Source organism: Cuculus canorus, chromosome Z (assembly GCF_017976375.1).
Source record: "Cuculus canorus isolate bCucCan1 chromosome Z, bCucCan1.pri, whole genome shotgun sequence".
Taxonomy (NCBI): domain Eukaryota; kingdom Metazoa; phylum Chordata; class Aves; order Cuculiformes; family Cuculidae; genus Cuculus; species Cuculus canorus.
This window is the reverse complement of record NC_071441.1, coordinates 47,980,068-48,121,413: the sequence shown is the minus strand read 5'-3', so window position 1 is coordinate 48,121,413 and position 141,346 is coordinate 47,980,068. Positions and strand designations below refer to the sequence as shown.

At 41.1% G+C, this 141,346-nt stretch overlaps 1 protein-coding gene across 4 annotated transcripts; it reads left to right on the top strand.

Moving 5' to 3' along the window:
* Window positions 1–71,007: 71,007 nt before the first annotated feature.
* Window positions 71,008–141,001, top strand: LPAR1 (lysophosphatidic acid receptor 1). 4 transcript variants are annotated; one of them, XM_054054858.1, is made up of 5 exons: window positions 71,070–71,116; window positions 84,757–84,810; window positions 92,485–92,653; window positions 103,370–104,117; window positions 137,287–141,001. In XM_054054858.1, exons 3-5 carry the CDS (start codon window positions 92,594–92,596, stop codon window positions 137,586–137,588), a joined length of 1,110 nt encoding a protein of 369 aa, XP_053910833.1. In that variant the 5' UTR covers window positions 71,070–71,116; window positions 84,757–84,810; window positions 92,485–92,593; the 3' UTR covers window positions 137,589–141,001. The 4 variants fall into 4 exon arrangements, with proteins under 4 accessions (XP_053910831.1, XP_053910833.1, XP_053910834.1 ...); XM_054054856.1 differs by lacking the exon at window positions 84,757–84,810 and having other exon boundaries at window positions 71,008–71,116; XM_054054859.1 differs by lacking the exons at window positions 71,070–71,116; window positions 84,757–84,810 and adding an exon at window positions 71,352–71,370.
* The last annotated feature ends 345 nt before the right edge of the window (window positions 141,002–141,346 follow it).

The following is a 141,346-nucleotide window of genomic DNA, read 5'->3' as shown; positions in this document are numbered from 1 at the left end:
CAAGCTTCAGCAATGCTGAGGTATTTTTCTCATTTCTGCCACAGCCAGGCTGTCTCTCAGAACCACTGCCTACAAAAAGTTCAGCACAGCTACATGTGCTTCTGATTATCCCTTCCTCCCTCCTCCCGCCTCCACTGCAAATTGTGGCTTGCGCGCAGCTCAGAGAGAAGTAAAGGGCTGTTTTAAGGAGTTGCTGATCTCCTCCACTTGGCATTAACTGTAACCAATAAACAATTCTTCTAAAAATATTACTTGTATGTAACTCTACTGGGCATTTCTTCCTCAACATGAGACCAGGGGCATCAGGAGAAAAAAAGTATGGTCATAGAAACACTGGCATCTTTTTAATCACCTCTTCACATCCCTTAGTCCAAGAACCAGGAGAGTTTAGGCCCCTGCCTGCAGGCTGCTGTGTTGACTAGGTATTATTTGGTAGTTCAGGCTTGAGCCCAAGCACATTTTCTTCTCACTCAAAGAACAGGGATTTTTTTTCACCGCAGAATCATACCTTCAAAAATTCTTTTATATCTAGAGTTTTGCTGTATTTTCTCATGTATACCTGTGAAGTCTCTACTTGACAATTAGCCAGAGACAGTCTGCTTTTCACTGCGTGTTTGTAGGAGTCACTGCTACCAGGGAAGACCCACAAGATACCTAAGTCCTAAATAACAAAAATCTGTATTTAAACACAGAAACAGCATAGTACTCATGCTTAAGTTTTGTGCTACCTTTTTAGGGAGGAGTTTCATCTTCCAGGAAGGAAAAATCAACTTTGAGAAAAGGCAAGATTTGCTGAGAAAGCAAGATTGATGAGTCTGTGCAAAAAACAAGCATTTTGAGAGGCGGAACAACAGTCAGAAGACTGGTGGTGGCACATTTGTATGCCTTCTATAAGTTGAAAAAATTACTAAAAGCAGGTGAAAAGTCACACATGCAAAATACCATTTCCAGTCCTCCCCTTCTGCAGCATTGAGACCATGAGCTTACATTCAAGGAAATCAGAAGCTGGTCCTTGTTGCAAGACCAGTCTCAAGGAAGCATCCCTCACAAACAGTCCCACCTCAAAAGATGACATACCCTCCAACCAGAGCAGCACATCTCCTCCCAGCTGGATGGAAGACTTCCTCATGTTGAAAAGCATTTATTTGTATTGTAACAGCATTTTATAACGTATTACAGAGTCTTGGCCAACATCAGTTCCTCACCAGACTGTTTGAGTGGGTGGGAAGAGACTACCCTGTGGTGTTTAAAACCTGCATACAAACAAGACAAAATGAATTGGTCAGAGATCAGCAAGCCCTTAACATAGTATGCTGACAGTGATTGTTTCACTTGATATTTTGGACAGAATTATGAGGAATGATATCAATAAGTATTCCTAATCCACATCATTAGCTTTCTGAATAGTATCATCCACCAGCGCTGCAAGCTGACTGGAAACTTCTGATAATTTTCCTTGAGAGAAAACAGCTGTTGAACAAAATGGAATTCTTTGTGGTTTTGTTTCTAAAAAAAACACCCAAAAACCAGCTGAAGCTTTGTTGTAAATCTGAAATACCCAAATAAAAAATTCTACTGGTTTACACTACAAACAAAGTTTGTTATTTTTCTCTTGTCTTTGAAAGTGGAGGAAATTGTTGTGCATAATTTTAGAAAAAGCAAGAACTTTTAAGAAACTTTGGCTCCATTCAGAATTAACTTATCTCTGTTAAATTTCAGAAAATGCCTGTCTGCAACTAATGTATTCCCCAGTGCACTTACGGCCTGTCTGTAGGGAAGAGACAATGCAAATGAGTGACACAAGAGCAGACGTACCCTCCTCCACTGCTCATCCCTGTGTTTACAGTCCTAGAACAAAGTGCTCAGTTCTGCCCTGATCAAACCTTGCTGTGCGCTGGAGCAGAGCTTCCAGACAACCTTCCACAGGCTCCGCCAGTGTGTCCCCATCTGCTGTCAATTACTGCACAAGATGTGCCAGCCTGATGTTGTCAGGGGCCAGCACCCTGGTGCTTCTTCTGCTCAACAATAATACCGGCCGATCTCCAAAGCTGGCGAGTATCCAGCCTCCAAGTGGGCTTGGAAGAGTATTTCCTCTTTGATGATACTGTAGGTCTGATAATGGATCCTTGAGAATGGCACTGGAAAATTTGCTGGTTTCTGATGCGGAGCCGTAATCCGGAAGATCCCAGAGTTTATGGCATTATCAATTCATATCACAACACTAGAGGAATGAAGATAAAAAGCAAGTTGGTCCACATTCCTGAAGCCTACCTGAATCTTGGCAATGTATTTTAAAGAGCCTACATACACCACATGCAAGCCATTTAACATCAGCTGGAGTTATTTGTCAGCAAGGAATGAAAGGAAGAGGAAAAGGAATACTTTCAACTTCAGAAAAATTATCTCTAATTACCCGTCTTGAGCCAAGTAATTGGGGACTGGAAACATTAAACATAGAGAGGAGGGTGAAGTCCTAGAGAGTTGCTTAAACAGTTATGTTTACTTGATAGTGACTGGCAGTCTTTCAGAGTTTGGGAAAACGTGCATTGGTGGCTGATTATGTTATCAGTTGAGTTAGAACCTGGAGCATAATAGGCTCAAGATGTGTAATTTAAAACATACTCCATCCTGTTTGAGACATTGACCTGCCTCTGCCTCTCACTCCTGTTTTTGTAGCTGATGAATTGCGACTAATGACCGGTTTTGCATAAAGTAACTGGAAATTGCACAGAGCCATATACAAGCGGATTACATTGACTTTGCTCCTTGAATTCCTGGCTCCCTGCAGTGACCACAGTAGCGCTTGTCAGCAGCACAGTTCTGAGGTTCTCCTTAGCTCTGTGCAGTTGAGAGAAAATTAATACTGGAGAGGTCAAGTTAGGATAACAAATGAACATTCAAATTCTGTTAAATAGAAGAAGCCAGATCATTAAGAAAGGCAGGTGTCTGTATTTAGTCTAAAGATGACATAAGTAGTCAGCGCAGAATCTCATCTGTTAAATGCTGTCTTCATGTACATTTCTGCTACAATTTCCTTTTTTCAGCAGTAGGTACTACAGTTTTAATAGTGTTAACATTGGCAGAGACCTGTAAAATTTAAATACAAAAGCCTCTGGTCACCATATTCAGCTTTTTATAGACCATAAATCCAGAAAGTGACATCTCAAATGTAAATTTTCAGTAGCCTTTGAGTCCTTGGAGAGTGGAAGAATTTGACATTTTCAACTATAACAGCAGAGAACTTCCAAACAAAAGAGTTTCAAAACCATGAGCACCTTAAGTGTCTCATAATGCACCATAAGTGCCTCATAATGTCTTTATCAATGACCTGGATGGGGGGATCGAATGCACCCTAAGTAAGTTTGCAGACAACACTGGGTGGACAGTGTCCATCTGCTGGAGGGTAGGGAGGCTCTGCAAAGGGCTCTAAACAGGCTGGACTACTGGGCTGAGACCAATGGCATGAAGTTTAACAAGGCCAAATACCGGGCCCTGTGCTTGGGGCATAACAACCCTATGCAGTGCTACAGACTGGGGGAAGAATGGCTAGAAAGCTGCCTAGAGGAGAAGGACCTGCGGGTGCTGGTTGACAGACGACTGAACATGAGCCAGCAGTGTGCCCAGGTGGCCAAGAAGGCCAATGGCATCTTGGCTTGTATCAGAAACGACGTGACCAGCAGGTCCAGGGAAGATATTCTGCCCCTGTACTCAGCACTGGTGAGACCACATCTCAAATCCTGTGTTCAGTTCTGGGCCCCTCACTACAAGAAGGATGTTGAGGCTCTGGAGCGTGTCCGCTCCAGAGCTGGTGAGGGGGCTGGAGAACAAGTCTTACAAGGAGCGGCAGAGGGAACTGGTGTTGTTTAGTCTGGAGAAGAGGAGGCTGAGGGGAGGCCTCATTGCTCACTACAACTACCTGAAAGGAGGTTGTAGAGAGGAGGTATCTGGTCTCTTCTCCCAAGTGACAGGGGACAGGACAAGGGGGAATGGCCTCAAGCTGCGCCAGGGGAGGTTCAGAAAAAAATTTTTCACAGACAGGGTGATTGGGCACTGGCAGAGGCTGGCCAGAGAGGTGGTGGAGTCTCCATCCTTGGAGGTATTTAAAAGCTGGGTGGATGAGATACTCAGGGGCATGTTTAGTGGTTGATAGGAATGGTTTGACTTGATGATCCGGGAGGTCTTTTCCAACCTAGTGACTCTGTGATTCTGTGATAAGCACTGGAGATAATATCCAGTGGAATTCTAGAGTAACTATAGAATGGTTTGGATTGGAAGGGACCTTAATGATAATCCAGTAGCAGCCTCCCTGCCATAGGAAGGGACATCTTCCACTAGATCAGGTTTCTCAAAGCCTCATCCAGACAGGCCTTGAATATTTCCAGCCATGGGGCATCCACAACTTCTCTGGGTAATCTTTCCCACTGCCTCACCACCATAGCAGTAAAAACCTTCTTTCTAATATGTAATCTGAATCTCCTCTTTCAGCTTAAAACCATTACCCTTCATCCTACCACTGCACTCCCTGACAAAAAGCCCCTTCCCAGCTTTCCTGTAGGCCCACTTTAAGTACTGGAAGATTGCTATAAGGTCTCCCTGGAGCCTTCTCTTCTCTAGGCTGACCAGCCCCAGCTCTCTCAGCCTGTCCTCGTACAGCAGGTGCTCCAGCCCTCTGATCATCCTCCTCTGGACTTGTTCCTACAGGTTCATGTTCTTCTTACTTTGGGGCCCCCAGAACTGAACACAGAATTTCAGGTGAGGTCACACAAGAGCACAGCAGAGGGGCAGAATCACCTCCCTCAACCTGCTGGTCACACTTCTTTTAGTGCAGCCCAGAATAGTGTTGGCTTTGCTGCAGCTCATGTTGAGCTTCTTGTCCACCAGTAACCTCAAGTACTCCTCCATAGGCCTGCATCCAATCTCTTCATCCCCCAGTCTGAACTGACACCAGAGATTGCCCCAACCCAGGACCATGCAGGACCATGCAATAGACCTTGTTGAACCCATGAGGTCCACATGGGCTCATCTCTCAAGCCTGTCAAAGTCCCTCTGGATGGCATCCCCCCCCTACAGCTTATTGAGTGTACCACTTATCTTGGTGTCATTGATTTCTGTTTGCACATATTGACTTTTTGCCTAAATCATACAGGAAATACCATGCAGCTCATACTGCATGCAATATTAACATCTACACAGAAGACAGGCATTTCACACTATTTGTCTGCAGGAAAGCCTAAATATATCATAAACTTTGTCAGACACACAAGACTCCAGGTGATGAAGAACCCTTAACAAATAAAATGTGACCTCTGGTTGTTTACTCTGGGCACGTGTGAATTACTGTTCACTGATGACTCCACACTGCCCGAGGAATGGAGGAAAGGAAGCAAACTGGGTTGCTCCTCTTCCCTTGAAGAGGGAATGAGCAGGGCTTTTTTACTTCTCCCTTCTGCCTCTTTTTGTCAAACATACACAAATGTCAAGTCACCCTCTACTTAATTCAGCTGAGGATGGATGACAGGCTTTAAAGCTGCTGAGGGAAAGAAACAGTTATCTAACTGCTCCCATCAAGCACAGGGGGAAAGTATGTGATTGCTCAAATAAACAAACAGTATACTAATCGTTAACATTTTCTCCTTGTGCCAGGTCTGAAATGCTGGAAGATGGAAATGGCATCACCTCTGCCAGTGAGACAGTTAGACTATAGAATAGTACTGTTCCTGCCCACTTTTTAATGGAAATCAACTGCACAATGGGATAAAATCTTATGATACTTGATAGTACAAAACCTTGCTCTTGGCCTCCATCTTTTATGCATAGCATCATGGTTTTAGGCAGCAGTAAGAGCTGAGGAGACAGTATAACAAAGTTCTTCAAGCTTTCAGATTTTAAAACAAACTCACTTTGACTGTCTCCAGCTCCCCATTGTATCAGTAAATATTTTAAGCCCAGATTTGGCAAAGGAATTAAGGACAAGCCTGAAGCAAACCGTATGTTTACTTCCTCTTATCCTCAGCGTTTTCTAAACCAAACATATTTACCATGAAGTATAAGCATGAGCCCTCCATGAACGAGAGTCCTGAATTTGCTGCATAGCCTTGCAGAGTCAACAGAAGGAATTATGTTGACATTCTTTATTTCAAACCAGACCCTTAAAGAGTGAGTCTTGCTACTTCAGTGTGGAAATTTGCCAGAAGGAGACTTCAACTGCATAACAAACAAATTGCAAGTGTCAAAGAAATATTTTTGTATGAGTAATTTGCCTGTGTCTAATCAGGAGGTTACATTTCATCGAACATGGTGGACAAGATCCTCATCTGGTTTTTGTCAGACAGACTCCATGAACTTGAGAGGAGCTATTCATAACCAGAACAGCTGAAGAGCTAGTCTAATACATGAAATTTTTCAGCTACAATGAATTATACTTCTCAGCCTCCTCTAGTAATCAATGGGAACCGTCTTTGTGTGTGTAAATATGGACATCTATCTACACCTAATCTGTCCCCAACGGACAGCTCAGGACATTAGGACAACCCAAATCTCTGATGTTCTTCGGAGAACTTGAGGTTGCAGCGGAGATAAGACTTTGTAAAGCATTTGTCTGCTTGACTTTGCTGTCCTTACAGTACTCAAGATGTGGAGCTAGACCAGAGCCCAGCATTTCTGGAAATCCAGCCTTGATATAAAATCAATAAATAGACTACACTTTCATATAGAGACAATCCACTAGAGTGCAGGCTTTATCCGCGACTAGAAGAAAAGAAATAGTCAGGACCTATTCCTGCGTCTCTGTTGCAGGTAGAGCAGTCAACAATTACAGAATGATCCTACTCACACAGCAACAGGGAGAGGAAAGAGGTGCAGTGCAATTCTAGTTCCAGGGAGATATGACTTGCTGCTGGCAAGTTGTGTGCTTATGTACATGGATGCATGCCAGATTAACAGCCTTGGTACCCAGCCCACCAATGAATACTCCTCTCCCACAGTGTCCCTTTGATTCAGGCATGTTGTTGCTTATAGTGCAAGGGGGAGCAGATTTTGCAAGAGGTCATCTCTGGGTCCAATCCATTAATAATTCCCCTGCTTTTGTCCCTCTGGCCACAGGTCACATGGAGACATTGCTTGGCTACAGGTGTTGAAAGTCTGGATTACTATTAAAGCTTGTGAATAATTTTTTTCCTGAAAGCATCTTCGAGAAACGTAGCTTTACCAGATCTCTTTGTTTTATGAAAGAACTTCAAATTTAGGAAAACATACCTTTTTCTGATTTTAAAAAAAGCAATGTGACCTTTTATTTCTCTTAGCTTTTCAAAAAACAAAGAAAAATCTTCTTTTCATCTGTGTTCTTGTTTTTCTTTCCCCCTTTTTTAATATACCCTTCTCAGAAACTGAGGAAAGAGCATTGAAAACCAAGAAATGGGTCAAGAGAGAAAACCTTTCTCTCTCTTCCTTTACTTTCCTCTCTCCCTCATTTTCTTCTGACCTCCATACTGTCAGGGGAAAAGTGGCACAGCCTCCTATATATTTTTAGTTTGAGCTAGCTTCAAAGAAGTGAGCAGAGGGCCCTTCACATCTCCCTGCCTAGGTATGCAGAAGCAGGCAGCGCAGACATGTAGCCTCTCTTATTTCCTCCTCCACCTCCACTAAAGCAGCTACTTGGGAGTGCCAAAAACACCAGCTCTCCATGTCCCTCCCAGGCACACAAGGATGTCACTTCCCAAAACCCATCCTCAGCCACAGCTCATTTGCTGCCCCATTCTCACTTTTCCATATTCAGGCTGAGGAAGGCTCCTGAATTAATCTCCTCAGGTCTTATATAATCCCATCAGGCATATATATATATATACAGGGTAGCCTGCTTCTTCTCCCACTGTACTTGAGAAAAGGATGAGTGTTTTCGGATTGCATGCTTATAAGCAGGACTTGCAGATCTGGCAGACTCACATGTCTGGCAATTAGTAGCCCCAAAGAGAGTGTAATATTCTGTGGAGCAAAATACCATGTTTGAAACTACAGTTGTTTCCTGACATTGTGAAGTTCAAGATGATCCCAGAGTCAGATTTAATAGAAGTCCCCAAGTTCATGACAATGAAATCTCAGTTTTTGTATGACAAAGAAGTACACTTTTTGTAAGGACAAACAACCGTAGGTGAAGTACTTGAACATGGCACAGTGATATGGCAAAGTTAATTCTATGCTTATGAAAGCAATGAATAACAGGCTATCATTACAGGCAGTTTATGAGTCTACTATGTAATTACAAAGTAATTTCATTTGACAGCTTTTACTGGCACCAATAAAGAAACTGAAAAAAAAGTAATATGATCATCAGATCCAACTGGGAAAGACATTGGTGACAAGAAATTCTAGCCCTGCTAAGAGATGATCTGTGAGGCGCCTATATACATTGGTTTGTGAGGGTTTTCACCTTCATTTTCATGTACAGAGGGTACACGTATTAACCATCAGCCAACTTCTAGGATTTTCTATATTTTCCTTTGTTTCTTTACATCCTAAGTGCTTGCAGACCTTCAAGTATCTGCAAGTGTCCTGGAAGCTCTGTATCCAAGAGGCCACACTGTTGAGGAAAGGATTAGTCTTCAAGAGCAAAAGACGTGGATGCAGGTAGAGGGTTAACAAATTACTTGCATCTAGCTTTTTTGTGTCATTAATTTCTCAGCTGCTTTGCTCTTGCAGCCCTATAGTGGATGCAGGTGGCACCACTTACACATCAGCCTGCTGACCCATGTAAGTTTGAATCTCAGTGGATGACAGCACTTAGACATGTAGAGGACCAATTTGTGGGTATGGAGCTGGCAGCTGGATGTGAAGTGCTACCATTTGGCAGTCATCTCATGGAGACGCTGTTATGAACAAGCAAGAGTGCACATCTGTTGTGTTAGGAACTTTGCTAATTTCACACCTTGATTCTTTGAAATGGTCAAGATGGCATTCACATCTTGGAAAATGTAGTCTCCATTTGGTGGTGTCACTACTATTCCCAGTCCCGGTAGATGGATTTAAATAATTTCCTGGAAAAGTGCAAACTTTCAATTTTACAAAATCTATTCCTCCCATTAAGATTTATTGACCACACCTCCTTGTTTTGTTCCTCAAGTTCACGCTAGATTTCTGTCACTTGGTTTTCAAAACCATAGCTTTATGTTTGACAGTTAATGACTATTTTTTGTTTTCTTCCACATAGATGCTGGACTCACACAGGCCTTCTTTGCAGTACTGATCTACAATTAAAACAAGAGTGTTTATGTTTGGACTGATGACAGCCAGTCCAAGATCCAGTTTGGGCTTGACTTCTCTGCTCAAATCATTTTGCTTTGAAACTTCATGATACAAGGTGGGGAGAGAAGCTTCTGCTGATGGAAAAGAACATAATAGGAGTGTCCTTTTCCAAAATTTGATGGTCTTCTGGCTGTCTCTAATACTTAAACTGGGTATAAACAAATGTGACTTACAGTTTTCTGGCTGCTGTTTTAAATAACACGGCGCGTCGTTCAGACCTCAGGTACCTATAGTGTTAGGAAGACACTATACTGAAAATTGCCTTTGAACACCTCTAAACATATTCAGTGTTTTAGCGTAGATAAAGACTCCTCGATAAACCCCAAAACCAACCTTAAAATTTACCTCAGATTCAATGAATATTGAAAAATGACAATAAGAATACTTTTGCCTGCTGTTTCTAGATAAATTTCCATGCTTAGAATATGTATAAAGATATTTATTTATATGTCTTCATTTAACATTTTGTCGTGGGAAAAATATTTTAAATTAATGATCTATAGAGAATACACATTATCTTTTTTTTTAAAGAAATGGCATATAAAGTCTAGCTAACAAACATTTAAAGCAGATATGTTCACTGTATCCTGTAACAAGAATTGCATATAATGTCCAGTAGCTGCTTTTCAAGTTTGAGCTTCCAGTGATTTTTTTCTGTATTTCTACTGTGCCACTTTTTACTGGCCTTTCAGAAAAGCCAGCAGTTTTTGCTGTGAGCACAAAATGGATGGATGGCTCTTCAGAGCATCCTAACCACATGCAGGTGATGGAGCAGAGGAAGAACCAGTGCCTACAGAGGTACTTGTGCTGGTCTGTGCTTGGATATTTGGTTGCAACTTGAGTATGGACAGGAGCAAAGAGGCTGCATGTCTCTCCTTGTCCCTCCGTGCTGCCAGTCCCACCATAAGTACTGAAGGATCTGGTGGTAACCTGCTAGCCCAGCCCAGCAGCCATGACCAGAGCCTTCCCGCCTGCAAACCTGCTGTGAACTCAATTGCACTGAACTACCAATCTGCAAAAGCTGCAGCACCAGCACAGGCAGACCTTGAGAGAAAAGGGCAAAACTGCAGGTTGTGGGGAGGGTGGTGTGGAGGGTTGGGGAACAGAGGAAAAAGGCAGAACAGGAAAGTAGCTGGATGCCTTTTTACTTCTTCGAGTAGAAGACATTTGTTCTGTGCTCCCTTCCGCAATATAAGAGGGTCTGCTGAGGTACTGAAAGGGAAGAGAGAGGCATAAATAGAAAGGCAAAAGTGTCATTTTAAAAAGAAAATGCAGACCAAGGATGGAAACCTGGAACTGTTTCAAAGCAAACCTCCCTGTAACTATGAGGAGCAACCCTGTGAGTCTAAACATGCTCTGTAATTTGCTATAGCTCGTATCCTCTAATTTAGCCACTAGGTGTGTTTGTACAGAAATATGGAACTAAAAGCAATTCAGAGCATGTCAGGAAGTGAAGATGAGTATGTGTTTCTTGGGACTCTTTTTCTGGTTGAAGTGCATTTAACTACCTTCTTTGGAATTCAAGTATGGCAAACAGCATAATCAGAAAAAAAAAGAAAAAAAAATTCAGAGCTCTTCTGTAATTTGTGAGCTGTGCTAAAAGTGTTAATGTATTGCTTTGTTCAGGAGCTGCCACTACAATGAGGTAGTATTGAAATAAACCTGTAGGTACAAAATGTGTGTGTGTTGCACCATTTTCATTCATTTACCTCCATTTTTTTCCCCACTCTTAAGTGGTAATTGATAGTCTTCCTCATCAATCCTGGTGTTTATGGTGGGACAATATCTGGAGACCAGTGAGGTAAGGGCGTGATTATCCTGTCTCCTTCTGCAGCGATGAAAGAAACCATCTCAGGGTGTACACTGAGGTGAGAGTCAAGTGATCCTCTGAACTGATGCTGATTTTTCAGGCCTTGGCAACGTTTTCGTCAGCAGAGGTGTTATTAGTCTTACTGTTGCTTTCAGGGATTATTTGTATAAAGCTGGTGTCCTGGAGTCTCTTCCATGGACACCGCGCATGGTGCTGGATGAAGCACATAGTAAAAATGATGGTCAAGGATAAAAATTGAATTAAGAGATAAGAATCTACTAAATGGACACAAACAGGGAAAGGCTGTGAAACAGCAGGACTGCATGAGTAACAACAATAAACTATGCTTTTGGCATTGATGACCTAACTACCTCTTAGACCCACAGTTTCACCCCTCTCTGTGCCATTTCTTCATCAGGTCCAACTTATTCACCAAGATACCTCCTTCTCCACTGCATTTCACCCACAGGTATTGCTGATGCTTTCCATGTGGAAGAGAACATGCAGAGCCTTTAAAATAATGTTACTCACACTAGTCATTAGGGATGAATTATTAGGCATGTTCAGTGTGTTACATGTGGTTAATTAGAGCCCACACCTGATTTAAAGAAATTGCACCTTAATCAATCACAAGCTTTGAACTGATGTATTATTTTGGGGGACAGTTTTTGCAGGAGTGTCATAGAGACTTTTCATGTTTCTATGCAGAAAGGTGCAGGATTTTTCATTTATAATAAATGTCAGTTTTTGTTTTGTTTTGGTTAGAGCTATTCTGTCACTCTAATTTTGCTGGTGGTTTCTAGGGAACGATGTAAACTGCTTCAGCTTATGAGGAGTTTTGGAGAATTTAAAGTCAAAGCTTGTTGAGATAGATAGATAGATAGATAGATAGATAGATAGATAGATAGATAGATATAATTAATATATTAGTCTACAGTTAATAGATTACTGACATAATTACGGTACCTGTTCATGTCATAATAACATCTGCAAATGATAAAGCAATTAATATAATGCTTATAAAACCTTTAATTTCCTTAACGTCTGGACCAAACCGTCACCAGTCACCTCATGGTCTGGAAATGGGATATCTGTTGTACACTCAAACACACAAGCTTGTGAAGAGGACAGGTGAATAGAAAACTGATGTAGTCCCCCAAGGAACCCATTTCTGGACGTTGTATCTAATTGCTGAAATGTCTCAACATGCTGAAAGGCAATTAGTTGCCACTGAGTATGTCTTGAAAATCTGTGGTTACCTCCTGACCACCAAAGTCACTAATTTATATTTAAGAGTGTGGGGTCACTGCCGTGTTCACATCCCTGGGCTTTTGATCGGATTTATGGGTGGAGTGGAGATTGCTGCAATGTGAAGGATGATCTTGGCCTCACACAGTAGAGACAAACCTGGCAAGCATTATGATCAGAGGCTTAGCATCTGTGTGTGGTAATTACAATGTAAAATCGTAAGTGCTTACACATCATCAGCAGAGACTAACAGCAAAAATGTGACGCTGCTGGTTTTATTTCTGCCTCTATGGGTATGGAGACACAAAAAGGAGAAAAAGGGATTTACACCCTGCTAAAGTCATAATCAGCGCTAGTGCATCCAAACGAACAGAAGTAAGAGTCAGGATTACTGTTTTGTCTTTCATCTTTGTGCTTGTAAACAAGCCATCAAAGGGTCTATTTGCTGAAGATCTCCTAATGACAAGATGATATTGTCATGATAACAAGCACATATTCCAGCCTAAAACCGAATATCTGATGGGAAATGGAGCAGCAGGTCTCCCATGTGATACATGAAATACATCCCAGGAGAAGTAAATTGTCTCCCCTTCCCATTAACTGCACCTCAGATAATTTGAGTAAGTATGTCCTCCCCACCAATGTTTTCTGGCTGTGATGTTGGCCTAAGACAAGATTTTCTAGAGGGCTCCAGATCCCACATTTTGTTTTACTTCACTGAGATTAGGTCACTTCATGTTCTGCTATGAAATCAAGCTTCCTAAAGTGTCATGAGTTTTCTGAATTTAGGTCCCATCCTCATTAGATGTAATGTCCTGATTTCCCTCTACTCCAGCTGGATTTTCGCTCTAACCTGTATGCTTATGAAAGCAGTATAGCATGAAATATTTATGAGTGAATTAGTCCTAGCCAAACTGGAGCTAAAGTGTCTAGCCCATCTTTTGGTGTGTTTGCTTTTTGCCTCCACCTCCTGATATTTGAAGGTGTGTGCTTACACACTTCCTTCCCTGAAAGTCATCTCATGTAGCCAGCTCCTTTTCGATCTCATGTTTCACATCCCATGGGAAATGGCATTCTGAATGGGTTTCAGTACACCAGTGTGCCAACTAGCTGCCTGTTAAGATTGTTCAAGGTAAAGAGGCCCCAGCTCCATGTACAATTATTCAGCAAAACACCTGCAGCCCAGGCAAGAACATTGCAGTACTCATTTCAGTTGCCACAGAACTCTGGTTCTTAAAGGTCGTTTGGAATAAGAGTGACTACAGCTAAGGCTTGGAGGAGGGCAAATATTTGTTCTGATGGATGATAGGAAGGAGCTATTAACCTTGGCATTGCTGTCATGCCAGGGAAGACCACCTCACTAGAGGTCAGTGTAGGGATAATTTTTGGCAGGTGTTAATAGAGTTGATCTGGGTATATAAGTGTGAAGAGGGTTTATAGAGATAGCTAAACTGGAGCTGGAGTTAGGGTCTGCATTTTTTGTTAAGAAAAGCAGAGTCCAGTTCCCAAGATATATCATTCTTCTCAAAGCCAAGTTTTGATGATTCAGCTTTACTTCAGGCCTCGTGTCTCAAATACTGAAAGCTGAATCACATTGAGACCTTCTTATCGATCCACACACATCTACCCACACAGAACTGCAAAGGCCAGTTCTCTATGTGTCCAGATCTAGCAGACGCTCTTCCCAATGAGCCCACAAGGAACTTCCCACTGTTGGCATCTTCCCCATGCTTCCTGGGGCTGAAAGGGGACTTGATTTACATCGACATTCAAACTAAGCACACTGACATCAAAGCAACGGAAATCAGGCCCCAGTAAGTGGTTTATAAATGCAGCCTAAGTGTTTTGAATCAAAATATTTCTTTCAGTAAAGTTGGAGGGGTACGTTTGTCATCCTTATCATTGTTAGTTTCTGTCTTGAAAACACTGAAAAGTCACTGACACTGAATCCACTCTGAGGATCATTAGAAAAAAGCTTCCATTCCTCAGTGAAATGATTCTCAGTCATTTTTTTTCCATTCCTTTTTGCATGATATTAGTTGGAAAGGATAATCTAAAAGAGAAAGATATGTATGGATTATTTCAGAGAAACATTGCATGGGTTGTGTTGTACAGCAGTAGGGAAAAAATCCTCAGCTTGTGCACGTTTTTCTCATCTTAGATGGAGCAGATGGGGCGTACTCTGCATAGCCTTTACAATCAGGCTGGGGATTGTTTCAGCCCACTGAATAAAGTGTTTATGCAGAGGCATACAGTGAGGACCAGATGTCTGACTCATAAAGTACTTAACTGAAATGACAGAGATATATGGGTTTGGTGGATATTTCTTTAACAAATGTGCTCATATCTTCAAGCCGGCCATGACTACGTGTCCTTCAAGGCTGGAAGAACAGCATCTTTTTGTAGCACTGGTGCATCTATTGGCTGCATTGGATGACATAAAACAAAGCAATGTTACAAGAAAGATGGGAGGAAAATCCAGTGGCTTTTTAAATAACCCTTTTGTGTTACTGGCCATCTGAAACTTCTTGGAGTGCATGTATATAAATACAGCACAGAAAAAGAGAAATAATGCTTAAACAAATATTTTTTTATTACAATTCACTCAAAGAACAGAATTATTTAAAACACTATCTCTGCCCAGGTTTGACTTTTACAAATGGTTCTTGGATATTCAGTCGGCTGAACTAAAACCAGCACTACTGTAACATAGGAGCTGAAGCACTGAAGTGTACAAGGGAAGCACTGTGCCCCAGAGCAGCCTGTCTTCTATCTTCAACTGCCTGAAATGGCTTCCTAGGCACAGGAATGTCATCCTGTCAATGTGACCAGGAATGGAAGTAAAAAAAGTCCCATAGGATAGCTTTAACTTGTATAAACTGAGCTAAAGAATGAAGTTCAAAAACTCAGAAGTGCTTCTGCCTTTGTGTCCCACTTAAACCCTTAATAGCTGGACTTTAAAGTTAACTTGATGGATATGAGCCTAAATGCAGAAGGTCATGCTTGCAGCAGACCTACTACCAACCTAGACAGAAGATGTCTGCTGAACTTATGTAACAGGATGTTTTTTCCAGTGCTGCACAGAGACAAGATTCTCCATGTTGTAGAAAGAGGTAGGACAGCAATGGTCTTTATTTTACAGTCTTCTCCAGAATGGAGGCAGATTTTCCCACATGCTATACTGACAGAAGTCTCTTCCACTAAGGGGTGTTATTTTCATCTCAAGTTGAAAGACAAGATCTGTGCTTTCCCTCATTAATGAATGAGCCAAGGAAAGTTTTGTTTCACTATACAAAATAAGCCTATACAGAGATTAACAACAGGAAATCCTAGTTTTGATTCAGAATTATATTTCTTATCTACCTTTTCTCAAAACACTCTACACTTGGCAAATCCTCCATGTCAGTTTCAAAATGTAAAATACAAACTTTTTCCATAAACCTAATTTACAAGAGAGCTTCCAAACAGAAAAGAATAAAAAAACTCAGTCATCATTGAAAATCTTGCTTCAAAAAATGTTGCTGTAAAAAGTCAGATTTTTTTAACAGCTATAAATAATAACACAACCTTTTAACTGTAGTTAACAGCAGTAAACTGTACCTCACTGATGAAGTAAGTGAAACTGTATAAATATTCTGCAAATTACTCTTCAAAATGAGGCATCTGTCAAAGCAAAAGCTTATGTTATTGTCCAGACAATACAGAGAAATTTCTGACACTGACCTTTGAGAGGACACACTGCACAGCCCAAATCCAAACACGAGCATGCCAAGTGTAGTAAATGCAAGTAAACCAGGGGTGCTTTCCTTTCATTAAACTTTCTCCCAGACCTCTGGATGACAAGGGCATAGGAAAAGGAAACAATTTTTCTTCTGTCCTAAGGGGAAGGAACATTTGAAAGAGATTTCCTGTGACTGGACTACATCATCTTTCTGGTACCTGATCTGAAAATCTGGAAGACCACATCTTCTTATCTTCCATTGCAAATGATTATTTGCTTTTTCTCTCTGAAGTAACTTGTGTCAGATTCGCAAAAGCCTTAGGTGAGTTTTACATTTAACTGGATGGAGTCAGCGAAAATATTTCAACATTTCAAAGAAACATAATTGTTCACTGGAGCAGTTTTTCCAAATTCAATCCTTCTGATAGCCTTAATTTTTAAAATATTTCCCAACTTTCTCTTGCCAGGAGCCACACAGGTTACCTAATACAGTTCAATACTCTATTCTTCAAATTTTTTTGAAGATCAGATTTTTTTGAAAATCTGAGAAAATCACGATCCTTTTCTATCTTATAGTAAGTTTATAATTTCAAACATCAGTTTGTGTCACTTTAAGTTGTCATATGCATCACAGAAATAACACTTCCTGTGTACTTCAATCCCTGTGAGTTTTGGCCTATTTGATTATTGCAAGGCCATACATCAGACCCTTTGTTCTCAGAGTCACAGGTTCCCAGGGGGCAACTGGCTATGGCCACCCAGCCAGACACCAGTGCTGGGTCTCTCTCTGTGTTGGTATCCACCTAAAAGCAATTTATACTTCCACAGTTCTTACTACAATGCCATCCTGTTGTGCAGTGGAGTTTTCCTTTTGTTCTAGCAGGATGAACAGGATGTTTCAGCCTTCTTTCTTTACCTTTTTCACTTTGTGCAAGCTCCTGTACTGTAAAGAAACAAAAGCATCATGCTTTACATAAACGGTTTACATGGTGAACATAAACATAATAATCTTACAGAGAGCCCCAGCTGCACAAAATGTGAGACATTGAATGAGAACTAAAGGTACAAGTGTGAGGTAACAATTGAGTCCTACACTAAGTAATTGACCACAAATACATTGTTGCGCTCTTTTAGATTTGGGGCTCTCAGATATTAGGAGATTTATGCTGAGGCTAGGGTTGAGAACCTGGTTAGTCACCTTTCTCAGAGAAACAGACATATGTTACATTAATAGGTAATACTGGACTACAGCTAGTATCAGAGTCGAATTTGGGATAAGTGTTAAGGTTTTAGGGAGGCAAAATGGTAAAGCAACAAAGATAGTATGTTCACAGGGGTATTATTTCTTTTTTCCTTCGTGCGAATTTGGAATGTTAAGCCAAAAGTTTTGTGGAGTTCAGAGATCTAGCACTAAGTTTAAAATCAGGACAGGGATTGTAGCTCTGGTGAGCAGTCAGTCTGGGAAATAAGATGGAATATAGGGGAAAAAATGACCACAGACCAGATTGCATTGGGGGCTGCTGCTTGAGTGTGTTCTAAGACTATATCAACATTTCAAATGTCACATTTTCACCAGTTCCTGGAGATACTTTTAGGACTTAGAGAGATCGGGAAAAACTACAGGTATGGAGAAATGTTGAATTTAGGAATTCAACTGTTCTGAGAGCTGTCATCACCCCGGGTCCACATTTTCTTGTTCAGAAAATCACTGGTGTTACAGGAAAATGACCAAGCATCTGGATGGAATTTAGGAAGCTGAAAATGAATGGTCACCTCTGCTGAGGATGTTCAAGACTAGTTTCTAAATGGAGCTGAGAGAAAATAGGCATCATTTAAAGGGATGATTTTAGGTGTTCCATTTTTAGTGGTCTGTAAGAGAACTCTAGGGGTTATAATTAGGATTGAAGTTTCAAGAAATTGAAGAACTGAGGTGACAGCAGTATTTAGAGCAATTTCTCAGATACCATTTTTTGTGTTTTGTGTATATACTGGGATTAAGGTCAAGAAAGGGAGACTAAAAGTTAGAGAAAAAGAAGGAATTAAAATTGCACTATAATCTTGCTTTAGGATTGGTAACTAACACTTGGATGCAAATATCTTTTTAAATATGGGTTTCAGGGTTGTTACATGAATTAGATTGAAAACAGCATTAGGTGTTTATTCAGGTAAATAATTGGACAGGAAGAAATTCGAAGTAGGTCACAAGATATGTTGAAAGTGAGTACCATTATTCTCAAGCTATTTTTACCTGAGGTTCATAAGTTCCAATGATCTAGGGTTTAGATACAGTGTATAGCTAGTGCTGGAATTAGCAGGATCATGGTATTTGAAGGAAGAAACCAAGGAGGAAGTGTAAAGTTCTGCTTTAATGTCACTGAACTAGAGTTTCAGTTTCCAAAAATTCTCAGTACAGGATAATGTTGAGGTTTGGGTTTGCAGAGGTCACCAGACCAGATCTAAAACTGTAGCTAAAACAAGGGCTGATTCAAGCTGAAGTTCAAGCTGGGAGAAAAAAAAAAAAAAAGGAGGGTGCGGGGGAAAGGCTGAGAAAAGCATATGAGCCCAAGTTAGGACTGCGTATAGATTGTTGCATATTTTTAGATCTCAGGTTTGTGGAGTGGAAGACGCTGTATCATAGATTGTTGGTGATACTTTGTTAGGAAAAGGAAAGCTAGAAAGGTAAGGGAGACAAAAGCCAAATCAGAAAACACAGACAGACAAGGTTGAGCAGCTTGCGGACAGTGCTTGAACCTGGTCTGAAAGATTTTCCCGTTGCATTCTGCTGCTCTGAAGCCTAACCCTGAGTACTCACCACTGTCCCAATAGCCCCATAGCTCTCCCCAGTTCCTTCCTGGTGCTAGTGACCCAGGCAGGGACAGCCCTGGGCTCTGCTGAGGAGCAGGAGTAAGGGAGCCAGGAAAGGGCTATTGCACTGGAGTCGCATGCCTTCCCAAGAGTGAGGAGGAATCTGGGGTCACAACAAACTGTGGCTCAGAGTATATCTTGAGATGGGTCTCGGCTGTTCTAACATTGTTCTGGCAGCACTGGCTCCACATATGGCTCCTCCAGAGCTTCAGTTTACCCTAGTCCAAATCCTAGACATATTTCTAACTCCAGTTTCAATATCACCCACTGTCTCTAATAACTAAAAGAAAGCTCATGGTGAATGCTGGGACCATCTGTCCTGAATATACTCTTTACTAGCACAACTCTCAAGTCTGGACCCTACTGCTAGCCTTGGGTCTTAAACATAAACAATTTATGCCTGCAAACATCTGGACAAAAAGCGGTAAGCAAACCTACACTAGAAGTTAACTGCAAGGTAGGAAGGAATCCATTCTGAACGAGCTTATAAGCACAGCCTATGAATCTCTCTTGGCCTTGACTGTATGCCCCTCCTACTCCTCAGTTAACTCTGTCCTGCTGTGTCTAGAGACCCTTAGTAAGGCACAAAGCTGGTGTTGCACCACAGCCTCTCATACATAGCAGTCTGAAGTGCATGTCTCCACTCTTTCCTATAAGCATATGGCCTTAACCATAACCCAAATGCTAAGCAAACTTCTTGATCACCAGGTATTTGTGGGCTGAAAGTAGTAAGAGCACTAGCTCTTTCACTGTCCCTTAACTCACTCTAATAATGCATTCTCTACTTCTGACTCCACCTTAACATTTTCTTTGAGTTCTAACGCTAGCTGTAAATTAGCTAGCCCAGCATTAAAAATATGTAAAAACACTCAAAGACAAGTGGTGAAGCAGCTTGTAATTTAATTAAATGGCCTTCAGTTGTGATACTGATGATACTTAAGATTTTTGTTTATTACAGTTTTAAACCAACACATAACTCTCATACTACCTCTAGATATAACTTTAGTCTCAAGACAGCTGAGAATCTCATGCCTAAAAATAAAACAAAGAGTCATTTGGACATCAGTCCTCAAATTCTCGTCATAGACCACTTACCAATTTTCCATTGCCAAAGTCTTTTTCAATACGCAGAACAACATTCTGACCTTCAGAGTAACATAATGTAAACAAAAAGTTCAATATGTAAAAGGATTAAAACTAATGCTGGGAAAAGCACCACATTTTATCTGGTGTCCTAATCAGAAACTTATTCAAAACTGAACAATATTTAGGGACTCAATGAATGACAAATTTTAAACTAACACTGAGACGTGTGTTGTGATCAGTCACAAATTCCCCTCTTTAACATCTTGATGCTTTGTGGAAACAATAGCCTCTATCTGGGTCTCATAACAAAAGAAAATAAAAAGGTTAAAGTATTGCAAGCACATTGTTGGGAATAGCCCCCTGGATAGTATTAGCATTGCTTTGTAGCATAATGATTTTTGAAAACCAGAACCCTAATCCAAGGCTTTTGTTATTTTTCCACATTCTAATGATATCTAGAAACGGTAAGTTTAAAAATTAATATATTCACCTGTTTTTCAAACAGCCATCAATTTTTTTTATATGACAGGTGCTGTAGTATACAGGTGATGTAATTTGGGGAATTCTAGTCAGGAGGACTTATTTCCCAGCCTACATTTAGACATGAGACCTGGGAGCTTCAAAAACACAAAGCATTTACCAAAGGCTATGCATGTACAAGACGCCAACTTCATCTTGGAGTGTGGCTGTTGATGGCTACAGGCTGTTCAGGAGGGACAGACCAGGAAGGAGTGGTTGAGGCATTGCCCTCTATATCAGGAAATTGATAGAGTGTGAAGAGCTGCCCTGAAGAACTGCCACAAACAGGTCAAAGGTTTATGGGTGAGAATAAAAGACCAAGGCAGCAAAAGGAACTTTGTGGTTGGTGTATGTAACAGGAGACTTGATCAAGGAGAGCCTACCAATGAAGTCTTCTTCCTCCAGCCAAAGGAGGCTTCACACTTGCAAGCTCTCATCCTTCTGGGGGAATTCAGCCACCCTGGCATATGCTGGAAAAGTAGCACAGCAAGCTGTAGGCAATCCAGGAGACTCCTAGAGTGCATTGAAGATAATTTCTTAACCCAGGTAATAGACACCCCTACTTGAGAAGATGCAATACTGGACCTGATGATCACCAATGCAAGTGAGCTCATCAACGGTGTGAAGATCGGAGGCAGCCTGGGCTGTAGTGATCACGCACTGGTGGAGTCCAAGGACCTGAAGGATATAGGACAGGTGAGGATTGTAGCCAGGACCCTAAATCTGAGGAAAGCAAAATTGAAGCTCTTCAAGGAGTTAGTCAGTAGGACTCCCTGGGAAATGATCCTCAGGGATGAGGGAACATAATAAAGCAGGCAAATATTTAGGGATACTTTCCATAAAGCGCAGGAGCACTGAGTCCCTAGATGTAGGAAATCAAACATGGAAGGGAAGACACCAGCATGGTTGAGTCAAGACCTGTTGGTCAAACTGATACTAAATATAAGAAGGATATGGAACTGTTGGAAAGGGTCCAGAGGAGGGCCACAAACATGGTCAGAAGAACAGAGCACCTCTGCTATGAGGACAGGCTGAGAGAATTGGGGTTGTTCAGCCCAGAGAAGGCTCCAGGGAGACCTTACTTTCCAGTACCTCAAGGGCTACAAGAAAGCTGGAGAGGGACTTTTTATAGGGGCATGCAGTGATAGGACTAGGGGCAATGGCTTTAATTTGAAAAGCTGAAAACTTAGATTATAAATTAGGAAGAAATTCTTCATGATGAGGGTGGTGAGGCACTGGAACCTGAGGAAGCTGTGGATGCCCCCTCTTTTTAAGTGTTCAAGCCCAGGTTGGATGTGGCCTTAACCAGCCTGGCCTGGTGGGATGTGTTTCTGCCCATGGCAGGGGACTAGAACTAGGTGATCTTTGAGGTCCCTTCCAACGTAAACCATTCTATGATAGTTTTACCCAATGCTTATCAGAACTCCAGTTTCTCATACACTGAAAGCTAACTGTAACTAAGTTTAGTACCCATAACACCAAACTTCTGAAATCTTTTTTTAAAAGAGAGACAAAAGAGTGAGGCCCATACTGAGATTACTCCTACGCTTCAGCCTACTGCACTGGGAACACAGGTCAACATGGTAGACCACCTTACACAACAGCAACATAACCACCTTACCAAAAATCAGTGGTTAATGTGCCTTGCTGTAGTCTAACATTCACTGCTCCTACCAGTACAGGATGGTGTTAAATATCATCCTTACTTTGGCCACAGCTTCTTGAAACATCCAACATGGATACAGACTGAAAGGTAAGTAAGAGGGATTTAGGGTTCCTGTAGCCACATAAAATTACAGACCATTTCAGTGACAATAGTCACAAAATTGTTGAGTAACCTGGGAGTAACTAGTCTGTATCAGAAAATAATAGGACAGAAAAATAGTCATTTTCAAGATAGATCGGATAAAGTTTCAGGAAATATTAGCCTTTGGTCCTCTTTCTGGGAGAGTACCTGTGACAACACAAAGGAGCAGTGTAAGGCCCACAGCCAGCTGCTGATGACTGGAGAAATGCTCTTCCTTATCCTCCCAGGCATGGCTAGGTTTGGCAGCAAAAGAGGTCAGTGCACAGTTCCATTGGAGAGTTATTTGATTCTGCATCCTCACAGAAGAAAATTAGCATCTTCGGTGGCAGAGACTAATAATACTACCTATCATTAGCTTCTAGGAGGTTAACTCTTAAAATATATTTAAATATATCTCTTTACTTGTGTCCTTTGTATGGCACTAAAAAAGGCTTGTACTAATGGGGCCACTGCCACTAAGACACTGCAGAGTAATTTCAGGGTATTGCTGCATTTCGTATCACCACATCTCTTCTTTAGTTCAACATCGTCTGGGCCCGTCTTCTGGGCCTAACACGAACTGAATCCTGGAATCAGAGAGTAGGTAAACTTTGACTCAAAACAGATTCCATACTGGCCAGCTGCTGATGTCCACCCAGGACTTCAAACTCATGACATCCAGCACGTCTGCCCTTCCATGAACAATGCATCCTTCTTGAGCTCAGGATCCTGGATGTCTTTTAGGACAAACATTTCAGGTTCAATGGGATCAGAAAAAGTGTGGGGTGAGGCATTTCCACAAGGCAGGTTAATCTTAAAGGGAAGTCAGAGAATGCAAGCTTGCAAAAAAGATGCTGTTGGACTCTTTCTGTTACAAAGTAAAAGTTTACACAATGACAATGGGACAAAGTCAGGCAAACCTTGAGGATTGCTGAAAGAGTAAGGAATTGCCCTGCAGTGAGAAAGGAAGAAGTGGAGCATGTTAGAGGTTGTCCTGAGCTACACCTGGGAGTTTTTACTTTGAGGCGGAGAAACAACTTCAAGGCAGGAGAAGGTCACACCACGTCTGTGTATAGATCTAGATTTCACTAGATTTTGCAGGGGAAATGTATGTTAACTAAATAGAAAAACAAATAAAAAAGCTTTTAAGTGCTACTCTTCTGACACCCTGCACCAGGAGACTGTGAGATCAGAGGTGTGATGGGAACACTTGGGTCTGTGCAGCAGAATAACAGAATAACATTACACAATTACTTTTAAGAGTGGTGGTTCAGGGCCTTTGCAAAGTCAGATGTATGCCTGTTGCGTAAGCCTGAAGTCTCTCCCGTTTCCTGCCTGGCTGTCTTCCCTTCTGCAGTACAACTGAAACAGGAATACCAGCTAGAAACAGGTGAGGTCGTGAGTGATTTATTCTTCCTCACTTCTTTCCTCCTGCGACCAGCAAGGTCTCTGTCGTGAGCATGTTCTGAAGAGCCAGAGCCAGAGCCAGAGCTGGCTGTTTCTCATGAACGTGGGCCAGGTCCAACTACAGACAGAAGTATTCTGAATTTAGAAATATATTTGCATAATTTCAATAAGAGTTCCAGCTGCAGGCCTAGCTTGGATCTAAAGCGTGCATGTGAAAAACTTCACTGCCATTATCTGATAACCTGACAAAACACCACCAGTTTAGTTTCACTGCTGCTGGTAGAGCATGGGGTGGTGTTTCCTGCAGCAAGGTGAAGCCAATGTTGAGCAGGCATTTCAGCTCAAGCAGTGAAATAATACTTCGCTTTGAGTGCCATTTTAATTAGCCTATCGATCAGGTTTATTTCTTCTTCTGTAAGGTAAAGATATTAGTTCTTACTGCAAGAACCATGTAGTATGACACCTTTAACTCTCTTTAACTCTTTTAATCTTATTAACTCTGTTTTTAGGACATAATAAATTAGTTTCACCTACTGCTGCTCTGCCTCCATTGGTTGTGATGAAGTTACACCATGAATGAACTCAAGTCTGTGTTTGTGGTAATATCTCTAATTTTCCAGTATTATTTGGATATCTGGGGCTAGAGTGATAGTACTAGACATTCCGATTCCTCATTGATAATTATTTCATAGCTTTCCTTTGCTAGGCAGAAGTCTGATGGGAAAAGCATATGACAGGGCTGGCTTACCTTCCCTTCTGTCTCTCCCTGACAGGTTTTGAAGGGAGATGCGGGCAGCTACACAAAGCTATCGCGTGCCTGCAATATCCCTGCTATAATCTTGGTTCATCAGTTATATTGTTCCTCTGGCTCTGCCACAGAATTTCTTGACTACTTGTCATTGCTTCTTAATTCCTGTTTTGCAAAACTGGGCTTTGCATAGCCTCAGTGTTCATCACTAGAAATGTGTAAAAGATTCCTCTTGTGCTGGCTGTCCCACATCTACTCTTCCTCTGAAAAGAAGCTTACCCTTATCTCCAGTACCTATGAGAGGGGTTATCTTCCCTTGGCTCCAGATAATAGACAACAATAACTTGTTTTCTAAGCATGGAGAAACCTGGAGGAAGTACTCGTGTATTTCTTAGAAATGAGATAACAGGATTAGCTTCGAAGCATGGAAATAGATACAACCTTACATTTTGGTGTGGAATATCTCACAGAGATTAAGCACAACTGCTGATCCAAGTGTGTAAGTATTCAAAGGATTATATATGGAGCATGACCTTTCTCAGGAGTGATTGTGCAGGTTCCTTTATAGTTCCTGTGTTTCTTACTGAAAACCTGGATATGCGGCTAAAACATAGCAATAGATTCTTGGAGAAAAGATGGAGTAACATTGCTTGAGACCAAAACAGTCTCATGAATATAGCTAAAATACGTTAGCAAGCAGAAGACCTGTGTCTGAAAGTCTTTCCATAATACACTACTCTTTTTTTCGGTTCGGAGGATAATCATGACTACATGCATACACACAAATATATGTATACACAAACATTTAATACTATTTCTTCTTGAAATATTAACAAACATGCTATTGATGCCAATAGGAAGATGATCAAACCTGCTGTTAGGAAGACAAAAATGCTTCATCGGCAGAAAACATAAAATGTACATGTTTATTGCACTTCTCATTTCGGTTGTTTAAGTATGTAATACCTGATGTAATGAGATTTGTGCAACTGTAGGACTGCCTATCACTTCATCTTAAGGAAAAATCTTGTATATATGCAAATTTCCAGGCAGATTGTGCTGCCACAGAGAACAGTAGTGAAATTCTGTTAATAGGAACAGGGTCAGGCAGCGATGCCTTTGTATTTTGCAATTTACGGTGTACAGGGTCTGAAAGAAAAGAATTCACTACTGCTGTTAACCTGGACATCATACAGGCAACAGAGACTCAAAATTGCAGCCATCCTCTTATATTCAAACACTAGTCATGGACAGCCATTGCAGAAAAAATGCAGCCTTTTTAGGAGAAGATTGAAGAAAAATAGTTTTGTCTGAAGTTTGTCCTTTGGTTCCCAGAGGGTGATTCTGAAAATGGTGATGAGCTTTAGGGTCTTCTTCCAAAACAGGTTCGGAAAAAGGCTGATCATCAGTTGTTTGGATCTGACAGCATTTGTCTAACATTGTGTAAATTCTTAGGCAGCTGACAAAATGCCATGGCTCAAAATAGAAATCAAATGGTCTGATAAGATGGTCTGTTCCCCATAACTTCTTTTACAGGGCAGTCGGTGTAACCTCTAGGAAGCCCAATTTAAATCAATTAATTTAATTGCATACCTCTGCTAGAGCTAGTTTACACTTAGCACTCCAACCCATGTCAAGATTACCCTTCTCTTAGTATGGCAGTTTACTTACTATAACAGAAAAACTGTCTTAGAGGAGATTCAGTGTGGTGTTCCACACCAGATTTCCTGAAGATGCAGAATTACAGTGATGTATAAAATATGCTTGTCTATTCTTAAGCTCTTATGTGTTCTCTGATGCTCAAGACTCTTACATGGAAGAGATGGATGTGGGTGTGCTCACCAGCCTCAGACACTTGAGCCTGACTATCTATGCCCTGGGGTGGCTGCCAGGAGCGTCCCAAGGCATCTGGAGTTTCCAGGGGGAAGAATATCAAAGATTTGTAAAAACTGAATAAAGGGTTGTTATTTCTCAGCGGTTCTTTAGTATATTTGCTATCTTTAGCTTAAGGGCAGAAAATTTCCCTTTTTTCCTTATTTTTCTTATTCTGCAAATTTTCTGGCTTTTCTTTTTCTCCTATTTTACCTTTGTATTCCTAGACTTAGCAGTTTTTATGCCTGTGGACTATTAAAACCAGTATGTATACTTCTATATTTAGAAAAGCCCATTTCAGACATGAGAAATAATAGAGGAAAAATTAACATGTAGATATGTAATAGCCAGTACACTTTCCCTTTTGAAAATAATGTTGAAAGGAATTTTTAAATTCATTCAGTTTTGAAAAAAGATTCTCCTGTCCTCTACTGACTGTCCCTTTCCAATGACAACTTCAAGCTAGCCATCCAAAGAGCCTGTATTTTATGTCAGAAAGATCTTCATTTCCATGTAAGACAAAAGAAAATTAGCACTCTTCCTCTTGCCTGTTCAGTACATTCCCATATATATTAAACATACTTGTGGCATGTCCCCCAGGGCAGCTCACTCACAAAATCATGTTTGTGTGGATCCACTGCTGTTATGTGTTACCTCAGCCTGGTTTTGCTGATGATTAACAATGCAAGGTTTGCTATAGGAGTGATGTTACCCTTTATTAGACAAACTGATCCAGTATTGACCAAAACAGGAGCCGCAACAGGCATACAAGCCTTTCTGTTTGTATGAAACAGGAACAACAGACAGGAACCTAAATGCATGCAGGGATGGATTTAATAATCCTGTTTCCATAATTTAAGACATTTTTGCATCTGTGGCACAGGGCAATGTCAACAAGGTTATAGGAGTAGTCATACCTGGGAGGGTACATAGAAAGAGAGGGAATTAGCTTTTGCTTCTAGACAGTCATCTTTGAAGTAGCAAAAAATGATTTTTTTATATATATAATTTTAACACAGCTTGTAGAAGGAGAATAGCATAACCCACATTCTCCCTTGGTCAGTTCAGTGGCTTCTGTGCACTAAAACACATTTTTTTGAACAGAAATTGTAAAAACAGAAGTCATCAGACAATGTCTCCAGGTAAATGACATAGGTAGGAAATGGATCAGTAGCCATCATTATTCAATAATATTTGCAGGATATCTCTTTCCCTTCATATAGGCTGCAGATTTCATATGGCACGTTCACTTTTGCACCAGACAAGAGACAGTGTTTCTGCAGGTTAATTGGAACCAGCTGCTTGCCTACAAAAAAAACAACAAAAGGAAGAGGTCATGAAAATTAGATTTTTCCACCCAAAGAGACATATCTTTAGAGACAAGGGTGGCTTGTCCAGTAAGATTTGTCTCCCGTTTGTCATTATTGTGCCTTTTTTTTTTTTCCTGGACAACTACAAAGTCTAGTGGTCCTATTTTTGTGAAAAGTCACTGCATTAAGCCTGCTTTTGTCAAACATCAATGGTTTTTTATTCCCACTAGAAAAGCAGACCAGTTGAACTGCACCATCAGAGGCCTGATGTTACATCAGCATTTTTAGGAGAGCTTGAAGGAGTGATTAATAGTGAAAGAAGCCACTTCAAACTGAATAGATTCAGTTGGGGGAGAAATCCCTCAGATTTCCTACTTGGGGCTTAGGAGGCCTTGGCAGGAATTTAATTGGTCTCTTAATGGTGTGAAAGATGGAGCCAAACAAGAGCCACAAGTTAATTAGAAAATATTACCCAAGCTCTCCTGCAGACTAGGCTCTCCTGCAGTAGGAGTGCCTACTTGAGAAGAGAAGAGAAAAGAGAAGAGAAGAGAAGAGAAGAGAAGAGAAGAGAAGAGAAGAGAAGAGAAGAGAAGAGAAGAGAAGAGAAGAGAAGAGAAGAGAAGAGAAGAGGAGAAGAGAAGAGGAGAAGAGAAGAGAAGAGAAGAGAAGAGAAGAGAAGAGAAGAGAAGAGAAGAGAAGAGAAGAGAAGAGAAGAGAAGAGAAGAGAAGAGAAGAGAAGAGAAGAGAAGAGAAGAGAAGAGAAGAGAAGAGAAGAGAAGAGAAGAGAAGAGAAGAGAAGAGAAGAGAAGAGAAGAGAAGAGAAGGTGCAATGGCACATAAACCTTCAAGCAGGTTAAAAACAGTACAATGATTGGTAGTTTTGTGCATGTGGTAAGGAGTGAAGTGGGAGGAAACCTCATTTTCATTCAAAAACTCAAGAGATTAGGCCTGCCCAGGGAAGCAGAACAAGGAACTAACAAAGCTGGCAGAGGGACTCTCAGAGGCAGGAGGAAGGAAACCGTGGTTCCACCACTTCACAGGAAAGGAACTGTGATGTCTCTGTGGTATTTTCCTGCTTTGGCTTCTTAGGGCTTGCAGAGGGCAGTATAAAGAGCCAGGGGGGGTTAGAGCAAGTGAAGGTGCATTTAGCTGTCCTGAAAATACACATTTTGGAAAGGTAGAGAGAGACACGGTGTCTGAAGAGACAGGGGAGAAATGTCCATGGATGGTGGTAACCTGAGCTGCGGCTTGGAAGTAGAAGAGAGAAATGGACAGCATTGCTTTGCCTGTACAGAGGAAAGCGTGATGAGCCCCAAGTAGTTCTTAATCACTTGGCTTGGGTGCCTCTTGGTCAGGACTGGACTAGGAACCTTTGGACTGTCTCAGAGCTGAAGAGTGAGTGTCTCTGCCTCTGAAGCCACAGCGCCGTAGTTAGCATCTTGAAGTGCTTGCAGTTGCCCACAGTATAAACTGGGAGATTTTCCAGAGCTGAACTCTAGCTGGGTTTCATCCTGCCAGGCACTCTGTGAAGGTGACTGGTCACTTCAATCAGTGGGTAACTATGGTGGCCTTTTTTTTTTAGCTGCTTATCTTGTGTCCTTACAAGCTATTCCATATTTTAATGAAGAAGCATAACTAGTGTGCAGATTTCTGTAAAGCTATAATACTGTATTGTCAGAGTCTTTAGTATCTACTCAGAAATCTCAGGCAACTCCCAGACAAAACCTTAAGTGATGTGGAATTATGACTGAATTGAATATTGCTAATAGATTCAAAAAACTGTCCTTCACATCTTCAGTAAGTGGCAATCAGTAACTATTCGGCTTTATGACTCCTACCTGGCCAGGGTTCCTATGTTTCACCCCAATTTCAGCTTTAGAGAAATGCAAAGGAAAGTGCCATAGGAAAGCTTTGTAAACACCAGACTGCATCTACTTGGTTTTTTTTCCCATCTCAGCAATGAAAGCAGGAACTTATGTTTTGAAAAGAGGCCCTCATAAGACCCAAGTCAGATGCTGCTACTGAACTTCAGGAAAAGCATTTATCAGTATTAGATTCTATGACAGACTGATGTCAGGACATCATTTTCCACCTCTGTTTCTCCCTTAAATATTTCCTACTTACCTAAATTGCATAGCTTTACATAATTCTGTAAATTAACTGTGTAATGTTTCAGAACTTTCTGTTGCCTTTGCATATTTCACACGTAGGGTGGGGGCTGGTCAACACAGACAAAAACTGTGCTTGTCTTTGATATAGTCATAGAATCAGAGAATGGTTTGAGTTGGAAGAGACCTTAAAGATCATCCAGTTCCAACTCCCGTGCCGTGGGCAGGGACACCTCCCACTGCATCAGGCTGCTCAAGGCCCCATCCAACCTGCCCTTAAACACTTCAAGGGAGGAGGCATCCACGGCTTCCTTGGGCAACCTCTTCCAGTTCCTCACCACCGTCATTGTGAAGAATTTCCTCCTTACGTCTAGTCTAAACCTTCCCCTCTCCAGTTTATAGCCATTTACCCTCATCCTATCACTACACACCTTTGTAAAAAGTCCTTCCCCAGCTTTCTAGTAGACCCTTCAGGCACTGGAAGGTCACTATAAGGTCTCTCCAGAGCATTCTCTTCTCCAGGTTGAACAAGCCCAACTCTCTCAACCTGTCCCTATATGGGAGGTTCTCCAGCCCTCTGATCATATTTGTAGCGCTTCTCTGGACCTGTTCCAACAGTTCCATATGCTTCTTAGTTTGGGGATTCCAGAACTGGACACAATACTCCAGATGAGGTCTCACAAGAGAGGAATAAAAGGGTAGAATCCCCTCCCTTGAGCTGCTGGCCACACTTCTTTTGATGCAGCCCAGGATACAGTTTGCCTTCTGGGCTGCGAGCACACATTGCCAGCTCATGTTGAGCTGCTCAACGACCAGCACCCCTAAGTCCTTCTCTATAGGGCAGCTCTCAATCACATCATCCCCATTCTGTATTGAAGCTGAAGATAATTTCATGCATATTAAAAAGGCAAAAGACGATTTAGTTATGGAAGGGCAGAGGCCTGCAACTAATATCTGCCACCTAAGCAATGAAGGAATCAAATCAATTATTATTCTTGCCAGATGGCCCAAACATGTTATCATAGGCCTGACTATATTTTCCCTGCAGCAGATTATGAAAGCATAGACAAAATTACCAAGCAGGAGTTAAGGTGTTTGTGAAGTCCTTACAGGCAGAAGTGGGCTATTGGAAAGAGTGGTCAGAGCCAAGAGAGGCTGGCTTGAGACTCAAATGTTACTACTGACTTAATGATATCATAAAAAATTAGAGACTGGTTGTGAGTCATACCTAAAAAATCATACCTTTGGGTGCATCATTTCATAAATAGATAATGGGATGGTGGTCCTCCTCAAGGATGGCTCATGATCTTTTTGAAGCCAATAAATGTTGTACCACCTACATCGGTATGAGGGATGTGATTTTCGGCTGTATCCATGTAGTTTAAAACATTTGCCAGTGTTTTATACCAGGGCTTTGGTAAATCCAGTGGAACAGATAGACACTTTATCTTCCATTGCACACAGAGCATTTGGTATGTCTGAGGTTACTGGTTATCTTTGTAGTGATGAATAGTTCCAATCATGGGATCAGACAACCCCAGGTGGACATGGAACAAGTGTTTGGCAAATTACGTTGCCCATCATTACTCAAACATCTGGAAATAGGCTTTAAAAAATACTGTGATTTAGAGTTGCCACAGTTCCCGAGAAGCTGGTGCCTTGTAACTGGAGCCCAGTGCTTGATACCTTCTCCTACAAAAGCCACCGGCTGTCAGCAGGGCATGTTACCTTTCCTGGTGGCTGCATGGTCTCATACTCACACACTTTCCCCCATCCTACTTTTGTTTCATTAGTGCTCTAGTGGCATGGGGTAAATTGCGCAACATGCTGCTCCCTTGGCCAGGAGTCCACACCTCACATCATTTAACCAAGTTTCATTTCTGCACTGAAACAGAGAGGAGCCAAATCTCACCTCACACCAGGACTCCGGAAAACATCTCTTCCCTCTTCTCTGTTAACTACGTTGAAGCAAGTAGCTTGAGTTAATTCACCCACTTCACAGATGGCCCCGCATTGTGATGGGGGGACTGGAAGATCCATGTTTGAAACCCAAAGCTGTGAAGGAATCTCCAATATTATTATTTGCATAGAAGACAGCATTGATACTTTACCGTACAGAGTCACCCCAGATCATCTCTTCAGATAATCCTCAAAATTGCAGGAAAACATCCAGGCTTCAGGCTGGATAACCTAAATTAAAACATCTTTCCAGACTGTTCCCATAAAATGCTTACTGTGCAGAGCGAGCTGTGTAGGAATGTGCTGTAGACAATTACAAAGGATCTTATACTGTTAGTGACTACAGGCAAGGACACTAGAAAGCAGGTAAAATAACATACAGGGTAATAATGTCCAGCAGATATCAGCTCATGTCTTCCTTTAGTCTCCCCAGGTTTTTCAAGTGTCAGTTCCACCCTCTCTGACCTGCTGAAATAGTTACCCTTCCAAAGCACTCCAGAATTCTAAGTGAGAGCCTTAGGATGTCTAGATTCGGCTTAAGACAAAACACTCTGAACAGCATTTGGTACTGTGTAGTGTCTTGCCTTTTCTTTATTATACAGTAGCTAACCCTGTAGCAATCACCCTACTTGCATATCTAAGCTTTTTTCCACCATTGTGAACAGCAGAAACTCTGGACAAATGAATCACATGGAGCTTCATTCATGTTCATTCATTCATTGTAGCCTCAAGCAAACAGCTGAATGACATCTGGGATAAGAAAGATAAACACAACCATTTGGTAGAAAAAAAATACAGGAAAACCCCCCAACATTAACATCAAATTAATATTTCTCTTTCCATTTTCAATCTGACTTTTGAAGCAAATTTATTTAATCACTTTTGCCTGCTGTTGCATGTCTTTACGAAGGCTGCAATGGCAGCAGCAATACCAGATGGTGTGCTACAGTTGTCTATGGAGTTCAAGAATCAACTTCTTAGGCACAGAAGGGCTCACGGTTGAGTGTTGTGCTCCAGAAGATGTGGAAAACTTGTGCTTTGTGATGATGGGCAATCAAGTCACAGTCATAGTAACGCATTGTACTTCCGGTGAAATTACAACAACTTAACCAAATCCTTTTCTTATTGAGTTAAAACAGGTGTAAAACCTTTGTGAGATATTTAACTTCTCTTAAGAGTGACTCAAATGGATTTGGATTTAAAATAAGCCCTAAAAAGTCTGGTCTAGGAGGTTTCTGGAGTGTGTGACAGATAACTTCCTGACACAGCTCGTAAGTGAGCCAGGATAGGTGTCTCACTTGACCTGCTGTTTACAGAGGACTTGTGTGGGAGATGTGTTAGTTGGAGACCGTCTTGGGCTTAGTGTCCATAAAATGATAGAGTTCTCAACTCCTGGTAAAGAGGAAGGTCAGCAAAACCACTGCCATGGTCTTCCAGAGGGCAAACTTTACCCTGCTCAGGACTTTGGTTGAGAGACTCTCTTGGGAAAGAGTTCTAAAGGAACTGAACTTCTGTTCAGGAAGGCTGGACGTTCTTCAAGAACAAAATCTTAAGTAGGAGCTGGCTATTCCCAAGTGCCAATAGACCAACTGGTGGGGTATATGTCCAGCCTGACTAAACAGGGAAATTTTGCTGGGACTCAAGGAAAAAAAAAAAAAAAAGGAGAGTTTACTTTTAGAAGAAGGAACAGACAACTCCAGAAGACTACATGGATTTCATTAGGTCATGCAGAGAGAAAACTAGAAAGGCAAAAGCACAGCTAGAACTCAATCTGGCCACTGTTATAAGAGATAACAAAAAAATGTTTTTACAAACACAATAATAACAAAGAGCGAGCCAAGGAGAATCTCCGTCCTTTATTGGGTGGGGGAAGGGGTAGGAAACATTGACACCAAGGGCAAGGAAAAAGCTGAGGTACTTAACACCTTCTTTGCCTTAGTCCTTAATTGTCAGACCAGTTATTCCCAGGGAATTCAGGCCCCTGAGATGGAAGATAGGGATGCAGAGCAGAATAAATTCCCTATAATCCAGGAGGAAGCAGTTAGTGACCTGCCAAACCACCTGGACACTCACCATTCTATGGGGCCAGATGGGATCCATTTGAGAGTACTGAGGAAGCTGGCAGAGGAGCTTGGCAAGCCACTCTCAATTAGATATCAGCTGTTCTGGTTAACCAGGAAGGCTCTAGATGACTGGAGGCTTGCCATTGTGATGTCCATCTACAAGATGCCCATTCGCCTGGAGGAGGATCCAGGGAACTGCAGACCTGTCAGCCTCACCTTGATACTAGGGAAGATTACGGAGCAGCTCACCTTGAGTACGCTCACCAAATACGTGCAGAATGACCAGGGGATCAGGCCCAGCCAACATGGGTTCATGGAAGATAGGTCCTGCTTGACCAAACCAATCTCTTTCTATGATCAGGTTACCCACCTAGTGGATGAGGAAAGGCTGTTGTTGCTATTCTCCTCAGCTTTAGTAAAGACTTGACACTGTCTTCCACAGCATACTGCTAGAGAAAGTGGTAGATTGTGGCTTAGACAGGTGTACTTTTTGCTGGGTAAAATACTGGCTGGATGGCCAAGCCTAGAGAGTTGTGGTGAAAGGAGTTCAACCCAGTTGGCAGCCAGTCACAAGCAGTATTTCCCCAGGGCTCGGTGTCAGGACCAGTTCTGTTTATTGTCTTTATCAATTACCTATACAAGGGGCTTGAGTGCACTCTCAGTGAGTTTGCAGATGACACAAAGCTAGGTGGCAGGGTCAAACTGCTTGAGGGTAGAAAGGGTCTGCAAGGGGATCTGGACAGGCTGGATTGATGGGGTGAGGTTAATTATATGAAGTTTAACAACGTACTTTGGTCACAACAACCCCATGCAATGACACAGGCCTGGGGAAAAGTGGCTGGAAAGCTGCCTGGTGGAAAAGGACTTCAGGGTGCTGGCTGACAGCTGGCTGAACATGGGCTAGCAGTGTGCCCAGAGGGCCAAAAAGGCCAGCATCATCCTGGCTTGTCTTAGAAATAGAGTGTCCAGCAGATGTAAAGTGGTCATGCCCTTGTACTTCGCACAGGTGAGGCCACACCTCAAATCCTGTGTTCAGTTTTGGGCACCTCAGTACATGAAGGACACTGAGTTGCTGGACCGTGTGCAGAGAAGGGCAATGAAGCTGGGGTTGGAGTACAAGGCTTAAAAGGAGAAGCTAAGGGAACCGAGGTTGTTTAGCCTGGGGAAGAAGAGGCTGAGGGGAAGGCCTTATCATTCTCTATAACTACCTGAAAGGAGGTTGTAGCAAGGTGGCTGTTGGTTTCTTCTCCCACGTAATAAGTGATAAGATGAGAGGAAATCAACTCAAGTTGCATCAGGGGAGGTTTAGATTGGCTATTAGGAAAAATTTTTTTTACTGTAAGAGTGGTGAAGCATTGGAACAGGCTGCCCAGGGAAGTGGTGGAGTCACTATCCCTGGAGATGTTAAAAAAATTTGTAACATAGCATTTCTGGACATGGTTTAGTAGGTATGGTGATGTTGGTCTAACAGTTGGACATGATGATCTTAGAGGTCTTTTCCAAACTTAACAACCTATGATTCCATGGTTCTATGGTATTCTTTTTTTTTAAGATGCTATCTAGGAACTTCTGAATTTTCTGAAAAGACTTCTTATTAACTGTTTTGAGTTTTGATCAAATAGTTGCAGGACAAGCATGACATTGATCTCTTCTGCTTTTTGGTGCCCAGATTAGTATGTATTGTGTGTGAAATAGTGAGACTGTGAAATTGATGAAGTGCTCCAGATGCACATGCAAAATTAAAAGACTTTCTGGAATGTTGAATTTGGTGATAAATTCCTCCAAAAGTCTTGGCTTATGCAAGGACTATCATGATTATTTTATTACTTAACGCCAGGTTTGCTATTCCCTTAGACCATTTGATCTTAATGAGATCCACATTGCAAAAACCTCACGCAGTCTGTAGGGAATATATAGAACCTTGCATGTTTTTTTAATGCTGCTTACTTCCACACCACTTAAAATGAGGAGAAAGAAGGCTTGGTTCATGCATGTGCAAAAGTGAAGGCGGATACAAGCTGTGTCAGGAAATTAGGGTAACACTTGGAATTAATTAGTTTCTGTATTGCTTTGAGAATACTGTATGTTGGGCTTGAAGAGTGCTGTTGATGTCATCAGCCATGAGAGCACAGCTGGAGCACAGCATGGAGGCAGCAAATCCCTGAGACAGAATCAAACTCTTGATATTTCAGCCACAGCCATGTGTTTTTTTCTGGGAACTGATGCTGCCTTGCAGACAAGGAAGTTGGTCTGGAAGCAGAGCTGTAAATCCATCCCTACAGGGAGAAGGAATTCCTCCTCAAAGACAGAGTGGCCTTCAGAGCTTGTCTGCCATGGCCATCCACTGGCTCCCATCATCATCAGGGTCTGCCTGCACTTGCACATTGACCTCTGCATAGAAAATGTTGAGTACTTCTAGCAACAGGGTTACAGAGATACCTCACACAGTTGATCAAGGTGGTCCCTTCAAAGCACCTGGAGCAATAGGATAAGGCTAGCAAAAGACAATAAAGTGAGGAAGATTGCCTCAGTTTAGGGACATGAAGGGAAGGCTTTGACAGAAACTGTATAACCTCAAATCCTGCAGATTGCCTTGAGGCCAGACTGGGAACTGAGCTCCAAGTGCTGATCAAATGCCCAACTGGCATATAAATCCTGAGGCAATAAACCTCTTTGTTGGGGTAGATTCTAACCCAGGAATGAAGAGAAAGTCTTGGTTGAAATGAAGGATGGTTGTAGTCTCATTTTCCTGATGAAGTCATAGTTTAAAACTCGGAAAAAGAGAAAAAGGGAGCAGTTTTAAGCCAAGCACAGCTCACTATAAATCAGAATTAAATAGGGTCCAGATTTGTTTAGGATAAAATTACAACTGTAAGAGCAGATCAGTTTTCCCCAATGTTGCCTCACATCTTATTGATGAACAGCATACACCTTTCCACTAGCTCCCTTCTGTTGTGACACTGGTGTTTCCCTGTTTGTTGTCATGTGAATCTCATCTGTGTAAGATTGGATTTCTTCTAATTCCAATGCAAAAAAACAAGCTTTTGCCCAGGAGTGGGGGAAGTTTCCTCCTGCTTTAGCCCTTTTGTCTTTTGGTTCTTGGTCTAAGCACTCTCTATGCAATGGTGCAAAATGTTATTAAATTAATGATATTGCAGCTGCCTTTTCTCATAGTGACAGAGTTAAGCTTTCCCTTTTTCCATTTCTCAGTAAAAATGCAGCATTTCTTCTGCATTTACAGCTCAGTAAATGCAACATCATCTCTTAGTTGAAATTTGGCTGCACTGTGAATTGTTTTGTTCTCTTTCCTTTCCTGCACAGCTGGAAATGAATCCCTTTCCAGTCCTTTTGGGATGGGATGAAGACTGGAGGGAGAGAGAGGGGGGAAAAATATCTGGCAAGAATAATGCATGTTCTAGATAAAGTGAAATAAGTTGAAGTTCAACAGGGCAGTGTTACCTCTTCAGGGATAAGCCAGCACTTGCATCAATGCTATACTGGTGGAGCAGTAGCTAAAGCCGGGGGGAACATAGAAATGCTCAGCAGTCTGAATACAAGGGGAGTGACCAATGATTTGGGCACAGGTTTGCGAAATATGCGCATGCTCTCAGTGCCCTGAAGTCAAGGGACAGAGGGAAAGTCTGCTGGTCTTTCCTGCAGATTGTGTTTGATTCCTCATTTGCATTCACTAGAAGTGGTGAAACTGCTTCTGTGTGTAGTAGTGCAGTCATTTTCCCTCCTACCCGTTAACAAGGAAAAAAGTACAACACTTACAAGGCATTTGACACAACTGCAAATTACGAGAGCACACCACTTGAAGTGAAGCCACAAAGCATAAGGCTCCCCCTGAACCACAGCTAGACACTGCAAACAACCCAGAGCGTGACTCAAACCCGTGTCTCCTCCCCATCACCACCATTAGGGCTGCAGGACAGATCTGCAGGCAGCAGTACACAGTCACCTTCTCCTCTGCTTTTCATGACACTTGCAGAGAATAAAGGTCAGACCATGAAGCCAGTGAGGTTTTGTTGGGGTTTTGCTTTTGGAAAGTATGCTGTGGGTTTCTGTTGGGCTTAAGGTTTTTCCACAAGTCATCTCAAAGGTTTGCCTGCTGCCTGCTTCCACTAAACTGCTCCTTGCAGACATCAGCTTGATCATGTGTTCTGCTACCAACTCAGGAAACCTAAAGCTTCCTGAAAAGACTTTAAACCTAGAAGCAGCAGAAGCCAAACTAGAAAGCCAGGCGCACTGGCCTAATTATGCTGAAGCTGTTCAGCATAATGCTAAGTGATACCAGTTTTGAAGTTTTATGAAGATTAACCCCTCACCTAGTATTTTCTTTGAAATTCTTCATTCTTCCTGCAAGAATTCACCTCTGCAAAGACCTATTGGAAGAAGTGTGAGAAGCCACAAAGAAGGAGAGCCAGGCTGAATGGAGTTTCTTTTAAACAACAAAATGGGGAAAACCTGTAGTTTGTGCAAGGCAGGATACAGTAATTAACAGGAAATCCCCAAGGATGGGACTTTGAGATACAAATTCATGCTATTTTCTTCTGTTTGGCAGCAGATTACATTCTCATCAGGAAAAACTGTATCATATATGTAAATAGTTATAATGTTATTCTAAAATTAAATAGGAAAGTGTATTACAGCAGTTCACTCATACAGCAGGTTTTCAGACTGGACAGTTTTCCTTGCAGTGAGTACTTGCTCTTGGATCAAACATTCTTACTCAAGTGTATAATGCTTCCTAAGCCTGTTGCAAGGAATGACACAACAAGAAAAGAAAAGCAAAATAACAGGTTATGAGCAAAAGTCAAATTCAAAAGCTCAGTCTAGAAGTGCACTTCTGAATTTTGCACTGTCACTCCTGTTGGGACCATTCCAAGTGGTGAAGGGAGAATTAAAAAGTTTGTGATTCGGAGGCTCTCCATCCTTCTTATTTATACACTCACAAAGTATCTAAATTGATTTAACATTGTTTACCTAAAAATACTTGCCAAGCAATACTGGCACAGTTGTCCACATGGACAAAACCTACAAAAAGGAGGGAGTAAGAACATGAGGTACACATAGAAGTCTTTAATTAGATTTCCCACAATACAAAATCCTTTCATAGTCAAAGAGCAGGGGGAATCAGGGACATCTTGAAAGGGAGTAAGATTCTTACTTCAGTTGACTAAGCTACCAGTATGTTTTGTACCACAAAGTCATTTCTTATCTTTCATTAGCGAATATGCCTCACTCCATCCCACTGTGCTATTTAAAAGCCTCAAATGAGCCATCTACCACTGTCATAGCATTTTAGTAGCTTGCCTCACCTGGTTCAATATTCCTATGCTCAAATCTGCTTGTGAGGCTTAATGTGAGTGCAGTGGGAAAACTCTCAGAAATAGGACAAGACAAGGGAGAAAGTTGCAGACAGCTCCCAGCCCCTGCAACTTTGCATCTGTAGATGACCTCTTCATCCTGGGTGGGTGGCGCCCATTAAGTTCTTTGCTAGAAGTTCCTTCTCTTTGTAACAGTTTTGATCACTGGTTTTGTCTAACTTTATAGCATTGTTCATAATTTCTTCTACATTGTCACAGTTATTTTTTCCTGAACGTATATACTTCCCTTTTTCCCAGAGGTCTCAAAAAACCCATCTGCCATTCACAAGCAGACTGCTATACCCACAAGCCAGTATAGTCATATAATGATAATCATAACTAAGAATAAATCTTGCAATCACGTGCAAGCCCGTGATAGCGTTCTCCTTAATGTAATCCCAGTAGGAAAAGATGGGTACTTGTTTCAGTGACCCAGGTGTGACTGCCTCACCTCTTATTTATGTCCATAAGAAGCAAATTTACACTACACCATAGAATTTAAAAGTGGCACCATATGATTTATATTTTTTTCCCCATGATCTTAGAATGCTCACTGTATTTACAAAAGCACTTCACTTACAATTTCACAGACTATTTCAGTTTCTGTATTATCACCCAAAATAGTGGTTTAACAGGTGAAATTGTTTGGCAGTCACAATGCAGAAAATAAGTAGTGTAACCTGTGAAATATTTTTCAGGTAGCTACTGCCATTAGTTTGCTGTTGCTGTATGAGTGTCACCGGGTTTGTTTCCAGCAGAGGGCAGAAATCAACACGAAGTTCACCAATCACAAATTTGATGCGCTTAGTTTTTGCCAGATCTGCTCAACTGAGGTGTACTCAGACCAAGATTTTGCATGCAAAGGAGATTTGAGAGAGTTCAGTGCTGTATATGAAGCTAAATTCAGAGTTCACTGTATTAGCAATGCTCCAATGGAAAATTTTGTATCCAAATACTACCAGCCTTTAGGAATAACGGATCTCAGTTTGAACTTGACCCCTGTCATATAAGCCTCCCTTAGCTGTGTAGTTTCTTGTTTCCTGAGATGTGAAAAAAACATTCTTTCTTACAGCGTACTTCTCACTATGCTTAACCAACTTTTAATTTCTTAGACTTAATGCCAATCTACGGTCTTCATAGCATACTGCTCAATGCCACCTTTGAGACCTATGGTACAGATAACATCTATATCATGGCAAGACTCAGGAAGTGAAGAAGGGATTATCTGTTGGAAAATAGTGTCTGTGCAAAGAAGGTGATACAGGGGCACAAATATTTTTCATGTGAATATCTCCGAAAAAATGAAGTTACAACATACATATGAGAAGCTATAGTTTGGGATGAGCTGTATTTTGAAACCTCTGTTTTCCTCTCCTTTCACCGTGGGATCTTTTCCTATATGTCTTTGCACCATCTCTGCCTACTGGTACTGACTCTGTCAGCCTTGCATCAAAAAAAAAAAAAAATCCCCAGAGAAGATTATATTCCTCTGAATATAATATCTCTCAGGACTAGCTGATGGCCTCAAAGAGGCCAAAGAGCCTCATAAGGTAGATAATTCTCTCACTCTGCTCAAGAAGAACATTTCTGTTGTAATCTGGCTGAAAAATATGTACAAAGGGGAACATGTAAGTATTACCTAAAGAGGTGTGATCCTATAAGTAGCTTATATTGCTAAAGATTGTCATAATTTTCTGAAAGTTTGTTTGTTCTTAGTATTGTATGTAATCTGAAGTCTCCGTGGCCTTTGTTTTTACCTTCCCTGTGACCTCAGCCTTATAGGCTTCATTTCACAAGAGCATTCTCTTGTTTAGGAATGGCAAAATATCAGATGAAAGGCTAACCAATACATCTGCTTTGCAACTTTAATTTGGTGAGAGTCTTAACCGCATCCATTTAGCTCTGTGGCTAACGAGAAAACCATTAGCTGCTTACTCTTAGCAGCTAAGGCAAGAAAATGCCTTCAGCAAAGAAGAGGAAAAAACCCCTAAAATGTAGCTTAGTATTTGAAAACACAAAGTAAATGAATATTTTTCTGTACCGGATTATACACTGGATTCCTTGGGGAAAATAAAGAGGAAGCATCACACCCTTCAATAAAAATTCTTATTTTTTTATATTTCCAATAGTTTTTTGCTACTTGCACACAAACAACTGCTTGCTAGAGTATCAATAGCAGTCATCACATTTATGTATAAAGAGGTGAACTGTAGTTCAACAAGACAGCTGGGAAGGAAGACTGGGACAAAGATTGTCCTTCACTTGTGTTTCTACAGTCTGACAAGCTTGATTGGCAGTGGGGTACAGGCTGAGAACTGCCTCTGCTGGAACATTTTGCAGATCTATGGCCCTGGGGACAGCTGCCTTTTGGAAAGGGCCATCTGAAGCAAGACAAGGAAGACACTGCCTCCTCACACCGCACAGTGTGCATCATTAGCCACAGGTCCTAGCTCTCAGTGATGGCAGCCTCCAGTTTCACCAGGAAAACAGCTTCCACTCCCACCAAGCCAAGCAGTCAGAGGTGAGAGGGAGGAAACATATCACTCACATTGACTAACTTTTATATTCTGTACAGCTGAGAGCAAAGGTTCAAGGTTCCATCTGCAAGTGTGCCTGCCCTAAGAGGAGAGACAACGAAAGCAACACTGATGCAGAAACCAACAACTGATGTGACCCAAGCCCTTTGAGGCTCAGACGCACAAAGCTGCCTTGTGTGGTGCAAAGTCTCGCACTGCAGTGTAGTTCTGTATGTGGGAAATCCTCTGTGTCCCTGCAATAACCACAAGCAATTGCTTGGTCATACCACATTTTGCAAAATAAAGCCATTTTTGTTCTCTGGTGTTGGTAAGAAAATTAGATGGCAGGTGATTTGCCAGATGATGCTAGCACACATTATACAGCTCACAGTGACTGAGAAAATGCACCAAATTCATCAGATGTGGCTAAAGTAGAAAACTGTGTGATGTTATAAATCTCTATCTACTGGAGTAAAAGCCTCCCTTCCTCTTCTTGTAACTGTTAATACATTCGGTTATAAGTGTCTAATAGCTGATGTATAACTACTTATTTCTCTGGTTCATATCATGTGCCAAACTGGTCTGTCTAAAGTTCTGTCTTGATTTCCACTGCCTCCTTCTCTTGCTTCTCTGTCCCTGCTGATGTGTTCCACCCACCTTCTGGGCTTTCTCTTCTACACGGGTCCGAGTCCAAGGCAGCCTCCAGCTGAGCAGGGAGTCCACTGGGGTGCCCTCCCATGCTGGTGGCCTCTCTACCTGGTCCGAGGAGTCTGCCAGCACAGGTTATTTAAAGGAGAGCAGCCCCTTATTTCAGGGTTGCAGGAGCAAGAGAGAACACTCACTTCTGTTACGACTACCCACCCTCTAGGACAATTAGTACTGTAGTAATGACAACTGTAAGGGTGAGCTTCTTGCAGTGCTGGAGTGATCTTTAGTAGGGACAGTCTTGATGACAGGAACCTCAAGATGTCTGAAATAACACAGGGATCCTCTAATGGAATTCAGGAATGCCTTTATCCTCATTTACTGGCTACAACTGGAAAGACATATGATTTTAATTTTAGCTAGCTCTCCACCATTTCAGAGAGAGATTTACAAGAGTATAAACAGACAGAAGACCTCTGCAGAAGAACAGCTCATTGAAGTACCTCACAGCATTAGAAAAACAAAATGCCATACTGTTCGACCTACCAGAAAATACCTGATGGAATAGACAAAACCAAACACAATATGGTTTCGTGCTTAATGTATTTTTGTGTATTTTCTCTCCAGTTGTTTAAGTGGGTTTGTACCTCTCCACGAAAGAAACAGTGGAAGGTAACAGCTGGACTAGAAATTTGTAAGTCTTTATTTAAAAAAAAACACATAAGCTGCTTCTCCTCCAATCCTTTTGTTGGATCTTTAACAGTTATTTTCTCTTTCTTCCTTCCTTCCTTTCTTTCTTTCTTTCTTTCTTTCTTTCTTTCTTTCTTTCTTTCTTTCTTTCTCTTTCTTTCTTTCTTTCTTTCTTTCTTTCTTTCTTTCTTTCTTTCTTTTTCTTTCTTTCTTTCTTTCTTTCTTTCTTTCTTTCTTTCTCTTTCTTTCTCTTTCTTTCTTTCTTTCTTTCTTTCTTTCTTTCTTTCTTTCTTTCTTTCTTTCTTTCTTTCTTTCTTTCTTTCTTTCTTTCTTTCTTTCTTTCTCTCTTTCTTTCTTTCTTTCTTTCTTTCTTTCTTTCTTTCTTTCTTTCTTTCTTTCTTTCTTTCTTTCTTTCTTTCTTTCCTTTTTCTGTTTTAACAGGTGTACTTGTAGGATCGCCATGAGATTTGAACAGCATTTGTTACACTGAAGGAGACAGATGAAATCATATTCACATTTCACATGACCAAAGTATCGATAGGTTCTGTTAAGAAAAGTAGCATTTCTGTTGCAAACCTGAAGGTTTCCGAATGTAGTAAGGACAAGAAGAGGAGCAGAAAGTAAATTAGTATGATTAAGAGGAGTATTGCATCTTGGAACAAATTAGGCTTATTGCATTAGCACAACGCCTGTGGTGATGTGTCAGTGGGCCTAGAGAAACCCCCAGGGACAGTTCAGCATTGGAATAACTCTTTGTGTCCAGAGTAGCAAGGATATCAGATGCTTTGTGAGTTAGTCCTATTAGCCAGGAGTAAGGCGTAGAAGGGAAAGAGCCTAAGGCTCACCAGACATTTTTCAGATTTTATTTAATTTTACTTTTTTAACTGGCTGTGTTTTGTCTATGTAGGCAAAAGCTACAAAATCAACAGAGATTGTTTTTAAATAATGTGTTGAAAGCACCAGTCAGGTCCCTCACTGTAGGGGTTTCCAGCCTCAGTCACGGCTGTTGCATCTGACTGTGTAAATATGGCATGGCTAGCTTGTTAAAGGCTAAACTCTCTTGTTTTCTAAATAAATTCTGGGTGCTCTAAACCTGACACTGGAGGAACTCAGAGCTTTAGAGAGGAGAGTAGGCTCAGTCTGAAAGCTCACACAGGAGTCAGATGATATGGGACTTCACCTCTGGCTGCTATCTTGTTGTTTAGAAAGAAAGACATTTAATTGTCTTTAAGCATTTTATTGTGAAGGATGTCTTGAAAAAAAAAAAAAAAGAACATAGCGGGAGGAAGCTTGGTTCATGCACCCTTCCAGTAGCGCAGTGTTTTGTTAATAAAGAAAGCAAAGGGCGATGATGGGGGTTTACTGGTCTTTAATTGCAGAGCACTTCCACCCTTCAAGCCAGCTTTGCCAGCAAACAGCTCTTTCTTACCTCATGCACGTAAAGGGCTTTTACTCCCCAGCACTCCTGCTTTTGCCTGTTCAAGGGGGACATTTGTGCTGCTCCAGTGCATGTCAGTTTGTGAGATGAGTTGTATTACAAGCGTAAAAGCACTCCGTCTCTGTGGTTATAGAGGTCACAGCACTTCAGATGGGTCAACTGAGTTCAAAATCTTTAGGAAAATGTTGCCTCAAAGGAACTGAAAGGAGTAAATACATGAACAGCTGCCATTTACTTAGATACGTGTGGTAACTATAGTCATATTCCTAGAAAAAAAAGCAGGAGATAAAGCAACAAAATACTCATTGACATGTGACATCACTTCTTAGCTCAGAATTGTAAGTCCACAGGAGGGTCACTGTATGAATATTGGTTATGCCTTTGTTTTTGTTGGAATGTGGAACCAGTGAATGTCCTGCCTTGTGCACATTGGTACACGTGTGCATTCATGAATATAAGAGTGTTCCTGGGAAAGCTGTGACTTGTCCAGCACAGCTAGGGTTTCCCAGCCCACTCCCAGTAACTCTGTTCAGCAGGCAGCATCCAAGTATAGCAGTGATGCTCAAGAATTTGCTTCCTGGCAGTACTGAGTTACTTTCTCTTCACATTTAGGCATATTTACCCTCCTGAAGTGCTACTGGAAAAGTCAACAGAGGTGTCAGGGGTTGTGTTAGCTTATGGTCTTTCAAAACATTATTTGGCACAGCACCAAGCAGATAGTTACCTCCCCAAGCCCCAAAGCATTGAAAGTGGAGCAGGAAAAGATAACTGAAGTTGACTGCATACAGTTTTCTATTTGCCATACTGGTAATGCTTCAGCCAAGATAATGTTCTATCTCAATGCTTAAATTTCTGTGTTAACAGAACACCGACCACTGCTAAAAGACCCAATGACAAATTCACTTTAGGCTTTTAGCACTTAAAAATGTTGATTTTAGACATAGCAATCTGGTACCAAGTGAGACCACCAAAATCAGCAGCAGCTCTAGAGCTGTCTTTGCAGTGCTCATGATAACAGTTCACTGGGTGTAGGGACCTGACTGCAGGATAGGGTCCTGCAGCATTTAATGGGTGGATTTCAAAAGGAGAGCACTGAGTTAAGAGCAAGAAAATTACATGAGAATTAATCCTTTAGGGTCTTTCCTCAATGCCTGGTCATAAAGCTGCAGGGCAGAATAGTACCAGGAACCCTTCTGCTGGCTGTTCCCAAACGTTATTTAGAGGGCTACGTTTGTCTGAAACAGGAGGCATCTAGATCTAGAAGATAGGGAACAATTACTTGTACTGGCACAGATTTCCTTTGTAACCATGAGAAAGCAACTCAAGCCTCAATGCAACAGTGCAGAATCTCGTAACAGTCTAGGAGAATAAGTCCACTAGATGTTAAGGTGCTGTAGCAGTAGAAATGCAAAGTGACCATTGCAACAGGAATGGCCACCACCCATGAAAGCAATACCGCTGAAGTATGGCAAGTTTGGATCAAAGTAAGAGGACAGCTGGAAAGCAAATCTCAATGTATTTTTAGGCATAGTATTCCCTGAAGATGTTAATAACAAAATTTAGAAAAGTTATTCCACATATTATCTCCACAAAAGCAATGTTTATGGATAAAGCGATGTGTTTACAGCTTAGTAAAGTAGAACCTATACAGTAAGAATTAGACTTCAGTTGGATAAGGGGTCTCAGGTTTACTATGGATTGTATCCATGAGATTTTTGGGGGGAGAAAATTAGGATTATAGTTCCACAAGGAATGTAGATAGCACCCAGATGTCTGAGGCTTGGAGGCAGGTGAATGAGAAGAGCTGCCCACCTACAAATGGACACAGAACAAAATTACAAAATTTGTGGAGATAAGCACAAAACACAAAAATTAGGGTAAACATAGTTCTGTCTTAGGAGAAAAAAGTGCTATCTAGGGAGAAAAAAAAAAAGTAGCAAATTAAGTACAGCCACTTGTGATAATACAAATCATTAACAGTGACTAGATAATGAAAAACCTGCTCTCATCTGGAAAAGTATTCTTCTGTTCTCAGGCTCACTGCAAGCTGAGAACACCAAGTACACTAAGAACCCTGATTCCTTTCAGCAAAAGAGAAAGATATAGCTGTAAAAAGATGAGCACTCTTTCTTAATACCTAAAAACTTCTTGGAATTTAATTACTTGTGTTCTTTTCCTTCTGTATATAAAACTATATTTCCTGACTATTTTTTCATTAAATATCAGTATTTGGTAATTGTATTAATTCTGATTTTTTGGCCAATTATGTTTTTCAGTAAAGATCTCTCAGAATCAGTTCCTTAGAAGTGAACCACAGGATATTTGTGAGACAATTGACATTAGGTTTCTCAATGAAGTAAAGACAGTGTCATTACTTAAGATATGGCTGCAATTAAGATTAGTGTGCAGCTTGTGAAGATCAGGGCTGTAGTGCAACAATAAGTGTGCCATTGCAAAGCAGATCCACATTAAGTTTATGAGAGCAGCTGCTAGATTTTACAATGAAAAAATTACAGTTCCTGGCTCTAGAACAAACATAAACTTAGGAACAATGTTCTGGAAGCAGCAATCAGCATGCCAGTCAGGAGAGAGCACAGAATGAGCTCAGGAGAGTAACTCTTAGGTCTTACAGTAATAAAATTAGGAACCATAATAGGAACTCAATTTGAAAGGTTCAGCATTAAGTTTAATATTACAGGAGAAGAGAGTGTGCCAAATGAATGTAACACGAATCTGCTCAACTGCAAGAAAGGAACTGCAGAAAATGAAGCAAACTCTAAAGCAAATGAAACCATCTAAAGCATAAAAAAAATAGGAAGCCTATCAGAAGCCAGGGACCTTTAAAAAAATACTGTTAGAAGCCAAAGCAAATTGTGTGCCACAACTCTAAAAGAAAGGAAAGTAAACTAAATCCTTCATAGTCCAGAGTCCATAGAAGTTAAGGAAGTTTCAAAAGGAAAATATAAACATTAAAACATTTGAAAGATTCCTCAAATGAGAATAACGGGAAAGTTTCAAAAAGGGTTTGGGGCAAATTCATAGATGACAGTCCATTAGTGTGCTCTATAAGGCAAAGAGAAATGCTCTCAAACATTCCTGGCACCAGTGGATGTGCTGGGGAGTAGCTCAAGAGGAATGGACTGCAAAGTGGGGCTAGGCTTGCATGCTTTCTCTAGTTATGCTACCTTTGAAAACCAAAAACCGGATAAGGTGAACTACTGGCCTGAGACAGAAGCATATTTCTTAAATCCTTACCTTAAACTAGTTCTGGTTTAAGTTTTTACTGTATTAAAACCTACTGAATGTATCAAAAAAACACCATCAAGAAATAAGTAGATATATTTTTCCACAAAGGAAGTGCATCTTCAGGAATAATGCTAAGTATTACTCTGCTAGCTAATAAGGCTGGAGTGAGAAAATTTGTTCCTTAAAGCAAAAGTGAAAGACGTAATAAAAATGGCATTTTGAGATGTCTCCAATTTAGGACAGTAGTTTTCTTTCTTAGAGTTTCTGAGAAACTTCTCATAGTTTTCTGTCTGTGAATATACACAAGGGTTAAGATAAGGGTAACAGTCAGTGAAGCTGAAGCAAGAGAGTATGTTCCCTGCAGCATTTTGAGCTGCCCTGGGTAAATTTAGGTCAACAGCTGTTGGCGTCATTAGTGATAAAATTGGGAATGTCGTTTTATGGGTATCGCTGAGGCAAGTCTGAGCCTAAACAAGTGTTGGGGTTTTAGTTCATGCTTGAGAAATGTTTGCCAGGGGAAAGTGGATTCCAGATTAATTTAGGAAAGGGACGGTAGCCAAAGGCTTGTTCAGTGACAAATGAAGTTTCCTAATGAAAGCCTTCCCCACAAGGTTCCTAAATCTACTCTTGACCCAAGGATCAGGTTGGAGTGCGGGTACAATAAAACAGAGGAGTAAACTCTGCAGGTAAATTTTAAGTGTCATTTGCAAGTGTAGGCCATCATAAACTTTGATCTATGGGTCAAAGTAGGGCAGCTAGAAACTTTATTCCACAGGGTACCACGTTAGCCCATGTAATGCTGACTTTCAGATTAATTTTTTTGATCTAGTACAGTGGGATCTAAAGAGCTATGGCAGCAATAAAGAGCAAACAGTGAATTCAGGACAGTGAGTTTTACCTTCCAAGGGATAGAAATACAAATTCCATCGAGTGTCACTGAGCTAAGCCCAAGTCTAGGGTTAGCCCAGGTTCTTCAAAGCAGAAGCGGAATAAGGACAGTTAGGATGTCATGGGAAGGCAGACTCTTAGTTAAGGGTTTGGAATGAGAGATAAAAGTGATACATAGAGAAGAAATACCTCTGCCAACCTGATTTTTGCTGACTTATTCTCAAGCTACTTTCACAGTAAGTTGTGTCTTTGTATTGTAGATTAGAATTCAAGTTTCCATTTGACTTACAAAAAATTAAAGAAGGTATTCTAAGAAAGTTGCAAGGTTAAGTTGCGGCAGCTTCCAGCACAGTGTATTTATGCCTGAGAATAAGCTACTTGCATGAGGGATTCAGGAAAGTGAAAACTCACAAAGTGGCACAATTCTCTTTTTGAAAACACGTCTTCGGACACATGGGACGCTGCAGAGAAGCCCATTGACACACTACATACCCCCATAAAAAACTCCCTACATACCTTCTCTAGGACGTGAAGCAGTACTTTTAAACTACAGTCAGAGAGGGAGGGAGGTATGTAACTCCACAAGGATGAAACTTCCGCTTAGTGAAGTACATCCTCAATAGCGGGAAAATGATACTTCATGATGGAAAAAAAAAATGGCAAAATTCCTAGAAGACCTGGCCCTCATATTTGTTTCACAATTCCTAAGCCTATCTTCCCACTCCAAAGAAAACATTATTAAGATGGTTATGATGTGAATGCATGCAATTTGCAGAGCAATATGCTTTTATTTGCCTCTCTGACAACATGTGGCTGCAAAAGGTTACCTTACCTTTACATTTAGCTAAGACATGGAAGTTCTGTCGCTCTTCTCTGAAAGCCTACTATTTTATTTTTATAACTGAAAAGAAAGGATAACAGAGATATCTCTAATATTCAGTATTGTTGTAGGTATACTAGAGCATGGGAATCCTTAGAGATTCACAGCTTATCTTTGTGATTTGTATGAGTGGAGGTTACTGGTATCCTCATCTTTAAATAGACGGAAGCCTGGACAGGCCACAGATCCCCGATGTCTTTTCTAGAGCTTTCTATTTTGATCTGAAAGTTTTGGTGTAGGCTTTTCATTTCTTCTGCAAATTTCCCAGCCTCTTTGCTGTAGTGCAACTGCAACAACTTATTGAGATCCTTCTTGAAAGCATTTGTCTCATGCAGGCCAAGATCTTAACTTTCTACTTTCAACAGCTCTGCAAGCAAATATGGCCTAAAAACTATATGGCCAGTTTTTAAACTCCTGAAGTCTTTGTTTTCTCTTATTGCTTCACTGCAGCAAAAAGTGGAAGTTTTTACCCCTCAACAACATCAGTGTCACAAAACTGACCCAATTTTTTTTAACTAATGCCTTTATATGGCACAATTTTTTTTTTTTTAAATTATTCTCATCTTGACAGCATGGGGAATGTGAGTTGGATCTTCAGAGTGATTTTTTTCTTGGTATTGAGGGAAAACTTCCATCTAGATATTAGGATGGAGGGAGCCTATCTCCAATTAAAGGAAGATTTCCCCTAACAGTTTGCCCCTAGTTTCCATGCAAGTTCAGACTAGTCCAAATGGAGGCTGGTTTTGTAGAAGCTATTTATGTTGCAAACATTTGTACCACACACATAGGGCAGAAGAATTTGAACAGAACAGATTTTCATTTACTAAAAACACCTCTTGTTTTTGTAAGGTTTTTTTTTTGCAAAAGCCTCTGATGCCACTGGAAGTCTGGCTATAAAGTTTTTGGGCTAAATAAGAGCAAAGAAGAATTCTAGAATGTATCAATTATTAAGCTGCTCAGCTAGGATTGTGAGTGGGTGTTTTAGTAAGGTTGTTATACTAACAGTTTTCTCAGCACTCTCTCTCCGAAGTCTTTCTTAGAGGCTGCAATTACATGCTCCCAATGCACTTCAGACTCTGCAAGAGTTTGAATTAATGTTGGAGGAAGAGGATCTATGGAAGTAAAGAGATAGTTGGACTTCTAATAGAAGAAGAAATTAAATGTACTCAAAGAAGAGACCTTCCATGATGGAAAGCTGGAATTCTCCCAGAGTTTTCTGAATCTTTTGAATAACTACAAGTTGCAGATATGAAGACAGAGAAGGGAGTTGTTCCCATTAGATAAGAGCAATTTGTGCTTCCAGGCAAATTAGCCCTCTAGAAAAGCCCAACAAAGAAGGATTTGTACGCATCATCCCTAACCCAATTCTGCATACTTAAATGATCCATTAAGCATCTGGATGCTTTAGTCCTTTTGCAAGCACAACTGAAATGTGTTGAGGCTGCATATTACTCCAGGTTGTACATAAATTTGCTGAAGTCAGAGGGAAACCTGCTGCATTCACCTATTGTGAAATTGCTCCATGTCCTCACTGAACTAAGCAGCAGGATTATGTTAAACGGCGTGAAAAGCACTTGTGGAACTGTGATTTGTTACACTCATTACCTCTGACCTGCTCATAATTCAGTGCTGAAGGAATAAGGCTCACTCTACTTATTACCTTCCTGTGTGGCACAAACTTTCTCCACACTGTTTTTACTTGCCTCCATCTCTGATTTTCCTAGTACCTCAAAAATATTGTTTACCAGATGCAAAATAGCAGAATATCACACTTCCTGCAAGATATCCCATCACCTGCTGAGGAATTAGAGTCTGAAGATCACCACGTACTTGCTTTGCTTGGAATACAGCTTTAATCTAGAACATGAAAAATGTGTCACCTTCATTCCTCCCTGTTTTGTTCCTGATTGGAACTTACAATCATGTCTAGAATCCTCAGCAACAATTTTTGTGGCTTCCTGGGAAGGAGCCATCTTCGATTCTTTTCTCTGCTTTGCTGCACAATAGAAGTAGTGTACATTAGCCAACATTTTGTTACTTTGCTCATGAAATCAATCAGATTCATACCACAGTGAGTGCATCATTGAGACAAACAATATCCAGAGAAACAGACTTCTAACTTTTTTGCACATGAAAGAATTTTGGGCTTGTTTTCCTCTTCTCACTTCTCAGAATACTGAGACAGCTTTGGCTAACACACGTGATCTTGAAAATGCTATCGTCCTTAGCTAATGAAAAGAAGAAAAGAAGATGACTTCTTTGCTAGAGGAAAATGACACACCATAAATGATGTGCAGCAGTCTCCTGGGTACAACAGTTCTTCATGCTAACTGGCAGCCTTTTTCTAACCTTCTGGTTGACTGCAGAACATATTCCTAAGGCACTTCAGGAGTTTTCACATTGTCCTGGTGTCTTAGAACCCTGTTCCAATTCAATCATGGCACTGACTGCGCGCTTGTGAAACTTTGTTGTGCAGAAGCAGCTGATGTCATGTTAGTACATAAGAAATAGTTCTGCATGCATGCAACAGGCAGAGCTTTAGTCTTTCAGCTGAAGATGAAGGAACAAAGAAAGGAACAGCTTGCTACTTCGAACACAGGATAAGTCAGAGAACATAAAATAATTCTGTGTACACCTTATGTTTAGTGCAGAGTCATGAGTGGCAAATACTACAGACTCCTGTGGTGCTGTTTTTTGGAGGACAAGCAGAAGGGATCTTTGTATGACTACTGCCTGCAAACTGGAAGGAGTTTTTCCTTTAAGAAACTGGGTATTGGAAGACACAAAGAGAGGCTGAGCCATTCAGAGCATATTCTGTTCTAAACAAGAGTTTCTTTACACTACTGACTGATTAAATACAATGGTTAAATATGGCAACCCAACTGCTTGCAATAATCAGTTATACAACCAGAATGCATAAGTGATAATTAGCCCTCAGCAAAAAGCAATGAAGCAAAGCAGGAGGAGTTCTCTTTCTTTCTTTCTTTCTTTCTTTCTCTCTCTGCAGCATAAGCTTCCACAAAGTGACAAAACTCAAGGCCAAGGAAATGTGCATTAGAAAACTAGCTCACCTTTCCTTGTTATGCCATATTTGTTCCGCTAAAGCCTGACTAGCCTGGCTAGTTGCAATGGCAGTTTTGCGTGTTGCTTCTGCACAAGCAGAGCTTGCACTCCTAGGCATGGCCTTACTATTCCCTCCAGTTTCGCAGTCTGTATCACAAGCAGCTGCCAGAGGAAAAATATCCACCACAGCAGAACCGTGTCCCCCCTACCTCAAGTCTACATGTTTACCACGTGTTTTCCTGCCTTGGTCTTTGAAGACTCTGCTGGAAGAATTTGAAAATGGTTCCTACTCATACTAGAGAAGGCAGTGAAGTCTTCCATCCTTGATTCAAACTCCACAAACTTTGCACAAATCTCAGCCTTCCACTGACTTAGACCTCCAGTGGCAAGCAGCACCAGTAGAAGGGTTGATACACCCTTTCCCCAAGACCATGGACTTTGTCACAAATTCCAGTGTATTACTTCAGAGTTAGCTATAATGGTGCACTGAAGTGATTGCAAAATGAATATGCAAGCTGAGCATCACCTCCCAGAACTGCTCAGGGGAAGTACCAAAAAATTACTCAGAAATGCCACCTTGCCAAATGGATTGGAAAAGGAATGAGATGGATGCCAAAGGAGTGCATCGATGCAAATAGTTCTCTGTAGCCTAGCTGGCTGAAAGGCAGTGAAGGAGAGGCTGAAAAGCCACCATGAAGATACGGTAGGTCACCAGTCAGTTGCTTGTGGTGAAGAAATCAGAAATGTGTATTTATGAAAGTGTCCTCCAGGAGAAGCAGCAGACTCCTGTTGTTTCTGATTGAGCAACACAGACAACAGTCAACTAACAATAGCTGCAATTTAAGTGTCATTTGGATCTGGTACTATTTCATAACGAGAAAATTGGTCTGCCACATGAATAAGGAGGAGTTGCAGGACTCCTTGCAAAGGTAGCAACATGGCTTGTGTCGCTGCCATGAGGAAAAAGCATCCAGCCTGTGGCCACGTACATGGAGAAAAACAGGATTGACTTTTCCAGAAGCCTTTCAAAGCACTCAGGAACTTAGTTCTGCATGTGTATGGTGCAGTCAACTTGAGGTTGCACAGTGGTTTACACCCTTCAGGGAACTACTTAGCTGTATTGAACACATAAAATAGGTGTAACCATAGGTTACGGCCATGGCATAATAACTGTCTCTATCTCCTGGCCAGAAAGGCTTGAAATTTTAGTATGGTCATTTTGTTGTATTCCAAAGGACAATCTATGTAGGATGCATGTTCTCTAAGCAGCCATGCAAACATCCACCCTTCCTTTCTTATTCTTAAACTCGTGAATATTTGGACATTATGACACTTTGTGGCAATAAGCTGTACCTTGGGATTTTGTGCTGTCAAAAGTGGAGAGGCAGTGCCTCCTTGTAAACTACACTCAATGCAAGAACTTGTCTCTTAAGCTTTGCTTTCTTCTTAACTGCTGATTCTCTCTCCTCTGAAGATGAGGTCAGGTGTATGTCCTCCTTAGCAAAAATTCTTCTTAAATGTTTCCCCTATACAACATCCTTTCCATCTGCCTCTGGGAGACTGCTATATTAAGATAAGTGAATACATAGATATCTTCTTTGCTCTTAATTTCACATTTTTCTGTGGTTTCTGTTAGCTGTTACTGTACTACTCAGTTAAAATATTTTTCTTCTTGATCTTATTTGATAAGAAACCAGTTTTTTAGTACAACTACTTTGGTGTAATTGAATCTGAGCTTTGTATGATTTGTTTTTTTCTTTTATTTTTTCAGGCATTCTGCTTTAATTCCTGAGTCTTTGGAGGTATTGTTCAGTAGCATGTCAGCAATAAAGTTTTGATCATCTCAGCAAGTATTACCAATTCACACTCACTAGGATTTGTATTGCCAGTGTACACATTCCTGGTCCACCTGTGGCAAGACCTACTAGGAAGGGCAGGGGTATGCAGGTGCATTTTGCAGGAACGTTCATGCCAAATCACTGTTTACTCTTTATCTGATACTGTACTTCACTTTTCTCTTCCTTATTGTCATTAATAACAGCAGATGAGCTTCTTTAAGACCAAAGGACACTCTATAGCAAGGATTTCTTCAAAATATTTCAGGAGCTCTGAGAGCCTGTGATGTGTTTTGCATATATCCACAGTGGGCTAACTGGTTATATCTGGCCTGCACAGGGCTAAGCCTATTCATAGACAATTCTGAAAAATTTCTGATTTTACAGTTCAGATTTTTTTCAGTTTCTGATTTTACAGAAAAATTTTCTGAATTACAGTTCATAATTTGCTTCCAGACATCATTGTTCCTGTAATCCTGTTTGGGGGCATCTTGACAACAATTTTATGTTTCCAGTGTACTGGAGGCATTTCTTTTCTTTCTGGGGTGTTGCTGCCAAGCTCTGCCATGGTTTCTTTTAAATGGTGGATGTCACATATGCTTAGCCTTACTGCTAGGACTTTTTTTGACTGCTGTTCTATTTTTTTCATCTTCTCAATTGCAGCTTGTATTTCTGACTTTTCTATTGGAGTGATATTAATGATATCTTGGCTAAGTTCCCATATTTCATTGGATGTTGTATTAAGGTGGAACTAACTGTTTGGACTTCCTCACTTTACTGTAGTTTCTGCTTCAATCATTAGGTCTTCAGTTACCTTTTTTGCATTGGTTTTCCCTGCTCTGACTACTTCCTTGGGCACCTCCTTCCCACCTACAGTTTTTCAGTGAGCTTTGCTGGAACTTGCATTGCAGTGCTTTTCTTTCCTGAGAAGTTTTTCACATTTCTCAGCTTCTCCAGATCTTGCTCACTGAGTAAATATCCAGTTGTTCCTCATGCAGTTTGAATTGTGTTGTCTCTGGATAATGTCAGTTATTGTTCCAGTGTGCCTTTTTTCCTTCCTCTCAAATCCATTTGTCAGTAAAGTAGGAGCTCCTTGCACCACTGTCTTTCTTTTCCAGTACAAGCTCTGCCTTACATTACTACCATCTACGTTGGTGTTTTCCAACGTGTGTTCCTGCAGTCTTTAAAGGTTTAGATTCTGTTTCAAAAGAAAAGTTGGGGTCATAAAGGTGTGTCCATAGATTCAGTCTAAGGAGGTGGATAGCATGGCACAGATCTGCTAGCACCTGCCTTGTCACTGCGCCAAGTAGGTTGTCAGTGCCCTTTATATTGTAGGAACAAGGTGTTACTTCGATTAAATCTGAATGTTGATACTAGAAGCATCTGATCAGCATTTTCCACAGCTGTGTCCTGTAGAGATGTTTTTGGAGGTTAGTTTCAGACCAATCTGTGTGGGTGCAATCCTCATGCAGTCACATCTGGCTAATGTGCTATTCCCAGCTCCCTCCAGCTGTATTTTTAAAGACCAAAAGGAGCAAGAGAATATGACCCCCAAGTTTTTTCTGATTTTTCTTTGCAGATGCCTAGCTACAGTGTTGGCTCAGCAGTGTTTGGTCTACCATGCAAAACTGCTTAAAATAAAATCACGTATTTCTGAGAACTGACTGTTCCTCTTATTGTAACTGTAGGAACAACAGTGCAATATGATCTTCTTTGTCACAGAAATTATAATGCCTTCTGGCTGAAGGACAGGAGTTCTGTTTCTGCTTAATGGCTCCTCCTGCCAACTTTATTTGTGCTGAGTAGTGTCTTGCTCAGCAGATTCTGCTTTTGAAATCAAAAGAGGAACATCAGAAAGAGGAAGGGCAAAAGGATCAGTCCCATTGTTAAATATTTATTCCTAAGCTTTTGCTCAAAGTGCTGGACAATCTGTGCAAACCTTAAAAAAAAAATAAAAACAAAAACAAAAAAAACAGCCACACCAGAAACCAGAGCATTAGGAATCTGTTCCAATCAGAACTCAGCAGGAAGGTGAAAAGTTTAAACAACTGAGAAAGGGAGTAATAGAGAACAGTTGGAGATTGTGGTGAGGATGCATACGTACAAAAATAACGATGAAGTACCTTGTCAAAGACATAATACATCTAGTTCAGCTGTTCATAAACAGGCACATCTTCAGGAGTATAAACCAAACCTCACCTACTTAACTCTTAATTCATCTTCATGTGTGTCTGTATAAGGAATCTGGATTTGAGAAAGGTAGAATTGTGCTTCTGCGTATTCTGATACGTATCACACATAAAGCCTTTGGTTTCTTTTTTTTAAGATATATTTTTATTTCCTTTAGTCAGAGCTGAGCAAGTTTTGCACAAGCCTAGTTTCTTCATTCTGGCACTTGGGAGATCCAAAGTCTTATTTTCCATTCTTAGCTCTGATAACAATTACATGCACAACTTTGAGCAAATCACTGAATCTTCATTTCTTCGTGGGAAATATAACTTCTCCTTCCCTCCTGCTCACTGAAAGTCCTGCTTATTTAGATTGCAAGCCATAGACACTAGGAATTTCTATACTAGCATGCACAAGGTCTGACATAAAAAAAACCCATATTAATCCTATAGTTCAGGAACCAAGAGCAGGAGAGGAGAGACAAAGAAGTGGTTACAGAACAAGTTCTAACCTGTCACACTGAGAAAAGGCTCAACTTGATTGCTTTACTCAGTACAAGTGGACACGTATTCAAATACAGATGTTTTCTTACCCTCAGTTGGAAAATGATGGTGCGCACCAGCCCACAGCATTCTGTCTGTGAAGCAGCTTTTGGTTATAAGATCATCTCTGTGCTTACTCATCCACCCTGTTCACCAGACCTGGCTCCCTGAGATTTCTACCCCTTCCCAAAGATCAAGTCCATCCTCAAAGAACCCATATTTTGTTGGTAGATACCAAAGTGTATCTTCAACAGCCTTTCAGAAAATGATCTGTGGAATTGCTTTGAACACTGGAGCATTGTATGCAGCTGTGTGTCAAATCGGAAGGGGAATATTTTGAAGGTGATCACAATTGGTTTTCTTAATTTGTTAAATAAAAAGAGTTACAGGCAGAGTCACAGGTTTTTTATGTCAGGCCTTGTACATATCTGGCACAATACAGTCCTGATCCCCATGACTGCAGCCTAGGAGGCAGGAAAGAGAATAGGACATGCTGCTGCAGTAGAAAAAATTTCCAGATCCACCAGTAAATGTCTAGGATGCAGCGAAGGGTAAGTACACAGGTAAGCAAGAGACAAAACACTTGAGTAGCCACGAGTTACAAGAGCTTTCATATAACCTATTGCTCACTTCAGCACAAGGCAATTGCTACATAGTTTAAGATTAAACAAAAGAGCAGATCTATGTAATTACTTCTTGGAGCTGATTTCAATCTAGACACAAACCCTTTAACTGCTATACCTCATTTTTATTTATCTATTTTTTTGTTATAAGGGAAAATGGCTTTTGTACCTATGCAGATGATGCTCAGTTTTGACAAGATCACTACCACTTGCTTCCGTCATGTGCACAGCTCTCTAAGCCAAAAAAAAGTTAGTCTTGTCTGTGAAACACCCTGAAGAACTAATTACAGGGAATATTCAGTATGACAGAGATGTTTACCAGACTTCACATAAAAGTGTTTTACATGGCCTAAACTGACTGGCATTTTTAAGTAGACACAGATGAAGAGACAAAGGAGGTCAGTGACTACATGTACTTTGAAAGGGAGAGACGTGAATGAGGAGGAGGAATATGTGTTCCTGTGTATGTACATTTCTGCTTCAAGCAGTCACCTCAGCCTTTGAATGCCAGCCTGTCTTTCTTCAGAGAAATGCTCAGATACGTTAATCATGTGCCTATCAAATCTTAACATGAAATCTAAAATTAGTTATGGCTATAGGACAAAATATATCCTTTACTGGATAACGTCCCATCTCCTGAGAGATCTGGGTTATTTTCCAAATTTAAGACTGATTAGTCTTTAAAAAAAAATAGGAAAAGAAATTGCTTCGTTTTAAAACATTTGTCTTAGGGAAGGTTTTCAGGTACAGGGAAGACATTTAACAAAAAAAAAAAAGAACAACTAAATTGTGCTGTCCCCTTTCATCTGTAGCATACAGATGACTATAAGATGGACATAGCCACAGTACTTGGACTGAAGGGGAATGTTTTCTGTTCACTATATAATGTTTACAGGAGGAAACAATGAAACTCTGAGATAATATTGCAGATGAAAGGCTTTTTGTTATTATCTTATTACGCTAGATATTTTGGTTAGCAACATTTAGTTTTCTTCCTGTCTTTGTATCAGTTTCTGGTTTATAATCTCAGAACATTATACAGCCTTCCAAGATTTCTGCTCTATGTCTAGTCTTTTCATTCTGTGTACTAAAATGAAATGCATCTCCTTAGCATAGTTTTTCTGAATTATGTCAGCCAAACTAATGATAGTGGAATTAGAAGAAGGTTTGATAACCAGGTTTGCATCTTTGGTGTTCCCAGTTCATGATTATAATCTGTATCTCATGTGCTTTCTGGACAAAAGGAAGAGGGACTTTTAAAGTTAGGCTGTTTTCAGATTTGCTGCAGGGTAAAAAGGGGACTCAATGGGTTACAGCTGTGATTATTTGACGGTTTCCTGGCTTTTTACAGTTCTGCAGGCCGTGAGCCATCAAGTCTGCCATTGCACAGTAGCGGGTGGAGCTTTTACAGAGCAGCTCCAAGCTGTGATATGATCGTTTTAAAATCCCGGCATGAGCTTTGTTTTGTTGTTGGAGATTGACCCTCTTTTGTCACAGTGGCCCTTATTTCAACTCCGTGTTCTACGGCCCTGCACTGCACATACTGTCCTCTGTATTGCTGAAAGTCAAGCATGACATTTCCACTGCCAGTTAGCTAAGTGAGGCAAGTCTTCTGGCTATGATGCCATTAAGAAGCTTTAATTCATGTCTGTGACATTATGGCAGTGAAATAAAGTTTACACAGAGCTTAAGTGAAACCAGGACAATGTGTGCATCAATCAGAATGGGTAGCAAAGCATGTGGTTAGTAATAATGATAGGCAATGCCAATGCATTTTTTCAGTCATTTGAAACTCAAACCCAGGAGTCACATGCTTATAACAGCCATTGATTCAGCTGCATTTTTATTTTCTTTTTAAGTATAACACTTGCAGGTTCCACTCAAAAGTGATGTTTCTCCCTGCTAGAGACTGTCAAAACTCTCTCTGCCCCCAAAGAGTTTATAATCCTTGCTGTTGCTTTCACCAAGTTTTGTCTTGATGCTTTTAAATGGAACATTTGAAAGGAGTAGAAGCATTATATCTTTTTTTCTTGACTTCAGATTTATTTCAGAGTTTTTCAAAGCTCACTTCTGCACACCACACCCCAAGACACTCTGCTCTCAGCTTCACCCTCCTGATAAACTCCTAACCCTGTGCTCCTCCAGAAATCCTAGGAGGCGGTCTGGATTACAGCAGATGCCCATCTTACAAATGAAGCACAGAGCTACATGTGCCACCCTCTTCTTTCACTTCTCCTCCCTCCACCCTCATATCCATCACTCCTAGCTGAGAGAATTTTCTAAGGATGCTGATTCTTTAGAAAACAGATCCTTTTTTTACAGGCAACTCCTCATTATCTGCCTGAAGATAATCCTCATCCAGACAAAATCCATGTATGGGGAGATGGGGCAATTTATTTTTCTGGGTGATAGAGTCGAAACTAGAGTGAGATGGGAGACAGAGTGATATACTCTCATCATGCCAAAGATGCTAAAAAGGAGCTCTTCTTGCCCTATACAGGGAGCATCCTTACTCCAAGAGAAAATCTGATGTTCCTTGTACCCAAAGTCTTCTTGTACTTCCAGCAATGTAAAGCAAATAAATCTTCGGAGTAACAAAGTCCAAGCTCCTGACTAAGTAGGAAGCAGAATGTGGAAGTCCTGCTGCCTTTTATTCTTAAACTTCATCCCAGGGAGCCTGGGTATTTGTTCTGCTGAATGAGCAGCGTGAGGAGGGTTGTGATTTGAGGAGCAGCACTGCCCACAATCCCTGCTTGAGTGACTGACCAAAAGGGCATCTGGAAACCACCTGCTTTGAGTCACAAGGAGTGCATTGCTCCAGGATTCTCGGAATGTGCTAAAACACAAGAGTATACTCCCGTTTTGAAGATGAGGGGTTTCGTTGTGCAGCACTCTTTTTAAGCGCTAATGGAGTCACAGTCCCAGCTACCTAGGCATGCAGACAGTGGTGTGGACCACTTGATATAGAGCACTTAATTAATTAGCCCTTTCCTTACACCAACAGCTTGATTTTCACTTCGACCATTAACTCATGATTGCCTATACAACTTGTGTATTTTAGGGCTGTAACTGTTTTCTGGAGTTCACAGAAGATATGTGCATTACTGTGTGAATGACTTTATGGAGGTCTTCTTATTAGGTATTAAGTGTCCACAAAATGTAATCTTTCACTTATTGCAGTATATAAAAATCTTAGCTGCATTGCACTAGGAATGAAGAATGGATCACAGTTCAAAAGGCAGAGGAGATCAATAGGCTCCAGAACTGTTCGTCCTTTTAATGCAAAAAAATGTAGAAGCTATCCTAGCAAAGTTCATGAAGGTGTAATAAATCATGGTATTTGAAAGGCTTACTTATCATGTAACACGGGTTGTTCTTTAAAATGTAGACATTATACATGATACCATCCCTCCCATAAATAGTTTTTTAAGCATTTTGCCTGAGGATTTTTCAAGTTTCTGACACAATAGGTAACTTCATTTACTCAGTGCTTACAGGTCTGTGTAACATCACCTTATTTGAGTTGCTAGAAGATTTGCCGCCATGCACCCATGTTTACCCTTGGCAGGAATATCCCAGTGTGAGGAGTGGATTTCACATAGGTCATCCACTCGCTAATTGCCCTAAAGTGTGCTTTGAAGAAGAAAGATTGATTCTTGGCGTTCACATAAAGGTAATTCTTCTTGCTTGTCCTTGTAATCCAGTATTTTCAAATACATATTTTTTACCATGTGTGAGAAAGTAAGACACACTGCTGGGATGATGGATCTGTGACCATAAAGCAAGTGCCCCAAAATAGTACCAGAAAGATTTTATCCAAAAAGGAGATGGATTTATGGTGCTTTTCAGGCTAGGATTCTTGTGTCCTGTAGATGCCAGCTGAATGGAAAGAGGCACGATGACACTTCTGTTTCCAGTGATATAAGCACTACACCACCTGAGTCAGCATTCATTTCCATGACAAGGAGGTTGTGCTGAATCCCTGACTTAAATAGCAATAACTCCAAGGCTTTTGACAGAGAACAGTCCAAACAGACCAGAATTTTAAAGCCTCTACTTTTAGTAGATGAAATATGCAGAAGTGAGCATGTGCAATTCAGCAGTAAGGTTCCCAGTACGTAAAGCTGAACAGCCTTGCATACTTATCTACTTCTTCTTGCTCAAACTCAACATTTTACAAATTCCATGAGAGTTTTTCCTGAGAAGGACAAAACCAAACAGTTCCAGTGTATCCATATAGTTTGTACCTGCTATAGCCCAAACCTTTGGTCAGGCATTTTAATAGTGTGGGGTTTTTTATCTCCACCTTCCTGTAGGGCAAATTCTTCTGCAGTTCCCACTAACCTTTACAGAGTGTATGGACATATCTCAAAGAAAAACCAAGTCTTTGTTTCAGCCTTCATACACAGCTACTGAGATGGAGACTGCATTTTTGTTCAAGGTCTTCTATGAACGGGTTCTAGGACAATTTGAATACATTACTCTCAGTTGGTATGCTTATAGTTTTCCTATTGCCTCTTATTATTGCATACATCTAATGATATACTTGAACGGTGCATGTTCCTCTTCATTACCTATACTATCATATAAAAACAAAAAGCCACATATTTTTAAAATTATCATTATTCAACTGACTTTAAGCTGAAACACTCAATTGTAGTTTGGTCTCCTAACTCCTACGGGGAAAAAAATGATGCTTATTTTAATCACCTAGTGCTAAATTTCCAGTTGTTAATTCAGCCCCTAGACTACTGAGACCGTCCCCTTTTCTACTGTGTTGAATAGCAGCACTAAGCAAAGCCATACAACACAGCCTGTTTCTAATTACACTCTCATGTTTCCTCCTAATGAACAAAAAAAATCTCCATTCTGTGTATTGCCTGTTAACCTCCGGAAAGGTCAGTGCCTCACTCCTGTAATGCAGCCCACTTTTTTTCCTTTCCATTTAGTACAGTTATTGCTTTTTGGAAGGCGAGGTGTTTCTTGCCCAGGCTGATGCAGAATCAGGCTAGCCTTTTTCATTCAACTTATATATTTGAAGGCTCGGGGAAAAGTAATTAAGTTTCTTATTAAGTGCAATACTTGTCACAAACATAGCCTTGGCCACTCATCCTCTGTGTGCAAAATTGATGACTGATAAAGCACATTTTCTGTAAAAATATCTACATACTCTTGGCTTGAAGACGTTTAACCATGGACTTGTGTTGAGGTACTGCTAGTCCTGAACTGATGTCCATTACTTCCATCAGCAAAGCTACAATAATCAGGAACTCACATTGTGAACCTACCAGATAGCTTATTTCTGTCATGATCCATAAACCTCAGTTTTCTGAGCTTTTAAATTCAGTTTATTGCCAATTAACAGGATTCTAGTTACTGATCTAGTATTGAGAAACAAAAACAAGTAAGCAACCACTTTGAGAAAAAACTTACTGCTCCTGATGCCTCTCCTCCTCCCTTTTTGGTCACTTTGTCTCGCTCATTCACCCCCTTCAGTGACATCGTGGGTTGCACTGGGGACTGGGTTGATGCATTGTTATTCCTTTACTTTTTCTCTTTTTGTTTCTGATTGCACTGCCCTGGCACAGAGTGCTCCATGGGCTACTGTCTTTTCAGAGCTGTACACTCGCCTGAGCTTCCCCCCAGCTCCTGCTCAGGTGATTCTTTGCTCTGCCTTGCCTGGGAGGCTTTTTGATGCTGAAAACAAAAATTAAAACCCTAAAACTGATGTGGCCCCACATTGGTTTTATGGCATAGTTCAAAAGGCATTACTAGAGCTATTTCTGTTTTCTCTTAGGGCTGAGGAGGTCACCATCAGGGTGAGTATGTCTCCAAAGAGTTACCATGGAAATTACCAGACCTTCCTCTGCACTTCGGACACCCTCTTCCTACTAAAAGAAATGGGAACTGGGTATTCAGAAATCTTTGGAAACCACGGTCTGAACCAGCCAGCTTCTCGACGCTGCTCAAAAAAAAAGCAGATGTGGCATCAGGGAAGGTGTGCTCATCTGCCAAAAATATGAGGTTAGACATCAAAGTGGCTTTATTTGATGAAGCCAAGGGGTCTTGTCCCCCACTCCGCTGGCATTAAACAAACAGCTTTCTACTTGTTTTTCATTGTAACCCTTACTCTGGTTACCCTGTGATGGCAGCACAAAGGAACTACAGGAACATTTGCAAACAAATGCTGCAAATATTATGTGTGGGTTTGTAAACACAAGCAGTGATTCAAGCCTAAATGGCAACAGATAGTAGCAGTCAACCAGGCCTTCAATTATTAACTAACAAGGCTGAGCTGACTCGAAGTCTTTCCTCTATGCTGGTGTAAGGTAGAGAGAGGGCATTTCACTGAGTGTGCAGCGTCAGCCTGACCGGAAAGCAGCATTGCGGCAGTCACCACAGTACTTGCGAGGGTAATGAGTTTCTGGATTTTGTGGGCTTTGCTCCCATGGAGATGTCTTGAGATGCCTTGAGATGTCTCCATCACTTTGGCTATCCCCACTTCCCCTTGGCAGGATCCGAGTCTATATACAAGCAGAATCATAAATTCATAGAACAATTTGGGTTGGAAGGGAGCTTTAAAGGTCATCTAGTCCAATACCCCTGTAATGAGCAGGGATATCTTCAACCAGATCAAGGGGCTCGGTGCCCTGTCTGTTTTGATCTGAGATGCTCCACAGTGTCCTGTGCCACTATTCCAGATGGACACAGGGTTTCCCACAGCTCCTCTGTGCACCCAGTAACTGCAGGCTGAGTCTTAAACACCCTACAATGTCCCAGTGGAACAAGACAGAGGGGTGAATCCCATCTCTATGGCCTGTTTTCCAGGCTGGCTGTCAGCACTTGCCTGAGACACAATGCTGAAGTTCAGCAAGAACAAACAGCAGAAAGCACCCCAGGCAAAACCTGTGCTCTGCTGATTGAAAAGGGGAGCCTAGAAAAACACAGGGCTGCTAGATCTACTAGCTGGTGTCCTTGCCTCTCCCTTGGCACCTGCGTTCGTAGTAAGGAGGCTGGACACTAAAATCTCCCTCTGTCACCTGAATTCTTATTTCTTTGTGCGGCCATGCTCCGAAAAGCTGTATCAGAGATAACTAACACCAGGAGAGTTTGTGGGAACTAGGTGAAAAATGGGGCCTGGAGAACAAAAGAAAGAACATGTCTCCAAGGATCTTATGAGCAGTCTGCATCCACACTCTTTTACTTTCCCACTTTCACCCTCATTTTCTTTATTTTATTTTACTTTATTTTTAGTCTACCTAATAAGTGCCACCTTCAACTAAGCGAAATAGAAGTAAAAGAAGAAATTAGATCTGGCTTTCCAGCTGACACTGGGAATGAGAGGGCCGCCAGCATCTCAAAGGTAGATGTACAGCAGAAGCCCAGCTTTGGTAGGAAGCCTTAGGTTGCTGCTAACACAAAATTCAGGATTTAGGGTTTTAGTCCTTTTTCCAGGCTTACTGTCCATAAGCTCTGTTCAGACATGGAGATCAGACAGGAACCACAGAGGGCAAAGATATGCTTTTGACCTAGATGCATCAGGTCTGCCTGTGACAATGGGTGGCTACAGAGCCATGGTGGACATGCAGCTAGTATTGGAGTTGAGTGTTGGAGTTGAGAACAGCTTGACAGAGGAGATGTGTAAGCCAGGAAAATTAATATGCCTGTGGTAATATACACAAGAAGTAAATTCCTAGATTGCTCATTAGTTAAACTTGGAGACCGTGAAGATTATTATAATAGGAATTATGTTTAATGAAAGAGGCATGTGCTGTAGTGAGAGTGTACCTCCCAGCGCCCCACATTGTTCCTCTATTTTCACATATGTGGAAGGAATTTCCCCCTATATACACACATCTATGATTTTTTACTTTTTGTCCCTCACATTCATGACTGGGTAACCCCACTGACTCTAACAGAGTGTCACCTGGAATTAATTTTCCTGTGCCTTAGAAGAATATATTGTGTATGGGTCCTGCATAAATATTTAAATGGAAGCACTAAGAAAACAGCATGAAATGTATTCAACAGATTGGTTGCCAGAGGTGGTGCACACCTGCAGGTCCCATTTAAGGCCATTGGAAAGTGAAGGCTGAGAGGCATCTCCTCTTTTGCATTCAGAGGTCTGAATAATTTATCAGAAGGCCACTGAATGTTTTTAATGGTGCAATCAAATCATTATATGCAAAAAACTACAAAACCAAATTCAGAACAACTAAAGCATCAGTTCATCAATGGAACAGTTCCAGCCATCTGGCATTCACATGTTCTGCATTGGGGCTGTTACTGTGCAGACATAAATGACCCAATTTTACCTTCAAGCAAGAGTTTTCATTAACTAAATATATCCAAATCTCCACTGTTCAGCTAATATTACGGGTCTTATCCTGTGTTTTGGAAGCACCTTCTTTTACAGTTTTGTTTGGTTAAATCTTCAGTCCCAAACCACTTCTACTTTGAAGATATGCATGCTCCCCATTCCACTGTGGAGCACCACTTTTCCAAGTTCAGTTTTAACGGCTTGTGATGCCAAAGCCATGGAAGAAAATGAAGGGAAATGTTATATTTCAGAGAAAGCAACAACACTCAGACTAATGATAAATACTGTCACTTGAATTAAATGCAATTCTTATGTAGGATTGAGATTTGCACTTGCTGCTATTTGTTTTTCTCAGGTGATACCTCCAGCAACTCTTCAAAGGTTTGACATTTAAACAGACCAAACTGATGTGCAAAATTATATACAGTACAGAGGCACTCATCAGACTTTTTCTGAGCATGTTTTCTTCTATTATACTGTAAAAGAGTACGGCATTCAGTTTCCTTCCGTAAAAATATTATTCAGTTCCAGGTGAAAGGCCACAGACAAGATAAATTCAATATTTTAGATGCTGTCTTTTAGCTAACAGTCTCTGTTGGGGAAGGATTTTACATTCATTGAACTTTGCAGCTAGTGCCAGAGAGGTGGGCAATGAAGAGGTGTGTTAAAGCAGTGAACCCATCAGATGTCACTGCACTTGCTAGCGGCAAAGCTCTCCATTCTCACACGAGAAGGTGGACTTCAGTACCTTCAAGGCAGACTGAAGCCCCACATTTAACAAAGAATTGAATCACAATTCAAGTCGTTCCTCAACAGCATACAAAAAAATGCTATTTCTTAAAGAACCTAGGAAAGAAAATGCTGACCAAGTAGCACTGTCCAGGCACCCAGCTGGGCTTTTTATTTTTTTCAGTAAACACACAGCTTCCCCAAAACAGCAGCGGTGACCCAGCCCCTGGCATACTTTTGAGGCAAAGGACAGATGCCACGTGGGGCTGTTCAGCGCTGCTGCCCCTCTATGGGAGACACACATCGCCAGCTTCCGCCTGCCACTTTCCCCACACGGAACCTGCAGCTATTCCCATCTCTTTGCTTACCCTAAAACTCATCACACCTCCTCTCTGTCTCACTTCCCCTGCAGTGATAAAGCAGTGAAAGTGGGATTCCCAGCTTCCCCTCCTAAAAGGCAGCCTCCTGCCCCTGTGCCTCCCACAGAGAAGCACCCTATGCTTCATGCAGCCACCAATACTTACATGCTCCAGCACCTGATGCCACATGGGTCATAAGATTAACAGTAAAGTGAGGCCTAAATGAGTTATTACTGGATTTGCCAGTGATGTGTTGAACTCCTTTGCATCTCTGACAATAACTTCGTTGAAGCATCTTACAGACCCTGATGCAACCATCTCAGGCAACACGGTCAGTGCAACCCAAAACCCCTTTCACAAGGAGCCAACACACGGGTCACTTGAACAGATACTGCTCTTGTTTCTGTCATTAGGCTACTCTAAACAGCCTGGGCTGACCTAGATCTTGCCACAGAGACTATTGGGAACACCCATCTCCTCTGCTTTTGTGACTACACCCCTAACCCTCAACATGCTCAGGCATCAATGGACACCCACAGGCAACCACAGGCACCCACTTTTCTTTCAATCATGGCTTTGCAATCCTGCTGTTAGGGGCTGGGTGCAGTCAGAAAGCCATGAAAAGACAAAGCTCAGCTGGCAGGAAGAGTATAGTCTTGCTAGCTTTTCAGCTACCTGCAGAAGGATTAGGATGAGCTCAGGTCCAAGCAGCAGGAGGCAGAACCAAGGGAAGAGAAACTCTACATGGAAAAAGCTATTTTCTGCCTTGAGAGCTTTCCAGGTTTCAGAGGAGTTCATGGTTTGTAGGTTGTTGTGCGCTTCTGCTGTAAATACATAGCAGGAGGCCAGAGAAGATTGAATGAGGGCAGAAGCACTGCAATGGAGCAAAGATGTTGTGGCGTTACAAACAGAACTGTTCTCTTTCTGTGGGACTTATGCTGTGCCTGAAGTCGCTCCGAAGAACAGTGTGTTTTCCAGCTGTGGGTAATGTTACTTGCTCAGACTCCTCTGTATCCTGTTCTGAACAGATCCCCTACATGTGAGCGCTGGGCTCTAGATAGTCCATACAACAAACGAGCAAAAAGTCAAACTCCAGAACACTTTATTCTTTGTGTGTTGCTGGAGCTGTTCTTCATAACATTACACATCCTTTAGTAATGCACTATGGATGGCAGTGTTTTATAAGACTGGAACATACTTAAAAACTGATAAATAAAAAGAGTACACTGAAAACATTTTTCAAGTTCTCTAATTATTCTTATCTCAGATAATGCTGAATATTGCCATTTTGTTTTCCTCACTAAGACACTATTAATTGTGGTCTCATTTAACACTTCCTTCACAGCACTCACTGCACGGAATGATTTGGCACATTTCCAATCCAAAATGAACTTATGCATTGTTAAAAGAACACCGCAATATGCTGCATAGGGAAGTGACAGAGTGGAGACATCTTAACTGTAAATTCCCTGAATTTTTTTTTTTTTCAATTAAAAACATCAGAGGTACTTTCCAGGCCCAGACTGAAGAGGAATTACACGTCAAACTTTTCTGGGTCTGTATTACCCAGAGACTCAGCTGAAACTGTACAAACGCTGAAAATTACACATAAATATATCAATGTATGTACATGTTAAGCATACTTATGAATTGAATCAATTCACAAAATCAAGCAAATGGAACTTACGTGGTTTGTTCTGGAAACAGATGTTTTTCCAGACTGAAGGATCTGAAAACTACTTCCCTATCTAATGTGAGTCAGTACATCTGGGTGTGATTACCTAAACACGTTTCAGACCACGGAGCGGCACAGCCAAGACTCACAGAAGTTACATTCATTAAACTTTGTTGGATCGTGTGATCTCTCCTGGACCTTCAATATTTGCCTGTTTCTAAGACTTGCTGAAGATTCCCTACATTTTCTAGTTAGAGCGAGAGTGGAGGACAGAGAATTAGTTATATTATCCTTGAATAAAAGTCAAGTCGCTGTTTCAGGGCTGAGCAAGTATGTCTGAAGCCAGTAACATAAATCAAAGCAATTGAAAAAAAAAAATTGATGGTGTAACTACAGCACTTCACTGAAAGCACTTTTTTTTAGTGTGTATCATCATTTTGCCTTCATGTAATTCCATCTTATGCACATTTCCCCGTGAGCACATGACTGCTATTTTCCTTCAAGCATCACTAGCTAGAGTCACTACTGAGAATGTTCTAGCCAGCAAACCTGAGTAACCATACTAGGTAAGACATTCTTATGGATGCTAGGGAGCAGGAATTCCCAATCTGCAGATGACATAGTTCCTCCCCTCAAGTGTCTTCACACCGGCATTGTCCCACTGAAACCCACTCCTGCATGCTTGAGGTGTAGGTATGACCATGGAGATGAAGTTCTATCACCTCATCCTTCCCTGCAGCTTTGTTTATTTTTATCTATTATAGTAGTATCTGGGCAACTGGCTGAGCACAAGACAGGAATTGTAGACATGCACAGGCAGTTCCTGTTCCAAAAAGTTGAGAAAAAATCAGTTTACAGTGAAGCTACAAAAGAAAAACATAGTCATAGCACTGAAGGAATAATTTTTTACATTCTGAGGACCTCCTTTTCAACCAGCAGGTCGTACAAGTCATCCTGTTTCTACTACAGGAGAGGAGTCCAGGGGAGGACACATGCAGTTTGAGAGCACTATTTCATGCCTGCAGTTGTTCAGACTGGATGCATCCCATGCATCAATGGGAAATTATTAAGACTTGTCACAGTACTTACTGTATGAATGTTAAACCACATATTGGAGCTGGTAACAGAACATCCTTCTTGGTCACCCCTTGCAAACAGCTGGTAGCTTGCTTTGAAAACAGGTAGAAGATAACGTTAAGCATTTTCCTAACTTAAGGTGCTGATGAAAACTTAACAAAATTCTTCAGTATGTTGACACCTAATCTTTGTACTAAATAATAGTGCTGAGCACAAACACAGGATCTAGTGTTCTGTCTTACTAAAGTACATACTCATATACATCCATTTTTGATACACAAAAAGTATTTGACTTCTTCCTAAAAACTCCTAACCAGCTGTGACAGCAAGAGATCTGCTCACGCTTTCTTGTAACAACACCTAGGATACAACTGACATTGTCAGTAGCTATGGAAGCCAGTGTCATCACTGCACTCATGGTACATTAGCAAAGATTGAGCTTGAGAACTCTCTCTGCTACTTTCTGGTTCCTTGGGAAACAGAGTACTTGAAATGGGTTTGACCTTTCATTGTGGGCTTTTGTACTGCTGGAGATCTTGGTGCCTTATACAGCTGTAAGCAATCTCTCTAGAAATCTCTCTACAGGACTGCAGAAACGTCTGCCCGTTTCAGCCACCAAGCACAGCGTGGTGCAGCGTACGCTGCCTTTTCACTCGATGCATGCACATGCCAAAGTGGCCTCTAGATGTTCCTGCAATCCAACTAAATCAGACAGTTTCACAGAAAAAAAAAAAATTACGGAGGGAAGAAGAAGTAATTTGAACCTGGTTTTATATAGTAGAAGAACTCTTCTGAGTCTGGAAAAGTATCCGTTGTGCTACCCAACTTTCCAGCTATAAAGGTTTGGTAAACACACACGAATTCCTCCCCTCAGCGGGACTTCAGAGCGGTTCTTTCCGAAGCCGAGCGCTCCCGCAAGCGGATAAGCTCTGTCGCTCCACCGGCACCCGCGTGTCAGCGCGCAGCAGCCCCTGCCCCGACAGCCCTCCGCCCGCGCCCCGGGCAGCCCCGGGCAGCCCCCGCCGCGCCGGCAGCCGGGACGGCATCCGAGCAGGGCGCACCTGGGTCCCCGCCCGGCGGGGGCGGGCAGAGCGAGGGCGGAGGGAGCCCGTCCTTCCCTCCCCTCCCATCCTTCCCTCCCTCCCTTCCTCCCTCCCTCTCTCCCTCCCTCCCTCCCTCCGTGCTGGCGCCGCGCTCCTTCCCTCCCTCCTTCCCTCCCTCCCTCCGGCCGCGCACCCCGCGCATCCCCGCAGGTAAGCGCCCCGCGGGGAGCGTCCCGGCAGCCCCGTGCACACGGACGCTGGAGTTTTTTTTCCTCCTCTTTTTGGGTGTTTTCTGCAGTTGCGGCTGAAGCTGGAGCCAGCTTCGGCGGGGGTGCGGGAGCGTAAGGAGGAGGCGCGTTTGCCGGCGGCAGGGTCCCGCACGGGGCGCGTTTGGATGGGCTTGAACTGCGCTCCTGGCGCCGGGTCGGGCTGGGATACTGTTCTGCTGGACTCGCATCCGTGAGGTTGGCTTGGAATAAGTAACGGACACTTGTTTGATTAAGGGACATTAACAGTGCTGCCATTGTTCGCTTACTCTTCTGATTGTTTTATCGTAGTTCGCTTACTCTTCTGATTGTTTTCCCCTCTCCCCGTGGAGTCCAAAGAGACTCCCAAAGAGAATTCCCCCATCCCCCCGCCGTGGAGTCTCTTTGGATTTATTTATACCAAATTAAGGCAGTGGAAAAAAGTCCTAGCTTAAAAAAAATGGTTGCCACCTCTCTCTCCTGACTTACTCGGTCCTTGGGACGAAGAGCCTGCTAAAGTCAGATGGGAGCCGTGCCCGTGTATCCATGGTGTTTACCGAGGTAAAGGACAGGGAGAAGATGAATAACAAGCACAAGGATTCAGAGTATCGGGGAAAGACCGGGAGGTTGGGGAGCTGGAGGGAAACTTTAAGACAAAAGCCGTTAGCAAACTGAAGTGAGAAGAAAGAGCTGGAACCAGAGGGACCAAGTTTCTTCCTCTGGCTACATGTTCTTTTTAAATAGTTGCACAATGGGAACCTCCCAGAAAAGGTTTCTTCCAATGGAAATGTGTGAAAAGTCTTCTTTAGATTTTTTTAGTGTGGATTTCTCTGTGAAACAAGCTCACACCTTTGTGATTTCAATGTCTGCGAATAAATTAGAAGCCGCTCAAATCCCCCCCCTTTTTTTTTCTTTTCTTTTTTTGCTGGAATTATTTTGCAGATTGAAGGTAAAATAGCTTGTGGGAGCTTCTGTAGACAACCTGTGTTCCCAAAGCGTTGGAGAATTGGAATGGCCACAGTCTTTTACTACTAAAACTGCTGCAACTCTTATCTTTTTAAAGAAAGTTTCTTGTGTGCTAAGTCAGGTTTGGTGTGTTGTACCATTTGGTCTAAAATGAGTCACTCTCAGGTCTGAGAGTCATGTTTCAATTTGGCAGCCAGGCCTGCATGCCATGCAGCCTGTTACTCTTGTGCTAGGATGGGGTATACTGTAGTACCAAAATAATATGTTCTCGCAATTTCAGGGTGAACTGAAGCAGTATTCTATGTGCACAAGAATAAATGAAGTTCTGTCCTGCAGCTCGCCAGTACTGGCTGTAGGTGTGCCATCGGTTTCTCCTTAACAGATACACAGTCAGACTTACAGAACAACTTGATAAGCCTATGTTTTACTGTTCTTTTATTAAATATTAACCACACAAAACCAAATGCCGTCTTCCTCCAGAAGAGATTGACAACATCTCGTTGTGTGCAGTTTTACACAAACTTTGGTTGTTCTGGCTTTTCAGCTGCAAGTCATTAAGGAAATATTATTTAGGAATAGTAGGAAAAACTGGTTCATGCTCAGTATGTAGTGTTGTCCTTATCACTGTCTGTTCCAGGTTGCAGTAGTTAGAAAAACGTTTGTAACAGCCAAGGGTCTGAGAAGTTACTAGTAACAGTGCTCGTTGGAGAGAGGAAAATACTGGTGTCTGCTTTCTCCACACCCCCTCAAGACAAATATTGAGGGTGGAAAGGTTATACAGCTTTTGAGAGAAAAACACATGGGAAATACAAAATTGAAGCAATTCTACACCATCTACCCAGCTTGAACGTGTGAACTTAATATGTGAGTTACAGACAGTCTTATCACAAAGATATTTATGGCTGCATGATTTTCATCAGTAACTCTGGAAGACTGTATAATAACTAAAATATAATTCTTTCTCTGCTAAGAAATGGGGAAAAAAAATATCTGTCTTTAACTTAGTCTTCTCATGTTACACAGTAAAACCATGTGGGGAGCACAGGTGAGGATGCTGAAGAGTGTTCTACTCTCTAGCTGAAACTTAGGTAGAGTTGGGTTTTACATGGCTGTGACAAGCCATTAATAATACCTTAATGAACAGTTAATTGTTTCACAGTAGCCTCTGTATATTGAGCTTACTTTGTCTGCTACTCAGAGGTTTAAACCAGAAAGTGAGTATTTCTTCTGAGTACCACCATCTGACCTTTGACTACCCAGCACTTTTTGTGTATTAACTCTGAGGTAAGCTGCCTCTTCCAGATGCCTGAAGATCTGGCTTTGAGCACCTCTAGGTGGTGACCTGCCAGCACTTGCTGAGCATTAATTCTAAGTTGTTTGCAGTATATGTGGCTTTATTTTCTGAGCACAGGGGGGAAACTGAGTGCAACCCTATGGGCAGCAAACTGGATAGGGAGCTCTCACAGCCATTACTTGAGGTCTTGGTCATGGTCCAAGGACACCTAGGTGGATCTAAGAGTGGGAAAAGGTGGTACTGTGAGGCTGTTGTCTTTTTCATTATCATTTCTCCCACAAAATTGGAATTTTCTGCATTCTTGGGATTTCCTGCCTTCCATAAAGAAAAGTGTATGTAATTTAAGGGACACTTAAATTAAGTTTAAATCCAGGTAATGGTTTATCTGAATTGCAGCTGCTAAAAGTAATGCTAAGGTGAAGAAGCATACAACTTTTATGGAAAGGAAGATAGAGCAAATAATATTTGACTCTTTCTGCATCTTTACTTTGTGGGTTAGTTCTTTATATGTAGTGTGTTTCATTGCTTCCCTAACAATGGGTTATAGTCTTTTTTAAAGCAGTTTAATAGTATGAGAAGAAAAGGAAACAAACTTTAAAAGAAGTAAACAATGTGGTTGCAAAAAGATAAACAAAAACACAGGAGTTATCAAAAGGTAATGCTGATAGCTGAAAAAACTATTTGCTCTTCTTCCCATCCCCCCTTTATTCTATCCTTTTCTTTAATGAAAAGGTAATATTACTATTTGAAGCCTCAAGATTTAATGATAATTTGAAGGGAGAGCACTGCTCTCCAGAATGTTCTGATCATGAAGGATTTCAGGTGGTGACTGCTTGAACTGGTAGTAGTTACGCAGCAATCTGCATGTGGTTTTGATTTTGCCTTTCCATGCGTTGTGAGGTGATACTGTAAAAATGTTGCATTCCACTGTGTTGCAGCATTAGGGCTGAACTCAGACATTTTTGTATTTTCCCTAGGTTTGCTTCATAACTACCTCAGAAACTTAATACCTTATCCGTAGTCTGTAGATATCAATGGCAAAATGTGAATCTGCATTCAGTGGCTTCAGATCAGGCTCAAGGATGATGTATTTCTTTGACTGAAATACAAAATGATTCCCGTGGCGGAGGAAAGCTGTATTGAAGGAATATGAGCTGCTGTTCTGCTTACATTTCAGGGGATTTGAATTTTGGTTTTCTTCATTTATCGCCATAATTTCCTGACAGACACAGCCTGGAGTAGTTTGTTAAACACATATTTCTTAGTCTTGCACCTACTTCCTACTGGATCTGGCTCCTCCTTGTCCCACGTAATGTAGGCAATTATGTTAGTGCACATAAATGGGTGAGCGTTGGCGCATTTACCCCAGGGTAAAGAAACATTTCTTAAAAAGAAAGTGAACCTTCCTCCTCTGCTTCTGGCAGACAAAAACAGCCACAGACTTGCATGGCTGCTGTGGTTCATGGAGTCTGGATAAGGCACGTGTGCTTGTGCCAGCAGCACTGCTGGGGCTGAAACCGTGTTCTTCCTCCTCAGGCCACTCCTGGGATGAATAGCCTGGATGGTGTCCTGGGATGGGGTGTGTGGAGATAGTTTTGATTTCCAGACGCCTTAAAGATTATTGCTGGTGGAGTTGCATGGTGGCCTGGATGCTGTTCCTGCTGGGGAAACGGGAGGTAAGCTTTCCCCCTTGCCATTTATCACCGCAGATCGTAGCAGGATCTGCTGCTGAGGTGATGGTAAATAATGTGGATTGGTGACATGCAAAATGCTTCCAATTGCCAAAGTGGGAAGGCTGCATCTCTTTTAGGCTAAATCATATTTTGGTGGCACAGGTATTGTACTGGTGAGAAATGCATTACAGTTTTGTGCCAACTAGATTATTTTTATTTTAAATTACTTGAACTTGAGAGGCATTGGAACTGCTTTTTTTTTTTTTTTTTTTTTTTTTGGCTTCCATGTGACATACTCCAGATAAAATTTGGAGGTTCTTTCACCTTCTATTTTAGAATACAAAGGTGCCAAGTATTCAAGCCTAATATTATCTTTCTGCTTTCACTTCTGACTGAAAACAGGCAAACATATCTTGAAGTAGATATTTGAACCTGCTGGAAAAAGTGCTAATGAGTTTAATAGTTATGTACAATGAACTTTAACTCGCCGTAATACACCAGCATGAGGCCTACACACTAGTTAGCCTTTTCTTTAGGAATTTACGTGCCACAGTGTCCTTCTGAGTAGAGTGAATTTCACAGGCACTCTCTAGACAGTACATCCGTTTCTTTGCCAGCTAGAAGATGTATTGCATACTGCAGTGCTTGCAGGAGCAAGAAAAAAAGCATTGGATTGACATCAAAGACACTATCTTTCTGTATAAAATGCTAGAGATTTTAAGAGTGGTAAAAATCTGGCAAAGGAAATGCATACTGTTTTTCATTCTAAGCCCCTTTCCTTCCCTCCTCCTTCTCCTCCTTTTAGGGTGTCTATGTCTAACACAGAATGGTGCCAGTACATCATTTATGGGAGTAGTTTGCAGAAGCCGTTCTTCGAAGTTCTTTGGACATTTGGAGATGATTGTTTTCAGTCTGGATGGAAAAATGTATTTATAACTAGAGCAGTATCCTTTTTTATTGTGAAGCTGTTAGCTGCAGTTCTGTATAATTTTTCTTCGAAAAAGTGCCAAATGAGTATTGGATGTTTACTGCATAGAGGTGTGTATCTTCTTTGGATGGGTGATTACTTAGGTCAACTGAGGTTGATACGAATTCCAGCAAAGAATGGTATCTGAGAAGTCAACAGAGATGCTGTGCAGGTCACATCTGCTTGTTACATGGTTGTGCTTAAGGTTGGTGTTTGCAGGAGAGGAGAAAGACTGCTAATTTCTGGAAAGGAAATTGCTACACTTGCATGGTATATAGCTAGTGTTGTTTTGTCTGTTTCAGTGGTGCATTGGTAAAGGATCCATAGCTGCTGGTTTCACTAAATGTTTGGTTACAGATAGTGCAATCTGCTTTTAACCTGTCATGCATGTCAGAACAGCAGGATGGTGTCCCAAAGCCTTGAGCTGCTGATGACCATGGAGCAAGGGAACCAGTGTGGCTTCACATAGCTGCAGTGTGTGAAGGGCAACATGCCTTCCCTTCCTATCTCCAGCCAGGATGCTGCTGCAGAAGAAAGCCCAAGTTTGTTTACTGCACGTTTCCAAATTAGCTTTGCCAGTGGCAAGTGAGGCAGAAGAGCCGATCCTGGCCTCAGGGACACTGTCCCTTCGGTTTGAAGTGGAGCAGCCCAGCTTTTACTTTTGAAATTACGAAACTAATTATTGACGTACAAAAGTCTTTGGGAAATCAATAGGGGAATGTGCCATAGATCACAATACATTCAGACTGATGACAATGTGCCTGTAAATCCCAAAGGAGAGTACTGCACAGTGAATTCTGTATTAGTACTGTGTTGTATGCCATTGACTATTGCATATGCAAGATATGTTAGCAAATGTGTATACAGTTCTGCTAAAGTGTCTGAGTAGCAAATTATTAGTACAGGAGAATGACAACTGTTCCCTGTGCCTATAAGTCCTCAGGCACTCTGCCTTGTCAGGAGGAACCAGCCAAGGTACTAAGAGCATGTTATCCTATATGACACAATGACACCTAGGACATGCTAGGAGTCACATTTCAGCATGTGTTTACTGTCCACATAATTGTTAGACTCAGTGGAGGAGTGAAGCTTTGGCTTTCAGTGAAGGATTCTTTGGGGCATTCAGCTGTTTCTATTCACATTTCTCCCTGCTTAACTTGCCGATACAAGGCCAGCGCTCCAGCAGGGTTGCTGCTCCCTCATCCCTCTTGTTGAAGAAATGAGATTCATCAATTGTTTTCCTGAGATGCTACAGTGGGGTAAGCAGCTTCAGGCAAGTTTATGTCTGGAAAGGTATCCAATGTTCAAGGAATACCATCTTCAATGTGACATTTTGTACTTGAAAGGTATCATTATAAATACCTATTGAGTTTAGTCTGCTGCTTTGCTTGCTGCTCCTCCCAAAATGCTGCAGACATGGAGAACAATGCTGTGGAGATGAGCCACGGTGCCTCTGACCTGCCCTGAGCACAGTTTCTGCGCAGGGCTTTGACACCTGTCCTGTGGCTTGCAGTGCATCAGGTTCATTTTGTTCCTCTTAAAGCTTTGGATGGAACTGATGAAAATTTCACCTCTGAACGGTGCATTTCCTCCTGCGGAGACCTTGCAAACTAGAAAAGACTTGTCCAAATTCATCTGTTTGCTCCCCTTGGTCTTCCAGCCTCTTGTTTATAGCAGTTGCAGTGTCCTGTTTCAAATACCCCATGCAAGTGAGACTGGGAGCTCATTGAGACTTTAGGGTATTACTGTGATCAAAGCAATCGTAGTAATTAGTGAATAGACTTAAGATGGGTTTCTAGAATTATAGCAATTTTGCAAGCAGTTGATAGAAATAGCACAGCTTAGTGCCAGGTTCTCCAAGAGGTACAGTATGTTTGTTCCCTGTCTTGAGTTGCTTAAGCTTCACACGCAAAAGCATCCTAAGAAGTTCAGCCTAGAGGAAAAAAAATGCAGGGAAGGATGTTCAAGCTGATGACATCTCAATGATAGGAGGGAATTACATGACTGTGGAACATAGATGCCTTAAAACTAATGCACCTTAACACACACTTTTACCGTGGTCTTGTGTATTTCCGTCCTCAGCATCTCCTCTGCAAAGTTTCTCATGAACAGAAGCCAGTTTCCCAGATTTTAATTACAATGTTCTGGTTGAGAGAATTGTTTACTGTTTTTTCAGTTATGCTCTCAAAACTTTTCTTAATATGCAGTGAAGACTCTTGAAGGGGCTCTTGGCATCATTATTGTGGGAAAGCAGTTGCTTTTTCCTTCAGGAGAATGGCAGAAAACTGTGGGAGAGGCTTTGGTGTTGACACCACACCCTACTGCTTTGTGCTTCAGCATCGGCAGGCGTGTGTAAGAGAAAATACTAACGTTCCTTGGAGCTGCCACGATGAGTTGACATTTCTCAGTCGGTAGCAAACTTGAACGTGAAGCTGCTGTACATCTGCCTGCTGCAACCATGCCAGAAATCATCCAATGTCCCATATCTCCCCCGACCATTCTCCTGGGTTTGACGAACTTCTCCCAAGACCTTGTAGTAGGGACTCTCTCTGGTATGAGCTGCGTCTCCACTAGAGGGGGATGCCAGTATATCTATACTGGAAAACTTTGAGTATTTGGTTAGTTATATTGCTTTACTCTTCCCGGATGGCAGTGTTACCTGTTGAGTTAAGTGGAGCGTCCTTGGAAGGAGGCTGCTGTGGGACTGAGGGCAGACTGGACCCAGCAGTGGCCTTACGCAGGAGCTGACTGAGTAGCAGGCATTGGGTTTCTTCAAAACAGCGCCAATTCTGCCAGCATACTGTGATGCGTGCTTGTATGAGGTTAGACAACCTAGGGGAGGCTGCTCAGCACCAGGAGAGACCAAAACATCAGACACAACATGCCTAAGTGGGCTTTGTTGGAGGAACTCTGCAAGGGCCTTTAGCTTTGGAGTCATGGACACAGCTGGTAGATTGCAGTTATGGGATGCCTAAAAAGTCTGGTTTGTGGGTGGATTTCAGTATGTTCTCCGTTTGTGGCCTGGATCAGTTGTACTTCTTAGTTTTTGTGCAGCCACCAAAAAAAAAAATTATAGTGGTTCCCAAGTAATGTTTTATGACTTATGCTTTTGTTGCAAACTGTCTTAAGGAGCTTTGAAGTGTTATGTGCATTTAATGTTTGTACCCATACTAATGTGCACTGAGTTCCAAGGGTAGAGTTTGAGGCAAACTACTGCTGAGGTTTGGGTTTGTTTGTTTTTTTTTTTTCTCTCTAAGAATAATCCATTTCTATTCAGCTGCAGTTTTGTCTGATAGAATTGCTTTTTCTTCTTTCTTCCTCTTTAAAAGACGTACAGAAGGAGCATATCTGCAAAACAGTGAGACAGACTAGATAATGCTTGGACACTAACTTTTCTGTCATCGTATGTTTTGGAACATTTTATTGTTCTGTTTTTACACTGACTATATTGTGCCTCCTGGCTTTTTGTTTTCCTCGAGAAATTATCAATATCTCTTAAATGATCCAATTAAATATTGTTCTTTCTGTTGGGCAGTATGTATACTGAGGACCTAGTCAGAGAAGTTGGGTAATCACTGAAGTATGGTGTGAATTTACAACAACTTACTTAATTCATGTGGCCTCTTGTATGCACTAAAAACTTGTCTGCTAAACATAATTCAGAGTTAATCCAAGTCAATTCTTAGAGCAAGTTAGTCAAGTTGCTTGCTAATCTTCTGTGTTTACCTGCTTATTCAGATAGGCAGCAGCCCAAGTTGTATTAAACTTCACTTGATAATTGAGAGGGGAAAGGTCAGAGGAAAAGCTGATGAAATCTTGGTGTTCTCTTTATCTGTCTCCTTTCAGAGCATATTTCAGAACTGCTTTGCATTTATTAATCTTGAATTCATGGAATGATCAGCATGAGCTACCTGAGGCCAAACCCTGTACTCTGCTGCGGCTCTCAGCTAAGCATCCCTGACAGCTGCTGCTGCTCCCAGGATATTTTGGGGAGTGATCATCCCTAAAAGTTGTTCCTTAAAAATCCTAGCTAGTTGAGTTGGGGTGCTGTAGACAGTGGGGAATACGGTGCAGACAGTGTGCATAAGGAATCCCTTTCAATCTCTGCCAAGAAACTAGTAACCAGCCCTGATTTTACAGCATAGGCTCACAAATTCTCGGCGTATTGTCCTGAGCGCTCCAGATACTTGCATGGCCAGCAAGAAGTAATTACCTTTCATTTGTCAACATTAGGATTTTTGTTGTCTTGAGCTACTGGGTTTGCTCCCCCTCCATCATGGCAAGATCAAAGGTAGGATCTTATTCCTGGGTCACTGCTGTCCATCAGATAAGTTTGTTTGTGGCCTTGGGAAAGAGCAGTGATGTGAGAATAGGGAATTTAAACCCTGTCATTAAGATAATTCTTTCTTATTGTCAATTCTAAATTCTTTCAAACTTCATTCAGCTTAACTATGCAAAATATAGCACTGCAGAAACTGCCTGGAGAGCAGTCAGTTGAACTGATGCAGATGTTACAAAAATATTTCTGAAGCAGCATGACTGTTTTTTCTAGTTTGAGGGGTTGATAAACAGTTACTGTGTCTGCATTAGTGCTGGCCCGAAGCGTGTTAAGTTGAAGCCTTGCAGTCTTTAATGTACTTGGGGCGGGAGGGGGACATACAAATTTCTATTTCAGATAAATTTAATTAAGGTCCCGTCAGATCTGTATTAGGATGGTACATTGGTAATTTGGGGCTTGGGGTTTGGCATATTTGCCTGTGGACTTTCTTGGCTTCAGCATTTCCAGCCTACCGTATTTTGTGGTGTTTCAACATCTGTTTTGTGGATGCAGGGGGGAAAAGAAGTATTTGCTTTAATGCTGACCCCCCTCAAAGCTGGTCAGAGAATTGTGACATTCTGTTATCATCCAGATGTTTTTTATCTAGTGAAAAGGATATTGCCTGAATGTTTAAATACAAACTTGTTTTAGGAGAATGCCAGTATGCTACTACTTTTCTGAGTTTTGAACAAAAGGTAGATTGTGTTAGAAGGGGTTAGCAAATGGAGTCTCTGCTACTGATCCGTTGAAGTGTGGAATTTTATCACTTTGGGTTTCTTTTTCTCTTGGAAATAAATATTAAGTGTCTGTTTTTAAGTTGATGAGAAGATAAGTTCTTGCTGCTTTTTGTGCTGAGGAGCAATAGCTGGAGAAGAGCATTCTGAAATGATATATATTGATTTATACCGTGATACAAGTGACTTTGCCTATTAATGTCTCCTTTAATTATACTGATTAGTAAGAATATTGTGATGAGAATGCACTAGGAGTTAAATTCTGTCAGCTACCCATGTGAGGCAATGCCCAGTGTTCAGAATAATTTTAATGAACAAGGTTCTGGCGTGGTTTTTTTGTTAACGATGGAGGAGGAAAAGAACCATGCACTATATCTGCACACATGATGTTGGCAACAGTTAATGATGCATCTTAAATGATGAGCTATCCATGGTGACTTTGAACTTTTCTCCCTGGCTTGTTAATGTCTTCAAATTCATATCTGTCAGTAGAAATAAACCATTTTAAAAGAGTTTTTATGAAACTGTTTTTGAAGTGGCTTATTTTAGACATCTTTGGTACTTCAGAAGTCAATACGATGAAAGTGCAGGTTATGAAAACATTATCATATGACAGAAGCTTCCTTGTGGTTGTGCTATGAGAGACCATCCACACTGTAGTTACTTGTTTACATAAGCCTGAGCAGATTCGAGTTATTTTCCATCAGTCAGTGTCTAGCTGTATTTTTCCTTTTAATTTTCTGGTAGTCCTTTCTTGAACTTTAGAGTCTTGAGATAATGTTGAAATTAGAGAGTAACATGAATTATTACTCTGGAGTCTTCCTAGTCCACATTGCTTTTACTTGCAACAGAGAAATTAGAAATTCAGTTTCACAGGTATCTTATTATTGAAGCACTCACTAATTCAGAAATGCCAGTGGAGCTGCTGCTGCAGTTGTTTCTTGAAGCTGATATTGTAGTTCATACAAGTGCTTTGAATCAATTTTTTGTGTATGTGTGTTTTGGTTTGGTTTTTTTTTTTTTTTTTATCTTATGCCAGCCTGAGCATTGTGTTGAAGAAGCTCTTAATGCATCTGAAGAAACATGCCAGCCAGCACCCCTTGCATTAATGCAGATGCTCAGTGGGAGCAGGTTCTCCTGCCTTGCGGAGTGGCAAAGCAACAATCATTTCTAAGCAATCCGTAGCAAGTGAGCATTAGCGGAGGTCGCTAGAAGAAGGTACATTCCTGATAGATAATGACTGAAATAAGTCTAGGCATTCTAGATAGTAATGGGTTGGCAACCTGATGTGTTTGCTTTTAAGGAAGAACTACAGGAAAATGAAAAAACTGAGGAAATCGTGAAGAATTTTTTTTTACTTTTCATACGAAGTTTAGGAGCAGCTTTCAGAGAAGTAGGAGGCTGCAAGAGAAGATGAAGTATCATTTTATATTTAAAAAACAGCAAGAAAATACTGCCCAAGAGATGGGTGTGGAATAGATACAATGTGGAAATAATCAGGCAAGGAGGTTGAGTAAGTGAGAGAATTGCACTGAATGGTGCAAACTGACCTAGGTCAGGGAAGCACAGAAACAATTCTTAAAAAGGACAACTACAGAATCTAAATGGAAGTTTCGTCAGAGGCTAAATAAGATTTCAAATCCCTCAACATAGAGAGGGAGAGAGAAACATAGAGGAGTATGATTCTCTTGTGGACAGCACGGTGGTGGCACTTCTAGCAGAAATGTTAACATATAAATACAAAATGACAAGTGTCTCTTGATTTTATTTTTTTCCTTTTTTTTTAATCTCATCTTAGCAATATGCAAAGAAACCTGGTGTGCTGCTGCATGCCTTGTGGATTAGCCTGCTGCTGATTCAAGTCCAGTTTGTACTGTAATTGACACGACTTGGGGCGAGTTCATGATTTCATATGTTACGATGCCAAATACTGTAGCTTCATACTTTCAGAATGTGTTTTCCATTTATTAGTAAAATGTGGCGTTTTCTTCTGATAGCAGAAGTCAGACTAATAAAGATACAAATCTCCTAGAATATACTGACAGAAAGGAGTTAATTGGTTTGGACACAGAAAACTAGAAAGGCCAAGAATAATCTTCTTTGTTTTTAATCAGATAGAGCAATTAGTTTCCTGCCTTCTTGATGGGATGTTTATGTGCCTTAGAAAAGACGTTTTAAGTGAGCATCTTTCTACCACTGACACAGAGGAGGGAAGTTGTTTGTTATTTTCGCTTCAAGATGTTCTTGATCCTTTTCACTAATCAGAAAGGAAGTGTCCGGATGGGCCAAATGAAAATCCATTCTGCTTCCATCAACACTTTAAGGTCACCTCCTTGGATACCTTTTGCCACAAGTAACCAAGAATAGGAAGTCGCATGATTATATGTTGCAGAAAGAATTGTTGGGGCTTTCTGACTTCAGCAGCGTTGGACCAGTAGGAAATGCGTGGGGAACTTGGAGTCCTTCTGCCTCCCTTGCCCGCCGTTAAGGTCATCATCAAAATGCATTTGAACTTCATGGGCACAGGATCAGGTTTGCCAGAATACACAAACAACAAAAAAATAAACCAAACCAACAACTCCCCTCCCTAAAAAAAAAAAAACAACCCCCTAAAAAGCTAAAAACTCAACATGAAGACAAAAATATTCCAGCAAGAATGAACAGCTTGTAATTTTGGGAATAATCAACTGGCCAAAGAGACTTCACTGCAGCCACAGTAAAACATCTGAAGGTCCCTTTCAGGGATAAGCATCAGAGTAAAGGAGAAAGGCAGATATGCATAGGTTAATTACAGATGCTTGAACTATCTGCCCTGTGGTGGAACCCAGTGCATAGCTGTGGTCATCCTTGAAAGGGGTATGAGGCATGGTGACAGGCAAAATAGTGTGGCACATGGAAAGGGCTTCCATGCAAGATAAATGCTTTGGGGTAGTGCACTATCTTCAGAATTTTTTGCATTGAATATCTGTGAATGGAGGTTTTTGGGGGTTTTTTTTGTGTAGAGATTCAGGTTGATCTGCTTTTTGGAGTGAACGGGCAGGGTGTCTGATCTTGCCCCAGTGAGATGACTGGGATGATGTCTCCCTGGCCCATGTGCTCTGTGTAAGAAGAGCCGATTTCTTGGAGGGAGCACCACTGCACAGTGGGGCTGTTTTATTGCTGAAAATTAGTTCAGGGTGTAGTAAATGAATAAGGTGACAGACTGTCTCCTTAATCTTGCAGTGGGGAAGAAGGGACAGTTTCACACAATGCTGTCTCTGCAGAGTTTATGAAACTGTTTAACTTGGTTAAGGAGGCTCCTTCTGACACGTCTTTGCTCAGCTCCTTGCAGGCTCTGTTCTTGCATGGGAAGATTTAGCAGCAGTCTTGTAATCGTATAATTAATTATTGGGGCCAGAACAATGGTCTTTCCCTGAATGGCCACAGAGCTCCTATTCAAAAAGGTTTGACTGATGTAATTTCTTTTTTTTTATGGGGAGGCACAGGCTGTGCTGTGAAAGCAGATGATGTAGATTTGAGCTCCTCTGTTGTTTATTGTGTTGTAGCAGACTCCTACTGAATGGAAGGGCAATTTTTTAAATTTGTGTTGAAATAATTTTCTTTCTGGCCTCGGATTACTGCTGAAAACTTAATCCTTTGTTCCTTACATACAGAATGGTAACAGCTATCTTGCACTCCTGACAGCGAAGACTGGGGCATTGAAAACTGTAAGTATCTTCAAGCTTCTGGAAGTTGGACTTCCCTAGAGCATCTTTTAAAAACTCTTGGAGATGTGCAGGTGTGAGATGGCTATAGCCAGAAGGGAAAGTAGGAAAGATGAGTTTCTTCTTTTTTATTTAGTAGTACACTTTGGGACTTTTGGAACCATCTCATGAAGTTTGATCTCTCATTCTCAAAGTTTTTTTTTTTTTTGTTTTTTTTTTTGAGGTGGCTGGGCAAGTTGAAGTTAAATTTCCAGTGGTGTTGTATATTGCTATTTTGGTTTGGTTTGGCTCGCCTTAAGTAAAAGCTGAATGCTCTGGCCAACTGTTGCTGTGCTCAGTAAAGCAATCTGCAAGGCGATACAAAGCTGTCCTGCTCTTGATGGCTAAGAGGTGGCTGTGTTATTTATTACGCAGAGTGTATGCTTGGGTGATGAAGTGCAATCAAAGTGGGCATCATACAAACAGAAGCAGTTGTATTACTTACATGGGACCATAGCAATAATAAAATCCCTGATTCCGTGGTGTAGCTTTGTGACTTTGGATCACTTCCAAGACAATTGTTCAGGACATTGTTGCTCTGAAGTTGGAGTAGCAGTACTTAAGACAGTACCTGCTTTGGTATATTCAGTGGCTGGGTTACATCCGAACTGGGTAAAGTTTTTGTCCTTCTGCATTTGTGATTGCTGAACCCACAAGTTCCCAGATTGTAAAACAACCGAGAAAGTCAGAAAGCAGATGATGCATACGGGGCAAAAGAAGGATGTTTTCCAACAGCCAGAAGAGAGGATCTCCAATCTTATGATCTCATCTGTTGGGGTATTTGTGCTTTCTTACACTGGTCTTGACAGAGGTTTTGAGGCAGGCCAAGCAGCATGTGGGAGATCAGATGTCAGGTAGGCATGGCAATTGCTGTCCAGAGCACTTGCTGGAGGCTCTTCTCCTGCTGTCTCTCAGTGGTTATGCAGGAGGCTGTGTCAGCCTTCCTCACTGACAGCCTTTTTGCAGATCTTTGTAAGCTTTCACCGTTGCACAGGATGACCTGTAAATGCAGCTCTGATAGCACTCCTGCAACCCGTGTGTTGGGATGCAGCCTCCAGCTTGTTGAATGGAACATTGCAAAATCTCATTGTGCTATCATATAGCTGAACAGTGATAGCAGAAGAGAGAGGTTAGTACCAACCAGTTCTGGGTTTTTGGCAAGCCAGCTCAATTGTCCATTGTAGTGGCCAGTTTATTTATTGTTAACAAGTCATTTGGTGATGACAGTGGAACATGTAAAATACTGCTTTGTTCTTGCTGCATGTCTCAGTCCCTTCCTCCTTCTCTCTCTTTTAAGCCTTAATGATATTTTGTTTAGCCAGTTTCTTTGTTTTTTATCTGTTGTGTTGGGTTGGAAAATTATCTTTTTTTTATTTTTTTAAGTAATCACTCTGGAAATGTTTGTGCTCTAGCAGTGCATTACTTCAACAATAACGGATGTTCTGTGAGCAGAAATTATCTGGATAGAAATTATGGGATTGGATTAACCCACTCAGCCTGTGGGGAAAAAAGGTCTGATTTTTTAACTGTATCTGTAAAGAACTGACATCTAATGTCAGACTGAATTAAACATTGATAACTGCAAATACTAAGTCATTTCTCCACAAGGACAGGAATTTGATAGAAAAATGTTTCTGGATATGGATTGATTTCCAGTTGCAGGTTGGGCAAAGTGTGTACTGTGTTTTGCGGATGAGGTATTATTTACATAAGCATATTTTACTCTGTGTAGTCATTGCCTTTCTTGGTGCGTGTGAAAAATGACTTTTGCTCCTGTTTGGTGTGCTAGCATAACAGCAGCATGGAAAATTGACATGAATTCCTGTGAGGATCTCAATTTCTTCTGCAGAAGTGAATAAGCTTGGTTTCATTGCATCTTGCATCAGTCCCTGTGGCATCAGAAATGTATAATTGTCGTCCATGCTATTATTGACAAAATAATTTCCAACTCCAGCATTATAATTTCCAGTTTGCTGCTACTAAACCTGTTTAATCAGTACCATATCAATTTCAATAGATCAATTACTACATTAATTCCCATACTTAACTGCTGTAGTAATAGACAATGGATGTGACAACAGCCTTTATCCTGCTTTCTGGAGAGTGATGTCAGATGAAGGAGCCAGGCTAATACCAGCTGAGCTGTGAATTTGTACAGTAAAATGTGTGCATTCAAATAAGTGCACTACCAGCAATCTTTGATAGGGACAGTTAATTTTGTGCTAGTTCCAATACTATATCGATGCATCTGCTGAGAGAAGAGAAGGGGTGGTCTCTTTTCTGAGATATAAGAAAATTGATGGGGACATAGCAGGGAAAGAGTATCAGTAAGTGCAAAAAGACTTGTTGCTTTTGTTTAGAAGGACTTCAAGGCAAGAGTGCGACACTGCACCACACCATCTGTCTGGAAGACTCTTTTTTTCTTTTCTGGTTATTTTGCCAAATACTGAATCACAGCTATTAACATATTGCAGCTCTTTTAATTGCTGAGCAAGTAATGTGGAAAGCAGGAGTTTAACTTCACTTGCAGGCAAAACGCATCCTGGAACAGAGAAAGAAGGCAGAATTGGGAGGAAATATGGATTGTGGAGATCATAACCAGTTAAATTAGTTCAACTTGTCCTTGTGCTTTGATGAGTCATCCAGTAAAGTTTTACATGCCCTGTGTAGCTCATTCTGCAAATTTATTTGTCATAGAACACCACATAGCAAACTCACTTCAAAATTCAGGAATCTGGTCCCTGATATAAAACAAAATGTTTGCTGGAACACCACTCCAGACTTGCTATGCAAAGAAGGAGGAGGAAAGTCTTGAGGTGGCAGCACAGGGATGTAGCATGTGGTTCTTCCCCTCAGTTTAACCAGTAGAGAACTGATGAATGTAAACAAAAAAAAAAAAAAAAAAGAAAAAGGAGTTCTGTATTTATGCACAGGCTTGCTGAAACTAACTGTTTTGCCGAAGTCAGTGCTGACATCGGAGTTTGGATTGCCTTAAAAGAATTTCAGGGAAATGAAGAGCTTCTTATCTGCGTTTCTGTGGTGTGATTTGCCCTTTGTGAGTCTGCTGAAATTATTGTTTCATAGTTGCATGTATGCAACTGCCCACTTAGGAAATCGTGTTGATACACCAGGGCCGTCGTGGGGAGGAGGAAGGGGATGGAAGTGAAATGGGGAGAGATGTAGAACTTTTTTTTTATTAATTACTTTAAAATATATGCTGAAGTTTAAGTATTTGAAGAGTAGCTACTAAATGGCTTTTTCAGAACAGTTAAAGCTAATGAATCGCATTTCTGTAAGCAAATCTGTACGCCTACTGTTCAAAGTGACAGCATCAGTGGGGGTGAAGGCTTTACCAAAACTAAGATAAGGGACTCAAAAGAAGTAACATCTTTCTGTTTGGAAGAAGATTTAGTGTTCTGTAACTTGCAAAAAAAAAAATCCAAATTTTTGCAATAATTCCTAGCAGCTACTATAGTAAAGGAAGGAGTAACAGGAAGGCCTCTTCTCTTTTCTTAGCAGTGTGAAATTGAAAACATTTTTTCTACCTTTCATGTTTGTTTTCTCATATGATAGAAAGTATATCTGTGGTTGTTTTTTCATTAACCAAGTGGTTGCTGGAGAGTGGAAAAACACCTCCTTCAGTGCATAGTAAGTAACTAAAAATTACTGTTATCACCATCACTTTAGTGGTAAAGTGAAGTGGCAGACAGGTCTTTTCACTGCTGTTGCTCTTCCCTGGATGGTGTTTGTTTGCCTTTTTGCCTTGCAAGGCTTCCATGCTTATATTTGTTGTGTTGAACAAACTAATGCTTACAAGCAGTGGTTGTTTGGTGAAGGAGGCTGCTGGAGGCGAGCAATGCCAAAGGATTACTTTTGGATGGCAAGACTTCAGGTGCCACATGAAATCTAAAATGTCTCAGAAATGACATGTGCAAGCTGAACCCTTATATGAAATATTTTTGTTGCTCTCTTGCCTGTTACATGTTGTTCAAATGTTAGGTTTTTTTTCCTTGATGGGTTTTTGTATCTTATCCATCTGGGATCAACTAGGACTTAAAACTGTTCTCTGAGAAGCTGTTAAGTTAGGTTTTTATTCACTAGAGGGATGTGGTGGGTGGGAGGGTAGCTTTGTTTAGTTAAGTCATATTTAAGAACCAAGGTCACACTAAATCAACATCTTCAGAGTCATGTAGTCCAGAAACTTGAAATATGTGAAGTTAAGCTGTGGTACCAAAAGATTTTCTCATAGGGGTGCAGAAAACCATAGCTGAAAGATGGCATGAATGCAGGACACCTGAAATCACCTGGCACAGGAGCCAGACACAGAATATGAAAACCCCATTTGACTTTCAATCCCAGCACCTTACCCTAGCGGAGACGCTCTATGTTTGTGCACTCAGGAGAGATGGGCAGTGATGCAGAAATTATGGGTATTGCTGTAGCACTCCTAAACTGCAGATTGCTCGTACTGTGCAAGAAACTAGAGGGTGGAATATGAGTGATAATTTTTGTCATTGTAATGGGTTTTTAGGAAGCAGTTCCTTCAAGATGATGATTTTCTGATACAGAGTTACATTTCTTCTAGTTATTCCACCTAATGACCAAACTGCACGTTCCTTTTTTTTCTGTGGTCTCAGGCAGCTAATCCATAAATCATGATGCTTAGTCACAGTGTTTTGGAGAGCAGCCTGTTTCGTTTGGTGAGGGTGCATTCCTGTTCTGCACATTAGCTGGGTTTTTTTTTTTCTCAGTTAACCAAAAACCCTAATCTGTTACCGTAAATGACTTTCTAAATTTTGTAGTTTATGGTGAAACATAATTTCTAAGAAATGAGACTCCTTCATAGATGATAAAAAAAATTATAATCTTCGCTTGCTTTTTACTTTAATTTTTGATACAGACCCAATGCATTTCCCCAGTTTGCAGTTCTCTAGATGCGCTGTGTTAAGAGAATAGTATGTAAAGTGGTATTTGCCTGTGACTCCTGTGTTTAGGAATGAGATGTATCAATCTGCTTCAAAATCTGGGGGTCTTTTTTTCAATGCTTTGTAGTCCAACAAGCCATCAAAATCTCATTAGTAAGAAGCAACTCCTGTACTTTTGCGTTTCAGACTTTCTTTTTAATACAGATTACATTTTCTGTCATAATGCCCTTGTCAAAGTTCATTTGAGGATCCTGCTGCCCTTGTTTGCAGTTCTTAAAAACCACAGGGCTGCACCCTGAACTCACACAGGTATTAAGTTAGGAGCCACCTTTGTTTTCTTGAATGAAGTCTTTTGCATTGCTCTGAAAGCAGAATCTCCTCTGTGCTTTATTATTGCTGAAGGAAATGAGGCGAGGGGCGGGAGAGTGGGGAGCCGTGTCCTTTTTTACAGCCCAGTCTATTTTCAGCTGGAATGCTTTTACGAGCCTAACCAATTGGCAGAAAGTCTTAATCATTGTGTGTGTCATGCTCAGGAGGTGCTCTTCTCTATCTGCGTTCAAGAACTCATTGGATTTTATGGGGTTAAGCTTTTTCTCACATTTGTGTTCTACCTGGACTACACAATGCTAGCTAAAGGCTGAACAGCCTTAAGATTCCCCCAACACCACCTTTGTTTTTCTCTTCTATCCTCTGAGGCTCTCTGGTAAAATTATTATTTTCACTTCTTTGTATATGTGGCAAACAGGATTCTAATCATACCTCTGGTTTCAGGCTACATAATCTTCCATGAAGTCTGCTTCATCTGTAATCTTTTCCCCATCTTCATTATCCAAGAGCGGCAGGACTTCAGGATTAAGAAAAGAGAATAAATTTTAACTAACAATAAGCTGCTGTAAAGTGAGTGTAGAGACAGTGCTGCTCTGAAGTATGTTTTAAGAACAGAAACAAAGGTCTTGTGAGATCTTAAGTTACATATGTGACACCTTGCAAGACAGTGATGAAATGTGCTGTTTCAGGATCTTGAGGCTGTTGATGGAGCTTTACTGAAAATCACTCTTTTCTTGGTCAAATAGCAAAGCCCCCCCTAACTCAGAAAAGCAGTAGTTTCATTTCATTTCCTTCATCTGTTTCCTGTCGGTTTCCTTCATCTGCCATGCATAGTGGAAAAATTAGTCAATTTCAGAAAAAAAGGAAAGCTGGTTTTGGAAAGAAAACAGGAAGTCTGAAGGATGTGTAGCTCAGTTCTTTGACTTCCAGTGAAGTCTGTCTTGGAATGCTAAATCTCCATTTTCTGTCCTCTCCATGAGTATAGTAGTAGAAATTTGGAGCAAGGAGTGGAAAGAATGAAAGCTTACTAGCAAGAAAAGAGTAGGAAAGAATAGGGGTCACTGGAAAGCTATATAAAGATGGAAAAAGTGATCTAAGAGCTTGGAAGATGAGATAGCTGTATGTGACGTAAGGCATGTGGAGATGTGTTGAAATGTGAAGCAAGCATTTCAAGATGCTTTTTAAGAAGGAGGAATAATTTCCACAGTGGCATGCAAAGGCTGAGTTTAAATGAACAACACCAAAATAATTTAAAAAAAAATTACATAACTGACTCAGAAAAGCACATGGAGTGCAACTTTCCTACAGCATTTATCTGTTCTTTCTTGGCTTAGTAAGTAAGTATTGCTTTTGGAAAAATGAACCAGAGGCCAACAAAATTGCTAGCATAGTGTGTTTGACTACATCATGGTCACAGCTTGAAGAATATTCATTAGGTTTGGGGTCATTTTTGGTATGTTTGTTGGACACTGAATACATTTACTGCAAGTGTTTTTTTGCCATGACTTACAGAATAGGAAGCAGTAGATACAGAAAGCAATAGATGTCACTCCAAAATCCTTTCCGTGGTGGCTGATTTGTGGGTTGTGTCATACATGTCTCGCCCAATTGGGGGGGGAAAAAAACCCTCCAGTTGTCCTCATCTGGAATTTTTAAATGGGCTTAATTTCTTGGGCATTTACAGTTTGCTCCCCTCTTGTTTGGTTTTCTTTGCACAAAAGAATAGAAACTTGTTTAGAATTTGATATAACCTTGATAAACATGAAAGTTATGGATTGTTGTGTTGGATCATCTGATCGAACTTTTCATGGCAATTCAGGATGTTCTACAGCAACTCTGTGCCTATCTGGCAAAAAAAAAATAAGTATAGTTAAAATAAATCAAGGATAAAGACGTCATAATGTATAACTTATTTTTCTTAAAATGGAAGAAAAGTTCATATAAACACTGAATTGTAAAACAATAGCTGTTGATGAGATAAATATATCCTAACTTCCAGCAAGGAATTCTATGAGTTCTCGTCTATGAGAGTTTTCTCTTCTTTTGGTGTGGAGATACAAAAAAAACCCAACCAGTGTTAGTACTATCTCAGTGCTCTGTAGGTGACCATCTTTCCTTCCAAATGTGTGCATGGTCTATACGTTAGCATTATTGCTGTATTCAGTTTGTGTTGATTCCTGTTTGTGCGATTGAGTGAATTGTTTTGCTGTTCTGGACCAAATTCCAATGTGCCCTTTGAAACTTCTGCAAATGTGTTGTGAGTGGTCATGTAAGCAAGTTTTGTTGTGCAAACTCACAGGCTGGTTCTGCAGTGGTCAAGGGGCTCAGGTGTTGACTGCATACCCAGTTCTCTTGTTACTCAACAATTTTTTTCCCTTCCTCCTAGGAGCAATTGCCAGCATGATTAGGGTCTGAGGAAGTGCGTCTGTGTTCCTACTAAGGGTCTACGGGTGCAGAGGAAGGGTCCAAGGACAGCAAGGACATTTTGATCTACCATGGATATCCCCACTGACTTGGTGCCTTCTTCCATGATGTCCCAGCCTGAGGTGATTGAGGTGAGTAGTCCACGATGAAACTCTGGCAGCTGAACTGACTGAACCTCTTTCTTATTTCCTTATTGAACTGTAGTGTTTTGTCCTGTCTCACTTCTGAATCATTGAGGAAATTTTTGCTGAAATACTGTATTAAAAAAGCTACTTATTTGCTAAGAGTGTTGTTACACTTTAAGATGTGACATTGCGGTGTTATACTACTATTTGTAGAAGAAAAGATATGGCAAAATACAATCTTTATTGCAGATTTATTGCAGGTGCTCCCTGGTTTGATTTTTACTGTGCTTAATGAATGCAATGTAGAAGGTCATAATGTGGTTCAGTTGGAATAACAGCATAGGAAATTTCAGATTAGATGTTATTATCAAAAAGCTAAGTTTTAAGCCAAAAGGAGCAATATTTTAATGATATCCTTACAATTACTAACGCATTAATCTTGCTTCCATGGATCAAAGTGTGCATTTCAGACTTGGTATTTGTAAATACCTATGTGAATTCTTCAGCACCATGTACTGAACACCCTTGTGTTTTCTGGTGAAGTTAAGTATTATAAACAGAAAAGGAGGTGTTAGAAGCAGTCAGGATTTCACCTCTGGTAGGCATTTTCAAAGTCTCTTTGAATTCATGGAGATCCAAGTGTCCATTGGAACTTAAAGCTTTTAAGGGAGAGAGCACCATAACTGATAAAGGTAGATGTCAGAAAATTGGAGAACTAATGGGGGTTTTTGCCTTGTTGTTTGCTGGAGCTCCACTGGCTCAGAAGACTACAACTCTTGGCAATATGCACTGAGAAGTGCAACAGTTCAGAGATCCTTGGACTCTGTGAAGTTAAATAAAACATGTCCATTAGTGGATGGTCATGTGAAATGAGCTGAATCTGATTCCTGCTTTGAAGAAACTTATTTGTGCTCCTCTTCTTCGTGTGTTTCAAATGGAGAAGTAGTATGCTTTAAAAGTATTTTTGTTGCTTTTCAAGTCTTTGTCCCTGTCGGCGTCAGAGAAAGATTTTGTGTTTTTAGAACGGCATACCTGGTCAGAGGTAGATGCTGTGTGCGTTTCAGGCTGCCTAGCTACTGCTGGACTCTTTTCCCTTTCTGAAGAAAGGCTCCTCAGGACATCTCCTCACATGCTTTGAAACACCTTTGCACCACTGTCTCTGTGGGCTCTCCACAGCCATCCTTATGTATGAGAAATTTGAGTGTCTAAGGATTTCTCTTCAGGATAATATGCCTTCTTGAAGGGAAAATAAGGGTGACTGTGGTGCAAGAATAAATGGAAGAAAAGCTTGTAAAGAATTTGATCATCAGTATAGTCACCATTCTGTTATACTTACCGGTGAATAAGGGACTGCTAATACAGTTTTCCCTCCACACTTGGGTTTTAGAGACTGTGCTTCAGTGAGATTTGACTGGCTATCTGAAAAGAAGAGGCAACAGGAAGCAAAGGAAAGACTGGTGTCTCACTGTGAGAGATTATGGTAGAAAAATCTCATTTTTCACAACTTCTTGTAGTAAAAATGGACTCAAATTTTATGTCCATATGGGCATACTTACATGCATGCATGAATTCCCACAGACTTCAGTAAAATGTTGTGGATCTACTGGTTGATATATGGCTTCAATCCTATATAAAGGAGAAACAGCTCCAAACAATCAGCTGGGAACCATATGTATATTTCTGAGCATAAGGAAAAGGTTTTTTAACAGGCAAGGACATAGTGAGACATAGCTACAGAGATGAATCATTCGATGGAAGTACTGAAGTAAAGCACTTTTCAGACTGGTACTGCTTGTGCTTGCCTTTCACATTTGTATTGTCATACAAGTGATTTTTGGAGATAGTTTAGAAAAATTTTTATTTTTCTAAATGACATTATTTTGCCTTTTAATACTGAATGGATGCCTCAGTACACTGCAGAAGACATTTAGAGACATTAAGGAAGGGATTTTTTTTTTAAACATGGAAGCAGCCGTACATGCCTTGTGCTAGAGCTTGATGGCATGTCAGTTACAAAAAGAAGTGTTTTCCTTCTTTAAACTGTCTCTGTCTTTAAATGTTTTTTATGCTTTATCTTTAAATTCTTCATTAGCATTGCCAGGATAGTTGGTTTCCTTCACATTTGGTCAATTTTATCTTAGAAATAAATAACTGTTTTGTATACATGCGTATGTATATGTACATATGTGTATACATTTCAGTAATAAATATTATTCTGCCCATCATCAGTCGTTTAAATGCACAAGGCAAAGAAGAATAGACTCTTACAGGGAGAATCCCAGAGACCTCAGCAGGGCCTTTTGCAATCCAGAGCCCACTTAGACAGGTTTTTGCTTGGACATGAATCCTGTGGATGCTTGTGGTGGCACCACAATGAAGGAAGCCTCTCTTAATTTAATTGCAAATGGTATCTTTCTCAGCATTTGTTTTGTGAGCCAGTTAACAAGAGAATCACATTTTGGAAAAGTTTTTTAAGTCATTTCTTGACACCAGGTGTGAAATAGTTGTTACTGTTTTAAAAGTCTTATTGCTAGTGTGTCAACATAGGAACTACTTTTGATGATCTCTATAACACTCTACATAAGCAACACATTTTCCACAGTGGTGTCTCTTTATACCCTGCATATGCACTGTCCCATCAGAAACTCTCTGCCTCCATCTTCTTTTCCCCTCTGCATCCTCTTACCAGGCATGCAAAGTGGTGATAAACAGCACAGATGCAGGGCATTTTGGTCATGTTTAAATGTGAAACATAAGTAAAGTTTCAGGGTAATTACCTATCCATAGGTGAAATCTGGAATAAAAAATAGTTCTGTGACACCATTCACTATATGTCAAAGAAGTCTATGAAATGAAAAATTTTCAGAATACACTTTAAGTTTTTGGCAACAGGTTTTATTTTACAGTAGAATATAGTGATTTCAGGTTATATAACCCATTCTGCTCCTAAAGAGAGAGAACAAAATGTAACAGAAGTTCTTGATTTTTTTAAGTTGGGGATAGTTTGTGGCATGTGTGACAACTTCATGCTTCAGCTATGTGTAAGCAAATTTATATCACAGCAACCTGATTAGTCTCATAATGTAGTAAGTGGAAAGTTAAATAATTCTGTAAAAAACATTTAGCATCCTTGTCAAAAGGAAACATAACAAGTAGTGATCTAAACCGAATAATGTACTCTGTGGAGTGATTAGTATCTTCCCTTTTTGTGACTGGCATCGACAAATTCTGCAGTAAAAGCTTTGGAAATGAAATTGTTTTAGCTTCAGTTGCTTAATGAACCAGGGACTTCAAACAGTGCTTCAGAAATACTTAAAACAAGGAAACAACAAAAATTCACCATTCCTCCTCTGCTTTTGCCAGCAGTGGATTCTGCCAGCCACATACTAGAAGTAAGTGAGTATATTTAAATAACTGCCTTGCAGCTGTTCCAAAGAGAAATCCAGAGCAGTTTCCATTATAGTGGCTTTTTATGGCTATGTGGTTACCAGAGCCAAAAAACACTTCTCCAACTCTTGTGCCATTGAATATTTCTCTATTTTCCTTTCTTTTAGTTTAAATTAGTGTGGAAGAGATTTAAACTGTCCTCCCTGCAGAACAGTCATCCTCAATTGCTTTTTTCCCTTTATGATGATGTTTGGGAACATTCCTGTGGGGTGGCTAAGCTATTATCACCTCTTTGCCCAACAAAGTTCAGCATGATTTGCATTTGGGGTTTGGTGCAGAAATTTTTGCAGCCAACAAAGGTGCAGATTTTTTTCTGCCCTTCTAGGTGAGTAAACAAATTTATCCTCTTTACCAAAACAGACCTGTTGTGGTGGTGAATAAGGTAAGCAAAAGAATAAAAGGAAATTATGAGACTGGAAGAAAAAAATGTTCTGTCCTGCACTGCACTCATCCTGCATGGCAACGTGCAAGTTGGATGTCTGATTACAGTGCTTAGTTAGAAGATGAGGCAGGTAGTTAACCAGGAGTGAACTGTGCGAGACAGTGGAAGAGCCTAGTCTGCATCATAAAAAAGATTTTTTTTTTTTTTGAAGGCCTAAGAGGTGACATGTTTCACTCCCTAATTAGCTGATAGAATATAATTGTCTTCCTGTATCTTTTACAAAGCCAGGAGTTATTGAGCCTCTACCCATGTCTGGCTAATGGTTGTGAAGCTTAGCTTGTCATGAAAGTCATCCACCCCCTGAGGAAAAGGAAGCTTGAAGAGCTCTGGAGGAATGCCTTCTGTACTGGGTGGGACATTTGGGTTTTTATCTCTCCTAATGGCAAAACTGATCAGCTTATTCTTGAAATGTCTCCACATTGCAGTGGTGGTTTCCCCTTGAGAGGAGCCTGGAGGGCAGCAGAGGAGTGCTGTCTGGGAATATATCTTTAGTAATCAAAGTTTTTAAGCTATCCTAGCTATGTTAGGTGGGGATGTGTTGATGTAGAACTATGTCCTGATTCAAACAGTCATAATTTGCTTCTCAGCTGGAAAACATTCATCAGAACATGTAGGTAGTGCTTGTAGGGAGTGCAGCTCATCTGAAAATGCTGGATCTGTCAAAAAGGAGCAATGATACAGCAGCCAGAATTGTTGAGTAGGTTGCTGAAGGGATGGGTTCACTCTCTGTCTTTCCTTGGAAATTTTTTCCCGATTACTGTAGCTTTTTAATTTCTGAAGTCTCTTTTTGTTTACGGAATTCTGCAGTGAAAGAGATTTCTGTGCCTATGCATGTGAATGCACATGTCTGTGCACACTTCTCTTCTGGTGCAGTGGAAAGTGCAAGAGGTTGAAACCACCGACGTGGTGATCTGGGGGCCCGTTGGCCCAGCTCAGTATCCTGCTGTCTATCACTGCTCATCACCAATGCTCTTGTGTTTGAGTAGCGAATTGCATGTCTCCTAAAAAGCTTTAGGGCTGAGTTGAGGTATTTCAGATCTGATACTCAGTGACCCTGGCATCTTCCAGAAGAAAGACATTTTTAGAGTTAGATGGACTTCCTCCTCTCACCCATTACTTTTTTTAGCTATTTTTTGACTTGCTTTTCTAGTAGTCGACATTGAATAAGCACTAAGGAAGGTCAACACCTTCCCTGATTTTATAATCAGTCTGTGGAGGTCATAATCGTAGTTTCCAACAGGATCTGTGTCATTTGTGAATTATACCTTCCAGCTGTGGAATTGCTTCTTCTTCCAGTGTTGCTGGTGGGTGACCCTCTTTGGTACACTGAGTGTCTAAATATGCTGGGTTACCATTTTCAGGTATAAATCATAGGATACAGAGAACTTCTCAGTTCAGTTTCCAGTAGTGGGGACGTTTGTGAGCTCTGAGACTCCACAGTCATACAGTCGACTACAAAAGCATCTGAAAAATTGTTGGATATGTTAGGTATTGCCACAGGATCCATAAGTAACACTCTATCGTGTTACTGAAGAGTTAAATAGATTCCTTTGTGAAGAGATTCATTTCCTCACAGCTTTTCAGTTGTGTGAAGGATAAAACGAGTATAGTGAAGTGAAAAAGTGGCCTGCTGTGACTGAACCACCACATCTTAACATACAAGTTTTTCTTTAAGTCTGCCAAGTGATTACTTCGGGAGACACAATTCTGAAAAGAGCACATGAGGAGCTGTTGAATCTTAGTGGTGGGATTTCATGATTTCATTGTGGAGATGAAATTATATCTGTACATAAGGCTTCATATGCATAAGGCCATAATTAATTTGGACCCTTGTCTTGAGATTTTTTGATTTGTTTTTATTTAAGTTTTGGGTAAATGCCTCCTCAACATCTACTTTTATCCTTAAAGGAAATGCTGTCTTTTCTCTTTATTTTTAAACCTGTTGTTTATTCTGTGTTCTGAAGTTCAAATAATAGTTTGTGCTTTTCATTAGGTAATGGAGACATTTTTGTTGCAAATTGGAATCTTTTTCTCATCTATTACAATTTTACTTTCATATAACCCATGGTTTGGTGTTGTGGCTTGAGGAAGTATTTACATATTAATTCAATTATTCCTATACTTATCTGGGGAGTTTTGAACTTGGCAGTTCCCCCAGGTTTTTCAGCTCCAGCCTTCCTGGTATGTTGGTAAACTTCAGAGTATTTACCTAAACTGAAAGTACTGTTTTTCCATTTGCTGCTGCGCTAAATGTAGAGCTTTAATATATTGCTGCTTTGGAGTACTAGTCTACCATTCCAAATTCAGCATTTTCTGGATTTTTGGGCAGGACTGAGAATGATAAATATTGGTTTTGGGATCCAAGGGTAGCTACCTCAGAATTAAATCTCATCCTGTATGGAATAAGTCTTCTCTGAGTCTTGCAGACTTCAAGCAGATTGCATGCAGGTTGCACTCTGAAAAACTGGGATCTCTGGCTTGTATTTGGCATTCCTTGTATGCAGAATTGTCATCTTCCTCAGACTTCCCTGACAAATAAATTGCTTTTCATCTTCTCTGTGTTCTGGGTAAGAAAATAGCAGCATGTCAAGGGTAATTCAGTGAAGGGAAAAAAGAGGAGCAGACTCTTTGGAGAGATAGGGGTTAAAATATTTGTAAGAGTTTTCTTGAATATGGAATCATTTTGTGGCTTCCAAGTTTTAAAAGTTATGTAGAAGTCAGACTTTCATATTCTCAAAATCTTCAGCTCTCTTTCTCTCGGCAAGGAGTAAATAGAGCCATGCCTCTTGAGGGGTGTTTGGGGTTTTTTTTTTCATTTTTTTTTTTTTCCCTTTTTTTTAAATTAGATGGACTGAGGAGCTTTGCAAACTCTCAGATTGCAGTGAGTTTTGTAAACTGATAATTTGCCCCTCAGGCACCTCATGCTAACTAATGCTTCCTTTAGACAGTATCAGTCAGTGTTGTTTCAAAACTTTTTGGTGTTTGTTTTCCACCCTAAGTATCTCTCTGTGCACAGCCCTCACCAGCTGGGCTGTCACTCAACACCAAGCTGGGAGGGTGCAGAGCTCCCCTCTCACCTTCCTGCTCCAGGCATTCAGTGTCTTCTCCACTCCAGTCTCTTCCCTGAGTGGTGAAGTGGGTTATGGGCTGCTCACAGAAGAAAATCCCACAGAGAAGCCACTCCGTGCCATGGATCCAAATCCTTACGCCACTCTTTAAGGTGTTATGGAAAGTTTGGGCAGCAGCAAGATGAATCAAGCATGAAACACTGGAAAACTTCTTACAGGGGCTCTTCCTCCTTGTCTCCCCACTGCCACCCCAGAGGTATGGTCTTGTACCACCAGAGGAGAGGAGCCAAGAGGAAAAGTATAGCTGATAGTCACTGGAAAGGCCAGTGCCAACATGCTATTTTGGCCACGGGTTGACTAGGTGTGAACTGCAGAGGCCAAGCAAGTTTTATTTAAGTCCTGGTACCAAATTTCCTGGTCTGTGTTTACTGTGTTGTGTTTATAACTACTCATGATTTTAAGAGATTTAACTCCATGTACTCAAGGTTTACTTGTTCTTTGGTTTGGGACAGCAGTGTCTTGAGTATTAAAGCAGCCTCTCATTGTTAGAGGTGGCTTTGCTTTTAGCCTGCTCTTACTCCATTTTGCTTTATCCTTCTGGTTTTATAAACCAGACTTTTTCTACACAAATGTGTCCTAGAGGTTTAGGCAATTTGCAGTTCAGTTTGTGTTAAACTTCTGTTGAGATATACTAAGTGGACGAGGTAAATCTTGGGGCACTGCACATCTGGCTTACCCAGGCAATGAAACACACTAAGTGGAAACTTCAGGAAATTAAAATATAAACTTCCCTGCCCCTTTTCCTGTCGGGGCAGGAGAGGGGAAGGGTCTGCAAGCTTGCATATGCCATTATGGTATGTTAACACTTTAGGTACTCAAAGATATGATGTATTTTCCTCCTGCTGGAGCATTTCCAGGCAGATAGCACCATCATGGGTAAGTGTGATGCCTTGGGATTTCTGCGTTCGTGACCTAGAGGGTCAAAACCTTCCTGTAAGATATATGCTGGCATCTGAGAAAGCTGATCGTCTGGAAGTCCCCTGTTTGAACTTTTGCCAGCAAACTGTCTCTTCTTCTGCTCTTCTTTCCCTTGGGACTGAAAGATTGCTTTAAAGGAGATACTGGCTTTTAGATTAGCATGTCCTAAAAACAAAACTTCTCCAGAATCCCTCACACGAACACAGCATTTTATTCCTGTTGTCTTCAAAATGAGTGAAGAAGGCGGTGAGCCTCCTCATGCTGTTCTTCTAGAATTACTCAAGTGCTGTTAGGTTTTTAAATTTAACAAGTCTGACTCTAGTGTTTTACATACTTTTATGTGCATTGCATGCATTCAGCCCTGGCTTGGCATTTTGGGAATAAAACAAATGCATGGCACTTATAAGTGCACATTACAGTAAGCTTTTTTTGTCGTATCTTATTCCAGATTTCATATGAAAAGTCTGGGGAGGATATTATAAAATAATGATAATTCACATTCTGAGCCACAAAAAAAAAATTATATCTGCATTTCTGAATTAAAATTACATGTTTTGCCAGCTGTAGCTGGCAGTGGAGCAGGAATTGCTACATATTGGCAGCTGCCATCTGAAAGAAAAATTTAGATTGACAAATATAGACAAAGAGAGAATTTATTCAGGATTGCAGAAGTCCACTAGATCATGGAGTCCTGACCTCTGTAATTCAGACTGTAAAACTACGTCCAGATATTCCAGCAGAAAGCAAAAAACAGGACTTTTGTATAATTAATGCAGATGTTGGCAAGCTTTTATAAGGGCTACTAATTCATTTGTATGACTTCCTCTCTCCCTCAAGGGTTCTTATACTTGACCTGTTATTACCACACAGTCTTTAACCGAAGAATTAAAGCCAGATGTCTTTAAGCTTGGTCTCCCTTTGTTAAGTATCTCTTATGAACCGTTTTTCTTTTTTCTATAGAACAGACATATCCTAGATGAGAACATTTTCAAATTCTTCAATAATTAAGGCTGAAATGTTTCTAACCTAAAAGTTGGGTTATCCTAGAGGAACAATGAAAGTTTTATAGTCACTGTGCTAAGAAATAGTATTTATTCTAGGTTTTCATTATCGTGGGTCTGCAAATGTTTCTGATGGATATTTATGTTGGAGGAAAAGAAAAATAATCTAAAATTACCTTTTTCTTTAACATAAATCTAAATGCCATCTAATGTATTTGGAATATAGGTGGAAAGTTTTATATGTTGCTTTATTAGAAGCTTGTGTTGACAAACAGAGGGAAAATAAAATAAACAGAAATAGCTTTGGGTAATTCTAAGAAAATCTTTATTACATACTGTTTTCACTAAAGTCCAATCAGTACTTCTGCTTCCTGGTTCTTAACATTTTTGGTTTCAACATGAAGGTTGAGCTACCTGTAGCTTTTCCTGCAGAATGGCTGGAGCTGCACAAAACATGGGGGGTTGTTTGCATGCTTTAATAGGAAGAAATCCATGTCTTTTAGTGTTGTTGATCTGTTCTTGGTTTAGCTTATTACCTGGTTGCTTGCTAAAACGGCTTCTCTTTCTGTAAAAGTTCTTGTCAGTAGAGTGTCAGAGCCATAAAAGCAGAGTGTCAGAGCCAGATCCCCTGGATGTTCTTAGAATGAGCCTTTTTTTACATGAGTTTCTTGTTTATTTTTTAATTATTGTTTTTACATTCTTATTGCTAAGCCATGTGAAGCCAGGAACCAGTATGTTATTTAAGGCTTGCCTTTTGGGAATTGCACCTTGAGTAATTGATTGTAACTGAGGAAGGAAATTCATTAAGTATTTTCTTGTTAACCAACAGTTTCATGCAAAAATTCCACATCCATGCAGTATGGGGCTTCTTTGTTGCACTCATAGCTGGGCCCACCTGAGTATTTTGCAAGGAAAATTAATCATGTATTCCTTGACATAGCCATAACAATATTTAATGCAAAAAATAAGGTTTGATGCTTTTAACACTAGTGAAGTTAAATATTATTTTTCTGCTTTCTTGCCTCACCCCTTCTGTTCTGAATTGGAACAAGCCTGCTCAGATGAGTTATACTTACAAGCACAGTGCATTTCAACCCTTGTTTAAAAATGTGGCTGACGGAAAAAGAAAGGGGCTCATAAAAATACAGTGGTATGCTTCTTTTGTTGTTTATAAATGCACTTCATGCCCTATGGACAGACACAGCTCCTGGACCTTGCAATTCACTGTCTTAGATGACATTGACGATCTCAGTGTAGGGTGGTTTTCCTAGTTTTTAACACAGGACAAGAAGGAATGCTCCTGATGGAGATCTGAATGAGTTAAAGCCTACTGGGAAATGTAATCCTCTTTGAGCAGCTCTTCTTTTAACACCACTACAGCCGAACAATAGTTTTATGCACTAATAACATAAATAAAGTGTCCTGTACAGTTTTCTTAATTACGAATTACATGCCCTTCTCTCTAAAAGGATTTTTCAGCAGGTCTGCTGGGTAAAATCTCCTTTAGTATGCAATTTACAACTGCGTCAGAAGTCATGCTAGCTCCCAGAGCAGATGGAAACATTTGTGGTTGTTTCTAATCTGGTTGCTGTTACTAGACTCCTCAGAGCAATTGTTTGCGAGTTGTGGAATGCCATTTGGTTTGAAAAAATAAATTTGTTCCAAAGTGTGTTCCCTTCCTGTCCCCCTCCCCACTCTCTGTGCTTGTCTTGTCCATGGAGGCAATCGTATGTTTCCAGTTCTGATGTCAATCTTTTTTTTTCTCTTTTTTCCGCTCTTCTTTCAGTCCACAGCCATGAGCGAACCACAGTGCTACTACAATGAAACCATTGCCTTCTTTTATAACCGAAGTGGAAAATATCTAGCCACTGAATGGAACACTGTCAGCAAGCTTGTAATGGGACTGGGGATTACCGTCTGCATCTTCATAATGCTGGCTAACCTCTTGGTTATGGTGGCTATTTATGTCAACCGCCGATTCCACTTTCCTATTTATTATTTAATGGCCAACTTGGCTGCTGCGGACTTTTTTGCAGGGCTGGCCTACTTTTACTTAATGTTCAACACAGGACCCAACACTAGAAGATTGACTGTAAGCACTTGGCTTCTCCGTCAAGGTCTCATTGACACTAGCCTGACAGCCTCTGTAGCCAATTTATTGGCCATTGCTATTGAGCGGCACATTACAGTTTTCCGAATGCAGCTACATACTCGGATGAGCAACCGGCGAGTGGTGGTCGTAATTGTTGTTATCTGGACTATGGCGATTGTCATGGGCGCCATACCAAGTGTTGGATGGAACTGTATTTGTGATATCACTCACTGCTCCAACATGGCACCGCTCTATAGTGACTCCTACCTGGTCTTCTGGGCTATTTTCAACCTGGTCACTTTTGTCGTCATGGTGGTCCTATATGCTCACATCTTTGGGTACGTACGTCAAAGGACTATGAGAATGTCCAGACACAGTTCTGGGCCCCGCAGGAATCGAGACACCATGATGAGCCTCCTGAAGACTGTGGTCATTGTGCTTGGTAAGTGCTAACTCTGCTTCCCCTTTACTCCCTCCTCTTTATTACCAGGTAATTCCAGTAATGCCTGTCTAGCTTCTGGGAGGTTGGGAGCATTTGGAAGATACTAGAAGAGGTGGGGGCAATCAGAACCCCCAGCATTCATTACTGCGTTGGGACTGTCAAGCTTAGTTATGGAAGTGGGTATCAGACTTGGTCACTCAGCCTTGTGACACGTAACTAATGAAAATTCAGGACTTCTAGATGTAAGGCGGTGAAGTTTTGCAGCAGCACAGGTTAAAAACATGTTGTAGTAGCCTATCTTCTGCAGTGTTTGTCCTTTTCTGTTTAAAGTTGCCAAATGGCCACAACCTTAAAATAGTACAGCGAAGACAGTCTGGTGAAGTAGCTCTTGTCTCCTTTTTGCTGCTCAAAAGGTGGTGTGTGTTCTCCCATGTCTGGAGAACAGTGAGGGGCTGCAGGCTGTTGATGAAAAGATTTTGCGCGTTAAGCAAGACTGCACGTACACTTTGCTTAGGTCTATAATGTTTGGCAGTTTACTGGTTTAGAAAGGTAGCATGTTTGGCCCTGGTAAGCTCCTGAGCAGTGTGGTGAAGCTTCAGGGCTTGGATAACAGGGAAATATGAGGCAAATATAATGACACGCTCTGGAGTCAGAAGGTTCCTGTCATTTTGTGGACTGTTTTTTGTCTGGGGCTCTCAGTTTCCTTATGCAAAAGCACAACGTGGATACTAGGTACTATTCCCCAGTGACCTTTGCAGTTTGCTCCACTCTGTTGCTGCAGAAGACAGTGAGCTGCAGGCTGGCAGGAATGGTGCTGTTTGTCTCCTTGTCCCACTCTGTGTTCCCTCCCATGAGAGACTCCAGGCTTCCTGGGATCTTAATACCCTGTACCATCATGAAGTTGACCTAGTAGTCCCTACATGCAACTGTACACAGTATGCAAAATCCAAAACAAGCCCCAGTTTTTGTTTTGACATCTTGATTTCCATGGCTTTACATTATGACTTGTGTTTTCCAGCAGTTACATGGCAGAATAGTTGCAGAGATTTAATGAGTCGCTGTGTCAGCTCATACGTTGTGCTAATCAAGTGCCACCTTGCAAAGGTAGTTGATGCATAGTGCTGCAAGTTTATCTGTTTCAGCTTTCAGAATGGCAGAAAAGGTGAGTATCATAGGCTGCCTGGAGCAACTTGCTGAACATTTATCTCATACTGTCTGGCTTTTTCTACATCAGTGAACTACAATAACTCAGAGGAAAAGGCCTTTCTTAATGGTGCAGATCAGGGTAATGTGTTGCTGTTCGAGGCAGAAACCAACTTTGTGCTGGAATTGGAGAGGGGCATTAAGCATTTCAGTTTATTCTTAAGATCCACCTACTCAGAGACTGCCCACAGCTGAGTGAGGAAGGGAAGCTGGTCTGTATCACCCCACATACCCAGGAGGAGGCAGTTCGTTTTGAAGGACAGCAAGAGTGTCTTGGGAACCAAGAACAAACAGAGCTGGGAGTCTTGAGTCCGAGTAAACCTATGAGCACTGACTGGCTCATAGGCAAGCTAGTCTTGATCTTAGGCTCTTTGTTAAAATGCTGCTCAGCCTTTAAGTAACCCCTTCGCAATTTAGGCACCAATGAACTGTTCATTTGACTTTTAAACTTCCAGAAACGGGTCTTCCTGAAGTTGTGCTGCTGGCTGTCCTCCCAGGAAAGCCTTGCTGCTGCAAGCAGATCATCTTTTCTCTGTCCCTATCCGTACTACATTTGGAGGGGCAAAAAGGGAAAGGAATTAACACAAGAGCTTCTTTTTGTTAGCTGCCTAACACTGCCTGCCCTCCTTGTGCCTTGCTGCCTTGCACCATGAGGAGAAGAGCCATCCCCGAAGGGGATGCAGTCCTACCGGCAGCGATGCTGTCAGCATGTGTGGGACGGACGCCAGCCGCCTGTGACAAGAGGATGATTGTGTGGGGAGGGCTATGGCCGCTTGACGCGCTGGCTGAAGCAGTCAGGATCTGGCACACTGCATCATCCCACAGACTGGGTGGGATGCTGAATCCTAGGAACCAGTCAAAAGCAGAGAACAGATTTTTTTTTTTTTTTTTCCTTTTCATGCCCTTTTGGGTTTTTTTCCTTGAGTAAAATATTTTAAACAGAAGGAAGTGATTTCATAGTTGAGCCTTTTTTTTTCTTTTAACAAGGCTGCTTTTGAAATCTTTTGAAAGTAACGAGGAACATAAAGCTCTTTCTCTGGAGCATGTCTTTCCTTTGCTCTGGGGCTAAAGCAGGACTGATCTGTGTATGCAGATAGTAATAAATTCAGGCATAGTTTGGCTTGCAGCTCAGTGGCACTTTGCCTTTCACCACCACCATATGTTAGGTTTAAATGAGCAATTAAGGAAAAGATAGAAACCCAGTGAATGCCACAGCTGAAAGCTGGCAACTTCTCTTCCATACTCCACATTTTCTTATCTTCTATTTAAGAACAAAGTGAAACTGTTTTTTTCTGATGGAGGCCCTATATACGCTCTGAATGCACTTGGCTAGGCCAAATGCAGGCTTGACCCCAGAAGAGATGACAATATCAAACTACTTTTTTAAGAAGTGGTGAAAGCACTGTAAAAGGATTTTGGAGCTCAAGTCTGGAAATACTAGTTCTACTTTGGATTTCTGTGGCCTGGAATAAGTCATGAAAGTATAGGGTCTTTTAGGGGTTCTTCTATACCCGCATTTGTAGGTAAATACCATGTTAGACTATTACTCTTGGTAAGTTACCCTGTATATTCTCCTGCCTAAATGCTGATTAAATAAATACCCATCCTTAATTTGCCAGCTCCTATTTTTTGCAATGTGGATAACTCTTCTGTATACCTCTGTACACGTCTTTGGGCATTCTTCTCCATTTAGAAGTTAGACTGCAAAATTATGATACTGATGTTTTATAACTGAATTTTAAGTAACAATACTAACAACAACCCTTTTTATGCATGCTTTACCAACCTGCCAATTAGCCTTCTCTGTTGAGTGAGTTCTTAACGGTGTTTGGCCAATATTAGGCATGCCTATTGAGCTGAGCACCACAGCTAGCCCCCAGGATGTAGGGAGAGCAAACAAAGAAATCATGATTGCTTACCCTTTCTGTTACTGGGAATTAAAAAGGCACTTAGGCCTTTCCCACCTGTAAGACCATTAACGTTTTTGGAAGAATGTGGTTTATTCTGTAAGATTTGCAAACTAACATGGGCAGAGATAAAAAAGGCTTTTTTGTATAAATTGTTTTCATTTAATGGAGTCTCACTGTGTTTGAACACAGTCCCTTACTTATTATAACAATAAATGCAAGGAAAACATCTGGAAGTTCAGTATAAACATCTGGAAGAGTGGAACTGCTCAGCAACAGCCTTTTTCCTGCCCTCTCTCTCTGCCACAGTTATGAATTGCATGAGAGATTTATTTTTGTATTTGTGTAGCTTTTCTTTCACAACTAGGTACCAAATGGAAATGGAAAACATAAAATAACTATGGTGATGCATGTGAGTGTGAGCGTATGCTGTAGCCAGACATTTAAAGCAAAAAAAAGTGCATTATTGATAACTTTAACCTTTCTGAGTGATTGATTGGTATGTAGCATTTCATTCCATGATCAAAAACATGGAAGTTTCATAGAGGCACGCTTTTTAAAAGATGTTTTCAATATCTACACTGTCTCTTCTGGCATGCAGTCTGCATATTTTCCCGTTTCCTCCCTTCATGCAGGAAAAGCTCTTGATTTTCAAGAGAAAAGAAAAAGATCGTCAATCAGTACTACAACCTGAATGACAGCACTCTGTTTTTTTGACAAAAGTGTGTCAGGTGGTTAACTGGCATGGCCCATCTTCATCAGCCCCCAAATCGTAAGGCTTTCACCTACCAATGCTTTTTTAAATGTGCTTCACTAGTAACCAAGTAAGTGGTCCTGGACAAGATGAAGATGAACTTGTCTAGGCAGAGCTTGGTTATAGCATCACTTGAACTTGGGCAGACCTTCCCTACCCATGGGAAGTTATTCCAGTGAGCCAAAGCAAACATTAGCCCTGGCAATGCAATGTAGTGGATAAGATGATCTTTTGGAGGAGACAGGGTTTAACTTTGAGTCCTGCAACTGGAAGATGACAACTTAATCTATTCACTTCCTCCCTGAGGAGTCCTGCTGGTATGAAGAAAGCTGAGGTCTCCCGCAGCATTTTTCCTGAGATGACTTAAAATGAAGATGTCATATTAGCTTGAAGATGTTCTTCCACGAGGTAGCAGTGGCCCTAAGTGGAGCAGCTTCCAGGTTCTTTTTCCCCTAGACATTATTACATTTTCCTTAGAGAGCTAGGCTAGATAGTGAGATCAGGCTGGAATTCAGATGAGAACAGCACATTTCACATTTTCTTCTCTGAAACTCGGGGGTGTGAAGCCATAAATACTGTTACCCTGTGTCCAGCATGGGGGGCTCATTCAGAGTCATCAATCCTGCCCGACCCCTGAGTCACAGTAATGTCACTTGTATATTGATTTAGTCCTGACAGAAAAACAGGGCAATAAACTCTGAAACTGGCACTGGCAACATGAGTCTGAGTATCAATGACTTTCTGTTCTAGCATACAGGGTGCAGTTATGTGCAGTCACAGTGTTTTTAGATAAGTATATTTTAGAAGTGCATAAAGTGTGAATTTAACTCACAGTCGGGTAAACTGGGAAATTGTGGCTGATGACTGTAGCCTAAATGGAGCGCTTCTCAGAGAATTTAGAAGATTAATTCTTATTTCCATTGTATGGGTAGTAAAGAATTATAATAAATGCATTCAGAGCTGCAATGTGACATCAATACTTTCAAGCTGTGTCATCAAATATTTGCATGAAGAGGTGAAACCTTCAGTAAAATTATTCTCTTGAATTGTATTTTTTTTTTCATATAGCACACTTTATCCTACAGGATTTTGGATGGCTTGGATTTCTTTCTCATTTAGGAGTGTAAGTCCTTAAGAGCAGTTGTGATTGTTCCTCAGAGGCGTTGTTAGAGACAAATAAAACATACAGTTGAAGGGGAGTTGCGGAGGGAGGCAGGGTGGAGTTACATGACTTCCTGTCACTACTTACAATGTATTATCTTCTCCTTTCTCCCTCCCATGCACCTTAATGGCATTTTGGTATTGAGCTAAGTTGTACAATCAGCTTGCAAGTAAGTGATGCGGAAAATGGAAGTCTTCATATTATTGCTTATATTTGTTAGACGATTTTGTTATGAAATCATTAAAATTCTATATTTCTATATAAATTCTATATTTCTATATTTCTATATAAAATTCTATATTTCTATATAAAATTCCCTCTGTACTCGGCACTGGTGAGACCGCACCTCGAATACTGTGTTCAGTTCTGGGCCCCTCACCACAAGAAGGATGTTGAGGCTCTGGAGCGTGTCCAGAGAAGAGCAACAAAGCTGGTGAGGGGGCTGGAGAACAAGTCTTATGAGGAGCGGCTGAGAGAGCTGGGGTTGTTTAGCCTTGAGAAGAGGAGGCTGAGGGGAGACCTTATTACTCTCTACAACTACCTGAAAGGAGGTTGTGGAGAGGAGGGAGCTGGCCTCTTCTCCCAAGTGACAGGGGACAGGACTAGAGGGAATGGCCTGAAGCTCCGTCAGGGGAGGTTCAGGTTGGATATCAGAAAAAAATTCTTCACAGTAAGAGTCATTGGGTACTGGAACAGGCTGCCCAGGGAGGTGGTCGAGTCGCCTTCCCTGGAGGTGTTTAAGGAACGGGTGGATGAAGTACTTAGGGACATGGTTTAGGGAGTGTTAGGAACGGTTGGACTCGATGATCCAATGGGTCCTTTCCAACCTTGTGATTCTGTGTAATTCTGTGTAATTCTGTGTATATTTTTGTTATTTTTTATTTTTTGTTATTTTTTGTTATTTTTTATTTTGTTACTTAATAACGAAAAGTAGAATTTTCATTGTTTCTGTTGTCCATAACAAGTGGACTAATATTTTAATGTTGGTACATGTAAATGTCCATATTCTTATTGTCTTCATAAATGTAGCTTGATACCTAACAGATCAAGCACTGTTTTATAAAAGGAAGAAAAATTTTTGAAAAGAAGTATTGAAATCAGTTAGTTACATTTCATGAGCAAAATGGGTTTCTGCTTTCAGTTGAAATAATGGAGGCATGAAAACTTGTGAAGGATCTGAGCTGTAATCTGTACATAATTATGCAGTGCTTCAAGAGTGTCTTAAATTTAAGACCCTTTGGACTTGCATAGGAAGTTTCTTGATTTTTTTTTCATGCTTCTAGTAAAAGCAGTAGTATGTGTGCTGACACCCAATCAGTCTCTCTAAATCACACTGATCATTTTCATTGTGTCTTATAGTCCTGCAAATGAATTCCAGTTGGTCATTTTGAATTTTGTATAGTGAACCTAAACCAAATCTCTTCCCAGTGCTGGGAGGATACTGACGGGAAGGATAATAAGGAAGCTAGAGCTTATACATCCCTGGTAACTGTCTCTTCTCTAAAGTATTCTAGGTATCCCTGTGTAATTCATTGCTTCCCCCTGGGGAAACCATATGGAAGTTTCCCTCTTCTTTCCCCCTTCAGTTAAGAATAAGTATTATTTATTTTCATTTGGTATCCTATGAAGCTGTGCTTTGAGGAACTTCTATCATTTCCCAAGGCAGGAATGTGGGTTTATTTTATTTTTGAAGGGGGAGAATCCCTCTAGTAAATCCATTCCTTTACAAACAATGGAAATGAGGCCTGGCTTAATTAAGTCTTTCCCCTGACTTTACTGTAATTTATTACCTTTTCAGGGAAGAAATAAATTTAAAGGGCAAAGGAAAGCTCTCTGCATTCCTGTAAGAATGGCTAGAGAGGGATTAACCTTGGGTAGTTCTCAGTTTGTACTCATTTTCAGCTTTTGATTTAAAAAAGAAAAAACTTATAATCGCTTGCACAGATTGTCTCTTGTTCCAAAGCCTTCTAAAAATGAATTGCAGTAGTAGGTATTGCAAAAGTTGGTACTCATCTCAGAAAGGCCATGGGAATTTTTATTGTTCTTTATTAATAACAGGATTTTGAAATCGCACTCTTATGCCCAGGCAGTAGGATCCAACCTTTTCTGCCCTGTCCAGGTGATATAACAGCCTGCTGGCTAAAGAGTAAAACTGACTTTAAAAACCTACACTAAACTAAAATGAGTTACTGCCACATCTCATTATGCCATCTGAGTCCACGTAGCAGTGCTATATTGAGTACTCATCAGCCTGGGCTTCTCCAATAGTGGAGATGAGGATGTGTTGTGGGACATCTGCACTAGCCCAGAGGTCTTGGTAAACTGTGAGTAAAGCCGAAGGTCAGGAGTAGAAATTGTTACCAATCACTATGTGCAGGAAGACTCACATGTAAAATGTCAGCACATGACCAAGACCTACTGATTTCAGGCTTTTTTAGCTGATTTTTTTTGAAACAGAAGTTAAGAATCCATCCATTAGAAGAGGCAACAATAGTGGGTTTTATGGCTGCTTGTAAGATAACATTTTTGTCTTCTAGAAAGCACATAGTTGCGCGGGGCGTTTCATTCTAAATGTTTTACTTAATTTCTTCACCAACTCCGGGTTAAATTTCTTGCACCCTCAGCTAAAACCACTACATCCTTCATAACTGTTAAAGCATTTGCAGTCTGGAAGATCTGGGATAATGTGTCAAACCTTTGGCTTGTGTTTTCATCTTTGAGATGCCATTTGTCCTTCCTGTGTTGCAGTGAAAACGGCTCAAATATGAAACCAAACTTGCAGCTAGACCTCAGCTTAAGAAACTACATGAACACAAATGCCAGCTGTTAACTTGTCACATTGCAAAACTGTATTCAATAAGCACTGAACAATCATTTGTTTCCTCTAGTGGAAAACATCGAGAACAAGAGACTGTTTTGTGGGAGAGGAGAAGTTGTGCTTGTTGTGCATTACTTCATTGCACATGAGCAGTCTAAGTATTCTGGGTTGTCTGTTTTTCTGTTGTAATCTGGGAAAACAGAAAAATGTAATTTTAAACCTCCTACTGTTTTTGCCTTTATAGTTGCAATGAAACTATGACTCAACATCAGAACACAAAGTTATTGCTGGTGTGAAATCTTGCTGAGACATCTCAGGTACAGCACCTGGTTAGTTGTACCTGGTAAATTGTTGGCAGGCAGCGAATGATACCCCTTCAGACAACAGCTTTTGCTTCTTCTAGTCTGAGCACAAGAAGTATGTTCAAGGAGAAGGCTTAGTTTGTGTATTTTTTTTTTTAATAAAAGTATTTTGAACCTGAATGTGGAAGAAAAATGTGATTCTGAGCTCTTCTTGTTCTGACTTTGTTAGCAGGAGAGCTTCCTATTTCCCTCATTCATGTAGCTGGGGATGCTGTTGCTAAGGTCACAGGTGGACCACTTTTTTTTTCTCTTCAGATGAAGGTCTTTTCTTCCATGAGTAAGTTTCTGTCAAACACTTACATGTTTGATGTCCTTCTTTAAAGCTGCGAGCAGCAACAGCAAATTCCTATGCTTTCTGCAGTTCTCATATTGGAAACCTTTCTGCCACCCTTCCACTTCGCTCGGTCTGAAAACATCTCTGAAGTTCATTTTCCTTGTATCCACATGGAAAAACACTGATATTGCATTCAGTCGTGCTTCTTGTGTTTGGGGCAGATCCACTGGCAGACTCATGTCATTTCCCATCAGTGCCTGGAGAGCAGATGAAAGGCCTCTGATCTTGTATGGAAGGTTATGAGACTTCAGAAGCTATGACATCATTTGTTAAGTCTGAAGTGTTTCTTTTCTGCACTCAAGTGTTGTCATCAGTCTGCGCTGCTTATTGAAATATGGAAACAAGTGGAATTACCATAAGTGAAAATAACTTGGTTTCCAGGCCCACTGGTGCACAGGAGGCGTTTGAATGCCCCAAGGATGAGGGCTTTGAAGTTTGTGGGCAAGGTGACCTGAACTTCTGTATCTGGGAAAGTGAGAGCTTATTTTTTAAAACAGTCTAAGGCATACCTGCCGTAAGGCTGGCCGTCTGCTGCTGCGGGCTGGTATTAGGAGAGCAGCCTCTGTGTGTTGCACTAGGTTGAAATAGTAGTTCCTTGACATTAGTGCTAAAAGCCTATGAGGTTATTTAGAAAAAAAATAAGTTCATCTAAGTTTAAGGGGAGTGAGACAGCACTTCTGTGGCATTTCTTTGTATTAGAGCCGTCTGCTTGGGTCTTTCTGCTTTAATAAAGTACTTGGTATCATAGTACAAATTCGCTAATACAACCATAGATATGCAAGCACAGTTGAGATTTTTTAAATATCTTCCCTCGTGAAAGAAGCCATTGTCTCTTGAAGCATGGGGACAGAATTTAGCTGTTACAAGCAGGAAAGGCTGCCAAGCTCCTGCATTTATCTTCTTTTCATGTAAATCGCTTCCTCTAACCCTGGATTCAGTATGTACCTTGTTCTCCTACAAGCAATTTTGGGAGCTGTTTCCCATCTTCTGATATTGATGTAACCTTAGAAAGAACTTGGTCTGACATATGGCATTGATAATTCTTGGCTCCCCTTGTTTGAGGTTGCTTTTACATATCCACTTTACTTTTCTAGAAGTATGTGGAGTAACATAGAGATCAATTTTCTATGCAGAAGCTGTGTATACAGAGAGAAAGAAAAGAAACTCTGTAACTCTATTGAATATTTGAAGAGTGGTCACTGCTTTCTTCCATTAAACAAACTAAAATTGAAAACTGTAACTCAAAAGGAAAACTGAAGGAATTTTTTTTTAAAATCTATTAAGTCAGTTTAGATATGTAACTGGATTTCCTTCATATGTTGGATTTTTTTGAGCTTGGTTACCTTCAATAGTTATGAAAATGAACATATTTAATTACTGATTTCCTACCATAACTGCATCCTGCTTATATGAGAGAAGAGAGGGCAGTAGAAACTGTGCTCACTCTTCTAAACCTCGACTGGTTGTAGTAACAGCCCGAAACAGTACGGTGCACTGTGCCTACAGTGTACTACTATACAACTGACCTGGCATCGCCTGTGGGCCGCCTGTGTGACATGCTGCCCCTCCCAGCCTGCCTGCCTCCGTGCTGATGCTACTGTACGTGCATTTTGGCCAGGTCGCATGGATTGAGAGGGAAAACTTCTACATAACTGCAAAAATTTCGCTTCAAAGCTGGAACACATGAGGAACAGGCTGAGTTTTTATTCACCTCTTCAGCTGCCATGCAGAGTGAGAAGTGAAGAGTCTGGTGAATAACAGTATTAAAAAGTGAGTCATGCCTGTTGATCAGCATCTGGTGCTTCAAGGTCTACATTAGATATGGGTGAATTACAATTAAAAATTTATAACATAGCCATGAGTTTGGGTATGTACTTTAAGCAATGAGATGTCTACCTTCAGGTTACAACCGCCTCATGGGGGGAAATGAATTTCTTCAATAGACAGTAAGAAATTGTCAGCTGTAACTGGCATGTAAAGCAGTCCCTTGATCTCAGTTAATTGGCAGAGAGGCTGTAGTCACTTTAGTGCAGGCTGTGAAAAGCCACACGGATGGGGAAAGGTACAGACTGAAGGAGTAAAGTCATGTCTTCTCTGCAGGCAGAAACGCTTAACAACTCCCATCTGCTCGCATCCTGGTGCAGAAAGCGGGGTGGAAATGATATGTGGGTATTTCAAACCCCTGCTTTCACAGGTTAAAACAGAAGTTTGTGGTAGAAAAATTGTTTGTCTTGAGCTGGCACACCTGCAAAGCGTGTCTGCTAGTGTTTGATGTTCAGAGTCATGTCGACAGGGCACACTGGTTCTTCCTCTGGAGACAAATAGTGAAATGGAGTTCATTGCTGACCAGTTCATTTACTAGGAGATCCCGTATCTTTGCTATGCATGTACCTACACAACACAAGAAAAAAACAAACATAAGGATTACATGGAAGGTGGACAATATGAAGGCTGGTACTGCCCTTCTACTGTATAAAAAGTATTTATTTTTACTAATTGGTGGTTTCTGAAGTAATGTCAGTGCAGAGTGACATTTGGCTTTATATTTTCTGAATCAAAAGACGCTACTCTGTCTGAGTTTTCTACTGATGTTAGCCGGTCTCCCATCCTCAGCAGCTCACTTGTTTACATGCACACAAAAGCAAATGCTATATATTTTTTGGAGTTCTCATTTGAACCACCTTTAGAGATTTCCAAACACGTATCGACAGTTTGCAACTTTAGAACTTTGCCCTTCCTGCTCCCTGGAAGAGTGTCGGAGTGCATCTAAGGAGATCATAAGCCATTCTACTTTAAAGTGACAGGTGAATGTAGTATCTTGCGGTCCTGCTGACATCTCAGGTTTCAGTCTCATCCTCCGTGCAAGACTGAGAAATTTCTGTCATCTTTTCTACCTGTGAAGGAGATGGAGAGGTCGTGGTCCACATTTTAGATACAGTTAAGCCTCCACTCCTGTATTTGCTGCCTCACTTCAAGCATATGGTTTGTCAGATTGATTTACATATTATTTCAGAATAGTAAAAGGCTTGCTTGGTCAATTATTCCTCTGCTGTAGGCTCTTGAACATGTGCCATATTAAATGCATAATCTCCATTTGGTAACTGCACTAGCCGCAACTGAAACTTTTAAGTTACCTCAATTGTAGGTGTGAAGTGTTGAAAACAGAAAGATCTGTTAAGATAGATGTACCTTTCAGGGCCATGGAAGATGCTTTTTGAACAAAGTCTTCAATATGACTTGCCAGAAATCACTTGCAGTGTAGGTTGTGCTGCTAGAAGCCACACAGATGCTGGTGGATTACTGAAACAGTTTCCCATCTTAATGTGTGGAATGGACGTGGTGGGTGGTGCACAAGATTTAAAGGATAAAAAACCCAAACAAACTATAAGGTTGACAGTAGCAGGAAGAAAATACTTGTATTTGGGCAAGATAAATTGGTTGAATTTTAATTTGTGTTGGTTTTTGTTGTAGAAGCTGACTGCCCATAATGTTAATTTGAAACATGTTTACTTTGTCCCCCTTCCCTCTGTCTGTCTGTTTATACCAAGCAGCATTTAGGAAACTGAAGAACCATTTTCCAAGCAAGTATGCTGACTAAAATTCTTGCTCTAAAGCTGCCAAGTATAATTCATGTTAGAGAAAAGCAGATAACTCTTACTATTAGGTGAGAATGGAAGAGATGCAATACCTTGGGTACTGAAGCTAATACACTGTGCGTGTTTTGAAATACAGAAGCAGCTGGCATTTCTGATACTGATTGGCATAGCTTCTGGAACTTGTATGAGTGCTGCATGAATATTTGTGAATTTATTTCAAAAACATGTCTTTAGGAAGTATCTTTTGTGTTGGACAGCAGTGGTATGTATTCATTGTTCCTTAAAGAAATGACAAAATTTTTTTATAGTATTTAAGTAAATGTGCTTATTACATAACATGGCAAAATGGGAAATGAAGCAAATAGGCTTTGCACTTGCTTTTGTTCTTGTGTCAGATTATAGGGTGATCTGCAGGATTTAGCTCTGAAGACATGAAGAGTTCTTCCTTTTTCTTATCAGACAGACTACAGTTTAACGAGATCTCTGTTGAAAAAGACAGTCAGCCTCAGGTGAGAAGATGCAGATTCCCGAGGAAGATGTTAATCCTGCAGCTGGCTCCAGTCCCTCCTCTCTAAGCTTCAACAGGGGTATCTGCAGCGCTATTTTCTGTGCTGCAGGGACAGGAGTTGCATGAAATGGCCACCTGCAAAAAACTCCCTCTCCTGTTTGGCATCACAGCATCTCTCTGCATGTTCCTGTCATGCGTTTTTGCATTTTGCAACCTGTTTCCTAGGAAGTCCTTTCCTCATGTTAAAGAAGTGTTGCGGAACATAGGTGTAGGAGTGCTGGATGCCAAAGGATCATTGCTTGCAAGCTGCCTGATGCTCAGCCTTGTGGAGGGGCTTTGCCTTCCAACTGCATTTTGGATTTACTGTCCCTCAACAAGGAGGGAGTAAATCAGAGTGTGCTGTAGCTTAATGCCCTTCCTATTGCTGTCACACCAAAACGAAAACCAAGTAAAGGAAATGCCTGTTGGTTAATAGTCTATATGGCTTCTATAGACTATGGGGATTAAAAATGGTCCCTCACTGAGAATAATCAGTATCTAACCCTTAGCTGTTTAGCCTGTGTTCTGCAAGAAATGAGTTGTGCTGGTTTCTGTCTTTCCAGCAGAAAAGCTTGGCTTGGTTCAGTCTAGAGTGAGGAGAGGTCAATTTAAATAAACAAACAAAGTGAACTAATTAACTGGAAATAATTAACATTGCATTCTTGAGATAAACACTTCAGCTTTCAGTCTATTAATCCATCAAATACCCAACTGCTTCATTCACCGATTGCTATTTTGGTGGTGGTGAAGAGTAGAAGGCTTTCAGATAGCAGCACTGGCCTAGCTTGCCCCACCAAGTAAGCACAAAAGGTATGTATAAAGCTGAGTGCACTCAAGAAATGTGACGTTTTAAGCACATCCCAGAGAACACAGTAGTGATTGATGCTGATTTTCTTTTTATTTATTTATTTTTTATTCTTCAACCAACCTCTCGCTCCTCTCTGTCTGTTCTCATCTCTCCACCTCTTTATTTATAACATTATCTGTTCAGCTGACAGGCAGGAGCAGCACCTCTGAAAGCCAGTCTAGTCAATGATGGTATGTGGAAGCATGAGCTGTGGGAGGATGTTGCAGATGAGTCCACTTCCCGGACCACTCTGTCCCATGGTGTCACTGGCACCGTCTCAGGTGCCTCTGAGCTGGACTGCACTGCCATACTCTCCTGGACTTGTGGCATTGCACAGAAAGGCAATTCCAGACATTTTTTCAGAAAGCAAAGTGTAGCCACCTTCCTACAAACCATTGTCATAGGCATAAATATACAGCATATAGAAATTTACTCCTGGAAGACAAGCAAATTATTTTTTTTCCCTGAGTTTTTGAAACAAGGCTGTAAAATTGAAGAAGTGTTTCCTGCATTTTTACCCTGCTAGTGGCAATACCATGTTTTTTTTCCAGTGTGCATCTAAAAATAGAAGCACTTAAAACATAAGAGCAGATCTAATCAAACTGTAATGACAACACACATTGAGGATTTAACCTCTTCTGTTTCTTTTATGGATATGGGCATTGATTTTACAAGCAAACATGATTTAATTAGAAGGAGCTCTTAATTCACTATGCTTTTGCTGAATTGTTCACTGATTCTTTTTGCTGCTGTTGCTTTCAAATATGAAAGAAAAACGTCTTGTTGGATGAAGCAACTTAATTGAGCGTCTTTTCAGATGTATGTAAAAAAGCAGAAACAACTAAAACCGAAAAAGTCAGAACAAGCAGAAGGTCTCTCATACTATTTTAAAGCATTGTATTTTCCTGTTGTTAAGAAAGTAGTCTTAGTACAGTGCATGAAAAAGATAGTAGTATCCTGCTATAAATGCGTTTAAGCTACACATGTGCAATTTTGTAGGCAGCATTTTGCAATAGAGCGGTATGTTGGATTTCTGCATGTGCTGAAATATTGAGAGTTGTGTGTCGCCACATCTTGAAACCATCTCCTCCACTCCCATGACGTGGAATGTCCATTTCCAAAAAGATTTTTGAAGTCCACATACTTGGAAGCTTGGAATTATATTTTCTTTGTTTAAACACCTCTATCTTTCATGCCCCAAGAAAGTAAAATGCAAAATCCTTAGGGGGAAAAAAAAAAACCAAAAAACAGGCATGTTGCCAGCCATTTGAAGAGGTGTGAGAGAACAGTTGCTAGGCTAGTGATAGGTTTGGAAACTTCCTGAACCAGCATGAAAGCTATCAGTAACAGAAACATCTGGAAGTATTTAATTGTTTGGTAGATTATTTCGTGTGTGAATTGTTCTTTAGTTTAGTTGGACAGGACTTGTATTAGATTATTTGCATCATATAAGACTAAAGAGTGTGTATGCATATTATAACTTGTGCTCTTGGTGTGAGCCTTTTTCCAGGGGAACCCTCATTGCTGTGACTACAGCTGCCCTCTTTATGTCAGTGTCAGCTCTGGCTCCAGGACTTCCATAGAATTCATGAGCACTCAATAAACGTATCTTTGGTCTGCTCATGATGCATTGGCAGGAACTGCTCCCAGTTGTGTTCTGTCCCTGAGTTACTACAATTGCTTGAGGAAAAAAAAACGTTGGCATAGGTGGTGGGTCTGCACTGGGAAGATGTGCCCTCAAATTCTGGTCATAGCATTTGCCTCTGAAGCCCAGCAGTTGTTTGGGGTAGAGAGTTTTAGTTGGGGCACAGATCCTCTTTTGAAGAGAGACATTCTTGTCTCATTGGCAATGTCATGATGCCAGGGAACATTACAGAGGGTGGCTGTGACACTCCCTGGGAGACAACTGTGAATTGCTTTGCCCTTTTCTCTGAGGCATCTGCAAGGGAGGCTGCTCTGGTTTCTTCTCCTCATCCCTCCAGGCAGTCTTTCCTACCTGTCACATCACTGCCCCTAGCATGGAGACACACCAATGTGTTTGCTTTCACCGCTCCTGAACAACAAAACAAAACAAAACAAACAAACAAAAAAAAAGCCAAAACCCTTATTCATCCTGGAACTGAGGAAAGACAAACCTAATGCCATAATGGTATTAAATAATTGCTATCCCTGTGATAACAACATGCTTTTGAAAAGCCGCGCTGTGCTAAATGAGCTAGAGAAATCAATACCTTTTCTTAATTGATACTCCCTTCTTTCTTCCGGCTTAGTGTGCTGCAGATTGCTTTGAGTATGAATGTTCCCAGAAAAATTACCTAATAATTGTGGCAAGGAAGGGTTCTGTCAGCAAGTTTGTGCTGATGGTTATTCTACACAGGAAGGAGACAGCTCATGCTCTTGTGATGCTGGCTCAATGGATCAGCTTTCCATAGTGTCACGAAGCGCAGAAAGCACAGCAAGAGAGAAGAATGGAGAGGTGGAAGGTCATGTATGGTGCTCTTCTACTCTAAACAACTTTTGGGGTTGTCTCTTTTCATCTGTTTTACACGTCTTGATAGACTATTTCTGGGGAAAGATTAAGTTTTAAATTGCACCTGTAAACATTCACGTGCAACTGTTGTAGTGATGTGCAATGTTCTTGCAGGCCTTGTTATTCTTTCCTTTCCCTTTCCCTGTGCTCATTGTACTGTAGATGGTCAACTCACTGCTTATCTTCAAGCCTTCTGACGGTGTGTACTGCATTTTGTAAGACAAACTCATTTCCTTGTTTTTTCATGTTTGCTCTTGCCTGCACCATTTACTGTGAATGACTGAATTTTCCACTCACAATGCTTGATTGCAGCAGCATTGAAGTTCAGACACACTGCTAGCAGCAATATTTGAGAGCTGCAGCTGAACCCTGGGAAGTCTCTGCATTCAACCCTCTCCCATGAACCTTGAACTCCTGCCCAAAGTGACCCTGATAAATACAGGTATTATTCTGTATCGCAGACTGAAGAGGAGGGGATGAGGAACATCAAGGCTGTAGTTCAGTTACAGGCACATTTTTTCCTTCTTTTCTTTTTTTTCTTTTCTGAATGTCATGTATAGCCACTTGCAGCAATGTACAGAGTATTGATGCCAGAGGACAGTCACAGCAATGGCCAACAGTAGCAGGCTTTAATCTTAAGGGAGCTTTTGTGGCCAGTTCAGAGAAAATACAAAACCAGCACTGTCTGAGAGAGTGATGCTGTTTATGACTTGCTGGGGCAAAACTCTCCTGGTTTTGGGAGGGGAAGAGGGGAAGTGGGATCTGTCAGTATTCCTGTGCCTCCCTGTTCTCACTCATTCCCTTCCCCGCGCGTGCATAGCTCAAGTTTCGCAAAACCCCCTTCAGGCACTAATGCAGGCTTCTCCGACTGTGGGTTAGGCAGGAGGAGAGCAAACTCAACACCTAAGCCTTGTCAATAAGGGAGGAGGGTGGCACTGGAACACAGAGCCTGCCAATGCAAGCAGCTCAAATGGGATCCCAACACTGTGGGCTTTGCAAAGCATTCAGCTGGATCCAGACATAAGACCAGCCAAACACCCATTAAATTAGTAGGGAGCGATGACTGTGTCCTACCCACGTTACCTGCCCTGCACCCATAGCCGTGTTCAGTCGCATTGCATACACCAATGCCCATCCTTATAGGCCTTAGAGCTGGTGAAACGTGAATGTCCTATCTCTAACAAATGCTCTTTAAGGCAGAAGTGTAGTCAATAAATATAAAGTGTTTTCAGAAAAGTTCGTGCTGGAAATACTGTTGAAGCAAATTTGGGGTAGATCAGCCTGAAAAAAAACTGTATGCTTATTACCCTGTTCCCACCCCTGTGTTCTCACACACATAGAGCATTGATGAACACAGTTATCATATCAGGGTTTGGATAGCAAAGAGAGCACTGGTGTAAAAACACATGTGGCATCACCAGGTGAATAAGGATGCTGAATGCTTATTAATTTTGGAGAAGGAACAGCTAGACTCATCCCTTGTTGCTTGCCTCTCCAAGAAGACAGAAGCAGCGAGTCTGTGTCTTATCCTCCCCTCATAGTTTGCAGAACAGCTAGTGAGAACCAAACAGATCTGAAGCTTGTTGTCCTGGTTGGTTTGATTCTTTATTATTTGAGACACAGCTGTGATCAGTCCCCAGGCTACTAGGCCTACCTATTAAAAATAAGCAGCTGGAGGCATGGGCTTTTCCTACAGCACTGAAATGGCCTCTCTGCCTTGCTGCATTCATCACTAGTTTTGCTAGCCTGCCTCTGTTGTGGCCACTGCTCTGAGCTCTACAGAAAAATAAGAGACCAGCAACTGTCACCAGGAGCTTTAAGTGAAGTCCAGCAAAGGCCCACCTGAGCTCACATCAGGGCTTCTCCTTTATTTACATTCCCTACACGCTGGTGCTATGTTGGAGGTTGCCCCAATGTTACCTCAATATTCCTTTCATTGTTAAAACTCTGTTTGAGTTCCTTCAGGGTATTGCTGAGTAGTTTAAGATACTTATTCTGTTCTGAAGAAATAAAAAAGCTGTGTATTTCTTTTAAAGGAACAGAGATACTTCTTGGAAGCAGTTACTTTGCTGAGTATTAGGATTTTGCAAGCAGTCTGCTTACAATGTACTAATTGGGTTTTTGCTTGTTCTTTTTTGTAATCCAGAAATTCCTCAGTGGAGGACCTTTTGCCTCAAAGGTCTCACTTTATCTCATACAGCTTCCTGTTTGCTTTAGGTGCAAGCCCACAAATATCTGCTGAAATAACAACAGCGGAAATCTTGTGAATTCATATATCAGTGTGTCTGACCCAAAATAATCTGACTTATACTACTACGAGCTGTACTGAATTAAACATCTGAATGTTCAGCCTACTGCCTCATCAGCCCCATAGGTGAGCTTCAGACCTGTGCAGCTGCTGAAAGTAATCCAGCTGGAAATTGCCTTTATGGTTTGGAAGCAGTCTTGGTCCTTCAGTTCCTCTTTCACTGAGGAACAACAGCTGGTATTACACTAGTTAAGTTTTCTGTTTTGCAACATCTATCCATGACTGCAACCCCATTTTGTTTAAACCAGAAGGATGCAATACAGTAGACAGCCTTGAAGTACTAAGACCTTCTTTTGAGGACTAGTAATCATACAGAAACTTCTTGTGGTTTTCCACAGAGAAAGTATGGAGGAGCCTTTTATTTTTCTTTTAAGATACCTGCTTTCGATGCAGCTGTACCATTCAAGATTGTTTTTACAACTGTTTCTAGAGGTCAGCGGAATTAATAGTTTCTTTTTTGATGGCTGGCTCTCTGCTTATTTGTGGACAGCTCAACACTGCATCTAGAACCTGTTCCCATGGAGTGATCAAAGGAGTGTGCCGTGCAGATGTGACCAGTGGGCATAGCGTGCAGGATCAATTGGAGGGGATAGACAGTTCTAAGGGCAATCCAGAGCATGTAGAACAAATTAGGCTTGCTTTTTGGATGCCACTGCTTTATTTTCTGCATGTAGTCTCAGGTTTTCCAAGTGTGAAGCAAATGCTTTCACAGGTATCAATGGTGGTGTGAATAATTAACAGATCAGCTTGGTCTGCTTCTCAGAGAATTGTTTAAAATATCTTTTGTAATTTGAAAACTTCTAGACAGTTTTGTTTTCAACTGCCAAACATTTTACACTGAAGGGCATTTAAATCCCTTATTCCTTGAGGACTGAAGTCCTTGGCAAGCAGAGAGTACTAAAGGAAAGAATTTTCAAGTTCTTGCCCTGCAGAAGCAGGGACGCTCCCTGGCAGGTTCGTGGGCAGCGCTTGCATGAGCATAGTCACGAGCTCTGCCCCCACAGCAACTTGCCTTCTCTGTGTTGCTGTCAGAGACAAGTTGGTTTCTCCCTTCGTCTGAAGACAGGTGACAGTACAAAATAATTACTGTCATCTTTAGGATTCTCATTAGAGAGGCCAAGATTTCAGTGGGAATAGAGATGGCTCTTTCATGCACATCAGCAGAAGACTCAGGACAAAACTGAGCTGCAGTCGAAGCTTGCTACAGAGAGACCAGCAATGTTAATACCTTTTCCTTCCATGCTTGGTAGATAGGGACTGGATTTAAATGACCTTTGTCTGGCATGTCTCATGAACACCCTTGAATGAGATGAAGGGGTCTGGGAATCAGCCCAGTTTTGACGTTGAAAGTATTTCAGTATTCTGCTGCAATACAATTGCTCTTTCATGAGTAGGTAGGAGTAAGTGAACTGAAAGAGAAGACTTAGTGCTTGCTTTTGCTTTTTTTTTTTTTCATTTTTACTGTTCCATCATACCACAATCTACAGTCCTTTTTGGGGACACTGGAGCAAACTGCGTGCCAGAAATCCAAGGAGTCACATCCTCAGAAACATGCAGATTGAGCAACCTTCAAAATAGTATGATAGTGTTCTTTTTTTGTGGTTACAGAGGCTATTTATATAGAAATCTTCAAGCCACAGTGACGTAGGATGTGGTGCTAACACAGTAGCTGAAAGGCAAGCACTATTCTTGGACACTTAGGTGCCGTACTTTGCTCAGCAGGGGTTAGATTTAGAACAGGAGAGCAGACTGCTAAAGGCAGAGAGCATTCTGTTCCCAATAACCAACTGAAACACCAGGATCAATTCAGTATGCTGCAGCGAGCTCACGTGTCCAATAAAGACAGAAAATGTGGGGAAACAGTCATAGTCAGAGGACGCATCATTCATCTAACACAGAAACAGTTGTAATGGCTAACCCTTTAAGTGGATTAGACTGAGATTTGCTTGTTTGTAGTGATGACGGTGTCTAATGCATTCTGATTTTTTCTCTTGCTTTGTGTTTTGCCTGCTAGTCCTGACCTAATGACATAAAACAGAACTGTGCAAAATATCAATCCCCCAATACCTGCGTTCCCAGAGTTTTCCACAGCTGTGTACTGGTGAGAGAAGGGCCTACTGAAGGTGCACCTTTTTTGCTCTAGTATAATGCATGGTTTGGCAATGTCATTCTTGAAGCTATGAGTTGAAAAAAAGTCTGAATTTTATCAGTGTTGTCTTCTGTGTTTGTCTAAAAACTTTAAATCAATCAGGTTCTGTAATGGTAAATGCAAAGGAAAACAGAGAGGAACTGCCAGGAGAATCCAGATATTTACTACCACCAATGAAACATTTCTAGACTTGTTCACCGTATTTCCCATTTTAAGTATGGGAAATACAGTTGTTACCACAGTAAAATCATACACTGTAGGATGGTAAACACCCTTCTGACAGGGAAAAAAAGTACATACTGTATGCTGTTGCAGTACTGCTTTTTTGCATAGTAGTAATTTTAATGAATTCAGAGGCTGGCTTCACTGAAGCCGATAAAATAGTAATGTTTCTTTCTCCCTGACACCTAAGACATAAGTTAGGGTATAATGGCATCCTGTCCAGACAGGGAAAATTAGGTATTCAAAGGGAATTCAGAAGCATCTGTGAGAACCCAGAGGTAGCTGTGTGCTTGTAAACCATGTCTTATCTTTGGTGTAAAAATATAGACTGAAAATTCTGTTTTCTGACCAAGTTATCAGCCTCATCTAGACAGTTTAAAAAAGGTATGTCTAGAATTAAGTGCTATAATGTGGCATTTACCCTTCTGGTAAGCTTCCAATATATGCTTTCCAGAAGCAAAATTTGGGTGGTTCTTCACTCAGTGCTTCATTTGTGAATCGCGATGCCATGTCTGTCTGCTACCACTCTGTTTTATCGCTGCTATTTTTAGGTGCCTTGCTGGTAGTCTTATAGCCCAAGCAACAGCCCACACAAGTATGGCCTGGACACTGCTGGGGTGTGAGGTGTACGGGTGACTTAACTATAGTGCAGTTGTTCATGTACAGTCTCTTCAAAGCTGCTTCTGTTTTAGGATAGTGTTTTGGTTTATTAGCATTCAGATGAGGAGCAGAAGATCTTTTGGGGGAGGAGGCTACCTTACATATCCAAAAGATAGACTGATTTTCCAGGAAGATTCATTCTGGAGTGGTATGTCTTCAACCAAGAGGGCTTTTTTCCCTGTTTTCGACTTCATTCCAGAGTTCATTCTCTTCATTTGCACAGAGGAACACAGCTGTGATGATGCATTCTGCTTCTTAAAATTGTTTTCCATGTCTTATTGCTGTTCCTTTGAGGGGTGCCTACTGCAGCTTAACCAGCTAGTTAAAATTAGATAAATTGAAGTATGCCTATAGAAGAGCAAAAGCACACATACTTCTCTTGCAGTTGAGGTAGAGCTGATTTATATTACAATCATTCGTGTATCTCTACCTTCTTGCAACTCTTTCTCCTATTCATAATCCAGTACTAAAAGGACCAATCAAATTTTATTCCTATTGAGGAAGTGGATAGAGACTAATATTTTTCTTCTAACATTATTGGTTTCATCTTATATAAGAATAAAAGCACTCCTTTACATACGAAATTGCATCCACCCATTCTCCATTTGGAAACTTGTGTTGCAACTGGAGCTTATCCAATCATAAAGCACTTAATGCCCTTAACAACAAAAGAAAATAAAATTAAACAAACTCTTGTACCAACATTGTTTGAAATCTGCTAAACAAACTGTATTGTTTGAGTGTAGCATTGTGACCATCCCTGGCACAGTACTGGAGTACCACAGGGGGTATATGAATTTCCAAAGGAAATGTGGGCAAAACAGCGGTTTTTCAACATGGTTATGAATGATTTTTCTGTGATTGAAAGCTGCAGGTACTAGAGAAGCAGTGAAACACCCAAGTCCCAAGCATGCTAAATATACTTTGCGGAGGCAGACAGAACAGAGTCCGGTTTGTGAGCCCTGCTGCAGGATGCCAGCTGTCCTCCTCCTGCCTCAGATGACCTCTCGCAGTGAGCCTTTACATTTGTGTAGGCACATTCACGTTGCCCCACGTCTGGACCTGAAAGCCTTACACAGACCCCTAGGACAGGGTCCTCTTGCTGTTCAGGGAAGGTCTGTTTCCCGACTGGCACCCAAAGTCATGACCATGAGAAATTTGTGCCTATAAAGAGGATTCTAGCTGAGTGTGGGCTAGGTGATCCAAATTGGTTGACAGTTATTCTTGCTTCTGATTTTCCTTGGACATCTGTTGGCTGCTTTTCTTTGTCCTGTGTGACTGTGACCCAGGGAAACCAGTACCATGAACCTCAGGAGCCTCTTGTTAGCTGGGCTTTTGTGGTCCTTTTCCAGCCAGACTGCCACCACTGATTTGGAACTGCAGGGGCATTTGTGTCTATAATAGACCATAAAGGCTTCTCTGGAAAGACTGAAAGTTGAAAAAGACACCAAAATTTCCTCTGTGTCAGGTTTTTGGCAACAGTGAAACTCCATGGGGACTAATGTTTGTCTTTACACAGAGATAAATACTCAGATTGCTTTGGCAATAGTCAGGCTTTTATTCAGATATTAGCTTCACATATCTTTTATGAATTTAGAAATCAGTAGGAATCGTGACTGTTGGTGTTTAATGACTTCCTGGTTTTTGTCTAAAACACTCTCTATAGATAAAAGGGTTACTTTTTTCCTTTGTGGGAGTGAGCACCATCTCTCTCCTGCAGTCACTAGATCAGTGGCAAATACCATTTTTCCTTAATGACCTTTTGATTTGAGAGATTCAGATGGATGCAGATAAATTGCCATGGACTTGAGCTTTGGATTTTCTTTTTGTAAAGCAGTTTGCACATGCCATCTTTGCAAAGTGTTCTTTAAAACCATGACAAGCATACATTTGAAACAAGGAGGGATTCAAACACCTTTGCTTTGCAGGCAGCAGTTGGAAAACAGTCCTGGTCTCCTCCACTTCCATTAGCACTCCATCTCCTTTAGAGATGTCAGCCAAGGAATACTGGAGGGCAGCTGGATCGGCTGGCTAGAGACCAGCAAACTCATTTTGCAGGACTTTGAGCAGCAGGCAGATAATGACACTAAGCAAGTGTTAACTTGGACTACAGTTTAACAAGCACCCATGAAATAAATGGGTCAGTTCTGACAGCTTTCTTCTGCCCATGTCTCATTTTCTCTGCAGTTTGTTTTGTTTTGTCAATGTACCCTGCCTGCAGCATTTGGCAGCAAGCACTCAGTGGCGGCGAGCACAAAGTGCTGCAGAGAGAGAGTTCATGAGGACTCCCACAGCTGCCATTCATGAGTCCTACTGAGGGGAATCTGCTCTTCATTACCTCTGCTCTAGGCTTGCAAACTGAAGTAAGAAGAGAAGACCAGAGATCATAGACTCAGAATGGTTTGGGTTGGAAGGGACCTTAAAGATTCTACCCCCCTGCAATGGGCAGGGACACCTTCCACCAGCCCAGGCCGCTCAAGGTCCCAACCAACCTGGCCCTGAACCCTCCAGGAAGGGGGCATCCACAACTTCCCTGGGAAACCTGTTACAGTGTCTCACCACCCTCATCAAGAAGAATTTCTTTCTAATGTCTAGTCTAAATCCTTCTCCTTCCAATTTAAAGCCATTCCCAATGTCCTATCATTACATGCTCTTGTAAAAATTTCCCCCCCAGTCTTTCTTGTAGCACCCTTCAGGTACTGGAAGGTCACCATAAGGTCTCCCCAGAGCCTTCTCTTCTCTGGGTTGAACAACCCCAACTCTTTTATCCTGCCCTCATAGCAGAGTTGCTCAGCCCTCCGATCGTCTCTGTGGCCCTCATCTGGACCCATTCCAACGGTTCCATATCCTTCTTATGCTGGGGGTTCCAGAACTAAACATAATACTCCAAGTAGGGTCTCAAGAGAGTGGAATAGAGGGGCAGAATCACCTCCCTTGACCTGCTGGCCACACTTGTTTTGATGCAGCCCAGTATGCAGCTGGCCTTCTGGGCTGCGAGCACGCATTGCCGGCTCATGTTAAGCTTCTCAGCAATCAGGACCCACAAGTCCTTCTCCACAGGGCTGCTCTAGATCACATCATCCCCCATCCTGTATTGAAACCAGAGGTTGCCCCCACCTGGATGTAGGACCTTGCACCTGGCCTTGTTGAACCTCATGAGATTCACACAGCCCCATTTCTCCAGCTTGTCCATGTCTCTCTGGATGACATCCCATCCTTCTGATGTGACAACTGCACTGCTCAGCTTGGTGCCATCTGTAAACCTGCTGAGGTTGCACTCGATCTCACTGTCTATATCATTGATGAAAATACTGAACAGCACTGATCCCAATACAACCCCTGAGGGACACAATTTGTCACACGGATCTCCATCTGGACATCGAGCCGTTGAGCACTACTCTCTGAATGTGACCATCCAACCAATTCCTTATCCACTGAGCAGTCAACCCATCAATTCCGTATCTCTTCAATTTAGATAGAAGGTGTTTTGGGGGACTGTGTCAAAGGCTTTGCGGGAGTCCAGACAAATTACATCCATTGCTTTTCCGATGTCCACTGATGTTGTTACCCTAACGCAGAAAGCCAGTAGGCTGGTCAGGCAGGATTTGCCCTTGGTGAAACCATGAGGGCTGTCTCTAATCACCTCCTGGTGCTCCAGATGTTGACCTTCCCAAGAACCAGAAAGGCATGATAGCTGTAGATATAGCCCCACCAAAAACAGGCATTTTTTATGGGTGTGTCTACATGCTCCAAGACAGCAACAGTGTGGCTACTGGTGCCAGTGGGGTTACTGGGAAATGATCATTGCTAGCACCCTGTGAAACACTGCAGTGGGTCTGGAGTATCTTCAGTTGGCCCTCCATGCAGCAGATATAGATGCAGAGGTGTGTCTGGTTTAAAAGGAGGGCTTTGGCCTAAAGATTTCATGGGGGAATTTTGCTGTAGGAATATTTAAATGATAAATTGTTGGAAGCAATGTGAAGATGTGAGTGTTGGAAGAGAACAGGGAGAGCAAAGCCTGTATTAAAGGACTCTGTATGCCAGCAGAAGTATCAGTTGTGGTCAAGACTATATGTTCATTTAGGAAAAGTTTTTTTCTGTGAAGAAAGAAAGTGGTGAGGATTAAAGGGATGAACAGACACAGGTGAAAAACTAAATATTAAGTCCCAGAATGAGGTGATGGTAACATACGCTGGAACTTTATTCTTTGTGGGCAAGGCTTGCTGCACCTCCTAGCCCAGCTAGAGCACAGCCAGACCCCCAAAGAAGTTTCCAAGTGAAATCTTTAGCACCTTTTAAAACAGATAAATGCTTCAAGATTGAAGCAGCCAGTTTCCTCAGAGAGGAGGTGATCTGTTGAAAAAAAGATAGTCACACTTTACACACGGAATTAATTCTGTGCACAGGATTTTAAAGGTGAAGACAGCTGTTTGAAGCAGACACATACTGTATTCCTGCTCAGAAATGGAAATACTCTTTGGAGCAAGGTATGATCTCTGCGTCTGTAAACAATACAGTAAATTTTGTGCAAAAATCTGACCAAACTTAGCTTAAAATCCCAGAACACGATTCAGAAAGAGGCTGGAGGGTGCGTCTTCATGTAGCTGTGGAGAAAGTGAGAAATCAGGGAATGAATGTAGTACTAGCAGAAAGAGTTTATTTCAAAAGCCCTTTGCAAACCGGAAAAAAATTGGCAAACCCATCAACTTTTCATGTGGAGTTCAGATGCTTGGAAAAGTGGAGTCCAAGATTTTATCTATAACCTGCACATTCAGAGCTGTTCAGCTCGTGGGATACTAGAATAGGAGTCTCCAGGGATGGGACATGTATAGTGTTGTGGAAAGCAAGCTGTTAGCTCAGAGCACCTGGCTCCTTCCATATGCCCTCTTGGTTGTGTATTTTCTCTTGTTTGCTTGGGCCCTCTTGTTCCATATTACCTTTTAAAAAGTACACATAGGATACTGTTGCATGACTATGAATGTAGAATTTATTTTGCTTTGCTTTGTTTCTCATTTCCTGTTTTACACTGCTGGAGATATCCCCCCCTCCTTTTTACACACAGTCGCACCAGAGAAATGTTTGGCGTGAAACCCAAAAAGGCCCTTGCGTCAATCTCCTAGACAAATGTCAAAGCAGCATTTTGCATTCAATCAAAAACTGCAGAAGGAGTGTGCTACAAATCTCTCAGTCATTAAAAATTCATGCAGCTTCCTTAAATAAAGACATCTTAAATAAATTAAGGGGTTTTGATAGCACACTTTTCAACAAGACCATTCTTACTGGCGCTTCTCTCCCCAGCCGTGGGTATTTTTCAAGGACTGTCTTTCGCTGTTATCCTCCCTGAGCCTTTTAGATTCTCTGGATGGAGAGGCAAGCCTTTCATGTCTGAAATTCTGCAGAATTTGCCAAATTTAGTGTATGGTTGTTTAACATTTGTTGATCTGGACCATATGTGGTAGTCACATTTTATTTTTTCACATAAAAATCCCATGTTGGACACAAAACTTGCCCTGATTCTGACTATTTCCAGCAAAAACTGCAAAAAAACCAGCAACAACTGTTTTCATCCACCAAGAACTATGAGCTATATTGTAGTAATGTTGTGGCAAAATGTTGTCAGACTAGGATTAGAAGAATTACTCCTACAGTCTGTGTGTTTACAGCCTGATAAATTATCTTCATGGATCTGTTGTGTGTGTAATAGTTCAGCATTCATTTTAGATTTCAATCTCTAATATTTTTATTGGGGAAAAACAATACAGAGTATAAATAAGCACTATTTCATGCAGTACTTATCTCTGTTCATGCTATGCAGTGTCATAAGAAGGGTTGTTGATACAGCTTACAGGTGGCTAGGGTGGGAAGAAGTGTTGCGGCTGATGATCTTGCTTCTTAGCTAGCATAGCAAGTGGCTTTCCCAGATGAGGGTGGGATTGTATCAGGGTGTGGGAGATCCCAGGCATTTTTGTTGCCCTTTTTGACTGTTGTTTTTTCAAATACAATAAGTCATCTCTCCATAGCATTGCTTTCAGCCTGCAGAAAGTGCAGCAAGACCATTCTCCCTCTTGATAACAAAACTGCAAATGTGAGGTCTTTCCCCCCACCTCCTTTCCTCTCACTCCGTAGAAGAGGCCCTTTCCTTACTTTTCCCCTCTATACAGACTTCTCCGTATCAGGAATTTGCAGGCCATAAAACAGTAGTCAGGATCAACACCGAAGACGGGTGACAGAGGACATGCAAAAGGGACACAGTACAGTCAAGCAGGAAAAAAAAGGGGTGTTTCAAAATAGGTGTGCATTGACATGAGCCGCGTCCCACTGGAGTCTCCAAGAGACAGCGGTGGGTGACCTGGCAGGAGCAGGAGCACTTCTTTTATTTTGCAAGTTAGAGGGAAATAGATGTTCATGGAATAAATATGTATTTACACTTTGCAAAGCAAAAGGGAAAAAATAAAGGACTGCTAAAGGAAATACTTTGCCTACTAACCTGGGAAGCTCCACAAGTAGCCATCCAGTCTGGTCCCTGGGATGTGGCCTTGGCATCTGGGCTGAGTGTTAGAGGCTGGATTACATTCTTGACCTACTGCCTGCCACTGGGGTGGGATTGGGACCCCGTGGCCCTGGGCAACTGCCGGGAGGGAGACAGCAAATGAGCCTTGGGGTGCTCCTCCATGCCACCTCCTTCCAGGCCTGGCATCAAGCCGTCCCCAGGGGCTGGATGCCAGCGTGCCTCCAGCACGTTCTGTGTGAATTTCTTACATCCACTCCACAGTGAGGCCTCACACAAAAATATGCTGCAGTTGATCAGTATCCCGCTAAAACAAGGCTCTCTTTCCTTCTGCAGTAGCAGAAATAAAACTATTTAATCTGCAGCTCTAGGATAAAACTGGACCAATTGCTCTAACTCTGCATGTAGAGGGATGGTAGCTTGGAAGTTACTTCTCCGAGTCTGTGTTTGGATCTGTGTGGCATCTGCCTTTTGTCTCTTTGAAAAACAAAAGAAGGTTCCATAACACAATCTGACAACGTTTTTCCCCCTTCTTCAACTTCTTTTCCACTAACTATGTCTGATGCTCCAGTTATGTCTGCTTTGCAGAAGTGGGGCTCTTACTTGTTTTGATTCTTTCCAAGCATTTTTAAATACAGGCATCAATGTAGGACAGTCTCCCCCAGTAGAAAAAAAGTCATTCCAAATGGTCATTGCTTAGTTGTAAACTAAACCAGCAGGTATGCTTGACTGCAGCAGCACAGAGGTGATCTGTTATTCAAGTACAGATTTAAATTAATATTTATGCATTTTAAGAGGCTGTTTCTATGATATTCTTTTTTCGTTATCTATCTTTTTGTGCTGTCTGCAGTTTGTTGTGTTGATTTTCCAAGGATTCCTAAAAGGACCAAGAGCCTAGTAATGACTGACTAATTCCTCAGTATTTGTTCTCATATATTCTCGTGTTTATTTTCTGCTGCTTTTTTCTGTTATTTTCTTTTCTGTTTTACTAGTCACTTGTTTTTGTTGATTTATCATGGTTGGTTTAATATCCCTATTGCCCACAACAGTTTTTACTCTCCTGCAGTCAGCTCTGGCTTTGAGGCCATGCCACACTTACCCGGGAGTTTGCAAGCGTGGGACTACCATAGAAATAAAATCTGCACTGGTGCTCCAAATAAGGGCTCAAGACAGATGTGAGGTAGTCATATTGTGGTCATTGGAAAGCCCCCAGTGGACTTCTGCCAGAGCACAGCAACACAAACTATGCCTGAGGAGCTTAAGTTTCAGCCCTGAGTGAGAAGTATCAAACAGCAACAGAAAATGAGATTACTGTCATGACTGTTTTGTTGTAACTCAGATTTCTTGCAGTAAAATGGGCTTCTTAGTCAATAAAGAACCTTTCCATCTTGCATCCTGAAATCTTTTTAAAAGTTACAGTGCCGTATGTCCATTTCCCTCAGGCTTTCCTCTCTGACTGCTGGCAGTTCACCTCTCTGCATGATGGGCATTTCTTCCTCACCCGGCCCTCTCTTGCCAGACCTGCAGGGCAGACCTTGGCAGTGCACCAAAGGGATATTCCTTCTGCTGCAACTGAAGAGCTTCGTCAGTTTCGTGCAGTACCAGTGCCTGGAAGGACTGCCAGGGTTAGAAGTATCACCCCAAGGTGCTAATTGTCCAGTCAACAGTGCTCCTCAGCCATCCAATGACATACTATCTATGATTTTATTCATGCATGTTGGGCTGTTTTAGTGCCATGGCATGGCAGTGACCTGTCCGGAAAAATGAACAAATTATATTCACTGAATGCAATAGGTCTGCTTTGTATGTCATTTCAATGTGGGTTTGACCAAGTTTGTTAAATGTTAAGATGCACCTGGAAATATTTAAGATGCATGCTGTACTTTGGGCTGCTCTTGGTTATGTTCCTGAGCCAAAAAATACATAAAGATTTTGGTGTATGCGTAAGGCTTTTCAGTATATGGCAGCAGGAAGCTTTTGAGTCTCATTGTTTTAATCAATGAGATATTTTTAGATCTTCATTCTTGATGAAATCTTGAATGTACAACAGATTTCTGGGGAGACTTTAACTTCACTTTTGGCTTAGTATCACTTTACTTTGACAGATATTCCAAGTAAGAAGTAAAAAAAATTAAATTTCAAGCTTTTTTTTCGTTCCAAGGGGAAGAATTTCATTCTTAACAGATGTTTCCTGACTCTGAAGTGACAGGAACCTGGCATTTTTATGTCTCTTGCATTGTACCTAACTTAAACGTACACTTAACCTAAGTGATGCTTTCCAGTATTTTCCAGGGCACTGATAGTTAAATAACAAGTGAGAAAAAACAAGGCATTGTTTGCGTCACCATTTGCAAGCACTTAACTTAATAAGCCGCAGGATCCACTAACATGGTGGTTAGTTTTGGTAGGAAAATCCCAGGGGCTAAAGTAAGACAAAACCCACCAGACTGAATGGAGCTTGCTTCAAGGTTTATTACTTCCCAATAACAAATAAGCCATCTGTTTCGAAGGTTGAAGCTATCCCTCTTTGCACAAAGGTGTGGTCCTGGATGGTGTACGCTGCTCCTCTGCTGCTGCTGCTGCCACAAGGAGGAAGTGGGTTGGAAAGTTAGCCTGATCTGTGGCTGGGGGCTGAGGCAGCAGAAAGAGCACGTTACCCAGGCAGGTCTGGAGCTGGACAACATGGGTGTCTTCTCCTCTTGACACCCTGGCTGCCAGCGCATCATTGACCTAGCTCCAGGTCTGGCATGAGCAGCATGGTAACGACTTTCAGAATAAGGGCTTCCATTCTCTTCCAGTGCTAGGTGGAAAGATGACCTTTTGTTTCTGTTTTATTTAGTGTAGCTTGAGCTGCACAGAGCATTTAGTTGCTTGCTCAACCACAGACCAGTTTCTCTTGAGTGCAATCACATAAAGCCTCAGCATATATCATTATTCGACCTATCTGTGATACTAAAGAGCCCAGAGAGGCTCTGAAACTCCATGTTACAGCATTCAGTGCAGTGGCTGCAAGTGGACTTCTGTTGAAGAATTTGAGACTTTCTCAGGGCAGATTCTAACCTGCTTCACAATACTACTTTTTGTTGTTGCTGCTTTTAACATACCCCAAAATGATAGCCACAGAATGTTCTGTTTGACATATTTAGTTTCTCAACAAAAAATTAGGAAAAAAAGAAAGCAACCAAAAAAATTTGTTGGAAAATAAGAAGCTTCCAACTGCAACTTTGAACAAAGCAAGGAGAGCTTTCCTCTCAGCTCCATTGTTCTTACATTGGACTTTTCTGCTACAGGCTTGGTAAGGATCCTGTCATCATCTTTTGTCCTTGACTGTAGATCCCATGACTTACAGTGTTCCTGTTTCTGATGTTGTTCTCCCAAGGCAGAATGTAATGAAGAAAATGCTTGCTCAAGCTGGAACAAAATCCACCGCTGCCTCACTAGCTTGGAGGCTGAGCACAACATGTATAGTTTCAGCAGCGAGTGGCTGAATTTGAAAGATTGTCTTGGTTTCTGCAGAAACCAGCTCAACAGAGCTGCTCCATGCAGAGGGCAGCCTCTGTATCAACCCAGACAAACCTGCAAATAGAAATGCAGTTTTCTAGTCTTCTGCAAACAGGTAGAAGGGAAAAACAAAAGACCATAGTCCTTTGCACGGGTTTAAAGTACTCTTTTCTAGAAATGCTGGAATCCAAAAGAACTGCAGACAAAAGCTATGAAGTGAATTTGGGTGTTTGATGCCACCTTGGCGTGGGAGAGTTTCATCTCTAAGCTGCCAGTTCCTAACAAAATCATTTGGCCAAAGACATTGGTGCTTTGTACTGGCAGCTGGCAGTTCGCCTCCCAGCTTCTTTCCCTCTGTGAGTTTTGTTGGTTGGCAAAGTGTTAGGCATTGAGTGGCACTGTGGTGCCATCAGTTGCAAGCAAGCTCAGTTTAGGTATGCTTTTGATATGTAGAAAGCTTGTGTGTGGTTGCCTGGTTGGCAAGCAGTGTCTGTAGCCCAGCATACCCTTTGTGTTTGCAAAGCCCTTCAGAAAACGTTCTTCTATTTGATCTGTGTGGGTTTGGTATCCAAACAGAAAGGTGTCTGCACAGCTTACAGCTGCCACTGCCCAAGCTGGAAATAGCTGGCACCTTCTTGGCAGGCAGGGAAAAATGTCTGCAAGCTGTGGAGACTGACTGTAGTCAGCTGTTAGACCTGCAGAGAGCATCACTGTAGAAAAAACAGAGGTTGTATGTTAACAAATAAATACCATAGTGACAGGAGAATCTGTTTGAAAACAGCACTCGCCAGTTAGTGTTGGGAAGCCCTTAATACAGTTGCTTGTACTAAGCCTGCCTACTGATGATAAGAACTTGGTTTACACCTTAGCCAAGCATGTCAGTCTGGGAAATCTCATATCACTGTCTTTGTTCTGACATGATTGGTGTGTAAGAACTTACATTTAAAATGTCTTCAAGCCTGCAAGAAGTTTGCATCTTCCTTTAACTCCATAATCCAAATAAAGTGCAAGGCATTTGATTTCATTTCTGCATTGAACTCCAAATTTTGTTCTGGGCTTTATCCCCCTCAGAGCTTCACAAAGCAGAGAATGGAGGGGGAAGCATTTTAATCAGAGTAAGGCTCTTTGGCATTTAAACTATTGAAGCCTGAGGAGCCTCTGAATTTCTGTTGAATAGAGCCTTAAGAAAAGAAGTAGATCTGTTGAAGGACGACATTTCAGTGCAAGAAGGATGTGTGCTTAGGACTTTCCATTACATAATGGGTCTGAAATGGATTAACAAGACCCCAGCTTTCTTTTTCTTGAGAATTGCTGCCTCCACCACTCTTTTTCTATTACTGATGCTTTGGTCACAGCACTCAGAGGAAGGTTTTCTTTGTTGTTATTAGTTTGAGAAGTAAATTGCAGCATTGTTTCTCTTGATCAAGAGATTGATTAGTCAGAGGTCTCTAGTTGAAGGGAATAATGTTCCTCATTATCTACTTTAAATGCAAATGCATGTGCCAAGCAGAGGATGTTTCATATAGTGAGTGTGGAGGGAATGGCATGCTCGTTTGATGTGCTACCCATAACCATTTGCCGATCTTTGAAAGGCAGCCATCTCACCAGGTCAGTGAAGAAATAGTGTGGGAACGATACCCTTGAAAGAGAAAATTAACCATTACTGCTTCCAGCTGGATGGTTCTCAGTGTTTTGACAAGTAGTTGTACATTAGTATATTTGCAAGATTTGTTGTGTTTTGTCTGCTCTTTCTTTTCCTAGGTGCTTTCATCATCTGCTGGACCCCAGGATTAGTCCTGCTGCTCCTTGATGTTTGCTGTCCTCAGTGCAACGTCCTGGCCTATGAAAAATTCTTCTTGCTCCTGGCGGAGTTCAACTCTGCCATGAACCCCATCATCTACTCCTACCGGGACAAGGAGATGAGCGCAACCTTCAAGCAGATCCTCTGCTGCCAGCGCAGTGAGACTGCCAATGGTCCCACCGAAGGCTCAGACCGTTCAGCATCCTCGCTCAACCACACCATCTTGGCTGGTGTCCACAGCAATGACCACTCAGTGGTATAAAACCACAGGCAGTTGCATGGCCGATGAAAAGCAGCAGGCTACTCTGTGGAGCAGGGTGGATGCACGGCCCTGGGGAAGGTAACCCGCTCACAAGGCTTTCTCAAACACTAATGGACTACAAGTGCCTCTTTTCCAGGTAGCCCAATACACCAGTGCAGTCTGCCATGTCCGAAGAACTGGCCATTCTGCGAGGCCTTTGATTTCTGCTTTTAAAAAGGAAAAAGCAGATCCTTTGTGACAAAGGTCATTGATAGCCCATGAAAGCCTCGCTGAGACTTCATCGGATTTAGCTGCATCTTGGTGCCAGTCTGAATCAACTCTGATTAATTAAGCTTATACTTGCTTCACTGCATTTACATGTAGCCACTTAGTCTTTTTAAAAAGGGAGTAAAGGGGATAAAAGTATGCCTATCATTTAATAGACATGTAATATTTATCACCATCAGCATGCTTGTGATGAACTTCTTCTGTGCAGGGAGTAAAACTGTGCTCTAGTCTTCATATCCTTAGTCACACTGCCATAACTACAGTAAAAACAAAAGTATTTTTTTCTAATACAGGCAACAGGAAGATGATGGAAACTGACTCTTCTTACCTTCATTACTGGTGTTAGAGAGCATGCATGTTCTGTGTGTATGCATATTGTTTTAACTAGGGGGGGGAGGGAAAGCTTGTTGTAAAGTCTGCAGGAAAGTAGAAAAGCATAGAATGTATTCCAGTGTTTGTTTAGATTATGAAATAAACAGTACTCTAGTCACAAGGTATTTCACGTTCTTCTTTGAAGTGCAGTATGAAATGTGTAACATGTGAGAGGTCCCAAGAAGTTCTTGAAGTAGGACACATCCCTCAGGCTCCTAAAGGGCTACAGTCAAGTTGGTAGTTTTTAAAAAAAATATTTATGGCATTGGAATGCTTTTCTTGTTCATGGCAGAAAGCAAAGTCGTTTTTAATGCAAATATGTATGCATTTTTATGAAACCTTTTGTGTGATTAAAAACAGAACACTTGCATTTTTACAGTAAGAAATATTTGTAAGGCATCTTTTAAATTATGTGCCCTTCATTTCAAAAGCAGTGGGCCAAGATACAATTTTATTTTGTATAGGCAAGATAACATATGTAATAGTCTATTGCAAATGACTGGTCTGTGCTACGTATAATAGCCGCACATGTACATTGTTATCAATAGCTAAGCTAACAGATGGATTTTTTTTCATATATGACTGTTTCAAAGATAAATGCCACTCATGTGAATCTTAGTTACCAGGAGCCAGTGACATTAATCAAAACTCCTTGTCAGGGGATAATGTGAGCAAAGATAGGATCTTACTGATAAAAAACTTGGGACCTTTCTCTGGGAAATGCTGTATTCTCATAACAATGTAAAATAAATCCTGGCGCCATTTTCCTCAATGTAATTTGCCTCTATAACAAAATGAAAATAAATAAAAGTTAAAACCCAAAAAAAAATAACATGAAAAAATTAAGGGATATATCCATCAATGCAACATACTGAAATGCATCGTGGGGGGCAATATTCTCCCATTTGGACAGGGAGGAGATGGAGGGGAGAGGATAAACACAGCAAAAAGCAGATGTTTTAGCATCTCTTGCTTCTAAGTATAAAATTGCTTGGAAAAGGTAGTTCTTTGTTGAAGAAAGGAAAAGCAGCATGTTAGCAAAATCTATCTCCACTAAATAAAGTGATAGTTCTGCACTGTTTTCAGTAAAACTGAAATTCACCTGTACCAACGAGCCAAATTTATGTGAACACTGTGGATGATGGAGTGGGCAGAGGGGATAAAAGCAACGTTATCTTCCAGTTGACCCAGGTATTGAATGTTGCACTTGCTTCTGACAAAATAGCTCTTTTTTCTGACTGTGCTTGAGAGCAAGTGAATATAGAGGGTGATTTATTTTTCATCCACTTAACTGTACTGAGAAAGAGAAGAACAGGTTGTATGAACTTTTTCATTTGAAAGCATCTGCTTGCTAAGCCAGCTGTAAATTTTTCTGCCTGCATGATGTTTGAGCTAGTGCGGGTAAGCAGAAGAAATGAGTGGATAAGAGTGCCTCAAAAGCCAAAAGATGTCTGACTGAAAAAGAATTTCCGTTTCTTCAAAGTGCTCAGAGTTCTTTTGTTTCTGGATCTAGGGAGAGCATTTTTTCATGTCCCCAACTTTCCCACAAAAGAAGAACATCATAGACTGATCAGGGCAGGAGGGGGGGGGGAAGTTCCTTTTTAAGTGTCCTTTTTACTGCAGTTTGCATGTTCTTTATTGAATTTATTCTGTATAGGGTGGGAGGATGATATTAAGAAATAGCAAATTATTCTCCGTGGTTTACCATGCTGAATGTGTGGTGGGTTTGGAGAAGCCACAGGTGAATGATTTTAAATTAGGGGTGCAATAATTTGTGTCATACATCTGGGTCCAGAGGCCCTTGTGAAGATGGAAGCCCAAGGAAGCTTTTCTCATTGTAATTGCAAGAAGTGGCAGTTGCCTCCCAGGTACAAGGATCAGCCCTTCACCAAGGAGGCACTTGACAATTCAAGAAGCTGGACCTTTTGAACTCTTAACAGCAGTTAAATTTCAGTTGTAGGGCAGATTAATCTGGGAGCACTTCTGGCAGGAGGTGACTTTTTCTTCTAAAAGGTGAAGTGCAATGCTTTAGATCAAAGGCAACAGGATGCAAACATTGCTTATATGATTCCACTAGAGGAACTCAATGAGCATGTGGCTGCTGTTTAAAAATTTAATTAGTGCTTTGTTTTGTTGACGTGATCTCCCTATGTCCTTGAGAAATCTGATCTGTGGATTGAGTGTTTCTTTGCAAAATGATGAAATTAAAACTGCTGTGAGCAAAGAGAATAAAAAACCAGAGCTTGGAATAGAAGGATTCGTTTGCTCTCTTCTTTAGAATGGTTCCCATGGCACTTGGTTTCATCTCAGATTTTTTTTAACTTATCTCTGTTCAGATTTTCCAGCTTCGTTGTGCAGTTGTGGAACTCACTTCTGCTATGTGAAAACACGGTGCAAAGTACTTAGGGAAAAAAAATTGCTCCACTTATTTTTACTTATCTCAAATCCTTCAGAAGGTTTTAGAAGACTTCTTAAAATACCAGCGATCCTCCCACAGTCATTAAAATTCTTCTGTTGCTGGCTGCCTCTGGTCCAAGTAATCCTCTTGAAGTTCAAATGTAATGGTGTTTGTTTCAGCTATTGTAGTGCCTTGGCAGTTGTGTGTTAAAAGAAATATGGTTGATGAAATCATTCGTAAGTCAAAGAAAATGTGTTTTTTCTACTTCCTTTTTTCAGCAGCAGCCCAAGTCTGAAAACTAATTGAAAATATTTGCTTTGAATGAAGGATTATTAAGTAGAATTTGAACTTCCTGTTGCAGTTGTGGAGAGGCTGGGTGACCTAACAGCTCTCTGTCCACAGAGCTGTTAATCACAGCATTTAAATGAAAAAGTGAAAATATGTTCTGTTTGACACATGTTGAATTTCTTGTCAAATTCTTTTTCACTCCGTGTTCTCTGCGATCCCTTGGAGCTTCAGACTGGCTGCTAAATGCAATGCGTAAAGCTGTGTAGGTTGCTGGCACTATGAAAAATGGCAGACCAGTTAAGTGCTTTTACAATGATTCCTAAAACCAAGCACACCTATCTGCACTACCGGTGGGCTTTTTAAGTAGTCCCAAGATCCATCATTGGTTTGTTAATTCAGTCTTTCTCAGTTAATCACAGCTGCAACACTTCTT

Bases quoted from the DNA above. Each gene is read 5' to 3' on its own strand.
- LPAR1 (XM_054054856.1), top strand. From the start codon at position 92,594: ATGGATATCCCCACTGACTTGGTGCCTTCTTCCATGATGTCCCAGCCT. The intron at 92,654-103,369 runs GTGAGTAGTCCA...CTCTTCTTTCAG, and splicing joins CCCAGCCTGAGGTGATTGAG to TCCACAGCCATGAGCGAACC. The intron at 104,118-137,286 runs GTAAGTGCTAAC...TTCTTTTCCTAG, and splicing joins GACTGTGGTCATTGTGCTTG to GTGCTTTCATCATCTGCTGG.